This window comes from Pinus tabuliformis, chromosome 8, assembly GCF_031772625.1.
Source record: "Pinus tabuliformis cultivar Carrire ecotype Pingquan chromosome 8, CPIR1, whole genome shotgun sequence".
Lineage (NCBI taxonomy): Eukaryota > Viridiplantae > Streptophyta > Pinopsida > Pinales > Pinaceae > Pinus > Pinus tabuliformis.
Genome location: NC_142294.1, coordinates 2,064,599,131 through 2,064,743,309, shown reverse-complemented (window position 1 = coordinate 2,064,743,309; position 144,179 = coordinate 2,064,599,131).

The window sequence follows — 144,179 nt, the reverse complement described above, 5'->3', positions numbered from 1 at the left end:
GGCTGCAAAACACATTTTGGGGTACTTGCAGGGGACAGTGGATTATGGTATGGACTACAAGCAAGGGGATGGAGTGAGATTGGCAGGTTATACTGATTTTGATTGGGCAGGTTGTGCTTCTGATAGGAAGAGCACTTCAGGGTGTTGTTTTGGGTTGGGTTCAGCAGTAGTGTCATGGTTCAGCCGGAAGCAGCAATCAGTAGCACTGAGTTCAGCAGAAGCAGAGTATATGGCAGCTAGTCTAGCTAGTTGTGAGGCTATCTGGCTTCGAAAGATGTTGTTTGGCTTATTTGGTCAGCCGTTGAGACCTTCAGTGATTTACTGTGATAATCAGAGTTGCATTAAACTCACGGAGAATCCAGTTTTTCATGACAGGTCAAAGAATATCAGGATCAAATATCATTTCATCAGAGACTGTGTTCAGAAGGGCGCTGTGAAGCTTGAGTATATTCCCACTGATAAGCAGGTTGCAGATATTCTTACCAAAGCCTTACCACGGGGCAAGCATGTCTACTTCAGAGACAAGATGGGTGTGGTGAGGAACACCTTCCTCGGTAAGAGGGAGTGTTGAAATTTGGTACCGGAGGACAGGTGGTTCCCTTAGGCTCTGATCTTTGGCCTAGGGAAAAGTGTCCAAAAGAATTTAATTTTTCTCCTAAAGTGACTTTATAATTTTATAAAGTTAAATCTAATTTAAAAGTGACTTTAAGTGATAAAGTTACTAAGTCTAATTTTAAAGTGACTTTTATAAAGTCAATGAAAAATTAGAAAGGAAAAGTGACTTTGGAAATAAATGACTAAGTGGGTCTTTATTAAAGTGGGGTGAATTAAAAAATAAAAAGTGAGATTTAAATGAGCATTTAATCTCAGCCTTAGATCTCAATCTATTTCAGCCATTGGATTTAGGGATCACCCAAAAGTCACTTGGGGTTAGATTAAAGGAGGAAAAGGAGGAAAAGGTCATTCATTATTTCATGAGCAGATTGAGAGAAGAAGAGCAAGAGAGTAAGGGAGATTTCTGGACAGTGAACTGCGGAGTTTTAGCAGGAGAGTTTCAGCAGAGTGGAGTTTCAGCAGCAAAGTATCAGTAGCGGAGTTTCAGAAGCAGAGTATCAACAGCGGAGTTTCAGCAGCGGAGTATCAACAGTAGAGTTTCAGCAGCGGAGTATCAGCAGCGGAGTTTCAGCAGCAGAGTTTTAGCAGCGGAGTTTCAGCAGGGCTGAGTTTCAACAAGTCTGTACAGCGGAGTTTCAGCAGGGCTGAGTTTCAACAATTCTGTACAGCGGAGTTTCAGCAGGGCGGAGTTTCAGCAAGGCGGAGTTTCAGCAAGGCTGAGTTTCAGCAAGGCTGAGATAAGTTATAAAGGTTGCTTGCTAATTTTTGCTGAATATTTCTCTTACTGTAAAAAGGTATTTTCTAGAAATAAAGAAGAGCTCTCAAACTGGTTTTCCCCAAGAGTTGTAGGGGGTTTTTCCAGGGTCACATTGACCAAAAATCTCAGTGTTTAAATGTGTTTTAATGGCTGTTTATTACTGCTGATTTTTATTTCTGCAATTTCCAGCATTCTGTAAAATTTCTAGAATTTTTGTTTTCAGCAAATTTATTTTTTCCAGCTTGTTAAATGTATGGTTATGGAAAGGGCATTTAACTATATGGGAGAAATAAGGAGAAACTGAAAACCGGGGTGGGAAATGAGAAATTTCTACAAAAGGAGCTTCCAACCTACCAACATATGAGGACTTAGGTAGTACTGTACACATATATGAGGTAAGCCTAAATGATTTGGAGTCCCAATATGTTGATCTCATTTTCTATTTTAAAAATGGATATGCTCCCCCTGAACTCAATCAAAAAAGGAAAAGGGCTTTAAGATTAAAATAAAATCAATATGAGATCATTGATGATGTGTTATTCAAAAGAAATTATGATTATATATTATTAAGATGCCTAGAAAAGTCTGAAGCACAGAAGGTTTTGCAAGAACTCCATGATGGACTAGCTGGTGGACATTTTGGAGGAGATACTACTGCACATAAAATCCTGCATGTTGGGTACTATTGGCCAACTTTGTTCAAGGATACCCATGAATATGTGAGGAAATGAAAAATATGCTAGACTGCTACTAGAAGACAACGAAAACCAACCTTACCTCTACAACCAGTGAACATTGAACAACATTTTGAACAATGGGGACTAGACATCATAGGTGAGACATTGAGATTGGTCCTCATTCTTCAAAGCAACATAAATATATCCTTACAGCTACAAACTATTTTACTAAATGGGAAGAAGCAATTCCACTATAGGTAGCCAATTCATATGTTATCATTGAATTCATTGATCGGTTCATTATTACTAGGTTTGGCTTACCAACTTCACTTATGTTTGATAATTCATCATACTTTTCAGGAAATAATATGACTGAATTTTCTCTTAAGAGGGGTTTTAAACTAAATTAATCTGCTAACTACTAGCCCCAAGGAAATGGTCTAGTAGAATCAACCAATAAGAACCTCATAAGAATTATTAAAATAATTGTTGATCAAAGCCAAAAGAATTGGCACAAATATTTGACATTTTCTCTATGGGTAGATCGAATAACCTAGATGGCCTTAATAGAAACTTCTTTCTTCAATCTAGTATATGGGAAAAAGGTTATCATTCCTTTGAATCTAGCTCTTTCCTCATTAGCCCTAGTCAAATTTATCTAAGAAACACCTTCTTCTTCTTTACAGCTAAGATAGTCTCAATTTCTTAAATCAGAAGAAGAAAGAGAAAAAACCAAGCTTACACATGCTCGCCATCAGCAGCTAGTCAAATCTTCTTTTGATTCAAGTTTTGTTTCCACAAAATCTTTTCAAATTGGAGATCTCATCCTAAAATGGGACATGGCACATGACGAAAAAGGAAAGCATGCTAAATTCCAGAAAATGTGGCTTGGACCATTTCAAATTGTTGAACAAATAGGCCCATCAACATTCATATTGCAAGATTTATTAGGAAAGGGGGATGCTCTTTCTGTCAATGGGCTTATTTTGAAAAAAAAAATTCTTAGAAGATGATATCTTCTATTGTAATATTATCGCATTTACATTTTTAGTTTTGTTAGAAAATAATGTTAAATAGCATTACTTTTGGCTTTACAATAAAATATCTTAAAACATTTTATGATCTTTCACTTTGAAAGTAGGAATTCTTAAGGAAAGGATCGCGATATTGAAAATTAGATAAGTGTCATAAAACTGTGAAAAATTCTTTTTCCATTAAATTTGTAAATTCTTTGAAGCCTCAAATGTTTTAAAATCCTTTTATTCTATTATCAGATAAGAAAGGTTATCTTTAACAAAGTAAAGACTATTTAGAGTTAAGCATCTCTAACTCTAAAATTGTCATCCAAAAATCTTAAGGAGTCAATGATTCTCCCCATCCATTAACTTTAATTTTTTTTTTATAGTGTAATTCAAATATATATTAACCTTAGAAGATAAGGGGTCTCATTATGGGCCTGTGAACCATGATCATAGGGAAATAATAGACTGACATTACCAACACTGAATATGAAACTAGGGTAATGGCTTATGACTATTTTAATCTTAAGACAAGGGGTCTCATCACGAGCCGGCTTGTTCAATTAAATTACAACCAGTGGATGGCATTGTCACTTTCTAGTCACCAAACCAGGACAATGGATTTTAGGTAGTGCAAAAAATTGTCAAAAGAAAAAGTAAACAAATAAAAAATAAAAAATAAAATACACATATACTTTTGAAATTATCTCTAAAGACTACACTCTTAAGTGGATGGGATTCTCAATCATTGATGGTTAAAAGGGAACCCTGTTGAGGCTATGAATGCTTGTTGGCAGCAATGGCTCTACCTATGACAAATGAGTATATTAAAACACTAAGTTGCAAAAGTCCCCTACTTTATCTTTACAACCAGTTAAGGATTGATATAGACAAAAAGTATTTTCATCTATAAGAGGATTTTAAATGAATTATGAGTAAGTGATTTTTTTATATATATTCATAGTAATGTAACTTATCTAAGTATTTAAAAAATAGTCTTCCTTTTCTGAATTATTTTTACATAGTAAAGTTTTAGAAATTTCATTATTTTAAATCAGAGATAACTGGTTCTTCCAGTGAATCACCAATTGTTGTGCTATTCAACAACTCACCATTTATTTATGTATAAATCTATTAGGAAATTATTGTATAAATAAATGGGGAGCCTTTAAATTAAAAAATAAAAAACCACAGGAAAATAAAACAGTTTAGGGTTTTAAAAGGACAAATTTGAACATTTTTGAATAAACAAATCCAAATTTCAGTAGGCCTGAACAACTCGAATGAGCCCGCCTCAAAGAAATCTCGATGTATCACATTCCATAAGTCTTAATGAACAACCCCCCGTTTTATCCTTCCAAAATTTGCGATGCGATAAAGTATAGCCCCCAAGAACAAAACATGCTTAAAACTGAAAAGCTTAGGTATTGTTAAAAAGCTACTCTATATCGGAACTTGTTCGCATTGTAAATTTATAATAAACAAAATATATAAACACCCCGAGGACTATTCTGATTGTGATATGCGATAAACCATCTGGACCCGATATAACAATTAACACAACTTATAAACATGTTGCATCGAGATGAATCAAAAATTAGCAAAAGGTAGGCTACTTCCTTCACTTCTGATATTTTGATTGCGATAAATCTATTTGTTAAAAGGCGTGACTTTAATAAAATCATAAGAATGAATAACTAAAAGGAAAATAAGCGCTTATTAAATCATTAGTCGGGCCAACTCTTTTCTTCACAAGATTGTTGCTTGACCCAAGATCCTTTCTTATACTAATATGGTAAAATGGATAATTGAGGACATCAACATTTTCGATAGGACGTTCTTGACTTTAAGAAAAATAGTCATCAGGTCCTTTACAGTTGAAGTTTTGAAGAAAATGTACCATATACTCAACCCAAAGAAGGTGTATGACAAAGCTTTCCTCGAAAATTTTGCAGGAGAGAATGAGTGTTTTGGGAAGTTTTAGTGTCTACGGATAAACGCTTAAACCCCTAGACTAGTAGCTAAGTCTAGAACAACAGTGCAAAGCATTCTCTACTTTTTCTATGATCAATAGATTAAATAAGAGGTAAAGAAGCCTACCTATAGCTTTCTCTTACTGCTTATCTCCCTTGATCAATTATGTTGGTCCTCTCCGTACTTAATCCACTTGAAGAGTACCTACACACAGACAGAAGAAAATAATCGATCAAAGCATACGATAATGATCTATCGATTAAACATAGCATGGAATCAAGTACATGATGCACATATGAAAGCATAAATGAATAAAACAAGCATATGGAAAAAGATTTGAACACTTTATTAGTAAAAGGAAGAGCTGCAACCCAATTTTCTCGATTCAGCATCACTCCTCCAGTTCAATCCCATCCTCTCCTCATAACAAGCAAGACATTTGACATCATTACAATACTTGAAATTAAATGAAGTCTCATACTAACAGCATATCCCTATAATTCAATAATTTCCGTCCCCTGATCAATTAGATGAGTTGTCTTTTTATAGGTGAATGAAGGAAGTTATGCCAAAAATGGTGATGATGAATTCCCTTCCAAACTTAGAATTTAGTTCCATGGAGGAAGGGATAGAGGGATCGATGTCCCCTAACTCCCTTCCTCATCCAAATACGAGCTCAAAGGAGTAGATAAACTTGGGAAACTTCTAGATGCATCCAATGGATAAGAATATTCCCAAACCCCAATGAAATTTCATTCAAATTCGCTCAACGCGGGCCAAAGAAGGCTCAAGTGCACTACATAGCACCCTATCAGTGTATGGTATACATTGCAGTGTACCCTAATGAAGGCCTGCCTGCGCTAATCTTCCTAGAGGCAGTTTTTGGATATTTTAGTCATGAAACTTCTTGGGAAGCTAGGCATTCTAATGGTTGACTTCTTTAGGGCATGTAAAAACTGAATTAGGGTTTGATGGGCCCTAATAGTACTGATCTATAGGTTGGGGTTGATGTGCCCAAATGGATCTACAACAGTTGCCCCAAAAAGCATGAAGTCGTAAATATGTATGTCAAGTGAAATGATTTATCATGTGGAGAGGAGGTTTCAAAGCAGAAGGTGACCTACATCAATTACAATACATATATCATGCTAATTTGATTTTTTCACATGAACTTGTTGAGGGAAGGCATACCCATGCTCAGCTTATAAACTTTCATTACATGTACAAATATAGTCATCTATAGATATAGACCCATGAATGGATGACCATAAATGTAAGGCCATTGTACATTTTATTTAGTACTCCTGAAAACATCGCAGCCTGAATGGATGAAACTAGATCTGGGGTCTTCAATCTCGTTCAATATTTCGCTCAAGTACAAGTCTAACCATGTGAATATATTTTCTAAAATCGAACATGGAAAGACATCATCTGATTACCAGCCAATGATGTAAGTTGTTAACAGACGCGAGAGGAATCAACGATAATGATAATGACCCTCAAGGTACTATAGTACATTTCGCATGGTGTGAATAAATGTTTTGATGTCGAACACCATACAAAGTCTTTCGATCGAAGGCCAGTGATGTCAACCTATTGCCGAAAGCGAGAAACCTGCCATTGATGTATGCAAGCCTCAAGGTACTGAAGGGGTGTTTCTAAGTCAACTTCTTGGATGATATGTTGTTGTCAACAAGAAGCGACTCATTGCAGGAGGGCCTTGATGTATCCACATCAACAACATGAAACAAGGTAAATGATTTTGTAGATGAAAAATCGACTGATGATAGAAGGTTTAGGAATGGTGGTCATTAAAATGAAGGTTTACAGTATTTCAAAGGATGAAGTTTGAACTGAATGACTTCTCTTGAACATATCGGCGACACTGAATGAATTGGCAGCATTGACTCAAAACTAAAGTAATGGATGGTGTGATAGACCATAGGTATAATAACCATCAAGTAGATAACCCAACCCAAATAGTTTGAATGAATTGGCAGCATTGACCCAAAACAAAAGTGATGGATGGTGTGATAGGCCATGAGTATGATAACCATCAAGCAAATAACCCAACCCAAATAGTCAAGGAGATGAAGTGAACGTGTCATGTTCAAGAGCGACTTGCTACCATAAAGTGTTCTCCCCTTTTTCCCATTTTCCCCAGTCATTGCTAACCAATACCTCTTTATTTTTATCAAGCTTGAGGAGGATAACATATGCTTATTGTATAATTCCACCCTTTAGGTGAATCCATCGTTATTTGATGCTTTAACAAGTCTAGCGAAGGTGAAACTTGGTCTTGTGTAGATCGACAAGTTTTTCGCTATTTGATATTGATATGATATTCACCCTATGAGTGACATCAGTTAAAGATTTATTAAACCAAGGTATTACAGACTCATGTGTTTGTGTGTGTTCTATGTTATTGAAACAATGGATCGATCAGATTGCCAATACACAGACATAAAATGGAAAGACAACAGAGAAATATAGTAAGAAACACAAGGACACAAGCAATTTTAATAAGGAGTTCACCCTATTCTCTAGGGCTATGTCTCCGGTCTAGCTTTTAGTGGTGGCCTTGTTTTATTGTGTCTTTAAGCAGAGAAATTACAATACAGGGGCTCAATGTGAGTTCTCCTGAAGCAGATTTTCTTGGCAGGGTGGTTCTTGGATTCCCTAAGCCACTTGAGTACACAAACTTCTTCTTCCTACCAGCTCTGTGACCTTCTAGTCTACAGTGGAAAGAGCCGAGTGTGATGCTCAGTCCAGATAGATTCTTCTATGGGATGGCTTGAATCTTCAAGCTCTCTGGTGCTCGATGCTGCCTCTGGTCAGTTCAGCCCTCTATCTCTTCTGCTTTGCTTTACTGTTATTTTTGTTCAATCCTCCTCTCAGGGTTCACTATTCCAATTCTTCGTCTCTCGTCTTTTGTCTTTCTTGACTGATTCAATTGTCTTTGTTCATGGCTTTTAGCCATTCAATCCCTATGCATGTTTGATTCCTCTTCCACCTCTGTTGATTCATCTTCTGCAGCTATGCTTGGAGTTCCCTGTTCGGCGTCATCATGAATGCTCAGGGAGTGGCCACTTGTCCTCCTCTAAATGGTGCCAGCATGCTTCGTCGGTTCATTTCTTTAGTTACATCATGGATGCATTCTTCCTCCACCATGGTGATCAAATGGATTCCAAATCCTTCTAAAACGCAGCTTAATTCCCTGTTGGTTTCGCTTCCTCCATTGGGTGTGATCTCAGCCATCTGATGTGGTCCCTCCAAATCCAATGCCATACGCACGTTTTGTGCGGTTGACTTGCTCAACCGATAGTGCGTGATCAATGACAATTTCTCTCACCTCTGCCTGCCATGCATCGATCGATGTATGGAATCACTCTGCTCTCGTCCAAAACCTCTTACCATTTAAGGGCACCCCAATCAAAACCATCAGTTTCCAGAGCGCGGGTCCCGCCATTGCATTTAGCGCTTTTTCCTTTTCCACCCACGGTCCTCCGGTTCCCCCACGTGACCGAGTGCTCGGGCTTTCTTTCACAGCCCTGTTCACCCAGCGATGCACGATTAGTGCTAAGTGCGCATCAAATTGTTGGCATTATGGTTCAAGTGTTGTCCTTGATGGCAACTCACTCAGTGGATGGTACAGGTGCTCAAAGGTTAGTACAGGTGATGGCAACTTAATCAGAAGACAGATCTCAGTACAGCATGGCAAGAAAGCTCATACACGCTGTTTCGTTAAGCCCAAGTCGCGTGTACACGCAAGTTCGATTCATAAAAAGCGCGTGTATGTGGAAAGGTTCCTTTGGTTCATGGTGGTTAGACCTTGGAAGTTGTGCCTATGATTTCGGACCATTATGTCTCGACGGGCGTGTCGATCCCTAGTTTTAAAGTTGATGGTATTGTGTTACTATGGTTTTGGCTCTTGGTATTAAGAAAGGCCTAAGGCTATATAAGGAGAAGAAGATCATTAGGCAAAGATCATCTTTCGACAAGGCATGAATATCTAAGAGAGAAAGAGATCTGATATGCAGGTTCTGAGTTGGTTGATCTGAGCTAAGGAGAGATCTCATCGGTTGATGGAGAACTAGATCTAAGGAGAGATCGGGATCAAATGGTTTGAAATGCACTATCATGTTATGGTTGATTATGCGTATTTCTAGATCTGCATATTGTCGCAATGTTACGTTCTGAGTCTAACTAATATCTGGTACAGCTGCAAGTTGAGAAAGTTTATTTTTAGATCTGTACGCAGGTTGGCTTCGGTAAAAGCGCGTGTATACGCGGTTTCTGCTCATTAAAGTAGCGTATATCTTTTGAAGCTTGATTTGGGTTTACAGTGGGATCTGACTGTTATTACAGAGTTCTGTAGTCTGCTCTGTGTTCTGGTAACTGGTGATTGACAGGGTTCAGTGGTTCAGTGATTCAAAGTTGGTTGTTTTATGCTTCAATGATCTGTTGTGAAAATTGAATGAATTGTGGTCTTCAGATTGTAATGTTGTGCTTCAGGAATATCCAAGTCTGAAAATGTATGAAAAGTGATACCTGGAAGAAGGAAGATTGTAGGTCAGCACCTACGTACTAGTATCTTGGCTAGTACAAAAGCAAAAGGGGGTTGGAGCTCCCTTCCAAGGAAGTTTGGAGAACGAGAGAAGGTTGAAGCCTTCTGCAGGTTGTAGCCTGCGTACTGGTATAAGGCTGCACCAGTACAAAAGATTGTAAACTGAAGTTTCATATTAAGAAAGATAGAGACAACTTGCAGCAGGTGGTTTTCACCCACATTGGGTTTCCACCTTATATCTTGGTGTTCATGTGTGTGGCTTTTTATCTGTTCTGTTATACTGCACATGTTTACTGTTAATATGATGAATAATGTCCTGATGCACTTAATTGAAGAATAAGCCAACTAAATTGTGAGTTTTCTGCTTATACGCTGTTTTACTTCGTCACAGTAGCGTGTACACGCTGGTTCACTTAACTGAAGTAGCGTATATGTTTTGGGCATTTGAAAAGTTTGATTAATCTGATAATACTGATTCACCCCCCCTCTCAGTATTATTTCCAACAATTGGAATCAGAGCAGGTCCTTCAGAGAAGCTTGATCGCTTGAAGGAAGATCATTCATCATGAGCAACTACGAGAAAGAAGCATCAATCAGGCCACCGGTTTTTGATGGAACAAATTTCAATTATTGGAAGGTAAGAGTTACTGCATATCTTCAATCTCTTGGTACAGAAGTTTGGGACATTGTAGAAAAAGGCTATGCTTTTCCTTCAGCTACTCCTACAGATCCAGATGAAAAAAAGGCATATGAAACAAATGCAAAAGCAGTCGCTACCCTATTAGGAAGTATATCTCAAACAGAATTCATGAAGGTCATGCACTTCAAATCAGCAAAAGAAATATGGGACAAAATGATCACTAGCTATGAAGGAGATGAACAGGTAAAGGAAGCTAAACTTCAAACACTCAGGATTCAATATGAGACTCTCAGGATGTATAATGATGAAAGTGTGGCTAATTATTTTCTCCGGGTAGATGAGATTGTTAATTGTATGAAAAACTTGGGTGAAGAAATAAGAGAAACTATAGTAGTTCAAAAGGTTCTAAGATCTTTATCCCCCAAGTTTGAATCTAAAGTATCTGCAATAGAAGAAAAGGAAAATCTCCGTGTTCTCACTATGTCTCAGCTACATGGAATTCTAACCGCTTATGAAATGAGAAAGGGAGGTCCATCTGACAGAAGGGAAGCTGCTTTTAAGGCATCAGGAAAAGAAGATTACTATGAAGCAAGCCATGTTCCAGAAGAAGAGGAAGAAGAATCAAATTTTGTCAGAAATCTTCAAAGGGGTTCTGGAAGGTTCAGAGGTAAGCTACCTTTCAAATGTTTTGCTTGTGGGAAAGTAGGTCATTATGCTGCAAAATGTCCTTATAAGGATAAAGGAAAAGAACCTGCTAGATGGAACAAGAAACAAAGTGCAAATAGGAAAAGCTACTACACCCATGAAGATAGTGATGGCTTATCAAACAGTGATGAAGATGAACAAGGTAATAAATATAAGCTGTTAATGGCATTTGAAGATGATGATTATGAGGATGCTATAGATGTGGATAATCTCTATAATGAAATCACTAGACTCAAGAGAAGCATAGAAGAAAGGAATGTGATTATTGATACTTTGCAATTTCAAATTGATGAAAAGGAAAAACATCTTGAAAAACTAGAAGGTGAAATTGTTGGTCTCAGAAAAGAAATTGAAAAAACAAAAACTATTAATCTTAAATTTGTCAAAGGATCTGAAACCTTGGATGAGATTATTAGTGTGCAGCGGTCTCCTCTAAACAAAACAGGTTTGGGCTATAATGGAGAAACCTCTCAAGCATCCACCTCAAAAAGTTATCTTGATGCAGCAAGAGGAAATGAGCGGAAGAACAATGAAGATAATCAGGTAAAGCAGGGACGAGTTACAAACAGAAACTATCAGGGACAATCCTCCTTAAGGATGAACAAAAGCTACAACCAACCACAGGTAAAATCTTCTCAGTTTGGCTCAAGAATAGATGAAAATAGAAATTACAATCAGTTGGCTGGTAGATTCAATAACCGCAGAAGCTTCTTCAATGGACAATGCTTTTCTTGCCACAACTTTGGTCACAGAGCAGCTCAATGTGTTGCATATAAAACAATCATGACTAGGGAAGCTCAAAAACAAAGAAGTATGACAGGGATTACAAAAAGGACCTATAACAACTTTTCGGTGCTTGAAAATGAAGTTGAATGTTCTATTTGCAATAATTTTGGTCATAAAGACTCTGAATGCAGGAGCAGGTTTCAGGAGAAAAAGGAACAAGCCACAAGCACCAAAACATGGAGAATAAAGGAACCTCAAACAGAAAGATGTGGGATAGCATTTTATGCAGAAGGACAGGAAAATCTATGGTACATTGACAGTGGATGTTCGAAACATATGACAGGTGATAAAGAAAAACTTGAATCTTATTCTACTTTAGAAAAGGGAAAGAAAGTCTCTTTTGGAAATGATACTCCTGCTACTATAAAAGGAAAAGGTATTGCTCCTTTAAAAGAAAAGGTCAAGGCTGGAAATGTTTTGTATGTTGATGGATTGAAACATAATCTTCTAAGTGTCAGCCAGATGTGTGATCAAAAAACAGAGGTTATTTTCAGATCGAATGGATGTCTTGTTCGTGATCTTGATACAGGTAAAACAGTTCTCAAAGGCAAAAGAACTCCAAATAATCTGTACATATTTGAAGAAGAACAACAACAATGCTATCTTAGCAAGGATGAAGAGCACTGGTTATGGCATCGAAGGTTGGGACATCTAAGCTTCTCACAAATAAGGAAAGCATGCAAATATCAGGCAGTTCGCGATCTTCCAGATATCAAAATTCCAGACAACACCATATGCAAATCTTGTCAGTTTGGAAAGCAGACCAGAACTAACTTTCCAGAGAAGGAAGGGTCAGCTAGCTTGCCTCTTGAGCTAGTCCATACAGATGTATGTGGTCCATTTAGGAAAAGGTCACCTCGAGGAGAAGAATATCTGATATTATTCATTGATGATTTCTCAAGGTTTGTTTGGTTAGGGCTTATGAAGCACAAAGATGAAGCATTCGAAAAATTCAAATCCTTCAAAGCATTGGCCGAAAATGAATCAGGACACAAAATCAAGTGCCTCAGATCTGACAGAGGTGGGGAGTTCACATCAAATGAATTTTTTGATTTCTGCGATGAACATGGGATAAGAAGAGAATTCTCTACAGCTAGAACTCCTCAGCAAAATGGGGTTGTGGAAAGAATGAACAGAACTATCCAACAAATGGCTCGTGCTATGCTCGATGAATCAGGTACTCCTGCAACCTTCTGGGGAGAAGCCGCACATGCTGCTGTTATCATTCTTAACAAAACAAATGTCCGAGTAAACAGCACTCAAACACCTCATGAGCTTTGGAGTGGTAAAACTCCTTCCGTGAAGCATTTCAAAATCTTTGGGAGCAAATGTTATATTAAGAACACTGATGAGCAACTTGGCAAACTTGAACCTAGAGCAGATGAGGGCATTCTTCTTGGTTATTCTCCACATAGCAAAGCATACAAGTGCTACAATAAAAGACTTGGCAGAATTGTTGACAGTATTGATATAGTGGTTGATGAGAAGGGATATATTCCTAGGCAAGTTCATCATGAAGAAGATGAAGGTTACTCTCAAAGGCGAAATGATGAAGAAGAAGAACCTCAAGAAGAAGAAGAATCTCAAGAAGAACCAGAGGAGCAGACAAGAATAGAAGAGAAGACTCCATCCAGATATGTCCAAAAGAATCATCCAGAAACTCAGATTGTGGGGCAGAAAGAAGCAGGAGTACAAACAAGAAGGACACTTGCAGAAGCTTCAAGCTACTTGGCTCTACTCTCCTCCATTGAACCACAAAATGTGAAAGAAGCATGCAAAGATGAATGTTGGGTCAAAGCAATGGATGAAGAACTTGAGCAAATCGAAAGGAACAACACTTGGGAATTGGTTCCTAGACCAAAAGATAAGAATGTAATAGGAACAAAATGGGTCTTCAAGAATAAGTTAAATGAAAATGGAGAAGTAATTAGAAACAAGGCCAGACTTGTTTGTAAAGGGTATGCACAGCAAGAAGGAATAGATTTTGAAGAGACCTTTGCTCCTGTGGCAAGACTAGAGGCCATCCGAATGTTCCTTGCTCTCTCAAGCTTTCAAAACTTCAAGGTATTTCAAATGGACGTGAAATCAGCCTTCCTGAATGGAGACTTAGAAGAAGAAGTATATATTGAGCAGCCAGATGGGTTCATTCTTGGGAATGATCCAAACCTTGTATGCAGATTGAAAAAGGCTCTCTATGGGCTCAAACAAGCCCCAAGGGCTTGGTACTATCGGTTGGACAAATATCTTCACCAACAAGGCTTTTCAAAAGGATCAGCAGATAGCAATCTCTATATAAAAGTTGAAAATAACAAATTGCTAATTCTTGTTGTTTATGTAGATGATATTATTTTTGGCAGCAATGAAGAAACTATGAGTCAAAACTTTGCCTTGGTTATGCAGAAAGAGTTCGAAATGTCACTTCTTGGAGAATTGACATATTTTCTTGGATTGCAAATCCAACAAAATGAAGGAGGTATCTTCTTGTCTCAAACCAAATACCTCAAGCAGATCTTGAAGAAGTATGGCATGGAAGAGTCAAAACCAGTATGTACACCCATGGTTACAGGATGCAGCCTCAGTGCAAATGATGAATCAGCAGCAGTTCACCAACCCACTTATAGATCCATGATTGGGAGTTTGCTTTATTTGGCAGGTACTCGACCAGATATTACTCATGCAGTAGGGATGGTTGGAAGATTTCAAGCCAACCCAAAGGAAACCCATCTTCAGGCAGTCAAAAGAATCTTCAAATATCTTCAAGGGACCCAAAACTATGGCTTATGGTATCCTAGAAATACAGATCTCACTCTTCATGCTTACACAGATGCAGATTGGGCTGGAAGTGTGGATGATAGGAAAAGCACAAGTGGAGGTGCTTTCTTCATGGGTTCCAGATTAGTGTCTTGGTTCAGCAAGAAGCAAAGTTCGATTGCCTTATCTACAGCTGAAGCAGAATATGTGGCTGCAGCATCTTGTTGCACACAACTTCTTTGGATGATGCAGACCTTGCAGGACTTTCAAATCACTTGCACTCCACCTGTCTCTATCTTATGTGATAATACAAGTGCAATCAGCATTTCAAAGAATCCAGTCATGCACTCAAAGACCAAGCACATACCAATCAAGTACCATTTTCTTCGGGAACAAGTGCTTGAGCAGAAGGTCAAATTGGAGTATGTTCCTTCTAAGGAGCAAGTTGCTGATATTCTCACAAAACCACTGCCCAGGGAAACTTTTGAATATCTCAGACAAAAGCTGGGAGTAGTTGATGCTTCATCCTGTTGTTGAAATTTGTTTGTTCTACAGAAAAGTTGGTATACGCAGGTTACAGAAGGGATATGAGCGTATACACGCGGATTTATGTTGAGTAAGTCGCGTGTATGCTGGACGCTTGTTGCAGAAAGAATATCCGCGTACATACGCTGCTTTATACAGGATAAAACGCGTATATGAAGTTCTGAACAGCAAAGGAAAACTCTGAAGTTCTGAACAGCAATAGGAATGTCAGAAGTATTCAGGCACAGTTTCAGGGAGTGCAACAGGCACAGGTTCAGGGGGAGCAGCTCAAAAGTCTCATAAAGCATTGTTGGCATTCAGATGTTTTGGTTGATTGGTTTAAGAAGGAGCTCAGAAAGAAATTCTCGTTGCTGATCTAACAAGATGTTTATCAGATGCTGCTGGTGTCTTTCCTAAGTCTTGGTCTAGATCTGTTGTCTCTATGTCATGTATCTCTCTTGTCTCTTTTATGGTGTCAAGGTCATGTAACGGCCTTTGTTGGTTTCCCCACTATGCCTGGGATGAATGATGAAATGTTCATGTATTATCATGGTTAGGTGGATGAGTCAATATTGATGTATCCCCACTTGGTTGGGTGGATGAGTCATTTTTTGTATATCCTCACTTAGTTGAGAAATGGATGTATGTATGAGTCTTTGGTTATAGGAAGGTCTTTTATGATGTATAGAGTCATGTTCTTCTTGAAGAACATCTTTTGCAGATCTTGCCTACAGTCAAGGGGAGCATGAACAGCACTTGGTGAGCAGGATGGATAGACTGGTACTCTTTGGCATTCACAAAGGGGGAGCACACTTGGAGATTTCAGCATGTACTCAGGGGGAGTATGGACAACAGTATGGACAGCAGAAGGATTACCAAGGAAGAGAATATCTTGGTCCTCCCTTTGCCCTTGATGTCAAAGGGGGAGAGTGACTTGGTGTGGTGGTTGCCATCAAGTCCAAAGGGGGAGATTGTTGGCATTATGGTTCAAGTGTTGTCCTTGATGGCAACTCACTCAGTGGATGGTACAGGTGCTCAAAGGTTAGTACAGGTGATGGCAACTTAATCAGAAGACAGATCTCAGTACAGCATGGCAAGAAAGCTCATACACGCTGTTTCGTTAAGCCCAAGTCGCGTGTACACGCAAGTTCGATTCATAAAAAGCGCGTGTATGTGGAAAGGTTCCTTTGGTTCATGGTGGTTAGACCTTGGAAGTTGTGCCTATGATTTCGGACCATTATGTCTCGACGGGCGTGTCGATCCCTAGTTTTAAAGTTGATGGTATTGTGTTACTATGGTTTTGGCTCTTGGTATTAAGAAAGGCCTAAGGCTATATAAGGAGAAGAAGATCATTAGGCAAAGATCATCTTTCGACAAGGCATGAATATCTAAGAGAGAAAGAGATCTGATATGCAGGTTCTGAGTTGGTTGATCTGAGCTAAGGAGAGATCTCATCGGTTGATGGAGAACTAGATCTAAGGAGAGATCGGGATCAAATGGTTTGAAATGCACTATCATGTTATGGTTGATTATGCGTATTTCTAGATCTGCATATTGTCGCAATGTTACGTTCTGAGTCTAACTAATATCTGGTACAGCTGCAAGTTGAGAAAGTTTATTTTTAGATCTGTACGCAGGTTGGCTTCGGTAAAAGCGCGTGTATACGCGGTTTCTGCTCATTAAAGTAGCGTATATCTTTTGAAGCTTGATTTGGGTTTACAGTGGGATCTGACTGTTATTACAGAGTTCTGTAGTCTGCTCTGTGTTCTGGTAACTGGTGATTGACAGGGTTCAGTGGTTCAGTGATTCAAAGTTGGTTGTTTTATGCTTCAATGATCTGTTGTGAAAATTGAATGAATTGTGGTCTTCAGATTGTAATGTTGTGCTTCAGGAATATCCAAGTCTGAAAATGTATGAAAAGTGATACCTGGAAGAAGGAAGATTGTAGGTCAGCACCTACGTACTAGTATCTTGGCTAGTACAAAAGCAAAAGGGGGTTGGAGCTCCCTTCCAAGGAAGTTTGGAGAACGAGAGAAGGTTGAAGCCTTCTGCAGGTTGTAGCCTGCGTACTGGTATAAGGCTGCACCAGTACAAAAGATTGTAAACTGAAGTTTCATATTAAGAAAGATAGAGACAACTTGCAGCAGGTGGTTTTCACCCACATTGGGTTTCCACCTTATATCTTGGTGTTCATGTGTGTGGCTTTTTATCTGTTCTGTTATACTGCACATGTTTACTGTTAATATGATGAATAATGTCCTGATGCACTTAATTGAAGAATAAGCCAACTAAATTGTGAGTTTTCTGCTTATACGCTGTTTTACTTCGTCACAGTAGCGTGTACACGCTGGTTCACTTAACTGAAGTAGCGTATATGTTTTGGGCATTTGAAAAGTTTGATTAATCTGATAATACTGATTCACCCCCCCTCTCAGTATTATTTCCAACACAAATTCCACCTCCTTTTCCTATTCTGGGGCTCCCAGGGGCTACTTTGGCCTCCTGTGTGATCTCCATGGGCCTCGGTCAGCACGCTTTGACTGAGGTCCTTGTCGTTCCACGTTGGCTACCATTGCGACTGGTTCAGGGTGTTTTTGATCACTGTTTTGGATTTCTTTAGAGATTTATTCCCACCTGATACAGTCATGGTTCTTTGACAGTCTTCTATGGATCCATTTCGGATCACGACCTTCCTAATGAAAAAGCTTTTGGAACACCAAAATTTGGGTTTCAAGCATCGACTAAGTGAGGATACTGTTTTCTCACTTGTCCAATCTCAATCCACTTTGCACTGCTTAGCTTTGAACCTTTGATCCCAATCCTAAGGTACTCAACATCTCCCCTGCACGTTGTCCTCACCTTCCTGTCCAGCACTGTGTCTTCCTACAACTCATTGAGGTATTCAGGTAGCAGGTCATCAATAGAAGGCAATTGACTTTGCTCTTTAGGGTCCTCAATCATTGAAGGTTCAAACAATCTCAAGCAATCTGCATTTACGACTGAGTAGATGTGCATGTAAGCTGGTAAATCAAGGCGAAAATCATTTTCACCAATTTTCTCAAGTATCCTAAAAGGTCCATACCTGATAGGCTTTAGCTTTTTACCTTCACCTTGCATCCTGTCCTTGCTGATATACAGCCAGACTTGGTCTCCAACTTGAAAACTATGCTCCATCCGATGCTTATCATGCCTAGCCTTGTACTTGGCCTGGCTCTTTTCCAGTTGTTCCTGTACTTCCTGGTGGATCTCCTGGATCTATTCAATGAACCTAGTTTCCTTGTCCACATCACTGTGTCCATCAACCATGGTATCTTTATCAAAGACAAAATCCAAAGGAGACCTTGGTGTGAAACCAAAGCAGGTCTCAAAAGGAGATCTCTATGTAGAAGAGTGTTTGGCTTTGTTGTAAGCATGCTGCACATAACACAAGTGTTCATCCCAAAGCTTAGGATGTTTGTTGCAATAACCTCTCAGTAACTGGATCATTGTCTGGTTTACTACTTCTGTTGGCCATCTATTTGTGGATGAAAAGTTGTGCTTTTCTTCATCTTGGTGCCCATCAGTTCCCATAGACTAGACCAAAAATTCCCCACAAATCGGGTGTCTCGATCAGATACAATGGAAGTGGGTAATCCTAAATGAAACCATACATGTTCAAAGAATAATTTTGCAGTCTGTTCAGCTGTGATCTGTTTACTACAAGGTATCAAAATACACATTTTGTTGAACTGATACACAACAACATATAGATAATCATGACCTTTCCTAGATTTAGGTAGTTCTCCAACAAAATCCATGGAAACACTTTCCCAAGGGTGAGAAGGAACTGGTAATGGAGTGTACAAGCCTAGTTTTCTATTGTTGGGCTTATTTTAGCACACATGGCACACCCTCTTACATATCTAGAAACTGTCTCATTCATTTTTGGCCAATAGGATAATCTTTGCAACTATGCAAATGTTTTACTTACCCCAAAGTGACCTAATATCAGAGAAGTGTGTGCTTCCCTAATTATCTTTAACCTCTCAGTTTGTGGAATGCAGAGTTTCCCACAATGGTATAAGATTCGGTCCTTTATATGATAGTCCAATTCTTCTACTATTTTGCCTTGACTCAAAGTTGCATATACATCTTTGAAGTCCATATCCTGAGCATATTGTTCTATGTAGCTTTCATGTAGCACATAATTATGCTTAAGTATGGTAGATGCATTTATAATGGGTCTAGATAACATGTCTGCAACCTTGTTATGTATGCCCTTTTTATATTTGATGACCAAGTGAAACTGTTGTAGAAAACCCATCCATCTGTAATGTCTTGATTGCTACAACTTAGTTTGGGAGTGTAGATATTGAAGTGGTTGATGATCAGTATGTATTACTGTCTCTTTTCCCATTAAATAATGTTTCCACTTTTTCACACTCTGAACTAATGCATACAATTCTTTATCATATGTAGGATAGTTAACAACTGTAGGATTAAAAGTCTCATAATGATAACATATGGGTTTACCATGCTGTGTCAACACTGCTCCCATGGCATAGTCATTGGCATCAGCTTGGATCTCAAATGGTCTTTGTAGATTTGGCAGTGCTAGTACAACTGTTGTACTAATTTTCTCTTTCAAGGTGTCAAAGGCTTTCTAATGTTTTCCTCCCCACTGAAACACCTTATTCAATCCTGTTAAAGCATATAAGGGAGCTACAATCGAGGAGAAGTTAGAAATGAACTTCCTCCAATATTGTGCTGGTCCTAGGAAGCTTCTTGCTTCTGTAGCAGACCTGGGTTTAGGCCAGTTCACAATGACTGCCACTTTAGAGGGATATATTTTCAATTCACCTCCCCCTACTATATGACCCAAGTAGTTTAGAGATGTTTTGTCAAATTCACATTTTGAGAGTTTAACATAAATTTTTTCTCTTTTCAAAACATCTAATGTCTGCTTGACATGCTTTAAATGTTCTTCCCGTGTTTTACTAAAAATCAAAATGTCATCCAGATACACAGTAACAAAATCATCAAGCAAAGGTCTAAGTACATCATTCATTAATCTCATGAAAGTAGCAAGAGCATTAGTTAAGCCAAAAGGCATAACCAACCATTCATACAATCCCTGCTTTGTTTTGAATGCAGTCTTCCATGCATCTTGCTTTGCAACTCTGACCTGATGGTATCCACTGTGCAAATCCAGCTTGGTGAAATAAATAGCTTCTTTCAATTGATCTAAAAGATCATCTATGCGAGGAAGGGGATAATGATTCTTGATTGTTATCTTATTCAGTGCTTGGTAATCAATGCACATTCTCCAAGAGCCATCTTTCTTTCTCACCAAAATGATTGGTGACCCACATGGTGATGTGCTAGGCCTGATGAAGCCCTTCTCGAGCAACTCCTGCACCTGCTTCTTGATTTCATCATTCTCTAAAGTAGACAACCTGTACATCCCAATGTTAGGAAATGGAACATCTTGCTGCAAAATAATATCATTTACTATTCCCTTTTTGGGTGGCAGACCTTTAGGTTCTTGAAACAAGACATCATACTCTGAAACGACCTTTTCTATATCATCTTGTTGTTCAGCATTACAGCCCTCAAATACATTTGTTTTATCAGGTTTCTTTTCCTTTACAACCATCAGTAAGAATTTTTTACATGAATTTATCATTCTTTTCATCTGTCCTGAGTTTATGAGAGTATAATTATTCTTGAGCTTATGAGCTCTTACAAAGTATTCGATTCCATCTTTAACAAGTAGATACTTGTTCTCAGCTCTATATAAAATAGTCTTTCTATCATACAAGGACTTCCTAAAACAATTCCATAAATATCTATGGGAATTATGTCTAACTCCACCTCATCTACAAATGCTGACCCAAAAGAAAACTTGAGTTTGCACTGTCTAGTCACTTGTAGTTGTGCTTTATCATTCAACCATCCTAATGGGTATGGTTTCTTGTGAGGTGTAGTTTCTAATCCCAATTTCTTTACAATTGCTTCAGAAATAAAATTTACTTGTGAGCCACTATCAAACAAAGTATCAATCTTTTGATTTTTGGAAATAACTCGAATATGGAAAAGCTCATGTCTTTTAGTCTCATTTTCTTCATCAATAACAGATTGAACAGAATTACTAGTAGATGCTTCAAAATTCTTACCTTTTATACCTGTGGCTTCTATAGTTGTTTCATCTCTCGAGTCTGACCCCAAATCTTTCTGAATAGCTGCAGTTGTCTTCTTCTTCTTTCCCTCAGACTTCTTAGGTCTCAGTTCTGGATGCAGAATCCAACAATGCTCATCATCATGCCCCTCCTTGTTACAGTGAGTGCATGAAGCTTTGGCTTTCTGTGCAGTGTTATCCTTCCTTTCTTTCCACTTCTATTTTTTTTTCTCCTTGCTCTTACTTACAGTGGGCTCAAATGGTCCCCTAACTTCTCGATTGCCATTCTTTCCTCTATCCTCTAGATGAGTAGCTTGTACAAATACCTCATCTATACTAGTGGGATTAAACATGAGGATGGTATGCCTCATGTAGCTGTGTAGACCACCAATGTACTTCAAAAGAGTCTCTGGTGAGTCTAATGAGATACCCAACATCAATGCTCTCTTTCTGAATTCTTGAGTATACCCTTGCACACTTTTCCCTTTCAACTGTCGAAGATTTTGCCAACTCATCATGGCTTGTTGCATGTAGGCCAATGGATAGAACTGCTTTCTGATTGCAACAACAAATTCACTCCAGACAAAGATGGTCTTGCCATGTCTTTTCATATCAACTTGGGTTTTGCCTTCCCACCAAACCAAGGTAGTGCCTCCTAGGCGTAGGCTTGCCAGCTAAATCTTACTCTTGTCTAATTTTATGTTATGTACCCTGCAATACACATTAGTTTTTCTAATCCAATTGTCCAATTTTTCAACATTTAGCTCTCCATCATATATAGGCAAATCAAATTTAACATCTAGCTTAATCAAAGATGCTTTCTTATTATGCACAAGGCTATTAGGAGGTGTGATAAAGCTTTCCTCTTTCCCCTTTCCTTTGGAGTGGTCATGGAAGCGAGACTCATCTTCTTCTTTATCTTGTTTAGAGCCTGCTACATCTTCTACCTTTTTCTTTCTAAAGTCTCTGTACATTTCTTCAACCATAGAATTTATAGCTAGGAAACTCTCTATGAATTGAGGGTCTGGCCCTACAAAACCTTCCTCTGACATTGTCTTTCCAGGATAGACTCTCCAATTTCAGGATTAGTTTCCACCAACTCTCCTTCTCCTAATTTGAGCTTTGATCTTGTGAGTATTCACAACTAAACCAACACAAGCTTGTCTAACCTTACAGCCTAGAGATCTGATACCACTTGATCTGACATTCACCCTATGAGTGACATCAATTAAAGATTTATTAAACCAAGGTATTATAGACTCATGTGCTGGTGTGTGTTCTGTGTTATTGAAACAACGGATCGATCAGATTGCCAATACACAGACAATAAAATGGAAAGACAACAGAGAAATACAGTAAGCAACACAAAGACACAAGCAATTTTAATAAGGAGTTCACCCTATTCTCCAAGGCTACATCTCTAGTCCAGCTTTCAGTGGTGGCCTTGTTTTATTGTGTCTTTAAGCAGAGAAATTACAATACATGGACTCAATGTGAGTTCTCGTGAAGCAGATTTTCTTGGCAGGGTGGTTCTTGGATTCCCCAAGACACTTGAGTACACAGACTTCTTCTTCCTACTAGCTTTGTGACCTTCTAGTCTACAATGGAAAGAGCCAAATGTGATGCTCAGTCCAGACAGATTCCTCTATGGGATGGCTTGAATCTTCAAGCTCTCTGGTGCTCGATGCTGCCTTTGGTCAGCTTGGCCCTCTGTCTCTTCTTCTTTTCTTTACTATTCTCTGTGTTCAGTCCTCCTCTCAGGGTTCACTGTTCCACTTCTTCGTCTCTTGACTTCTATCTTTCTTGACTCATTCGACTGTCTCTGTTCATGGCTTTTAGCCATTCGATCCCTATGCCTATTCAGTTCCTCTTCCACCTCTGTTGATTCACCTTCTGTAGTTGCGCTTGGAGTTCCCTGTTTGGCGTCATCATGAACGCTCAGGGAGTGGCCACTTGTCCTCCTCTAAATGGCGCTAGCATGCTTCGTCGGTTCATTTCTTCAGTTATGTCATGGATGCATTCTTCCTCCACCATGGTGGTCAAACAGATTCCAAATCCTTCTAAAACACAGCTTAATTCCCTGTCGGTTCCACTTCCTCAATCGGGCGCGATCTCAACCATCTAATCTGGGCCCTCCAGATCTAACACCATACGCACGTTTCGCGTGGTTGACTTGCTCTAATGATAGCATGCAATCAATGATAGTTTTCTCTCACCTCTCTCTGCCACACGTCGATCGATGTATGGAATTTCTCCGCTCTCGTCCAAAACCTCTTACCATTTAAGGGTGCCCTGATCAAAACCGTCGGTTTCCAGAGCGCGGGTCTTGTCATTGCGTTTAGTACTTTTTCCTTTTTCACCCGCAGTCCTCTGGTTCTCCCATGCGACCGAGTGCTCGGGCTTTCCTTCATGGCCATATTCACCTAGAGATGCATGATTAGCACTAAGCACTAATCGCGCATCAAATTCCACCTCCTTTTCCCATTCCGGGGCTCCAAGGGGCTACTTTGGCCTCTTGCGCGGTCTCCATGGACCTCGTCATTCCATGTTGGTTGCCATTGCCACTAGTTCAGGGTGTTTTTGATGACTGTTTTGGATTTCTTTAGAGATTTATTCCCACCTGATACAGTCATGGTTCTTTGATAGTCTTCTATGGATCCATTTCGGATCACATATTTTTAACAAGTTTAATAACAAAGATAACTTAGTCCTTTTCCTGTTTAGAGAGTTTGAAAAGGGACAAAAAGGAAACTCCACAAGTTATTTTTCATAAATTAATCTCTCACAAGTCTGAAAAAGTGTAAAATAATACAAGAAAGATATCGTTTCCAATCCGTTAACAAGCTGGAATGGACAAGCGCTCGACAATATTTTCATTTTTAGAGAGTCTGAAAAGAGCTTAAAGAGGACGCAATTTTGAGGAATGAGTGGTTTCTAGGGTAGCAACTGGTTCCAATGATGTTGGAACTTCTCAAAACATGTTGATTTATGAAAAGAGGCTGGCTAATAAGACCACTCATTGCAACTATTCCTCAAAAAAGGTAAAACATCCAAGTGAAAGTGTATGATCGTCCAAAGGGATGGTGGCGATGGGATGAAAGCAACCAAGTCTCATCTGATGAAAAGGCTGATAGAATGGCAATCACAAGGGTTAAAATGGAAATGGGTTCATTTTTACACAAGTTTAAACCATAGGGAACTATGCTTCGATTCGGTTTCATGTTTACACAAGATTGAAACAAAAAACTAAGCTTGGATTCAGTTTCATTTTTATACAATATTGAAATGAAAAACTATGCTTGGATTCAGTTTCATTTTTACACAAGCTCAAAAAAAAAAAATGCTTGAGATTGGTTTACATGCCCCCAACATGATGAAAAGGAGAGTCTCCTGTAACCAGATGAAGTCGTTGCGGTGAAGCAGGACAATTATCCAACACCTATTTGGCTTCATCTAGATAGGGACAAAGGTGAATGGGGTGATTCCCTTCACATAACCTACAGGGAAAATTAACTTTACCATAAGGTGCATGCCCCCCAAGATTCATTACATTCACCTAATCAGACTACTGATGGCTATCAAGTGGATGGAATGAAGGTTCATTTACGAGATCAAGTGAAAGACTCGACTGGGATTTCATGAGATCTAATCAAAGACTTGACTTGGAACTTGGGACCTTGTTTCATTTTTTAATGAGCTTGACACAAGACAAGGAACTCTTCTCATATTCCTTGTTTCATTTTTTAAATAGCTTGACACAAGACAAGGAACTCTGCTCTGATTCCTTATGTCCTTGGTTTCATTTTTTAACGAGGTTGACACAAGACAAGGAACTATCCTCATTGACCTGTTTCATTTTTTTAATGAGTTTGACACAACAAAAGAACTATCCTCATATTCCTTTGATCATAACTCATAAGTGGTCATGAAGGAGAGATCTGGCTCCAATGCCCCCAGTACATGGTGTACAACATCACTGAATTGATCGTCAGTTGATGTAGGTATGGAACATGTTGCCACATAATTAATCCATGGCGAGGTATGTCAAGGTGTCTAAGGAGGTGGATAAGATACTAGGAAAGGTGATCTTCCCCAGCAGAGTCACCAATTTGTTTTGGGAAGTTTTAGTGTCTACAGATAAACGCTTAAACCCCTAGACTAGTAGCTAAGTCTAGAACAACGGTGCAAAGCATTCTCTACTTTTTCTATGATCAATAGATTAAATAAGAGGTAAAGAAGCCTACCTGTAGCTTTTTCTTACTCCTTATCTCCCTTGATCAATTCTGTCGCTCCTCTCCATACTTAATCCTCTTGAAGAGTACCTGCACACAGACAGAAGACGATAACCAATCAAGGCATATGATAATTATCTATCGATTAAACATAGAATGGAATTAAGTACATGATACACATATGAAAGCATAAATGAATAACACAAGCATATGGGAAAATCTTTGAACACTTTATTAGTAAAAGGAAGAGTTACAACCCAATTTGCTCGATTCAACATCACTCCTCCAGTTCAATCCCATCCTCTCCTCATAACAAGCAAGAAATTTTGGCATCATTACAATACTTGAAATTAAATCAAGTCTCATACTAACCGTATCTCCCTATAATTTAATAATTTACAGCCCCTGATCACTTAGATGAGTGGTCTTTTTATAGGTGAATGAAGGAAGTTATGCCATAAATGGTGATAATGAATTCCCTCCCAAACTTAGAATTCAGTTCCATGGAGGAAGGGATAAAGGGATTGATGTCCCTTAACTCCCTTCCTCATCCAAATACGATCTCAAAGGAGTAGATAAACTTGGGAAACTTCTAGATGCAGCCAATGGATAAGAATATTCCAAAAAACCAATGCAATTTCGCTCGAATTCACCCAACGCAGGCCAAATAAGGCTCAAGTGCACTGCATAGCACCCTATTAATGTATGGTCTGCATCACAGCACACCCTAATGAAGGCATGCATGCACTGATCTTCTTAGAGGCAGTGTTTGGATGATTTTAGTCATGAAATTTCTTGGGAAGCTAGGCATTTTGATGGTTAACTTCTTTAGGGCATGTAACAACTGAATTAGGGTTTGATGGGCCCTAATAGTACTGATTTGTAGGTTGGGGTTGATGTTCCCAAGTGGATCTGCAAGAATGAGGTAGAATCAGATCCAATTAAACAATGGAGATCCTATCCGAAAAAACATAACCATGAGAAATCGGGTATGTACTCTATATCTTCTCTCACCGCTCCCTATTCTGATATCGCAGCTATGATGTGTAGACTATTAGGGCACCTTAATACAACTAAGTTCTTAGCTGAATGGGTTCCTCTTATTGAGGTAGTAGTCGATTCTTATATAATGTATTGGGGCATTATCCTTTCAAATAAAATTTCCTTCCAAATCCAAGAATTTAGGAAACATTAGTATGTTACTACCAGAGTAGTTCCACCATTCCTTATGAGTGCATATATCATGTATGTGGTTTGTTTCACTTCAAATTTCCTGACAATGGGATGGAAATGGACCATTCAAGATACCACTCCCATCCATATATATCATAAAATTTTGTGGAAATATAATTTCCATGCCCATTTGTATCAAATTTTCCAAGGAGTTATGCTGTCAATTCACCAAGTTGTTTTCGACAAAAGAACCCCAAGATTGTCCGAAGAGTTCAAAATTGATTTCATACCAATATGAAAGAACTATTTACCTATGTTAGAGTCTATGGAAGTCTGACAACTCCTCATGTTATCCCATTATATGTCCCTGATAAACTACTGGCTAGGGAGATTGCTTAGCAAACTATAGGGGATGGACTGACAAAGACCCTAAAGGAAGCCAAGAAATCTCTTTGGCCTTCATTCCCTATCTAATGTGGTGTATATGCTCTACATGATTTCAAGCATGCTATGCTTGAAATTGATAATATTACATGTTTGAATCTTGCTACCATTCTTGGCAAAAAGTTTGATCCTAACAAAGTTGCACACAATCACGAGGATGATGACTATGATGACCTATTTGAATCTGTCGAGGTATTTTCACAAGTGAAAAATCTGGCTATGTTGAAACTGAATCCAGAAAGGGTAGCGCAATTCCAAGAATATAGATAAAGAAGACTACAAAACATCCCTTTGGATCTATTGAGGATTCCTCAAATGATTACTCAAGAAGAGCATGTGGGAATTTACAGTGTAAGTTCCTTAGATAGAACACCAAAGGACACCGCTCACAAACAGATCACAGATCAATACACCAGTATTCTTGGCATGGTTAAAACCCTCAAAGAGGGAAACAGTCCACAGCCTAAGCCAATGCAACCACTTCAGGCAATTTATTAATAAAAGAATGAAAATTTACATAATCTTCTCTCATGAACAGTTACCCTACAATGACCCTCCATGCTATTTAAATAGAGATCATGGCCCAATCGGGTGTTAAGCCATGGATCAAGTGTCGGTAATACTGAGGAGAGAATGAATCATATGTCTATAACATATCGTGACCATCAGATTGTAAGTAACAAAAGTACATAGTAAAGAAACACACTTTACCTAACTCTACACTAGACCAAGTTATACTTAACTATTTCCTATGTGTCAGAATATCCTAACATCCCCCTTTAAGAAAAACTTGGAATAGGATTGAAAGATGTACAAATATGACACAATAGGAGAAGGAAGGAGGCATTAGAGCCTATTCCCCCTTAGTGACAACTTCCTGAACTCCAACCATAAATCAAAGTTTAGTAAACATCGCCTCTGTGAGAGCCTTTGTAAAGATGTCTGCAACTTGATCATTTGTTGAACAATATTTCAATTCAAGAACATGGTCATGAAGGAGCTTTTTGATGAAGTGCATGTGCAGTTCAATGTGTTTGTTGTGCTAATGTTGGACTGGATCTTTGCATAGTTGAATGGCACTTTGATTATCACAGCAAAGTGTAGTCAGATGCTGCTGCTAAAATCCAAACTCTGACTGGATCTGACGAAGCCACAGGCTTCCTTACTAGCTTCTATGGCACCATGATACTCTTCTTCTACTGAAGAAAGAGAAATGGAACTTTGTTTCTTGCAAGCCCATGTAATAGGTCCTAAAATAGGTCCTGAACCAAGAGTGAACACATAACTTGTAGTAGACCTCTGATCATCAAGGTCACCAGCCCAATCAGAATCAGTGAAACCGACCAATAGAGGAGATGCTTCTGCACTGTAATGAATCCCAAACTAAATTGTACCTCAAACATAACAAAGTATTCTTTTAGCTGTTTTCCAATGACTTTCATGTGGGTTTTGCATAAACTAAGAAATAAGGCCAACAACAAAGGAAAGGTCAGGACGAGTATGGGTCAGATACAAAATTTTTCCTACAAGTTGATGGTATAAGGTAGCATCAACTTCAGGGGAAGTACAAGTGATTGAAATTTTGGCTCCAGACTGAAAGGGAGAAGGGGTTGGCTTACAGTCTTCCATGTGAAAATGGTGTAGAATATCACAGGCATACTTGGAATGGGAAAGGGAAATACCTTCCTTGGATTGCAAGACTTGAAGACCAAGAAAATAATGCAAGTGTCCAAAGTTTGTCATTTCAAACTTCTTTTTAAGGTTGGACTTCACATGGCTTATAAGGTTGGGATCACTACCAGTAAGGATAAGATCATCAACATAAAGGTTGATTATGTGATTTTGCCGAAGATTTCTAGACAAGGATAAGATCATCAACATAAAGAAAAAGAATGATAAGAGACTTGCCTACTTTCTTAGTTTAGTGATCCAGAAGGATCTCATCAGATCAGTTGCACAGCTTCATCGTTAGTGTTCAGTGTCGTCGCCAGCATTCAGTTCCGTGTCATCATCAACATTCAAATCAGTGTCATTGAGTTTCGATAGTGTTGTTAAGGTTTAGGTAATGTTCATGGTTTTTCATGGTGTTTAGTTGATATGGTTGTACCTGGCTGTCGACATGTGTTTATCATCACTTCCGCTAGGATTTGGTCGACAACATGTGTTTGTCATTCGCCTCACAGGATTTTGGTTTTTTCATCCACTCACGGGTTGGTCATCAACATGGGTGTGTCATCCATTGTAGGGGATCGATATGGTTTGTCATCATGTGATGTCATCGCAAAAGAAGCTTTGTCAACGATATGTATTTGGGTTTTATGTCACATTGTGACAATGTGTTGTAAAAGGGTTTTTAATCCAAGGTGTGTAAAAGTTCTAATGCTAAACCTATTACCTAAACCCTAAGTGCATTAAAACATACACACCTAAGTCTAAACCTTTTGAACCTTATCACATTACAACTCTATGTGCTATTAACATTACACATTAAAAACCCTATGCTAAGACCTAAACCTAAAGTTTGAAACCCTAACCATATCACAAATACAAACTATGTACTCAAACCTATGTTATACCAACTCTCAGCCTTTATACATATAGAACATTACAAAACACATTATACAGTCCCTAACTGCGTGCTCAAAACCACAGCGAAACCATTAATATGTGAATGGTGTGTTCACAAACGACAGAATCCCCCTAACCATAACCGTTTTGGAAGCTGTAGTCAACATTTCCATGTGATCAGGTGTGAAAACTGTTGGGATTTATGTGACCATCAGGCCTGACTGCGGGGGGTATAAACCAAGCATGTGAGCAAAGTTAGTTCACCGTAGCAGATATTCTAACCACGTCAGAGGTTGTGAATGGTGGAATCCAACTGTAACGTCAAACGGCGGAGGTAAGTAGTGGACACATGAGAAATGGTCGTCATAAACGTCGAGTGGATAAGCCACTACATGGTAGGCAGATAGTCGACCACCAAAGAACCCAACTATTCACATGGAAACTGTTAGCCCTTCGCCTATTCAACTAACTGCCTGCAGTTTTGTGGTTAATATAATGTATTTTTGGGTTTTTGTTAAGAGTTTTTTAAAACAATTAATTTGAAAACCATGCAAGCCATCGTATGTGTCATGGTACAACTATATCGAAACCTAAAACCCTCCAATTCAGCAAATTCATGCCATGATTAGCCTAAAGGAGATTTGAATGTACCTGCAGGCCTATAAGAGGCGTTTTTTGGTTCATTGAAGAGAGATTATTGGTTTTGGTTTTTGTATGTAGATTCTGGAGGTCATAAGCAGTTATGTTTTCAGTGTAACAGGAGCATCCGAAGTCGGAATTGGGAATCATGATAGGTGTTGGAATGTTGGTTCAGAGAGCTTCCTTTTGACAATGATCAGAAGTGCCTGTGTGCATATTCAGTCTGGTCTACTTTCTATGTAATCGAACTCCTTGGTTTCAATCCTAATAAAGCGGTTGCCCATCTTGAAAGTGGACCCGAAGACGTATTCCATTAGGGATGAACTCCGTAATCAACTTTGATGTCTTCTATCACTGTGTTTTTACTATTTTCACTTCCATAATGCATTTTTTATGTTTAATCAGTTGGTGTAAAGTCTTCTTCTCAAGCAGTTTTCTTTGATTTATACACTTTCAACTAACATTCACATCATTAATGGATAATCAATTATACATTGGTTTTAGTCTATGATCATTTCAGATCATATAATTTGGTATTAGATCAGGTTGCGTTTGTAGAATTTTCCATTAAATGTTAACCAGATCAAAGTTGCAACGAGGAAAAGGAATCCTTGAGTAGATTGATCCAGAGATTGGAAAACGACGAGTCGTTCATAAGTCGACCATGTCAGGATCTGATGCAGGTGAAAACACCAAAACCAAGATGAGTGATGAACAGTTTCAACAAGCATTCTTGACTATGCAGCAGATATTGGGAGAACTGCATGAAGACAAGAAGGTGAGAGATGCAACTTCTTCTTCAAAGACATCGGAGAAGGACAAAGGTAAAGGGAAGGCTAAAAAACCTCCTTCACCTCCATCATCTCCATCATACCCTTCTTCTTCTTCTTCTTCCAGTACAGAATCTGCAATAGAAAAGAAACCTAAGAAACCATCTCTTTTGAAACTTGATGTAAATTTTGAGTTACCTATTTATGATGGCAAAATGAATCCTAAAAAGCTAGATAACTGGATTAAGCAATTAGAAGTGTATTGTCGCATTCAGAACATTTCTAATGATAAAACTAAAATTCAGTTAGCTACAATTACAATGGGGGGAACAACTTTAATCTGGTGGGAAAGTAAAACTTAGATATATGTAAAGCGAAAAGGAAAATTCATCTCTTCATGGTATAAGTTTTTAAAAGCTCTTAGGAAACAATTCTATCCTTTAGGACACATGCAGCAAGCTGTTATTGATTGGTAGCATCTGAGGCTAGGTAAAGGGCAGAGTGTTCAGGATTTTACTCAGGAGTTCAGAAAGAAAGCATTGGCGCTTGATATTTCATTGGATACATGTGAAAATTTGTTAAAATACATCGGCATTTTACATTCATATTTTCATTATACTTTATTGATCTTTAATCCTGATGATTTTGATGAAGTGTGTGTTCAGGCCATACATATTGAATCAAGTGGCAGACCATTCAATTTTTCATCACAGTCATCCAAAGATTTGGAAATCAAATATTTTGATGACAGTAAGGGGAGGAATAATTCGAAGAGAAAGAAATCAATGATATCTCAGAAGGAAAGGCGTACTTGCTCTTATTGCTAGAGAATTGTTCATGATGAATATAAGTGTTGGAAACTTCATCCAAAACTTAAGCCCAAAAAGTTCTTTAAGGAGAAGTTGTTATAGACATATTTTGGCACTACAACCCCAATCAAATATGTCCATAAACCAAGGACTTCTAAGTCCCTAAAAGTGTTGTTTCATACCCTAAAGGAGCAAGGTCAGCTAATTACATCATCTCCTAGAAGTTCTCCATGAAAAACCACTCATAACTAGTCAAAGCAGGACCATACAGACTGTCCAGTGCTAAGGGTGCGATGCATATCACCTGCCACATGAAAAAAGTGCAATGCATACTGGGAAGACCTTCTGTAGGGTGCGATGAGTGAGAGCAGACAAATGGCACAAGCAGTTTGCTAGGTGGAAACCCTGAGAATGTTCTAGAAGTTGCTCATTTGACACTTGCCTCCCTGAATTCGCCCAAGGATGAGTAAGAGATCATGAAATCTCCAAGTGGAACCAAGAACTATCAGAGAGATGACACTAATCAAAATCCCAGAAGCTGACTCACCCCCCTGCAAATATCTATATATGGATCCCTCATCCCAGAGATCCAGAGGTTGGAATTTGGTAATTTGAAAAGAAGTGTTGTTGGTTTCTCTTTGAAGACATTGTTGGGTGATCTTGCTTTGTATGAGGTGAAGAGGGCTTTCAAGCTGGAAGGATGGCATTGAGTTAGACCAAGTGGTTGTAATCCTCTCTTCTACTACTTTTATCAATAAAGCTATTTGAGTTTTCCTCCATATTCTTGTGTATCTATGATTGTGTTGATATATGCATTTGTATGGTCAATATATATATGATCTTATATTGTTTACAGTGATAGATCTCTATGATTTGATGGTATTATGTTGTTGTGATTCTACAAGTGCTCTTTGAAGCGGGACAGGCAAGGAAGTAGTGGCAAGATTCTGTCAAAGGGGAAAGGAAACAAGTAAGGAGCCAAGCGAAAGACTGAATTTGGTACTACCTGCTTCTTTCTCATCTATCTCTTGTAAAGGGAAATACAAGTAACTTTAGTTTGTTTGTTTCTAAAATAGCTACCCGTCTTAGTGGGACTAGCAGTTATGAATAGACACTAGATTTCCCGGTAACAAAATGGCGACTCCGCTAGGGAGCGATTAGTTTGATTTCTTGTCTCTATTTGTTTGATTCATAAACCATAGACGGAGCCTGAAGTTAAGCCAGCTAGCCTTCGAATTGCATTTGCTATGCAAGTGCAAAGTAGATCAACGTTGCTTCAGTCAATCTCCAGGTTTGTTTATGAACTGAACAATTGACTTGCAAACATCCTAAGTGCCCTAGAGGTAGCTCAAGTAACCTCATTAGATCAGCCCCTATACTTTGTATTTACTAACTATCATTAGCTCGACCTAAATCCCTAAACTAAGCTGCAAACTGTGACCAAAAACCAAGTTAAAGTCTCGTCCCTGGACCATCGCACCTTCTCTTCTTGGCAATCTGGATGCATCGCACCTCTCATGTGCAGTAGGTGAGATGCATCCCTGTTTCCCTGTGTTACAGGTGCGATGATCAAATAAGACTGTTTCTACCTCCAGATTTTGGTTTTTTCTTCACTCTCTTCAACTTTATTCAGGAGTTTTGTTGTCTGTGATCAGTAGACCACTATTGAAACCACCTTTCTTTACATCATCCAATCTCCATTGTACAAATATTTGTGAATATTTTTATGTATTTTTCGCCATTCACAGTTCTCATTTACAAAATAGTAGCTAAATCAAACTGTCGTCTTTTGATTTGAAAGTGTCGCAAGTGTCGTTTTCAATCAAAGAAAAGAATCCTTCTCTTTTTGATAGTCGATTACACTGTTACTCTTGTATTTGATCTGAATTAATAGTATTTCAAGTGTCGAAAACGGTTTTTAATTCAAAATCGCAAAGTGTCGTCTTGTCTCCTTTTCATTTTTTGAAAAGAAAATCATTAGTATTGTCGCTTTGAAAGAAGATATAATTCAGATTTGTACCCAACATTCTTTTTGTCATTCACACATTAAGAAAGCGGAAAACAAATACGTGCATATGCATTTTCATTTAGACTGCTTGTTGATTTTGATTTAGGACAGTGCATCTAGTGTGTGCTCTCTGCACTATGTTGAAAGGATTTGGTTTCTCTTTCCTTAGTAGCTAGGATTTTCATTGCAAAAAGAAGAGTAAACAACTGTTTATCATCTTGGATTGCATATTTAGGAGTTGTATATCTACATCACGTGGTGAACCTTAAAGGAAAAATTCTTAAGAAAGATCAACTGTAAAATAAATTCAATGAACATAAAAATGCTTTGGAACCTAACACACAACATCTAGAAGTCTAGGCTAAAGATGTATTCCGACGTCGTAAAGCTTGGTAACTTTCGCTTTCATCGTAGGTTGGATGATTCCTCCTCTTTGAGATGAAAAGTGCTAGTATGGACTTGTGCTCCCATGTATTGTTGAGTATATATTGGGAGACCACAATAGGCTATATCTTTTATCCTTAGGAAGCCGTGTCTGCTACCCTATCGATTGCAATGTACTGAACACAACATTCGGGAAGATTGATTGCCGTACCATAAAAAGTATTCTGCAGTTTTGCGATTGGTTTGGTAATCCCTCTGTCTAGACTTCCAGAGTAGTCTCTTTCATTCCTTTTCAAACTCCTTAAAGGAAAAGTTCCATCTGAGCACTTGTCACTTCAGGCTCATTAAAAATCGAAGGCGACTAGAGTCATCTTTAGCTTTTTCTTGACTCTTAAAAATTGAAAAAGAAAGTTGTGTCAAAGCGTCTAAAACTTATTTTAATCGGAATAATGTCACTATTCCCTCGTTGATCTTAGGTTGAGAAAATGGAGTCTACCAACCAAGGATTTCCCTTCGGGAAAATCCTAGTCCTTTCTCCTCCTGGGGAGATGTTGGTGCACCTCATATGGCCACATTGTCCCTTCCAGGACTGACAATTGGCCTGCCGGTATGGCTTTTCTTGACCTCTGTCATTCAAAGCATCGTGATTCCTGAGCAATCAAATCAGCAACTAGATGATACTAAAGTTACCCCCCAACCTTCTACTTCGTTTTTTTCTCCCTCTCCTTCTTCCTCTTCGCTTGGTGAAGATAGTAAAACTAAAAACCAAGTAACTGAGAAGAAGAAGAAAGGGAAGGAGAAGAAGAAGAAGGAGCCAACGGCAAAAAGGGGAAATCATACATCGTCTAACGAAAATCCACACACTACACCATCCAAACCTAAATCTCCATGTGTCATTTGTAAAGGGGACCACTATCATTGAGATTGTCCTTGCATCGCATGGATCTTAAGGGACTGGTCTCCCCGCTTGCACAATCTGGTGTCATCAACCTCTGACGATCATGTTGAGAGTACATCGTCAAATAGTGAAAACGAAGTCACCAAACAGAAAGGAAAATCTAAATTTCCTTGCAGATTGTGTGAAGGCGATTATGCCCTCCACCGTTGTCCCTTCCTGGATGAAGCTAAAAGATTCTTGGATAACAATCCTGCATCACCACAATGACTCCCTCCTGGATACAAGAAACTCTTGTCGAGTACATTGCTAGTTGAAAATCTGACTGACACACCTTTGTTGTCAGTCGAAGCACCTATCATTGAAGATAAACCCTCTGAGTCCACATCGAACCAAAGTCAACAGGTCGAGATGGCAGTCGACCCCATCTTGTCTTCAGAGGATTCACCTTCAGATGATATAGTCACCAAAGAGAACGAGAACAACACCATTCAAATTATTTTCGTAAACACAGACTCCGATGAACATGGGGGAAATCTACCCATTCCTTTACCGCAGGAAGGAAGTTCATCAGAGATGTATCCGGCCATTTATTTGGTCCCACCTCCAAGCAACCTAGTTGTCTCCTTCGATTGGAATCTACTAGGCAAACCTCGAATACCATCTAACGTACCATTCCGAATCATAGTGCAAACTTACAAAATGGTCATTGTTGGTACCATCATAGATGAAGGGTTTTCTGTGAGTATCCTTTCCTCAACTGCTTGGAAAGTGCTTGGTTCGCCATCGCTTTTGCCTGAGATCCGATATCTGACAGGCTTCAACAAAGGAACCAGTCGACCATTAGGGATCCTTCCAAACTTGCCTATAACTTTGAGAAGGAAAATCTTTTATCTGAACATGATGGTAGTCCAAGGAACTTTAGATTACAATCTTCTCCTTGGGCGTGCCTACATTTATAGCATGGGAGCTATTGTTTCCTCACTCTTTTGAGTGATGTGTTTTCCGCATGAAGGAAGAGTGGTCCAGCTTGTAGACTAGCTTTCATTCCCTAGTTAACACATAACTAATAGTCAAATGCCATCCTTAACAGGTCTTTTTGTGCAAGGAATGTCTCATCAATCTCCAGTCCGTCCACCTGATGAACGCGAGTGATTCGGTGGTTGTGACTGAAACCCAAGGGGCATGCACCCTGGTCTGCTTCGGTAAGAAAACTTCAGGTATAGGGTAGGTTTCCACGGAGGATATATGACTAGTCTGACACACCCGTCCATTTAGGAAAATGGGATTAGACTAGAATAAGATACCTCCATCAGAAGGTATGCCTTTCCCGACAGAGCGAGTGTTTTGTCTGCAAATTGAAGGGTAACCTGGGTATGCCTTTCCCGACAGAGCAAGTGTTTTGTCTACAAATTGAAGGGTAACCTAGAAACTCTACTTCGCTATACCTGGGGGCATGCAAACCTTTTTGCGTGAAAGTGAAAAGCGACCATTTATTTTCCTAGTTTGTAGATTCTTAACCCTTTAAACTCGTAGGATTGGTCGTTCCTAGCTTACATAATAAAAGGAGTCAGAGCATAATTTCGAATGGTGCAAGCTCCCTAAAAAATGAACCTATCGATGAGACATCCTTATTATACGACTGGCACGAGTAGTTTTACGTGAAGTTCAAGCTTGTTAAAAATTAAACCTAGCAATGAGCATATGTTCCACCAGATTTTAAGCTCATTAAAAAATGAACCCACTTCCAGTAAATAACCATTGTGAACACATTATCATTAGCTTTTGAGCCTTGTTCGTGTTCTTACTATCACCTCCACTCTGTTTTAGCCGATCATTCACCTCCATTTGATTGTTGACCCCTTTTGAGGAACAGCTACGATGAGTGATTCTGTTAGCCATCTTCTTAACACTACTATAATTGGAAAGTTCCAACCCTCACCTAGAACCAGCTGTTACCCAAAATATCACTCGTTCCTCATAAATGAGTCTCCTTTAAGCTCTTTTCATCTGACTCGTAAAAAATGAAAAGATTGCCGAGCAATTGGCCTCTCCAGCTCGTTAAAGTGATTGGAAGTGCCATCCCTCCTCTAGATTTTAATCTTTTTGGACTTGAGGGATTATTACACAAAAAGATCGAGCGTTTGTCTTGTTCAGCTCGTTAAAACTATCGAAAAGTCATCCCTTTCGCATTGTTTTATACTTTTTCGAACTTAAGGGATTATACTACGAAAAAGGAATATTGGAGTTTCCTTTCCGTCTCTTTTCAGACTCTCTAAAATTGAAAAGGACCGAGTTATCCTTGTCGTTAAACTCATTAAAACAATAGCGACAAACTTGTCCATTCAGACAAGAGCGAGTTTCACTGTCACTAGGCTCGTTAAAACATAGCGACGGGTTTGCCCGAAGGGAAAATTATAGAACAAGCATATGTTATCCTCCTCAAGCTTGACAAAAATAAAGAGGTACTGGTTAGAAATGACTAGGGAAAATTGGGAAGAAAACTTGAAGAAACTTTATTGGTAGCAGGTCGCTCTTGAACATGACACTTTCACTCCATCACCATGATTGAGTTGGGTTGGGTTATTCCATTCACTGCTCACATCACCATTGGTCCACTGTACCATCCAATTTTTGGGTTAACACTACCAACCCATTTCAGTGTCACCGATATGTTCAAGAGAAGTCGCTCAGATAACTTACCTACCCAGCTTGTGTCTCATCCGCTGCAATACCTTCATGCTTCATTCTTTCATGACCACCACCCTGAACCTTGTATCATCAGATCATTTTCACCTCTAAAAAATCATTTGCTCTGTTCCATGTCGTAGATGTGGGATTCATCAATGCCCTCCTATGACGGGTCACTTCTTGTCGACATTAGCTCATTATCCAAGAAGCCAACCTAGGAACAACCCTTTCAGTACTTTGAAGCTTGCATGCCTCAATGGCAAGTTTCTCACTTCCGGCAATAGGTTTACATTAATGGCTTTCAACCAAAATATTTTTCATCGTGTTCGACATCAACTCATGTATTCACATCACGTGAATTGTACTGCAGTACCTTGAGGGTCATCATCATCATCAGTGATTCCTCTCGCACCTATTAATAGCTTACATCATCAGCTGGTAATCAGGCGATGTCCTCCCATGTTCGACATTAGAACATCTTTTCACATGGATCGACTTGTACTTTGGGGCGAAGATTGAACGATTTTTGAAGACCCCAGATCTAGTTTCATCCATCCAGGTTGCGATATATTCAGGAAAATAAAGACATCAAATGTACATCATTGTTGCACAGATAATCATCCAAACTAGGGGATGATGGCTCTACCAGAATCATCAATCTGCACACAGATGGTTGTCTGTCCTATGTACATGAAAATGAATTTTATGAAGCTGAGCATGGGAATTCCTGCCTCAGCCAAATCATGAAAATATTATGAAGATAATGTATTGTATTGTATCTTATTACAGGTCACCTTCCAGTTCGAAAAACCTCGGATCCTCATTATAAATCATTTTACTCGACATCAGAAGATTTATGACCTCATGCTTTAGGGGGCAACTATTATAGACATATTTGGGCACTACAACCCCAATCACATATTTCCATAAACCAAGGACTTCTAAGTCCCTAAAAGTGTTTTTTCATACCCTAAAGGAGCAAGGTTAGCTGATTACATCATCTCCTAGAAGTTCTCCATGAAAAACCACTCAGAATTGGTCAAAGCAGGACCATACAGATTGCCCAGTGCTAAGGGTATGATGCATCTTACCTGCCACATGCAAAAAGTGTGATGCATACTAGAAAACCCTTCAGTAGGGTGCGATGAGTGAGAGCAGACAAATGGCACAAGCAGTTTGCTAGGTGGAAACCTTGAGAATCTTCTAGAAGCTACTCATTTGACACTTGCCTCCCTGAATTCGCCCAAGGATGAGTAAGAGATCATGAAATCTCCAAGTGGAACCAAGAACTATCAAAGAGATGACACTAATCAAAATCCCAGAAGCTAACTCACCCCCCTACAAATATCTATATATGGATCCCTCATCCCAGAGATCCAGAGGTTGGAATTTGGTAATTTGCAAAGAAGTGTTGTTGGTTTCTCTTTGAAGACATTGTTGGGTGATCTTGATTTGTATGAGGTGAAGAGGGCTTTCAAGCTGGGAGGATGGTGTTGGGTCAGACCAAGTGGTTGTAATCCTCTCTTCTACTACTTTTATCAATAAATCTATTTGAGTTTTCCTCCATATTCTTGTGTATCTCTGATTGTGTTGATATATGCATTTGTATGGTCAATATATATCTGATCTTATATTTTTTATAGTGATAGATATCTATGCTTTGATGGTATTATGTTGCTGTGATTCTACAGGTGCTCTTTGAAGCGGGACAAGTAAGGAAGCAGTGGTGAGATTCTGTCAAAGGGGAAAGGAAACAAGAAAGGAGCCAAGCGAAAGACTGAGGTTGGTACTCCCTGCTTCTTTCTCATCTATCTCTCGTAAAGGGAAATACAAGTAACTTTAGTTTGTTTGTTTCTAAGATAGCTACCCATCTTAGTGGGACTAGAAGTTCTGAACAGACACTAGATTTCCTGGTAACAGAAGGATGAAAAGAAGGCAATTGCAATAGTCCAGCAAGATCTAGGTTCAGATTTAGGTGATGAAAGGAGGATAAAAACTATGGTTATGATAAGTAAAACTTCTGACACTGGTTCAAGTTTGAAAACTAATGCATGTTCATCAAACATAAATCCTTCAAATGAGGATAAAAGAGTTGAATTGTTTAACATAAGGATAACTTCTAAACATACAAATATAGATACAATCTTTGACAGTGGATCAAAGGCGAAATTAGTCTTTGAATATTTAGTTAAAATTTTGGGTTTGGAAACATGGAATCATCCAAGACCTTACCCATTAGGATGGATAAATAAATCAACTCATATAAAATTCACCAAACGGTGTCAATTAAGATTTTACATAACAGCTAATTACATTGATGAAGTGGAATTAGATGTGGTTCCAGTAGACATAGGTGGAGTTGTCTTAGGAAGAGCTTATCTTTATGATCGTGATGAAATATTTTACAGGGGAGAACATAAATATCACCTTAAGAAAGATGGGGTTGAATTTATTGTCAGGGCACATCAAAATGAAAATCACTTGAGTTTAGTTAATGCTAATCCGATGAAATGATTAATAAGTTCAAATAAAAGATTTGTAATCATGTGTGTAAAGGAACAACATAAAAATCAACATGATGTTTGTTTAGGTTATGAGACTCAGCTTAAGTATGGTTTGATTAAAGAGATACAAACTATTCCAATTCTATGTAAAACCAAACATCTTACTCATAAACAAGGAATACAACATGAATTACAGTTTGTGCCTAAAGCTCCTCTGCCTAATGTTAGAATGGATCAATTCAGTCCAAGTTTGGAAATTAACAGTTACAGGGATACAGATCAGTATTGGGGAAATTCAATGTTCAATTTCTCTTGTATTGTGTCACCATTTCATGTTTCAAACAGTTTGGAAACCTCTTTCCAAGTGGAGAGGAAACCTATTTGTTTTCATATCAAAGATTTTCTAAAGCAGTGTCAAAGTATCTAATGGAAACTAATGCATCAGGGGAAAGTGCTAATCAATGGAAACATCATTTAATGAATAATGGAAAAGTGATTCAAATAAATCAATAGCTAATTCAATACTTTCAAAGACAAACTAAGTTGTAGTAGTTTCCATATTACAGTTTGATGAGTTTATTGCAGCAAGTTCACTTAGTAAACAGGAATCAGGAAAGTATAGCTAGTTTGATGTCAAGAATATATTTGATTGTCTCTGTCATTCCGCAAAATATATTGTTAATACATGTTGATGGTATTGAAAAATATCATGTAGAGATTGTTTTCAAAGATGATTATGAATGACTAACTCATGGTTCTTCAAGGAAAGAAATCAATTGTCATGTTCATAACAGGTTGTTTTCCCATCGTCGCAAGTTGTTCATATTGCAAATGGATGGAACAGGTCATCGACTCAAAAAGTGCCATGGTAAGCATCATCAGGGTCATCACTTGCAGGTGATTGATCAAATGTATTCGTACATCATCAGGTCAAGGTGGAAAGTGAGGGAGCTCTACCCTCATCAACTATTTGTTTAGTCAAACGTTTCTGGTCCAAAAGCTTTCAAGTGGAGAGGATTGATCCAGGAGGATCTCGTCAGATCAGTTGCATAGGTTCATTGTCAGTGTTCAATGTCGTCGCCAACATTCTGTTTCATGTCATCATCAGCATTCAGTTCGGTATCATTCAATTTCAAAAGTGTTGTTAAGGTTCAGGTAATGTTCATGGTTTTTCATGGTGTTCAGTTGATATGGTTGTACCTGGATGTCGACATGTGTTTTTTGTCAGTTCTGTTAGGATTTGTTTGATGACATGTGTTTGTCATTCATTACGTAGGATTTGGGTTTTGTCATCCACTCGCAGGTTGATCATCGACATGGGTGTGTCGTCCATTGCAGCAGTTCGATATAGTTCATCATCATGTGATGTCGTCGCAAAAGAATCTTTGTCAACGATATGCATTTGGGTTTTATGTCACATTGTGACAATGTGTTGTAAAAGGGTTTTTAATCCAAGGTGTGTGAAAGTCCTAATGCTAAACATATTACCTAAACCCTAAGTGCATTAAGACATACACACCTAAGTCTAAACCTTTTGAACCTTATCACATTACAACTCTATGTGCTATTCACATTACACATTAAAAACCCTATGATAAGACCTAAACCCAAATTTTGAAACCCTAACAATATTACAAATACAAACTATGTATTAAAACCTATGCTATACCAACTCTCAGCCTTTATACATATAGAACATTACAAAGCACATTATACACTCCCTAACCGCATGCTCAAAACCGTAATGGAACCATTAATATGTGAATGGTGTGTTTACAAATTGCAGAGTCCTCCTAACCGCGTGGGGTGTAAACCGGGCATGTAAGCAAAGTCAGTTCACCGTAGCAGTTACTGTAACCATGTCAAAGGCTGTGAATGATGGAAGCTAGGTGTAACAACAAACGACAGAGGTAAGTAGTGGATACATGAGCAATGGTTGTCGTAACTGCTGGGCAGATAAGCCACTAGATGGTAGGCAAACAGTCGACTATTGAAGAACCTAGCTTTTCACATGGAAACAGTTAGCCCTCTACCCGGTCAACTAACCGCATGTGGTTTTGTGGTTAATATAATGTATTTTTGGGCTTTTTTTAAGAGTTTTGTTAAAACAATTTATTCGAATACCATGCAAGGCATCCTATGTGTCATGCTACAACTAGAACGAAACCTAAAACCCTCCAATTTAAAACGTTCATGCCATGATTAGCCCAAAGGAGGTTTGAATGTACCTACAGGCCTATAAGAGGTGTTTTTTGGTTCATTGAAGAAATATTAGTGGTTTTGCTTTTTGTATGCAGATTGTGGAGGTCATAGGCAGTTTTGTGTTCAATGTAACAAGAGCATCTAGAGTCGCAATTGGGAACTGTGACAGGTGTTGGAAAGCTGGTTAGAGAGCTTCCTTTTGAGAGTTATCATAATTGCCTGCGTGCACATTCAGTCTGGTCTACTTTCTGTGTAATCGAACTCGGTTTCCATCCTAATAAAGTGGTTTCCCATCTTCAAAGCAGACCCGGAGACGTAGTCCATCAGGGACGAACTCCGTAATCAACTTTGTTGTCTGGTATCACTGTGTTTTTACTATTTTTACTTCTTTTATGCATTTTTTTATGTTTAATAAACTATTGTAAAGTCTTCTTCTCAAGAATTTTTCTTCTATTTCCACACTTTCAGCTAACATTCAAATGATTAATGGCTAATCAATTCTACATCAGTTTTAGTCTATGATCATTTCAGATATTGTAGACAGTATTGTTAGAATGACACCTAGAAAATCCAGTTTCTAAAAGAAAGCTATCCATTTTCACATACCAAGCCCGAGGGGCTTTCTTTAGACCATAAAGGGATTTCTTAAGTCGACATCTAAGGCTGGAGTCTATTTTTATAAAGCCAGTAGGTTGTTCCATATAGATTTCTTCATGCAAGTCCCCATGCAAGAAGGCAGATTTAACATCCATCTGATGGACGTCTCATTTGAAAGAGGCAACAAGGGAAATAACAAGGTGGATAGAGTTCATTTTGGAAACAGGGGAGAAGGTTTCAGTATAGTCAATGCCTTCAACTTGTGAAAAACCCTTAGCAACAAGATGAACTTTATGTTTATCAACTTTTCCATATGGTCCATACTTGGTTCTGTAAACCCATTTGCATCTAACAAGTTTTCATCCCTTTGGAATAGGAACAAGATCCCATGTATCATTTTCCAATAATGAATGATATTCTTCATTCATAGTTGCATCCTAATCTGGATGGCCTGAAGCTTGTGCAAAGGTGTCAGGATCATAATTCGTTGAAGCTTGAGCCAGTCAATAAGAGGCTCTATCGAACTGAGAATGTGTACGTCATTGATCTGTAGTATCATCGGCAAAAGCACCTGCTACATCCCTAGTAGCATGGACCCATTTTGGAAGCTGAGGAGATGAAGGAAGATCCTAAGAAGGTGGGGGAGGATTTTCATCCTCACTATCATCATCTAAAGAATAAATATTTTCAGAAGTAGAAGGATAGAGAGAGGTGGCACATCCGCCGAACTAGGCTCGTAGGCTGATATATTTTCAGCAAACTTTATATCTCTTCTAATGATAACATTTTTTGCACTTAAGTGGAATAAGTCTATATCCTTTGACATCTTCAGATATCCAACAAAAATACATTTTTCACTCTTAGGTTCTAAAGCTTTATGTTTCTCATCTGGAATATGGGCCCATGCTTCACTTCCAAAAACATGAAAGTGACTTACATCTGGTGTAATTGAGCTCCATGCTTCTTCTGGAGTGATATTCTTTAAAACCTTAGTAGGAGTGCGATTTACTATGTAATTTGCACAGTTAATTGCTTCTGCCCAAAAATTAAGACTAAGTCCTTTAGATTGAAGCATACAATTAGCCATTTCCTTTAAGGTGTGATTCTTCCTTTCAACTACACCATTTTTTTTTGGAGTATATGGAACAGTATGTTGCATTTGAATTCCATTCTCAGTGCAAAAGTTGATGAATTTGTTGTTAACATATTCTCCACCATTATCAAATCTTAGCTTAAGAATTTGATGTCCAGATTGTTTTTCAACAAAGGCCTTAAAGACCAAGAACATGTTAAATACTTCACTCTTGAGTTTTAAGAAGTATACCCAAGTGTGTCTGGAGAAATAATCAATGAAAGTTAAGAAATACTTGTAGCTAAAAATGAAACAACTGGAAGTGGACCACATAAATCATTATGCACAAGCTATAAAGGGGCTTAGGTGTGCCAAGAGGCACGTTTTTCAAAACTATCCTGATGATGTTTTTTGAGTACACATCTGGAACAAACACCATGTCTGCAAGATACCATTGGAAGACCTGTCACCATATTTTCTTTACATAGATTCTGAAGGGAGCGATTGTTTAATTGACCAAATTTCTCATGCCAAATTTTGCTCATTTCATCATTATGAGCAACAAATACCGAGGGAAGATTCTTAGTCACTAAAGCTTTCGAGTGCATGCTTACTTGAGAAAGCTTTTTTTTTCCTACAAAACAAAAAACACAAAAACCAACATGGACATACAAAAAACAACAAACCTTACAGCTTGAAGTTAACTTTATCCGGAAACTAAATATTTTCCTCAATGTTTCTGATTTTCCAAGATCACACTAAGGCATGGTAGAAAAGAGCATATGCATGAGAAAAATCCTTCCTTTATGTTTCTGATTTATCCAGATCACATAGAGTCGTGTGGAAAACAACATATGTAGAAATGAAAGGTATAGATCAGGTAATAAAAAAGAGAGAGCTAAATAAACTGAAATAAACAAAGAGATGAATAGCTAGAACTGAAAATAATGATTGTATACCTCTAGCTCTTAAAAATGACGTAGCTAGGGCTACCGGAAACCTTTTCGCATGAAACGAAATGGGTTCCTCACTGGAACAGATGCTCCTAACACAATAGAGCAGTCCTCTCAACCCGAAAGTAGTCAGAAACAGTAGATCTAGGAAACAACAGTCGGATGCAGTTGTACCGACTTTAGATTTCGATCACCAATGGATGCAGCCCTCAAATAGATCTTATGCCATGTAGGAATTTACAGGGTAAGTAACTCAGACAAAACACCAAAGAAAACCGCTCACAAACAGATCACAAATCAATACACCAGTATTCTTGATGTGGTTAAAACCCTCAAAGAGGGAAATAGTCCATGGCTTGAGCCAACGCAGCCACTTCAGGAAATTTATTAATAAAGAAATGAAAATTTACATAAGCTTCTCGCATGAACGTTTACCCTAAAAATGACCCTCCATGTTCTTTAAATAGAGATCATGGACCAATCGGGTGTTAAGTCACGGATCAAGTGTCAGTAATACCAAGGAGAGAATGAACCGTCGGACCACTTCATGTTTAGAACATATCATGACCATCAAATTGTAAGTTACAAAAGTACATAGTAAAGAAACACACTTTACCTAACTCTACACTAGACCAAGTTATACTTAACTATTTCCTATGTGTCAGAATATCCTAAGAGAGTAGGATTTAGAGAAAAATTTAAAAACAAATTCAGAGAAAAGTTCAGAACAAAATTCAACATAGGACTCGGAACAAGTTTCTAAGGATATTGAAGTGGAAGATAAATCCACAGAAATGCATACTGATAAAACACCCTTCAATAATTAGCTAGATGAAGCCTTGAAACATTTTGATTAGCAGCTTGAGATGGAGAAAACATTTAGCACACCCTAAAACACGGGACAGAGCTTTATTACTCAAATTCCTTATGATAAAGTTGTCACTACATAGGAAATTGAAATCATCAAGGCATTCCCTTCATTTGAAATTGTCCTTAAAGTGGATGAAATCCCTCCTCTTGATGTCTTTTACAGTCCCAAGCATCATGATGTTGTGAAAAGGCAGATAAAAATGAGAAGAACAAAACCATCATCATCAATCATTCCTGGTGATATACCAATGGACATAGTATGGAAGGATACACAAATTGATCCTTCAGAGAATTTGACAAAGTTGTCACAATTCGCAGGTACTTATGCATCTGCTATGATTGACAAAGCAGCATAGGTTCGACAACTGGTAAGGGAAAAAGAAGAGAGAATTCAACAATTGGAGCAGCAGTTGGTAGAAGAAAGACAAGGTATTGACCATCAAGTAAAGACACAATTGTCTCAACTCCAACAAAGCTTTGATCAATTAAAGCTCCAATATCAGGTAGAGACCAGTACTAAGGATGCCCAAATCCAACAGCTCCAATTTTCACTTGATCAGTTGAAGGACAATCCTAAAGTGGAGGACTTTATAAAGGAAGCATTGGAGCTAAACACTCTATTATCAAAGCAACAAGCAATTTTTTGTCAAAATTTATCTATCATCAATCCACTATGTGTTAAAAGTGATTCACTGATGAATCAATCATCCGACCTAAGGGTGACTTCAATGACATTGATGATAAAAATTCAGTATTTATAACATGGCAAGGATACACTAGAAGGTAGAGAAGCAAACCTTCCTAGAATAGAGGAATCTCACAAGGAAATCCTCTTTACTGATTGGGACATTCAATTGAAACAGGCAGAAAGAGCAGTCTCCAGGGAAACCGATGTTGCCAATAACATCATTGAAACTATCAATGATAACCTACATAATGCCAACCTGATTCAAGAATTCCCACCTAGTAATCTTCCTAATATCAAAGTCCTAGAAAGGAAATGGCAAGAAACTTCAAAATCAAAGGAATAAGAAATTAAAAATTTGACCAAAATCGATTGGGAAATGTATTGGAAATATCTTGTGAAGCCACACAGTTAGTGGCTAATTCTCTGTTTCCTTGCTGACTCATCCACCCATATTCTTCCTATGCTTTCAAATGCAGTGTACACCGGACACCTATGCATGAGGACATGTCAGCCTCCTGAAGTAAGCCAGTGATGGATATTTACGAGCTCAAGAAGCGAATGAAAGAATGGACACAATTGCATTCATGAGCTCATCATTTCAACAACTTCTATTTTTGTATTATTTTCACTTCTTTTTTTCTTTTTTTTTCACTTCTGGTTCACGGATACCCATGGTCAGTGGGTCTACTATGTCCAAGTTCTTTCAATGCTAGGGTGGACCCCACCTGAAGGGGGTCACATCCCTCGGCCTATTTACTGACTTGACCCCAAGAGCTTTCGTGATTCGACCCTGTGAACTCCCATTGGCGAGGCACTTGATTTGACCGATTGAGCTAACTCTTGGGGCTATTATTGTCACTTATTTTAAGGAGAGTTGTTTTAACCTCCTCAAAACTTTCATGTATTGTCTATTTTTATACTTTACTTTTGTTATATAAACCCTTTCATGTCTACAAAGAAAAGTTCCCCAAATTTTATAAAGAAAAACTTTGGAAACCTGCACTATTGTCCTTTTGAAGTTTGACTTAGTAGAATGATCGGATCAGGGTCCTGAAGTTTTGTAGAGAAGGATTTGGAAGCTTTCACTTTTGTACTTTCAAAACCATCTTAATGAGAAAGAATGGACCAAACTATTTCTTTCATGAGAAGAGTAATATATACCAGGTACGTTTATCATTATATTTTAGTTTTTTTTATGAATTGATAGTCATTCCTCTTTATATTGTTTATTATATGTATCTTTTCTAATGCATTTATGTATTAATTCACTTCTGAACATGCTATAATTGTCATCCTTAATACATATATAAGCAGTTTTTGAACATTATTTGATTGTGATATGTGTTTTATCAATTATTTTGATTAACTATTTAATCAAAATAATTATCTTAAAAGATTTTCATTTCTATAAGTGTTTAATCAATCTTTATTATCATAAACTAAGGAAAATTACTTTAGATCGCATAAACATAAGTAACCCTGATTAATAGATATATTAATATACATGTATTCTAGTTTATAACTCACCCCATATATCACTTAGTTTTTGGTCATAAACACTCTATCCATTCTATCACATTTTTTTTGGGAAACTGGTCCCATAGTATCCAATCAGAGCCACTATTCCAAATGGAAAAGGGACATTATTCAAGTCCTTGATCGGGTGGTTTTCCCCCATTAGTGATTTTTGAGGCTTCAACAAGTTCCCAAGGAAAGCTCAACCTGAGCCTTCTTCAATATTTAAAGGAAGTCGCTTTGCCATGCAATCCCCTGCATCATATTTCCATGAATGCATAATTCACAGTGCATAAATAAACATAACAACACACTAGCTACCTTACCTTGTTGTGCCAAGCACATTGCCTTCTAGATGATCACCTTTGTGCCATGTCTCAAGGGACTCCAATTCTCTTGACAAATATAGCTATATCTAGACATCAATTATTATACATGTCAAATACATGTCCATGAATATAACACATATCCACATAATTTCAGATAAATTAGGGTTAAGAAGACTTTTGGCATGCAAAGCACTCATTTGTTTGGAACTAGGGTTTCCAAACATAGCCAAAGGAATTTTTTCCCAATTCCTTTCTTTTACCTTTTTTCTTTGTTGCAATAGAGTCTTACTATGTATTGTCACATCACCCAACTGTTAGTTATATAAATAAATCAATTGTTACCTTGCCACGCTAATACCCAGCATGTTTCCTGCAACTGTTTACACATGTCAACCACATGTTGCAAATATCAAGACAATCATATTTACCAATTTGAAATCAACCTTTACCAAGACTAATAATCATGTCGTAATCCATAGTCAACTCATAGTCATTAGACATAATTCTACAACTGTCACCTATTACACTCAAGTACATATCAACTATCTAAACCATATGTGTTAGTACGACCATCTTAAAACAAGATCATTTGAACACATTGTTACACAGAAATTTGTCACCATTTGTCATCGTCCCTATTACCCCTCTCCCGTACACTGGAGGACTCATTCCGGGACCTGTGAGAAGTGACATGACCTGAAACCACTTGCATCATATTCCTCTAAGTATGAGCTTCATATGCCCTGAAGACATCTCCTGCAGAATATCCATGAAAACAGCTCTTTTTCCATTAGTGCGGGCCCACAGTTCACTGCCCGCGCCAATGAGGGAAATCCTCTAAAAAGGCCGCGCCATTGGCGCTCTGTCTCAGAGTCGCACTCGCGCCAATCGAATTGAGTAAAGTTTTCAACGAACAAGCTTCCGAAGGTTCTCCTTTACCCATCCACCAACTAAATCTATGTTGATCTAGGATGGTTTGGCTTCGAATCTCCATAGAAGGGAAGTGGTTTGCCACCTTTCATGGAAGTTTCTAAGTGATAAAGCCAATCCCATGAATAATGTGGTTGATCCTATCTCTTTCCTCTCTATCTATAAAAGCTTGTCTCTATGCCTTGAGCTAGCTAGTTCCAGTTCCAGCATAGTGATAGAGAATTCCAGGAGTTCAAGAGTTTAAAGCTGCAAGAGCCTTCTTTGCACCCATAAGGCCAAATCTAAGAAAGGAGATTCTTGTCACCCAAGAGAGAAAGGCTTGTTTCCCATCCCAACAAGCTTTGCAAGACTTGTGTAGCTGACTACCCAGCCAAAGGAGGATTTGACGTCAGAACTATGGTTGTATTCTTCTTTGTTATTTATCAATAATAGATGACTATCATTATGGTTCCACTCTCATTGTCCTATGAGTGATGTTGAGTTATATCTTTTCTGGCTGATATATAATTGCATCTATTGGATTTTATGCTTGTATTTGTGTTGTTCTTTGCATGTGCAGGTGTCTAATCACGGAGATCGTGGGGATCGTGACCGGCTGAGGCAAAGGAATGAGAGCGACGTCTCTTTTACGAATATTAGCGTTGGAATCCAAGTAGGTTCTCACCATCCACTTTTAATTTGCAATTAGGAACTTGCGTGATAGCATTGTTTGATTGTTGCTAGACCCGGTCTGGGCTAGTAGGGATCGTCTCTGTCCCGAGAGGGGATTTACCTCCACAACAATTTGGCGAATCCGCTGGGGAGTTAGCTTGTTGTTTGATTTGTAAACTTTAGACGAAGCCTGAAGCACGGCCAGATAGCCTTCGAAACGCTATTGCTTTGCATTAGCGAAGTAGATCAACGCCACTTCAATCAATCTCCGGTTTGGTTTACGGACTAAAAAACTTGGAGTTTGTCTTGTCTCTTTGGTTTCTTGTGTTTTGATTGCTTAGATAGCTTTCTGGGTTGGATTTCTTGCTGTCTCTTGCTTCCTGGTCTGCCTGGATACTGTTTTCAAGCCCTGGATTGCTTGTTTTTGTTTTTAAGCTAGCAAACTTGATTGGCGCTCTTTTTTGCATGACAGTTGCACCAATTGGCGTCACTTGCCAGTGTACAGCCCGCGCCAATCCTCAATTGGCGCTAGTTTTCCGCCTGACAGTCACGCCAGGCCTGTGAACTTTTCCAGTTTGCTTGTTTGTAGCCTTCTAAGCTTGGGTTTTGTGTCTAGCTACACCTTTTTCAATCACTTGAGTGTGTCAGAGTCTTGTTTGACTGGTTTTGAGTTTTTTTTGGCAAATTATTAATTTGATTTCCTTTGATCATTACTTGGAGGTTTGTCTCAGTGTTTTCACAATTTTGCATCTTTTTGCTTTTGTTTTTGCAAAAAAATTTCCCCCTCATTCGCCCGGGGGGGGGGCTAAATTGTGTATGAGTGTTAATCGCCTTTGAGTGTTTTTAGTTTATGATCTTTGGAACTCACACTCGTTTTTCTTGATTTGCACTTGATTGGTTCTTAGATTACATTAGAATCATCGTGTGTTTGAGAATTCTCTTGCATAGATCACACTTGCATAATTAGAATTCTCATTTTCAGGATATGAATGAAAAGTGTGCATAGATTACATTTGCATACTTTGGGTGTTTGCCATTTTCCACCGATTTCACATTTTAGCCCTAGGGCATCTAGTGGCTTTGTGCATCGAGCCTTCCTTAGGAGTTTTGGTCTTCTGTTGGTCCAGTCGACTTTTTCGTTACTCTCTTGCACTTGTTCAGTGATTGTTAAAATTTTTATTGCGTTATTCGAGTGATTCTCTTCTTTTTGCTTGGATTTCGCTTGGCTTCGTTTGGGCTTAGATCACATAGCTCATAGAGGTATTTGTGTTTTCTTTTTGGTTTGAAGGACTGCCTTGGTGTTTTGGGGACTTGATTGCATTCTCATTGAGTGAAATTTGTCTCTTTTACTCGGTGTTATTATCTCTCAAAATTTGTTTAGTGCACTTTGCCATTGAAAAGAAAACGAACAATCTCTTTTGCGTTGAATTAGTTAATTGAAATTAGAAGCTTTTCATTGATTAGTGATTTAAAACAAAAAAAAGTTTTGTTTATTGCCATTAGCTGCATTAGAGTGGTTCTTGATTGTTTGTGGTCATTTTGTTTGTTTGAAAAATTCTCAACTCTCTCGTAGTTAGTATTCATCGAACGAAATGATATTCTTTGGCATATAGCTTGCATTTAGGGAATTGTGAGAGATTACATACGGTAGGACCTGGAAATTGAAACTTAATCAAAGATCAACCATAAAATGAACTGAATGAACTTAAAAACGCATTGGAACATAACGCTCACTGATTAGAGGTCTAGGCTAGAGACGTGCTCCGGCGTCGTTAAACCTAGTCACTGTTGTTTCACATTACGGTTGGGAAATTCCTCCTTTTGTGACTCGATAGTGGTCTAGCACAGACTTGAGCTCCCACGTACCGTCGCGTATATAGGGGAGACCCCACTAGGTTATCATCCTTTATCCACAGGAAGCCGTGTCTACCACCTTACAAGCCGTAACGCACCGAACACAGCATTCGGGAAGATTGATTGCCATACGGGAAGTCCTTGGTTTTCATATGACTGCCAAGGTGTATGTGCAATTTTACGGATTTGTTTGGTAAACCCTTTTGCCTAGTTCTCTAGAATAGTCACTTTTGATCCTTTTAAGACTCCTTAAAAGAAAAGGCTCACTTGAGCAGTTTGTCACTTCGGGCTCACAAAACATTTGAAGGCGACTAGAGTCACCTTTTTGTCCTTTTCTCGACTCTTAAAACATGAAAAGGTCAAGTTGTGTCCTTGCGTCTTAAAATTTATTTGGCCATGATTAAAATTACCTGGTTAGATCTTGTTTGCGTTAGCTTGAGTAGGCTTCTTTTCGTTCTCAATGGCAACTTTTCCGGGGTTCGCCAACCCAGGGACCCCCTCTGACGGGAACCCTGGTCATTTCGCTCCTTTTGGAAATGTTGGTGCTCCTTATATGGCAACGTTGTCCCTCCCAGGGTTAACTGTTGGGTTGCTGGTTTGGTTGTTCTCAACCTCTTTGGTCCCTGCCATCTCACTGTCTAGTCAATCCATCCCTCCACCTGAACAACATCATGTTGATTCTAAGGTGGATCTCTCCCCTTCTACGCCCGCTTCTACGTCCTCGTCTTCTACTTCACCTGGTGAAAGTCTAGATTCGAGTTACCAGGTGGCTAAGAAGAAGAAGAAGAAGACGAAGAAGAAGAAGGCTCCTAAGGGAGAGGTTACAAGTGTAGCTACCCCCTCAAGTATACCTGAAGTCGGTCCCCCTTCTGCCCCTCCGTGGAAGGTCAAGTTTTCTTGTCAATTATGCAAGGAGGACCATCTTCTTCGCGATTGTCCTGGCATTCCCAGGGTACTAGAAGTATGGTCTCGTGATCTGGCCCGCCCCTCATCATCCTCTGAAGCTCACGGCGATGATACCTTATCAGTCGGGAATGGTAAGGGAAAAGGGAAGATTCGAATCCCCTATAGACTTTGTAAAGACAATCATTCCCTTCACCTTTGTCCACTCATGGATAAAGCCTCCGTTGTCTTGGAAAGTCTTACAGCTCCTTCACCCCACCTTCCTGCTGGTTATCAACGTCTCTCTGTAGCTGCAGATCGTCCCCCTGCTGACAAAGAGATTGATTCATATTCTTCTCTTGTCCAGCCTCCTCTTCCCGAACCTAGCTGTGCCCAGCCTGTTCCAAACCAACCATTGGTCGGAAAGAGTGTCGACTCGAGTTCACCACTCGTCGATCACTCTGTTTCGGACGAGCATCACGCCCCTGTTCTTCTCGTCTCTTCAGATTCTCCTGAGTCCCGAAATGACTCTCCTAACCTAGCTGCTCCCGAAGGTTCTCCTTCGGTTCCTTTAGCACATGGGGGCAATCATACGATTCCCCCACCAAGTAGTCTGGTCGCTTCCTTTGATTGGAATCGCCTGATCGTCGGTCGCCTTCCATCCCATATGCCTTTCCAGATCACAGTACATGCCTGTGCTAAGGTAGTACCTGGCACTGTTTTGGATGAAGGGGCGTCTGTCAATCTTATGCCGTACACTACTTGGCAAGCTTTAGGTTCCCCGTAGCTTGGGCCAGTCACTCAGAATCTATTGGCCTTCGACGGAGGAGCCTGTCCATCTCTAGGAGTTCTCCCGAAGTTCCCTATTACTTTGGGAGGCAAAACCGTCTATATAGATGTCTTGGTTACCCAAGGTGTTTTAGACTTTAGTCTTCTCCTTGGTCGTGACTATGTTTACGCCATGGGGGCCCTTGTTTCTTCGCTTTTCCGTGTGGTTTTCTTTCCGCATGATGGAAGAATTGTGACTATTGATCAAGTGTCATTCGTTAGTCCCCCGATGCCTCCTGTGCCGTTGTAGTCCCCTCCTAGTTTTCATCCACCAGTTGCATCTACCCCACCACAGATCAACTACGTGGCCACCTATCCCATGCCCGGATCCAGTGATGCCGCCATCGTGCATAGTGTCCTGGGGGCATTGGGCCCTGACTTCCAAGATGTTTCCCTTCCACCGGGAGTGGAAATCTTGGAAGCCCCGACTTTCTATTCATTATGATGAAGTTCGGGCGGAGCATAGTTCCTTTCCTATGTCAAGCTCCTTAAAAAATGAAACTAGGTTTGGTTTGGTCGAAGCATAGTTCCTTCCCTATGTCAAGCTCCTTAAAAAATGAAACTAGGTCTGGTCTGAGCATAGTTCCTGATCTTGTGTCAAGCTCATTAAAACAATGAAACAAGGGTTATGAGGATAGTTCTTTTACTGTGTCAACCTCATTAAAAAATGAAACAACTCCCTTTTCAAAGTCTTTGATTAAGATCTCGTAAAATACCCGTCGAGTCTTTCCAAGATCTCAAGAGTGAACCTTCATTCCATCCACTTTGTTGAATGTAATGAAGCTTGGGGGGCATGTACCTCGTTTTGTGTCATTATGCTGGGGGCATGCAAACTCATAACAAGCATAGTTTTTCATTTCAAGCTTGTGTAAACATGAAACTGAATCCAAGCAAAGTTCTCCATGGTTCAAGCTTGTGTAAAAATGAACCCATACCCGATTTACATCTCATGATTGTCATTTATCCGCTAAATTCTGTCAGATGAGCCTTGGTTGTTTCTTTCCATCGCCACCATCTCTTTGGCTGATCATATGCTTTCACTTGGTTGTTTTTCCTTTCCTGAGGAACCGCAACGATGAGTGGTTTTATTAGCCAGCCTATTGACCATTACATGTTTTGAGCAATTCCACCATTGCTACCCTTTATACCACTCGTTCCTCTAGGACGAGTCTCCTTTAAGCTCTTTTCTGACTCGTAAAATATGAAAAGATTGCTGAGTATTTTTTCCCTTTTTGACTCGTTAAAGAGAATAAAAATGGAGGTCTGCTTTCAGCTCTTTTCCGACCATTTAAAAGATGAAAAGATCGCCGAGTTATCCCTCTTGACTCGTTAAACGTAAATAAGAGGCAGTCGTCTTTAAACTTTTTTCCGACCGTGTAAAAAATGAAAAGATCGTCGGACCCTTGTTGTTTCAGGTTCGTTAATGGTCACGAAACGACATGATATCGATCTTTTTTTTACTTTTTCAGGTCGATGTCACTATATATGAAAAGTACTTCTCGATCGTAATGGTCGGGCGGTTCTTTCGAGCGTTGTTTTATACTTTTTCGGGCTCGGGAGACACAACTTTATGAAAAAGGACCCCCCTGGAGTTTTCTTTTTTGTTGTCTTTTCAGACTCTCTAAACAGGAAAAGACGCCAAGTTCTTCCTCTGTCAGACTCGTTAAAACATAATGACATCGGATTCTATCGTAATGACGCCTTACAAGCATATGCTATCCCCGTCAAGCTTGTTAAAAATAACTGGGGTACTCGCCAGCAATGGTGGGGAAAATGGACCCATAATTATTGTCGTGTCGGCAGTATGTCGCTCTCAAACATGGCACTTGTCTGCATTCGTGTCTGGGTGTGGACATCTCATCTTGTTTTTACACTTGCCTCCATGGGTTTGGGTGATCCTATTTGACCTCTCATCTGCTCCTTGCCTTGTCACCATGACCTCTGCTCATTTGATGTCAAATACTGCCAAATCCACTGTGGTGTCGCCGATATGTTCAAGAGAAGTTGACCTCTGCAGAATAACAACCTCCCTCTAATACCTCACATAATTTTGATTCACCACAACATTCTTCCTCTATCTCGTGTCACTGATGTGGGAAACACTATGGCCCACCTTTGATCAAGGTCACTTCCTGTCGACTTCAGCTCATTATCCAAGAAGCTGATCTAGAGACTCCCTTCCGGTGCCTTGGAGCCTGCATGCCTCAATGGCAGGTTCTTCATGTTCGACGAGAGGTTTTCATCATTGGCCTCCGATTGAATGATTCTACGGGTGTTCAACGCCAGTTCACTCATTCGCACGCCGTAGATTGTACCTATAGTACCTTGAGGGCCATTGTCATTATTGGTGGTACCTCATCTGTTAACGGTTTTCATTATTGACTGGTAATCAGACGATGTTCATGCATGTTCGACTTCAACTCATGTATTCACATGCTTGAACTTGTACTTTTGTTTGGGTCGAGATGGAGCGCAAGACTCTGGATTTTGTCTGTTGGAATCCAGGCTACGATTTTGTGGATTATTGTTACATGACTCATTCACTGGATGGCTGCGACCATGCCTAAGTCTATTTATCGATCCTCACTGGATGGCTGCGCCCATACCTTGGATCTACATTGTTATGTACTCTGTTATGGATGGCTGCGCCCATACCACATGTATCATGTACTTGAGATATCAGTTGTACTTCTTTACGCAGGTTCTCCGGCGGCCGTGTTTCAGTCACGCATGTTCTTGTAAAGCTTTTCACCCCTCTCTCTCCCTCGGTCCTCATGCTTTAGGGGGCATCTGTTACACAGCAATTTGTCACCATTTGTCACCATCCCTGTTACCCCTCTCCCGCACACTGGAGGACTCATTCCGGGACCTGTGAGAAGTGACATGACCTGAAACCACTTGCATCATATTCCTCTAAGTATGAGCTTCATATGCCCTGAAGACATCTCCTGCAGAATATCCATGAAAACAGCTCTTTTTCCATTAGCGCGGGTCCACAGTTCACTACCTGCGCCATTGGCGCTCTGTCTCAGAGTCACACTCGCGCCAACCGAATTGAGTAAAGTTTTCAACGAACAAGCTTCCGAAGGTTCTCCTTAACCCATCCACCAACTGAATCTATGTTGAGCTAGGATGGTTTGGCTTCGAATCTCCATAGAAGGGAAGTGGTTTGCCACCTTTCATGGAAGTTTCTAAGTGATAAAGCCAATCCCATGAATAATGTGGTTGATCCTATCTCTTTCCTCTCTATCTATAAAAGCTTGTCTCTATGCCTTGAGCTAGCTAGTTCCAGTTCCACCATAGTGATAGAGAATTCCAAGGAGTTCAAGAGTTTAAAGCTACAAGAGCCTTCTTTGCACCCATAAGGCCAAATCTAAGAAAGGAGATTCTTGTCACCCAAGAGAGAAAGGCTTGTTTCCCATCCCAACAAGCTTTGCAAGACTTGTGTAGCTGACTACCCAGCCAAAGGAGGATTTGACGTCAGAACTATGGTTGTATTCTTCTTTGTTATTTATCAATAATAGATGACTATCATTATGGTTCCACTCTCATTGTCCTATGAGTGATGTTGAGTTATATCTTTTCTGACTGATATATAATTGCATCTATTGGATTTTATGCTTGTATTTGTGTTGTTCTTTGCATGTGCAGGTGTCCAATCACGGAGATCGTGGGGATCGTGACCGGCCGAGGCAAAGGAACGAGAGCGACATCTCTTTTACAAATATTAGCGTTGGAATCCAAGTAGGTTCTCACCATCCACTTTTAATTTGCAATTAGGAACTTCTGTGATAGCATTGTTTGATTGTTGCTAGACTCGGTCTAGGCTAGTAGGGATCGTCTCTGTCCGCAGAGGGTATTTACCTCCACAACACACATACTCATATTATACAATTCATCAAACATTCAACCAACTTGCAAACATACCATGTTAAATAAATCAACTAGATGATGTAATCCAACACTCCAACATAAAATAGACGACATAAGAAAACTCATACCTTAATTTATCTCAGGGGAGGCTATATTGTTTGCGCAATCAAACTAGTCAGCATGATATAACTTCACAACATATCAGCTCAAGCACAAATAAGATCATGATATCCATAACTGTAACTGGCTAACATGTTCACAACAGAAGATCATAAACAATTATCCTACATACATAATAATCACATATGCACAATCAGTCTAGATTAACATGACATAATATCACAACATATTAACTCATACCTAGATGTCATAACCCTAAACCTTTGCATAGCCCAATCCAAATTAGTATGATACACATAACATCAAGTTCTTAATGTAATAATCCTAATCATTAACTAACATATAACAATGGCAAGTTAACATATAGCATTCTCATCAACAACACAATCATCAAGCTAACTATCATATAACAAAAACAATTTAACCTATAACATACTCATCAACAACATATAACATAATCCTCAAGTTATCTAACATAAAACAATATTAACAATGCATATAGCCACAGGTTACTATCATTCATGACTATCTGACACATGTGCATATGACTACACCAATCAACTAGCATCTATCATGTATGTAACCATAAGATCAATAAACAATTACATAAACCTAATGTATATAACCCTAATGCATATGAAAATCCATTAACTAACATACCTACATGCCAAACATACAATACTTGTAAGATGATATGTTCTCACCCCAAAGTCTAGTGTTGCAACCTCACTCTAATGATCTACATCACATGCTCTATCTCAACCAACACATTAGCATCATAACAACCAATAGCATCATGATAACCTAGATTGCATAAAATGACTTCACAAGGCATGTTTTACCTACTATACATACATAACTATAACCAAGGCCATGCATGCATAAAAACTGCATATAGACATACAACACATGAGTACATAACCATATACACATTGTTCTAGCTAGAGTCTAGTCATCAATGCATGACCATATCAACTACGAAAACCATGAGCTCATGCATGAGAACAACAACCACGTCAAGTACAATTGATAACATGTGAACAGTGATGTGCATAAACAATGACATACACATGACAACATACTCCATGACAACACCATCAACCTTCATAAGGTGACATCACTACAACCATGATCAACACCATGAAAATGCAACAAGCACATGGACTACAATAATAAGAAACACATATGCAACCAATATGAATGCATGACCAACACACCACCCATACAATCTGAGGGTTGAATCATGCTTTGATACCACTCCATAACACCCTCCTCCCACATCTACCCAAGTAACCAACCAACTAGGGTAAACATGTGACAAGAGGCTACTATGGTTGAATTCGACCTCCTATGTGACCTTAAGTAAATGGAATAGATGGAAATACAACACACAGACCTTCCACATCAGCTACAGGTCCCCTCAAAACCATGCCAACACTTTAGGTAGCTTTCCCCTGGGTCCCACTAAAACTTCTGATCACTTGCCCTCTTGATGCTCTCATGCTATGGGCATTCCAATGTCTAGGGGCCTCTGGATGCTCTCATGGGCCTGCATGCCAATGTCCAAGGACCAATTTGTCCAATTATGTGCCAGCATCCCTAGGATTTGAGCCACTTATTCCGGCTCAGAGCCCAAGTCACTGTCCAGAATGGAATGATATCTTAAGAGCATAAAACAACTAGGAAACAATGTAGTAGAAGCAATCAATTAAATAAGTCCTTAACTAGACCCCTAATAGCCATGATAGGAATTTCGTCAAACATATCACAAACATGTAACCTACAGGTGTAAACAACATAATTATGCATAGGGATCTCATAACTATTTGAGAATATCTAAGAACCATTGTTCACTCATGTCATTTGTTGCATTATAATCTATTAGGTCATAGATACATTGTCCATTGCTTTACAATTAAAAACATATTGAGAGTCATACATAGTTGTTTTCATAAAACATACATATAACCAACATAGTAACAACAGAAATACCATAAATATATCATCCAAAAATTCCACATCTAAACCAATACATTTACACATGAAAACCAAGGGAATGAATTTATCATTAATGAATGAAAAAACCAACCAGAGATAGGACTACCACGTTCCACCCGACCATAGATAGGCTGAGCCAAGTCTCTCTTCAACCAATCACCCCTGTGCCATATTCCAAGAATGAATGTGGGAATCAAGCCTGGTGAGAGACAATATTGCAGCAAGAATGCTGCAACTCTTAGGCTACCAACTTTACTTTTATCAACCTGGTAGTTCGTAACAAACTTGGAAGCGTCGATGCTATATGCACAAGTACTAGTTCTCACTGCAGGTTGTCACTTGGTTAGCCAGCGTGAGATCACTAGGAGCTCAATACAACTTCTATAGATTTCAAAAGAAGCTCTATGTGTGATGAAAGGAAAGAAATATTACTCTACAGATGATATTCTAACTACAAAAATGAGAAATACTAGAATGTAAAGCAAAACCTAGTAAACTCTAATTAACAAGCTAATTCTACTTTTGCCAAAAACACTATGAAAGCCATGAAACAAATGCCATTACCTACTCAATGAAATAAACAACATCTAACCATGCTATTTCTGGAAGTAAATAAGCAAAAAACATATTTTTGGATTTTTCTGTGTCTTTATGTGAATTTAACATGCATCTAATTTATTGTGTGTGAGTGTGGCAACGAACAGGTGGTGTTAGAGGGTGGTTTTGGAGCTTGGGAGGACGTAGGATGGTGTGGATGGGTCCTAGGAGTTCTTAGGTAGCCTTTTGGGGGCTTTTCCCACACTTGGCCTTCAAAAGAAATCCTATAGGAAAAACTACAGGAGGACACAGGAAAACTGCAAGAGGAAAATAGGGAAACTACAGGAGGCCTACAGGAGGAGGCCAAGAGAAATTTTCGTTGTTTTGAGGGTGTGAGAGTGGGTGGGAAAGGTCAATGAAGGTTGGAATGAGGTGTTAGGATGCCTAAGGTCTACCATGAATCACCAGGAGAGAGAAAGATGATTGGGTTTGCTAAGGAGAGAGGAAGAAGTTCTATGAAAAATGAAGGAAACTAGGGTAGAATTGAGGTAAGGTTTGGGAGACGTATAGGGCATGGATCAGATGGAGGGTGTGATTGTTGGTAATTTGGCCTACTTCTAGAAGAGATTTGCTGCATAGAAACTGACAGTCAACCAAGAAAATCAAGCAACCAATGAAATGAGTGCATCCTAGGAAACACAGAGTTTTGCATTAAAATGGCCTAAACTATGATGTATAGAAGGAAATGTTGGGAAATGTTGTAAGAAAGGAAAACATGCAAAAGGAATATTGAAAATCAGGAAGTGAACATGATAAAGAAGATCTAAAGCAAATCAAAGCTGGACTATAAACCTACTAGAGAGCTGCAAACACTAGAAGTCCTAAGAATGAGGAAAATCTGTGCTTTTGGGGCAGCAAGAGAGTCTTTGGCTCAAATCATGGTCCCAGAGGGAGGAATAGAGGCCAAGGCACTATTTCTAGCCTTTTCAATCTTCTCTAGTCACTACTTAACCTGCTACAGAAAGCACAAATGGAAGCAAGCTACTAAATCATCAAAAGCAACCTATTCTTAACCATAAGAGAAATACATCTAACAGCAAACAAACTGAAGTAAAGCATACAAATACAAGTAAAGAGAAGCTTGGCTGGTTAGATTGGGCCCTTACACAAGAGCTTCAGGCCTCTGAGGTAACTTAGTGCTTGCTCAAGAAGGATTCCATCTTCATTATCAAAAAATAGCAAGATTACATAAAACTGTTATAAAATAGTAAGCTCGAAATTTGAGTAGAGTTTACACACGCAAAAAAGTCGACCCTAGTGAGGCCCTAGGCCTCTCTACTTATACATATGAAGCTACAAATAGCTTCCTTAAAATCAGGGAGGCTTGGCTCCCAAAACTCGAGATAACTATCAATCATCTTCCACTTGCTTGGCTTCCTTCTAGTGCATGATTCGGCTACTTGTACTTCGAGCTGAATGAAGGGGAATTCGAAGTGAGGAGAAATAAATGAGGGGGATTCCCTCCTATAAGTCCTCTCCTCTGTCTACTTTGAGTTATTGTTGCAGTTTGACCACTAGATCCTTGACTTTGACCTCGAAATCCATCAATAATCTGCATTAAATACATGTTAGACCACATGGCATAATAACTAACTCAACTCACCCTATAAGCATAAATATAATCAGAAAATCATACAATAAGCTAAGAAAATGGTTGATTTGTCTAGGTTAGGAGGTAAAATGAGCCCATATAATTACCCATTTATGAGGCTCATCAAAGCCAAAAGAACCAACCAGGGGATATCGAGGCTAAACCACCTCACCCTCATCAATAGAAACTAGGCTTTACCATAATCCATCTTCGATCACTAGGCCCACACAATAAACACATCATAACAAGCTTTACCATCATCTCCACCCAGTCACTAGGCCAAACAAGCATGTATGCCACTGGATTCCTCCGCCTACACAGAGAGGAATTTTCCTATCTCCTAGCCTCTAAGGATTTACCACAATCTAAACCTAGATCACTAGGTCCTAAACTGAGATCCACTCTCCAAGCTTTATCGCATATTGAAACCCTAGATTAATAGGGCCAATGGAGAGCAAGACACCTCTTGGCTTTACCATATATCCTTCCATTCATCGGTAAAGATTCCTAGGACCACTGAGGAAACATAATCCTGGATTTACCGAAACCCACAGTCTGGCTTAGGGGTCACTAGGCCAGTGGCTTTACCATGACCCACACTATGGTTCAAGGACCACTAGGCCATGTGCTCTATAATTTGGAGATCCACCTCACTCATCTTTGAATCCATTCAGTAATCCAACTCAACCAAAACATGAGAACCCCATCACTCCATGGCTATCTGGAAATGGAAAGGCTAGGTTGAAAACACTGTTACACTTAGCAAAACCCATGCCATAGCATCAAAATAACCACATGCAATGTCATGCATTCCAAATCTAGCAAGGAAATACACATGCAAATCAATACCTACAAAGAATCTTATTGTATCTTCTTGATCATGCCTTTCCCTTCTTGATCTTTACTTCCTCTTGCCTTCTTTACCCTTCTTGCTCCAATGCCAAAGTGCTCCAAGAAAACTGTTATGAAACCAGCTCAAGAAAAGATAGAAAAGATAGATCAATGCCTTAGAATTCAGCCTCTTCGAGGGGGCAACCTCCTTTACATTACATAAATGAACAATTATTGGATGATTCAAATGACAAAACCTCCTTTCTATATATAGGAGTCTAAGGAGTCACAATATAATCTAGCCGACCTAACAATAATAATATAAAGCCACAAAAATAACAATAAAGGGACTCTATGGGCACATTAATAGCAATATGGGGGCAATGGGGGCACAACAATATAAATAAGGGGTATAACTACAATAGTAATGGGGTAATCACTAGTATTATAGGGACCCAACATGCCCCTTGCCTTCAAAAAAGTGTTGTCCTCAACGCTTGAGTAGTTCTAGATACTTTTGCATAAAATTCTCATCCTCCCATGTGAAATCTTCAGCGGATAAGTTCTTCCACTTGATAAGGTACTCTGAAATTGATCGATTTCGTAGCTGTCGAGTTCTTGTTTCTATAACTGCTTCTAGTTCCAATATAATTTTTCCTTCCTCGTCAAGTTCTGGCAATATTTTTTGAACTGGGAGCTTGTCGCCTATAACCTTCTTTAAGCATGAAACATGGAAAACTGGGTGCAATCGAGAAGCTGCAGGAAGCTCCAATTTGTATGCCATAGTACCAATCTTATGCAACACCTTGTACGAACCATAATACTTTGGTGATAATTTATTATCCTTCTTAGCTTGCTTGAGGGACATTTGCTTATATGGTTGTAGCCGTAGGAATACCCAATCACCTACATCAAAACTTCTTTCACTGCGATGTTGATCTGCCTGTTGTTTCATTCTATTCTGTGCCAACACGAGGTTATCCTTTAAGAGTTGGAGGACTTGTTGTTGATGTTCGATGTGATGTTCCACTGCCTGAACCTTAGAATTTTCTCTTAAATATGATGTGATGGATGGTGGTTGATACCCATAAAGTGCCATAAATGGGGTCATTTTTGTTGTTGTATGAAAGGAAGTGTTATACCACCATTCAGCCAGAGGCAACCATTTGACCCATTGTGTCTGTTTATCAGATACAAAGCAACGAAGATATCCTTCCAAACATTTGTTTACTATCTCAGTTTTCCCATCAGATTGAGGATGATAAGATGAGCTATGAGCTAACTGAGTACCAAGACAAGAAAATAATTCTGTCCAAAAATTTCCAGTGAAAATGGGATCTCTGTCACTTACAATAATCTTTGGGTTTCCATGTAGCTTTTGAATTGTTTCCATAAATGCAGTAGAAACTGTACTGGCTTTAAATGGATGTGATAATGCACAAAAGTGTGCATACTTGGTAAGTCTGTCAACTACCACCATGATGACACTCTTTCCCTCAGACTTGGGTAAACCTGTGATAAAATCCATTGAAACCTCCTCCCAACGTTGGCTTGGAATGGATAAAGGTTGTAATAGACCCGGTGTCTTAATTGTTTCAACTTTATTTTGTTGGCAAACCAAACATTCTGCCACAAACTTTTGAATATCTGATTTAAGGCCATCCCAAAAAAATTCCTTCTTAACCCTGTGGTAAGTTTTTAAAAATCCTGAGTGCCCTCCTAAGGGAGAAGTGTGCAATTCCATAAGAATCTTTTGTTTTAGCTGGGAATTCTTACAGAGGTATAAGCGATCTTTGTACCATAAAGAATCATTTTGCCAGCTAAATGTATCAGACGTACTGGAATCTTGTTGTAGCTTTCGAATAAGTGCCCACACTTCTTCGTCATTCTTCCATTCCTCCCTTGCTTCATTTATCCAATCTGGTTGGATAATAGAAATAGTGCACAACAATGCTTCCACATCCTCATCCTTTCTTGAGAGTGCATCTGCCACCACATTTTGCTTCCCTTTTTTGTAGATGATTTCAAAGTCATAACCCAACATCTTTGTGACCCACTTTTGTTGCTCTTCAGAGGATAATCTTTGTTCTAAAAAGTATTTAAGGCTATCATGATCCGTTTTTACCTTGAAGTGTCTTCCCATTAGGTAGGGTCGCCATTTCTTAAGTGCATGGAGTATTGCCAACATTTCCTTCTCATAAATAGCTTTGCTTAAAAACTTTCCCTTGATTGGACGACTTTCAAAAGCAATGGGTCTTTCATCTTGCATTAGAACAGCACCAATTCCATTTCCTGAAGCATCACATTCCACAATAAAGGTTTTTGTGAAGTCCGGTGTAGCTAAGACCGGTGCTTGGCACATTGCCTCTTTAAGATGTTCAAAGGCCTTTGTTGCTTCCGAAGTCCATGAAAATGCATCTTTCTTCAATAATGTTGTTAGAGGTGCTGCTATTCTCCCATAATTCTTAACAAACTTGCGATAATACCCTGTCAAACCAAGAAATCCGCGCAGATGCTTTATGGATGTGGGGATTTTCCATTCCTTAATGGCTTTAATTTTGCTAGGGTCTACCTTAACTCCTTCATGAGATACAATATGACCCAAATATTCCACCTCCTGGACTCCAAAGAAACATTTGGATCTTTTTGCATATAATTGTTTCTCCTCCAATAGTTGTAGCACCCTGTCAACATGTTCAACATGATCCTTCCAAGACTTGCTGTAGATTAGTATATCATCAAAAAATACTAACACAAATTTTCTAAGGAATGGTTTGAAAATTGAATTCATCAAACCTTGAAATGTTGAAGGTGCATTGGTAAGGCCAAAAGGCATGACCAAAAATTCATAATGACCCTCATGAGTTCTAAATGTCGTTTTCGGAATGTCTTCAATCTTCATTCTGATTTGATGATATCCTGAACGAAGATCCAACTTGGTGAAGTAAATTGATCCATGCAATTCATCCAGTAATTCATCAATGACAGGAATGGGGAACTTATCTTTAATAGTGAGCTTGTTGAGCTCCCTATAATCCAGACACATGCGCCATGATCCATCCTTCTTGTGCACCAATACTACTGGAGCAGAGAAAGAACTTTGACTCGGTTGAATTATACCAGCCTCTAGCATTTCTGCAACCATACGTTCAATTTCACTTTTTTGGACATAGGGATATCTGTACGGCCTGATGTTTGGAGGAACACTTCCTGGAATCAGATGAATAGCATGATCATGATCACGCATAGGTGGGAGACCTTTGGGAGTCTCAAATACCTTGGAATGATTGTCCAAGACTTTTTGGAGATCTGGAGAAATAGATGATTCTAATGTGGAAACATCTAGCGAACATAATTGTGCAATTACACCCCTTTGCTCCTTTTTTAGAAGCTTTGTCATACCATTAGAGCTGATTATCTTTCCTGGTTTCCCTGCAATACCCCTTAATTCAACTTCCTTTCCTTCCATAGAAAATTTGATGAAAAGTTCTTGAAAATTAAAAGCTATTGTACCCAAGGATTGTAGCCATTGGACTCCTAGTACAACATCAGCACCTCCCATTGGAATGGAAAGCATTGGGCTAGTCAATACATATTCTCCCATGGATAGCTTGATATTATGGCACTTTCCAGAGAAATTTATTGTTCCTCCATTTGCAATCATCACTTGACACTCTGGTGCTGGATATAGGAAGCAATTCAATTCTTTTGCTACCCTACAATGAATAAAATTGTGGGTGCTTCCTGAATCAATCAACACTATTACCTTTTTCTTCTTGATTTGTCCTTCTATCTTGATGGTTTGAGGAGTGGTAATTCCCGCCAATGCATTACAAGATATGGTCGGATTTATTTGTTCTTCATCTAGGCTTTGTTCCTGGGTATATCCTCTTCTTTTGACCTTTCTTGCTCCTTTTCTTCTTCCTCTTCACAATCTATGTAGAATAAATTCTTCTCAGCACACTTATGACCTTTAGTGTATTTGCTATCACAACTGTAACAAAGCCCTTTTGCTCTTTTTTCTTCCAATTGTTGTGGTGTCAACCTTATAGGTTGTGGAAGACTAGGGGAAACAACACTTCCGTCTTTATAGTTGTGAGTGGTATGCTTCCTGGTTGCCATAATTTTGCTTTCCATTTTTCTTGCTAACCTGAATGCCTTCTCTAATGAATCAGGTTCCCAAAGGCGAACATCATGTTGGATATTATCCTTTAAAGACCCTATGAACACATCAATCCTATGCTCCTCTGGAATATCTTTTACCCTTATGTTCAATTTTTGGAACTCCTCAATGTGCTCCATTATTGAACCCTTTTGTTTGAGACTTACCAATTGGCTAAAAAAAGTGTTGCTTTTTGTATCCTCATAATGTGCTATCAATTCTTCCATAAAAAATGCCCAAGTGATAAATTGTTTACGAGAGAAAAGCCATTGATACCATACAAACTGATTTGGTTCCAAATATAAAGTTGCCATACGTACCTTTTATGTGTTTTGCACATTATTGAGATCGAAGAACTGCTCCATCTGTAATATCCATGTGGCGGGATCCTTGCCATCAAACTTCCTCCTATCGATTTTTGGAATATGGTGGGTCTTCGATCCAACATTAGAGTCTATGGAATCATGATTAACATTTCTTTTGTTCACATCATGAATTTCCTTTACAACCTTTTCACCATTAGTAAGTATTTCTTGTAGAAAATTTGTCAAATCTGTCTTCAAATCTGCCATGTCTGTCTTCAAATTTGTCCTCAAATCTGTCTTCAAATCATCCATCTTAGCTTCCATGCCCTTTATCTTAGATTCCACACCATTTATCTTAGATTCCACTTCATTTATCTTAGCTTCTGTTAGCTTTTGTGAGCGTGACATTTGTTGCACTTGTTCTTGTAATTTTGATATATCATGTAGCATTTCTTCCTCTTCTTCATGAGTCATGCTAGAGCTTTCAGGTTCCTTACTAGGTGTTTGCATTTTCTTTCCTCGGGTCATCCGTTACCGATAATAATGCTTTACTATGCCCTTTGAATTCCTTCAAACCAAGCTTATGCAAAAATTAAAAAAAAAACTACACACCTTTCTTCACTTTGTAGAAGCCTAATATTGAATCTGATGTATCTCTGTAATTTCGGATCATCCAGTTCTGAAATTTTGACCTGTAGTAGCCTTCTGAGTCCTCTTTCCAATGCCACAAGTCTGACCCATATTGGTTTCTCCAAAGAAGAGTTATACGAAATCTCCCACAGTGACTTGCTTATAGACTAGTTTAGTAGAGCAAACTTGTACGACGTGCCATGAGTCATTGTTTCGACCTATGGATCTGAAAAATTCATACACGAAACTACAGTCCATCCTCTTTCTGTACCTTCTTACAAAATTTCAATCTGATCCTCAGAGAGAAAGTTATGACCATTTTCCCCAGGTCACCTGTTTTGAATGTAATTCAGGAGTCTGCAAAAAGACCAACTTCCTCAGATCATATCTCCGAAAATATCATGCGAAAAGCTCTGAAGTTTGGACCCAAGGTTCAGCACGATTTCTTCTCAAATGGGTTTTTTTTGCGACTTCTGAAACTGTTGTGCTCTACAACAACCCCCCATTTCATAACATTTTCATTCACACAAAAAATTAACATATGGAATGGGTCCCTTTTAAAATTTAATTGGCATCAATGCTTTTGTGTTCAAAAAGGTATGATAATCAAATGAGTTTATGTATTTAAGCCTTTTTGAGTAATGGTGTTCCAATAATAAAGCAATCTTTGGTTATTGCGATAAAGCGATCGCAAGATCGCATATCGCAATGACATGAGAAATACATTAAAACGACACCTTGTTCTCCGCCAATGCGATATCGCTATCGGCGATTGGCGATATTCCATGCACACCTAATAAAGGCACATAACTCATGCCCCGACGCGACGCGATATCGGCGATCGGCTGTCGGCGCTGCCTCATGTGGGAGAAAAACACTTTAAGTTATACACCCCGACCCGATGCGATATCGCTATCGGCCATCGGCAGGATCTCATGCACTTTGATAAGACGCTCGGGTCTTACCCCCGATGCGATGCGATATCGCTCATCGGCACTCAGCATTCTCAAAAAACTCATCGCTTGAAGCCTTAAAGTTATATCGCCATCCGGTTGATAAAGCGCAAATTTCAAAATGCCGTTAAATGCAGGGATAAGGTAATGCATGTGTATTTAAAACTTTGCCCCTTCGATTAACGAACACTTGCGTTTAACTGCCAAATATCTGTTGCACGCTTAAGGGGGGTCATTCAGCCAGATAACGGTGTGATACTCATTTAATGGGTAGCAGGCCTTAAATCACCATTAATGCATCTGCAATATTTTCCCAGTGATTGGATCCGCAGCCACTTTTGAGGATTAATATCACCACGCTTCAAATGATATATCTTTCCCTTTATGGATTGTCATTGTTATTTCCTTGTTACGATTTCTCTTGCCTTTGTGTAGAATTCATCTGTTGAGAGAAGCCTGAGCATGATGGGGAAGAAATCCAAGAGGACCGCGGGCTCCGCTGCTGCATCTGTTGCAGGACAAGCTGCCGCGGATAAGAAGAAAGGCCTAATTTCAGACACTACATGCACTGGTCTCAATAGGACTTCATGGCAGGGCACATATAACCTATTAGAAGCTGAGCAACCTGAAGTGACAGTGACAGAGGCTAGTGTGGATGTACTAAAGAAGTCTGATGCTACTCTCAAAGACCTGGCCGACTCCTTTCTTCACAGGATAGCAGCCAGAGAGCAGGTCCTTCCCTACACTGATGTAGTGCGCTGGGCAATCGAGGAAATTCCAATCATTGATAGAACGTTCCACACAAGAGATGGAAGGATTTTCGGGTCGTTCAAGCCAGAGCACCTAAGGCAAATGTATCATTTGCCCGAGCCGGAGAAAATCTATAACAAAGCCTTCGTGGAGAAATTTGCAGCCGAGAATGAAGTACAATCTGAACCCATCCGGGATTGGAGGCAGAATCCGGCCAAACACAAGCACGAAAGCTCGGGTAAGTACTCCGTCGATTCTTTGGCTTCTCCCTATTGCTATGCGGGGATTATGATGTGTAGGCTATGGGGGTTACATGACTCTGCTAATTTCGACATAGAAATGGTTCCCCTGATGGAAGCAGCTGTTAATAGTATAATCATGGATTGGGCCACCATTCTTTCTGATAAGTTGGCCGTAGCTGTTCGTGACTTTAGAGCCAAATCCAGAGTTTCCGAAAGGAAAATCCCACCATTTTATTATAGCGCTTACATTATGGACACTTTATGTTTTAATTCTGAATTTCCTATCCTCGGTTGGAGGTGGACCACCCAAGACCCCTCACCCATTCATTTGTATCATCAGAAATTGTGGAAGTCCTCTTACAAGGACCATTTGTATCAAATTTGCAATGGTTTTATGGTTCCCATTCATTATTCCATTTTTGATCGACCTATTCCCAAAATTTCCTATCTCGCTTCCTTCGACTTACCAGCTGTAGCAGGTTGGTTTGGAGAAGAACATTTTACCTATATTAGGGTTTTTGGGAGCCAGGCCAAGCCACATGTTCTCCCTTTATATGTTCCAGACAAATTGTTGGCCCGAGAAATCTCTTACCAGATTATGGCCGAGAGTGTCACACAAACTCTCAAGAAAGAAAAGAAGAGGGGCTGGCCCTCTTTTCCCTTGAGAATTGGTGTTTATACTCTGCATGATCTCAAGCATGCAGAAAAAGAGGCAACAAAGATGCAAGCTTTATCCCTGGCCACTCTCCCAAGCAGACTCTATGATCCACATAAAACTGTCTACACTGCCCTAGAACAGGCCAAATTAACAAAAGTTGACCATCAAGAGGATATGTTTGATGACCTGTTCGTCGCCGCCGATTCAATCGGTCAGGCCAAAGAGCTTGCTAGAATGAGATATAATGATGAGACGTTAACTGAGTTCAATAAACTTAGAGAGCAGAGGTTGCAAACTCTGCCTCTAGATTTATTGACAACAACCCCAGCATCTTCCTCAAGTGAGCCTGGTCGGCAACAGACAAGCCAACCTCCTATTACAACTAATGATCAAAAGAAACAACAGGAGGAAAGGCAAAAGAAGCTGCAGGCAGAAAAGCAAAGAAAAGAGCAAGCTGAGAGGCAGAAAAAGGAACAAATAGAAAAACAGCAAAAGGCGCAGAAGGATCAAGAACAGAGAAAGCAGAAAGAGATAGAGGAACAGAGGAAAAAAGAAGAAGAGGAGAAACAAAAGGAAGAACTGGCAGATAGGCAGAAAAAGGAATTGGCAGATAGGCAGAAAAGGGAGCAAGAAGAGAGACAAAGAAAAGAACTAGAGGAGCAGCAACGAAAAGAATTAGAGGAGCAGCAGAGGTTAGAACAAGAAAAAGAGCGGAACAAATCCCAGACAGAGCAACATAAACAGACCTCCATTGATCCTGAATTGCTTAAACAATGGAATCAATTCGATTCCATTATCAGTGGAAAGGAAGGCTCCAAAGATACAGACACCTCTAAAACAAGCGATGCGCCAGAAACCACTTCTTCTCAGGTTCTAAGCGGAACCAGCGGCCCACCCATTTCAAAGGATGTTGAGGTAATTACTATAGATCCTTCCGATCAAATTGTTCTCCAGGTGGAAGATATTCCTCCCCTGGATGTTTTCTATAGCCCAAAGTATAAAGCTGTTGTTAAGCGCTCAAGGAAGAGACGAAGGCTTGATCAACCTTCTATCTTTCCTGAGCAAACAATCACGGGCAATGTAGTGTGGAAGGAGGAATTGGATCCCTCCGATGATCTAACAAAGCTGTCGCAGTATGCGGGAGCTTATTCTGCAGCGACTATTGACAAAGCATCAGAGGTAAGTCTTCTGTTGAAGACTAAGGACCAGGAGATTTGTACATTACAGGCAGAAGTAACCGAGGCGAAAAACAAGGCAGCGCAGGTGGAAGAGCAGTTGCTGGCACAACAGCAAGAAAACAATATATTAACCCAGCAACTGCAGACTGAAAGACAGAGAATCGACCAGAGCGCAATCCAGAAGCAGAAAGAATTATCGGAGGCATTGGCACAGTTGAGAGAGGCGAATGAGCTGATGATGAAATCAAAAGACGAGCAAATAGCTCGACTATTAGCACAGCTTGAAGACATCAAGGGCACCTGGAAAGTGGAGGATTTCAGAGCAGAAGCAGCTCAAATAAATGGCGCATTAATATCTCAGATTAGACTCCTATGCCAGCAACTTACAGAGGCTGAGCCATTATGCGAAATATCTACAGCAGTATGTCAGCGGATAGAGCAAGCCAGAAATGAACTAGATCAGGCCGAAGAAACCATAACCGGATATCTTGATTGGCAAGATACTGATGTGGGGAAGGCAGCGAACTTGCCTAGAATCTATGAGACATACAAAGACATACTCTTCACGGAGTGGAACACTCAAGTGATGAAAGCGGAAAGGGCAGCTTCAAGGTGTAAGATGATTGCCAGCAATATGATTGATTTAGTCAATAACACACTCTATTTGGCAAACATGATTTCCCAGTGCACACCTGGAAGCATAACAACAGCAAACATGATTGAACAAACAAGTTATCATGACTTGGAGGAAAGGGGAAGGTTAATCGCTGGAGTAAATACTTTAACCTCCGAGGCATATTGGCTCTTTCTAATCAACCACACACTCAAAGGTCGGCCCTCAAATGTTTAATAGATGCTCTTGGATGCCTGATCCCCGACATTCAGGATGCCACATATGATGCCCAGCTCACTTCGCGTCTCAACACTCCACCGGAAGTAGAGCCAATGCTGGCGATATGTCAGCTGAGGTTTAAAGGCAAAGAGCCCACCGAATGAAGCATTGCTGCCGACTGCCAGATCGCCAAGGAAGATGGAAAAATATTTATTGATGCCAATTTAATAGCTTTTCAGTTTTTTAGATATTTAGATTAGATTAGTATTTATAGACCCTTTCATTGTTTTGGAAAGGGTCGTAAAATTTTGTAATAGACTTAAAGGCTGAAGTTTGCACTACTGTGCTTCAACCTATATTCTTTTATGAAACTCGACCGATAGTTCTTAATTTAACGAGAAGGCTGTTTTATACAATTGTGCACTATTGTCTCTTGTTTGGAATGCTTTCTGGTTTGAAGGAAGGACTGCGACATAGCGATTAATATACTGGATTGTTAAGCAGCTTACATGGTACTTTTATCTGCATCTGTTTTCTTTCCTCTTATATGAATTGCTGTGTTATTATTTTTGCTATTGTTGAATACATGTATGCGCTGTAACAGCAAATCTTCATTTCATTCCACTATTGGATGTTTTGTGATATGCCCTTTCTTTTAATCATGCATGTAGCAATGATATGAATGACGAAGTGTAGTAATTCGCTATTATCGCTCTGCATAACTAATTATGCAGAGCAATCTTAAATGGTTTAAACATCTATGCTTTAACGTTAGAGTCATCTATATGCCTGCCTTAAAGCACAGATTATCAAACGCTACGCTTTAATGATTGATAAGTCCCGGGATTAGATTATAGTTAATATATTTCGCCGATAGTTTTAGTTGTTCGCTTATCACCATCATACATCATAAGTTACTCATCTATCCCACTTTTATCCATTATTGGGAAACTGGTCCCATTATCCCCAGTCGGAGCCACTATTCCAAACGGAAAAGGAGCTGTACTAAGGTCCGGACCGGGTGGTTTCCCCTATGTTGTTGCAACGATTTTCGTGGCCTCAACATAATTGGCGCTAGAAGGAGGGCATCAACTGTGAATGGCACATAAGTCCAAACCTATAAGCCATTCCAAGAGTATTTCCCCCTCCGAATCCCCTCGACCTTCCCATTTGCATACTGGTTCGCCGGTATCCAAACAAGGAGAAGGGGAATCAACTACCACTGCTCAAACCCATCATACCACAGAACAATTAGATCTTGAATCACCTGAAGTCCAGTCTCTAATCCATAAACTTCAGAGCTTCTCGATTTCACCACAGAAATCTGAGGTATCAGAAAGCAGTGCGACTTCGCAATTCAACCTCACTCACCCTCTCACCAGACTTCAGAGCGAAAAACTCGGTATTGAACCCACTGAGTTTCCTTTACCTAAAAGGAAAAGGGCAAAGAAAATTACTGAAGGATCTGATAGTGAAGAGCTTTCATCCACGTCCTCCATTGCATTTTCTCCTCTGCGAGGTCAACCATCCACTCCCCCATTACAAATTGTCGTTCACCAGGGATCAGAAGCCTCAATATCCCAACCTATTCACTCCTCATCTTTGATCCCTTCCCATACATCTGGAATCCCAACAGTAGTGTCAACCACTGTCGCTATCATAATGGCAGATCCATGGACTAGGCCAGGAGCAGTCAACATGCCTGCACCATTGCATGATCTACCCGATGCTCCCGAAAAATGGCTGCCTAAATTTAATCCAGATGACGGGACCCAGGCTGAAGAACACATCAACAACTTTATGTTAGCAGTTAACCTAAAAGGAGTGACAGAGCAAGATGTTGTTGTAAGACTCTTCCCTTACACCTTACAAGGATCAGCAGGATCCTGGTATTTTTCCTTACCTTCTGGTTCAATTACCAGTTGGAACACATGCCAAGAGCAGTTTCTCACCAAATATGGAGATGATAGGTCCTTAGCTACTTTAATAAACGACCTCTCCAATCTGAGAATAGAGCACAGGGAACCAATAAAGGAGTTTAATGCTAGATTTAATAAACTCCTGAATAAAATCCCTACCGCTTCTAAACCAAGTGAACAAATCCGAAGCGAATGGTATATTACAGCCCTACCTGCCAACATAGCCATTTTTGTAGACAGGGCTGGGAAACCTACCTTAGCCGAAAACATGAGAGAGGCACTTGCTGTTGAAAAGCGCATCAATGCTCTAGAAAAGAAAGCTGCTTTGGAAGATAGAAAAGCTAAAAAAGTCTCGTTTAAAGAAGATTCCAAGAAGAAAACCCCAAAGGACCCGTATGACATGGAAGGTTTACAAAAGGTCCTTAAAACATTGTCTAACGAAATGGTTGAGATAAAGAAGCAGGTGGCCGAAACTTCAAACAAAAGACCATTTAGAACTTATAAGAAAACTGAATCAAAGCCGCCCAATGTTATATCTAACGCAGATTCAGACCAAGAAGAAGAGGAAGAGGAAACAACTTCACAAACTGATGATGAAGAAGAAGTAGCTGAATGCCACGGAATGTGGGATTTTATACTCCCAAACTCTGATACCGAGAATGAAGAAGAAGCCTTTCCGGTTACTACAAGAAGTAAAAGCACTCCTGAACCCGCCCAGGCAACTTCAAAGAAGAGGAGCGCAGGTGCTGCTACAGCAAAGGAAAAAGTTCCCCCAAAGAAGTCGCCTGTAGTAGTTCCCCAAAACCAGCCTTCAACTTCTAATTCTCCTTCAACATCCAAGACACTAGTGGTATCCGATTCAATGGAATATAACATTGTCGATGACATGAAGAAAACTAAGGCAAATATAACCATGTTTGAACTTAGCAAACTAAAGCATCAACAAAAGTTACTTCTTAAAGAATTGAATGTTGTTCCCTCTACTCCCCTTCCCAGTGCAAGAGCTGCCAATGACTCAGGCCAGCCTCCTGCAGGTATGGTTGAAATTACCGATTCAGTTCTAATTGGAGATAAATCAAATTCTCACACTCCACCCTTCCTGCTGACTTATGAGATTTATAATAGAAACCTGCACAACTGTTTAATTGATTCAGGGGCCTCATCTAATATAATGCCAGCTTCAGTTTGCTCTAAGCTGAACATTGAACCCCAGAAGTCTGCCATTCATATCGTACAGTTGGATAGGACTAAAGTGCAGGTCGTGGGAGAAATTAATTCTGTAACCATCAGGTTGTCTGCCGACCCCAGGATTGTACAGAGGATTGACATCTTAATTGCCGACATACCTGAATTTTATGGTTTAATTTTGAGCAGAGATTGGTCCGAAAAACTGCATGGGTATATTTCCACAGATTGGTCACATATGTGGCTTCCCTACAAGGGAAAGCCAAATCAAATAAGGATCGATCGGGAGAAGCATATGACCCACACAGTTACTGAATTTGAGCAAGAAAACCAACCTGTGGCATTCAACAACAACATTTTGGGGAACTATTCGTCAGAATCATTCTTTGGCAACTTTGTTGCCCAACCATCTCCTTTTTCAGTTAATCATTTTACATCTCAGATTGAAAATTTTTCACAAACAGATAAGTCCAGATGTTTTAATGATGCTGAGAAAAATGTAGATATTTTTGTTAATACTCCTTTATTTTGGTCTTTATATTTTGATGGCTCTAAGTCCAGCGAAGGCTCAGGAGCAGGTTGCATTTTGGTTAGTCCGCAAGGAGAAAAGACAATGCTGTCTTGTAGGTTAGAATTTGAATGTACTAATAACACAGCCGAATATGAAGCTTTAGTCCAGGGCTTATATAAAGCAATCGGCCTTAAAGTGCGATATCTAAAAGTGTTCGGCGATTCGGAAATCATTGTCAAACAGGTGAGAAATGCAATTCATTGTCTTTCAAGTCACCTCAAACATTATCAATCGCTAGTACAGGATCTTACCTCACACTTTTCAGCCTTCAACATTTCTTCCATTCCTAGGTCACAAAATTCAGCAGCCGACCTACTAGCCAATGTAGCTTCTAAGCTTCTACCTTCTGAAGACTACAACCTTGATAGATTTTCTGTAGAATTACTTTTTAGGCCTTCAATTCCTGACAATGTCACTAATTGGAGAGTATTTAACCATGACGAAGATATCTTGCAGTTTCTAACTTCGGAAAAATCCTATGACAATCAAGTCATTGAGGAAGATGATCATGATCTACAGATGAAACAAGCGCCTCAAGAAAATTCAATTCCCAAACCCGTGGTGAAGCTTGAAGACCTTTATGATATCAAAGACAGGTTTAAACCTGTAATTAATGCAAAGCTTCAAAGTTCCACCCTTAGGTTTGAATTAATAAATCTAGGCACTGACGATGCTCCTCAAAACATCAACTTAGGAATAGGACTTTCCCAGGAAGAAAAGGAAGCATTTATTAAACTATTGAGAAAAAACAAACAGGTCTTTGCTTGGAAATATGATGACTTAAAGACATATGATACATCTATTATCCAGCATACCATTCCTATGCTTCCTGATCAGAAACCGATTCAGCAAAAGTTAAGAAAAATACATCCAAATTTGGAGAGCCAGATAAAGTCGGAGCTTAATAAGCTCTTGAAAGCCAAAATTATTTTTCCGGTCCGACATTCAAACTGGGTCTCTAATATGGTGCCAGTCAGAAAGAAAAATGGCGACATTCGAATCTGTATTGATTTCAGGAACCTGAATAAAGCGAGCTTGAAAGATAACTTCCCATTACCTACTATGGAGCAAATCCTCCAATCAGTAGCAGGCTCTGAATTGATGTCCTTTCTTGATGGATTCTCCGGATATAACCAAGTTTTGGTTCATCCTGATGACCAACTTAAAACCACATTCAGAACAAAATGGGGAACTTATGCATATCAGAAAATGCCTTTTGGACTCATAAATGCGGGAGCGACATTCCAGAGAGCCATGGATATAGCCTTCAAAGGGTTGATTAATCGATCAGTAGTCGTCTATCTAGACGATATTACTGTATATTCTAAAAAGAGATATAATCATTTGCATGACTTAAATCAAATCTTTCAGCGATGCAAAAGATATGGTATTTCTCTAAACCCAAAGAAGTCTTTCTTTGCTCTTAATCAAGGAAAACTGTTAGGCTTTATAGTATCCAAAGATGGCATTTATATTGATCCTGATCGGATTAAGGAAATTTCTGAAATCCCTTTCCCACACAATAAAAAATCGATGCAGTCATTTTTGGGTCAGATTAATTTTGTCAAACGATTTGTTCCAGATTTTTCTCAAATTGTATTACCACTTCAGACAATGATCAAGAAGAATTCAGTCTTCAAGTGGGGATCAGAAGAAAAGCAAGCTTTTGATGTTATCAAGCAATCAATAATCAATGCCCCAGCCTTGAATACTCCGAATTTTTCTAATCATTTTACATTGTATACCGTTGCGTCCGATGTATCTTATGCTGCAGTTCTCACGCAGCCAAATGCTCACAACTTGGAAGCACCCATTTCATTTTTTAGCTCAAATCTTCAGGGTGCCGAATTAAATTATTCTGATGTGGAGAAACAAGCCTTTGCTGTATTTAAAGCAGTCAAACATTACAGGCCCTTCCTTTTGAAAACTCACACGAAAGTTATAGTCCCTTTCCCAGCGGTAAGGCAACTATTAATTCAAAAAGAACTGGGTGAAAGAAGGGCCAATTGGGTCACAGCGCTTCAAGAGTATGACTTAGAAATAAAGCCAGCAAAGATTGTTAGGGGCCAAGGTTTTTGCAGGATATTGGCAGGAGCATCAAACATTCCTGAATCAAGCGATATGGATCAGACCGAATCAATCAATCAGATAAGTGTCACTGATTCTGAATCTCAATATGCAGATTTAATATTTTATTTGAAGAACGGTTATGCTCCTCCAAATTTATCTTACAAAAATAAAAGGGCCATTAGATTAAAAGCAAAAATTTCACTCTTATTGATGATGTGCTTTTTAGACAAAATTATGATTCTATCCTGTTAAGATGTCTTGAGAAACCTGAAGCTCAAAAGGTTTTGCAGGAGCTACATAATGGACCAGCAGGAGGACATTTTGGAGCAGACACAACAGCTCACAAAGTTATTCATGCTGGATATTATTGGCCTACTCTGTTTAGAGATGCTCATGAATACGTAAGAAAATGCTTCAATTGCCAAACTTCTAGTGGAAGACAACGGAAATCAGCTTTCCCTCTGCAACCTGTCAACATTGAACAGCCATTTGAACAATGGGGATTAGATATCATCGGGGAAATTACTCCTCCATCTTCCAAACAACATAGGTATATCCTCACTGCTACCGATTATTTTACTAAATGGGTAGAGGCTATTCCTTTGAAGGCAGCGAATTCAGAGGCAATCATCGAGTTCATAGACCAATTCATCATTACCAGGTTTGGTGTCCCAAACGCTCTCGTTTTTTATAATGCTTCCTATTTCTCAGGAAATGCTATATATGATTTCGCTATTAAAAGGGGATTTAAACTGAAATATTCTACTAATTATTATCCCCAGGGAAATGGTTTAGCCGAATCTACTAATAAGAATGTCATCAAAATCATTAAGCGAACTGTTGAACAGAATCATAGAAACTGGCACAAATCTTTAGTGTTTGCATTATGGGCTGATAGAATAACACAAAAGGCTTCTATAGGTTCCTCCCCATTTAATCTGGTATATGGAAAAGAAGCAGTATTGCCTACGAATCTTGTTCTACCCTCTTTAGCCCTAGTACAGTACATTGAAGAGACTCCTTCTTCTTCTATCCAACTTAGACATGACCAAATTCTCAAATTAGAAGAAGAAAGGGAAAAAGCCAGAATCACTCATGTCAAACATCAACAAATCATCAAAGCATCCTTTGACTTAACCTCATCCGGTTCCAAACAGTTTTAAGTTGGTGACTTAGTTCTCAAATGGGATAAGGCCCATGAAGATAAAGGTAAGCATACTAAATTTCAGAAAATGTGGCTTGGACCATTTCAGATCTGTGAGAAGATAGGCCATTCAACTTTTATGTTGCAAGACTTATCAGGGTTGAGAGATTCTCTCCCTGTTAATGGCCTGATCCTGAAGAAATTCTTTAATTGAGAAGGTAATCCCTTCTCCTCTTTGTAGATTTGTGTAGTTTGTAGGATCGGTAGGAAATAAAACTGTAGAGTATCCCCATTGACCTTTTGCTGTGTTTGAAGAAGTTGTCTTACAAAGATTAATAAGAATATTTGCTTTTAGATAGTAGAACTCTCAATCAAAAGGAATAATTTTTAGGAAACCAGATATCCTTGTGTTCTGAAATTACAATCTAACTTTTGAAGACTCTTCTCAAGAGGTAAAAGTTCTGTGAATCATTTTCTGTTTTCAAAACTGGTCTCCAAAGGTTATCCATTTTAAGATAGAAGCTAACCCATTTTCAGCATCTTCAACTCTTCACCTGTCATCCATCTGCTCTTAAGGAGAAAATTTTTCACCCCATTCACTAAAGTTTATGGTTACTCAGAGTGTAATTCTAAAATATAAAAGATTAAAGATAAGAGGTCTTATTACAAGCCTGCTTACCATGTTCATAGGAAAATAGTTTGACTGACATTACCAATACTGCCTACCAAAACAGGGTAATGGCTTGGAATTTCAAGACAAGAGGTCTCATCACGAGCCAGCTTGTTCAGTTAAATTATTACCAGTGAATGGCATTGTCAACAGCTGGCCACCAAACCAGGACAATGGATTTTTATCTTATCAATGACAAAGAAGAAAAAACAGGTGAAAAATAAAATATGAGAACATATTTTGGATTCATTCTGTTAACTACACTCTTATGAGAATGGAAAAGTGAACAATACTATGGTTAAAAGGTGTCCCTGTCGAGACTATAAACGTTTTCTGGCAACAGAGGCTCTACCTATGACAGAGGGGTTAATTATAAAAGCTGATTTGGGAAAGTTTTTGTTTTATCATTATAAACAAATAAAGGCCTATTTTAAAGACTTAGAATGTATTTATTTTTCTTGAAACCAAAAGGAAAGAAGTTAACAGAATAAGTTCACTTTGTTCAGAACACATGAATATCCAGTTAAATTAGAAGTGTTCCCTTCTGATTGAGTTTCTAGTTTTGAAAAGCTTAAGTGTTCCTATTAGTTTCAGAGATAACTGGTTCTTCCAGCGAATCGCCAATTGTTGTGCTCTACAACAACCCCCCATTTCATAACATTTTCATTCACACAAAAAATTAACATATGGAATGGGTCCCTTTTAAAATTTAATTGGCATCAATGCTTTTGTGTTCAAAAAGGTATGATAATCAAATGAGTTTATGTATTTAAGCCTTTTTGAGTAATGGTGTTCCAATAATAAAGCAATCTTTGGTTATTGCGATAAAGCGATCGCAAGATCGCATATCGCAATGACATGAGAAATACATTAAAACGGCACCTTGTTCTGCGCCGATGCGATATCGCTATCGGCGATCGGCGATATTCCATGCACACCTAATAAAGGCACATAACTCACGCCCCGACGCGACGCGATATCGGCGATCGGCTATCGGCGCTGCCTCATGTGGGAGAAAAACACTTTAAGTTATACACCCCGACCCGATGCGATATCGCTATCGGCCATCGGCAGGATCTCATGCACTTTGATAAGACGCTCGGGTCTTACCCCCGATGCGATGCGATATCGCTCATCGGCACTCGGCATTCTCAAAAAGCTCATCGCTTGAAGCCTTAAAGTTATATCGCCATCCGGTTGATAAAGCGCAAATTTCAAAATGTCGTTAAATGCAGGGATAAGGTAATGCATGTGTATTTAAAACTTTGCCCCTTCGATTAACGAACACTTGCGTTTAACCGCCAAATATCTGTTGCACGCTTAAGGGGGGTCATTCAGCCGGATAACGGTGTGATACTCATTTAATGGGTAGCAGGCCTTAAATCACCATTAATGCATCTGCAATATTTTCCCAGTGATTGGATCCGCAGCCACTTTTGAGGATTAATATCACCACGCTTCAAATGATATATCTTTCCCTTTATGGATTGTCATTGTTATTTCCTTGTTACGATTTCTCTTGCCTTTGTGTAGAATTCATCTGTTGAGAGAAGCCTGAGCATGATGGGGAAGAAATCCAAGAGGACCGCGGGCTCCGCTGCTGCATCTGTTGCAGGACAAGCTGTCGCGGATAAGAAGAAAGGCCTAATTTCAGACACTACATGCACTGGTCTCAATAGGACTTCATGGCAGGGCACATATAACCTATTAGAAGCTGAGCAACCTGAAGTGACAGTGACAGAGGCTAGTTTGGATGTACTAAAGAAGTCCGATGCTACTCTCAAAGACCTGGCCGACTCCTTTCTTCACAGGATAGCAGCCAGAGAGCAGGTCCTTCCCTACACTGATGTAGTGCGCTGGGCAATCGAGGAAATTCCAATCATTGATAGAACGTTCCACACAAGAGATGGAAGGATTTTTGGGTCGTTCAAGCTAGAGCACCTAAGGCAAATGTATCATTTGCCCGAGCCGGAGAAAATCTATAACAAAGCCTTCGTGGAGAAATTTGCAGCCGAGAATGAAGTACAATCCGAACCCATCCGGGATTGGAGGCAGAATCCGGCCAAACACAAGCACAAAAGCTCGGGTAAGTACTCCGTCGATTCTTTGGCTTCTCCCTATTGCTATGCGGGGATTATGATGTGCAGGCTATGGGGGTTACATGACTCTGCTAATTTCGACATAGAAATGGTTCCCATGATGGAAGCAGCTGTTAATAGTATAATCATGGATTGGGCCACCATTCTTTCTGATAAGTTGGCCGTAGCTGTTCGTGACTTTAGAGCCAAATCCAGAGTTTCCGAAAGGAAAATCCCACCATTTTATTATAGCGCTTACATTATGGACACTTTATGTTTTAATTCTGAATTTCCTATCCTCGGTTGGAGGTGGACCACCCAAGACCCCTCACCCATTCATTTGTATCATCAGAAATTGTGGAAGTCCTCTTACAAGGACCATTTGTATCAAATTTGCAATGGTTTTATGGTTCCCATTCATTATTCCATTTTTGATCGACCTATTCCCAAAATTTCCTATCTCGCTTCCTTCGACTTACCAGCTGTAGCATGTTGGTTTGGAGAAGAACATTTTACCTATATTAGGGTTTTGGGAGCCAGGCCAAGCCACATGTTCTCCCTTTATATGTTCCAGACAAATTGTTGGCCCGAGAAATCTCTTACCAGATTATGGCCGAGAGTGTCACACAAACTCTCAAGAAAGAAAAGAAGAGGGGCTGGCCCTCTTTTCCCTTGAGAATTGGTGTTTATACTCTGCATGATCTCAAGCATGCAGAAAAAGAGGCAACAAAGATGCAAGCTTTATCCCTGGCCACTCTCCCAAGCAGACTCTATGATCCACATAAAACTGTCTACACTGCCCTAGAATAGGCCAAATTAACAAAAGTTGACCATCAAGAGGATATGTTTGATGACCTGTTCGTCGCCGCCGATTCAATCGACCAGGCCAAAGAGCTTGCTAGAATGAGATATAATGATGAGACGTTAACTGAGTTTAATAAACTTAGAGAGCAGAGGTTGCAAACTCTGCCTCTAGATTTATTGACAACAACCCCAGCATCTTCCTCAAGTGAGCCTGGTCGGCAACAGACAAGCCAACCTCCTGTTACAACTAATGATCAAAAGAAACAACAGGAGGAAAGGCAAAAGAAGCTGCAGGCAGAAAAGCAAAGAAAAGAGCAAGCTGAGAGGAAGAAAAAGGAACAAATAGAAAAACAGCAAAAGGCGCAGAAGGATCAAGAACAGAGAAAGCAGAAAGAGATAGAGGAACAGAGGAAAAAAGAAGAAGAGGAGAAACAAAAGGAAGAACTGGCAGATAGGAAAAAAAAGGAATTGGCAGATAGGCAAAATAGGGAGCAAGAAGAGAGACAAAGAAAAGAACTAGAGGAGCAACAACGAAAAGAATTAGAGGAGCAGCAGAGGTTAGAACAAGAAAAAGAGCGGAACAAATCCCAGACAGAGCAACATAAACAGACCTCCATTGATCCTGAATTTCTTAAACAATGGAATCAATTCGATTCCATTATCAGTGGAAAGGAAGGCTCCAAAGATACAGACACCTCTAAAACAAGCGATGCGCCAGAAACCATTTCTTCTCAGGTTCTAAGCGGAACCAGCGGCCCACCCATTTCAAAGGATGTTGAGGTAATTACTATAGATCCTTCCGATCAAATTGTTCTCCAGGTGGAAGATATTCCTCCCCTGGATGTTTTCTATAGCCCAAAGTATAAAGCTGTTGTTAAGCGCTCAAGGAAGAGGCGAAGGCTTGATCAACCTTCTATCTTTCCTGAGCAAACAATCACGGGCAATGTAGTGTGGAAGGAGGAATTGGATCCCTCCGATGATCTAACAAAGCTGTCGCAGTATGCGGGAGCTTATTCTGCAGCGACTATTGACAAAGCATCAGAGGTAAGTCTTCTGTTGAAGACTAAGGACCAGGAGATTTGTACATTACAGGCAGAAGTAACTGAGGCGAAAAACAAGGCAGTGCAGGTGGAAGAGCAGTTGCTGGCACAACAGCAAGAAAACAATATATTAACCCAGCAACTGCAGACTGAAAGACAGAGAATCGACCAGAGCGAAATCCAGAAGCAGAAAGAATTATCAGAGGCATTGGCACAGTTGAGAGAGGCGAATGAGCTGATGATGAAATCAAAAGACGAGCAAATAGCTCGACTATTAGCACAGCTTGAAGACATCAAGGGCACCCAGAAAGTGGAGGATTTCAGAGCAGAAGCAGCTCAAATAAATGGCGCATTAATATCTCAGATTAGACTCCTATGCCAGCAACTTACAGAGGCTGAGCCATTATGCGAAATATCTACAGCAGTATGTCAGCGGATAGAGCAAGCCAGAAATGAACTAGATCAGGCTGAAGAAACCATAACCGGATATCTTGATTGGCAAGATACTGATGTGGGGAAGGCAGCGAACTTGCCTAGAATCTATGAGACATACAAAGACATACTCTTCACGGAGTGGAACACTCAAGTAATGAAAGCGGAAAGGGCAGCTTCAAGGTGTAAGATGATTGCCAGCAATATGATTGATTTAGTCAATAACACACTCTATTTGGCAAACATGATTTCCCAGTGCACACCTGGAAGCATAACAACAGCAAACATGATTGAACAAACAAGTTATCATGACTTGGAGGAAAGGGGAAGGTTAATCGCTGGAGTAAATACTTTAACCTCCGAGGCATATTGGCTCTTTCTAATCAAACCACACACTCAAAGGTCGGCCCTCAAATGTTTAACAGATGCTCTTGGATGCCTGATCCCCGACATTCAGGATGCCACATATGATGCCCAGCTCACTTCGCGTCTCAACACTCCACCGGAAGTAGAGCCAATGCTGGCGATATGTCAGCTGAGGTTTAAAGGCAAAGAGCCCACCGAATGAAGCATTGCTGCCGACTGCCAGATCGCCAAGGAAGATGGAAAAATATTTATTGATGCCAATTTAATAGCTTTTCAGTTTTTTAGATATTTAGATTAGATTAGTATTTATGGACCCTTTCATTGTTTTGGAAAGGGTCGTAAAATTTTGTAATAGACTTAAAGGCTGAAGTTTGCACTACTGTGCTTCAACCTATATTCTTTTATGAAACTCGACCGATAGTTCTTAATTTAACGAGAAGGCTGTTTTATACAATTGTGCACTATTGTCTCTTGTTTGGAATGCTTCCTGGTTTGAAGGAAGGACTGCGACATAGCGATTAATATACTGGATTGTTAAGCAACTTACATGGTACTTTTATCTGCATCTGTTTTCTTTCCTCTCATATGAATTGCTGTGTTATTATTTTTGCTATTGTTGAATACATGTATGCGCTGTAACAGCAAATCTTCATTTCATTCCACTATTGGATGTTTTGTGATATGCCCTTTCTTTTAATCATGCATGTAGCAATGATATGAATGACGAAGTGTAGTAATTCGCTATTATCGCTCTGCATAACTAATTATGCAGAGCAATCTTAAATGGTTTAAACATCTATGCTTTAACGTTAGAGTCATCTATATGCCTGCCTTAAAGCACAGATTATCAAACGCTACGCTTTAATGATTGATAAGTCCCAGGATTAGATTATAGGTAATATATTTCGCCGATAGTTTTAGTTGTTCGCTTATCACCATCATACATCATAAGTTACTCATCTATCCCACTTTTATCCATTATTGGGAAACTGGTCCCATTATCCCCAGTCGGAGCCACTATTCCAAACGGAAAAGGAGCTGTACTAAGGTCCGGACCGGGTGGTTTCCCCTATGTTGTTGCAACGATTTTCGTGGCCTCAACAGAAACGTCAAAGAAAAAAAAATTATAGCGAAAATGCCACGATGACCTGTTTGGAGCAGCGAAACCCTAGAATCCAAAGCTTTGATATCAAATGTTATGAAACCAGCTCAAGAAAAGATAGAAAAGATAGATCAATGCCTTAGAATTCAGCCTCTTCGAGGGGGCAAACTCCTTTACAATACATAAATGAACAATTCTTGGATGATTCAAATGACAAAATCTCCTTTCTATATATAGGAGTCTAAGGAGTCACAATATAATCCAGCCGACCTAACAATAATAATATAAAGCCACAAAAATAACAATAGAGGGATTCTATGGGCACATTAATAACAATATGGGGGTAATGGGGGCACAACAATATAAATAAGGGGTATAACTACAATAGTAATGGGGTAATCACTAGTATTATAGGGACCCAACAAAAACTCTAAGTGTCCAAGAGCGAGAGAGGGAGAGAGAGAATAATGAGAGAGCTCCAAAACTAAACTTACAAAAGGTTTCCAACTAATCCTCAAAAACCTTTTTATCAATGAGACCTCTATTTTCTTCATTTTCCATTATTTTCCTTCATTTTCCTCCTCACATGTAACTTGTGACCTTTCACCTTCCTTTTATTCTAATTTTTTTTATTTTCATAAATAATATGCCAATTAATGCCTCTTCCTTTCCAAGCCTTGTCCATAGCCTTTGTAAATTTCCTTAGCCATAATAAACCGAATCAACACCCATACTAGGATGTCTTTCCAACCATTTAGCTTTGAATACGTGTCCCATCACCGTGGTCTTATATGTCTTTACATGGAATTTTCACCAGGCTTGTTACATAGCATGCCAACAATAGCTTTGTGATATAGATCCTTCAAATAGGTTTTTATAGAAAACTCTTCAAGGCTATGAAATTCAAACTAGTTTCACTAAATCATGTAAATCCATTATCATTTAGATGCTTGATGGAAATATCCTCTCATATAAGATTCAAGCATGCGGTCACATGAAGAACTTGTGGAGTGACATCCTCACTCCCTTGCTACTAGTTTTCATTAGATCATGTGCATTAACGAAGATCTTTTTGAGAGGTGTACAACTCACTTTGAGAAATCTCTCATGAGGTTTTGAGCTTAGTGACACTGCTTACGCATATGGTTTCAATCACATGTGTCCCACCAATCATTTGGTTTGAGGTGGTAACATTAGTGACCTATATTTTAGGAATCTTTCCAAGATGATTATGTTTGGGAAGTCCCCACAGAACCTGAGGCAAATGTCAATCACCATATTAGCGCTCTTGGGGGGTGATTCTTAGCTCCATCGATGTCATTTTCCGTGGTCAAGGTTGTTATATGGAGGTTGGGGTAATTATTTCTTAGTTCTTCATTATACTGGGGTCCTTGGGGATTTGATCACCTCAAGAATATTGGTTTTTAGGAGGTACCATGGTACTTAGTTTGCTTTTTGCATCTCTAAGGGATTTTTATAGTGTGTGCTACTTGGTCCAAGTCTAGTTAGCTATAGGCGCGTCTTGATTAATCAATTAACCAAACTTGTATATTCATTGTGGCTCACCAAAATATCCATCGATATTGACAATCCCACCATAGAGATGTAGGATAACTCCATCATTGGAGGGATTACATTAAACTGGACTTGACAGGGTAATATTTGCTTAAGAGGGGGCAGAATGGGCCATTCTTGAAGTAGTAGATGATATTTCACCACCACATGTAAACCCACCTTTGAGTAATTCTCTTGATCCCAAATGGCTACAAGTGGCTGCGTGTTTTTCTCAACATTTTTCTTTGCTCTCTCTTCAAATCACTAGTTAAAGTGGTGATTCCACCATGCGAGAGATGTGAATCATCATCTACATTTGGATTTTCATATGTGATTTCCTTGTTTCCATCAATTAGTGTGATAGGTTCCACTCCTATTTTGACAACACCTCTTTCCTCACTTTGGGGCATACCACCCTGTTGTGGCCACAACCCCTCCCCATAATTTTTTCAAAAAAGGCATGGGTACAAACTTTATTGAATTTCCTTGCTTGCATTAGGTTTTCAATTGCTTGTTGTCCTTTTACCCTCCATTTTGAAAAATCATTTTTGGCATGTTAGTGATTGGTGATCTCTTTGATTCCTCCTGCTTTTCTTTTGATCTATGTGCATATGTTTTAGTGTGGCCATTGTTTTTGGATTGTAACCCTACCCTTGTTATTTTTGCAGTTCGTATTGTACATTCATGACGACATTAGACATAAGGAGTCTATGTGGCATATTTGGTTGCCATATCACCTCAAATTTTACATTTGATTGTGCATGTTGACATCCCACTCAATAATTCAATGTCCAAATGTTTCGACACCTTGCTTCGATGGATCATTTGTTACAAATTTCCCTTGTTTGAGATCTTAGATCGATTTCACCATATATGCAATTTGATATGATGCACTTACTTTGAGTCATCTAGTCTCAATTCGACTTGATTGTTTTAATGACATACCTATAAATATGCATTAATATACACATATATAAGTTGTAATTTATATCAATAATATATATTAATAAATTTTATACAAACTAATTATTATGAAATTTGCATAGTAAGTATACGAAATACATATTATAATTTATGTATTATATATAATAAAATATGGTATGTCATTTGAACACCAAGTCCGAAGATGTATTGCAACAAACGCTTACACCATACCCTAGACAAAGTCCCAAAGAGCATCACTCAACTTTGCGCATGCCTTGACCCAAAAAGAGGCATACATCAACACCGTCAGATGATCCTCTATTTTCATCACTTTATAAAGGGAAAGATTTTTGCATATATTTAAAAAATAAATAAAAATATTCACCCAATTGATGTCGGATTATCCCATATACATAAAAACAAGATTCTTATATCCAATTCACCCTTTCACGCCGAGCACATTCCCAACGAATATTTTCTCCTTTTATCTCCTTAATACAACCTGTACAAACTTGAAAAAAAAGTTTTTGTTTACATAATCAATGTGTGATTTAAGGTTTGAGCTCCGCATCGGAAAACCTCACTACACGTTTAAGTGCCAAATTTGAAAAAATGTCATGGCTGATCAATATTCAGAGACTATGATAGGCTCAGGATAAATAGGATTCAAATCCAAAAAGGGAGAGGGGAATCAACCAAAAAATTAGGTATAGGCATTCATGTACAATCTGATGTAGAGCGCGATGGCAGTATTGTCTAGCTACTTTGCAAGTTGCAATGGAGATGTCACCAACTCTGTTTAGAGATGGTTATGCACTTTTGTAAGAGCATTTTTGGAGAGAGTTCAATGACTTCCAAAGACTAGTTGGATTATTTGGGGACTTTTGAAGTTAATTTTAATTTTGACTTAGAAGAATATTGAATAAAGATTGTTAATGAGTTCATGGACATCTAATTGGCATGGTTATCAATTGTTTTTTAATCATTACAATTCTGTCTTATTTTAAATCATATTGAATTAGATGAACTGCTTTTCTAATTTAATATAAATTTTACTTTGAATTCGTTTATATGATTGATTCTGGGAAATATGGATTAGATATTACAACAACTAATTGTTGATATTTTTAATTTCGTATTAGTTCAAACATTTGTAAAATATCAAATGGTTTTGCAAATTACAAGTAAATTTTAATCCAAAATCAATCTCAATCCTCTCCTTTGTTATTTTTTTCTCTAGACCAAAGAAAAGGCTACCCTTTTCTCTGTCGAGATAAGTCTTATTTTTGCATAATGTCCTCCATCAACAAACCGATAGATTTTGTGACCCCAAGTAGTTTCCCTAGTCTATATGTATCCCTCTCTACTACATAATTTGTGTTCAATATGGGGAAATCTGGATCCCACTTATGGGAGCTGGTGGCTCCCATCTAGTTATTTTATCCTTATGGTCATGATCTGTAGTAGCAGACAAACTTCATTAGGGAATATTCTTGGGGGGTTCTACATTTGTTCCTACCCAATCTAGGGGAAATAATGTTTTTGAAGGGACATGCAATCCTCGGGGTATATTTTCATTAAGAGGAATTTCCTTCTTTAGAGGTGTTAGTGTCAGTATTTGCATCCTGCCATTAGTGATCAAAAATCCTATTTTCATATCATTTTAAGGGTCCCACTCAAAAAAAAAAATTCATTCCACTAGGTCATGCAAAAAATTAGTCATTGATGGTAGTCCTAGTCCAAAAACATCACTCTTCCCTAAATGTGATTACTTGTTGGCATAGTTTCATATCTTGTTGACTGTACATCATCTGTAAAGTTAATTTTATCATGCCATTTGTATCAGTCATGAGGTCATAATGTCATCTTGAAATTCAGTCCTTCAAGGTCTCATTAGGTCTTTTAGGGTTTTTCAATGTTTCATTTGGTCATTAGGGTTTCTAAGGTTCCAATAAAACTCCATTCCATTGCATAAGACCAGCAAGTAAAGGGTGATCAGATAACATCTCTTCACCATGTGAAGATGATTTGTAAAGAGAAATTCTTATTTCATCATGTAATTTTGAGTTCAAATGGAAGTTTTTATATTTTCATTATGTAATTTTATGTCTTTCAAATGTAATAATTTCACCATCCCGAGTTATTAACTCAGTGTTCCAAAGATGCCAGACCACCAAAAAATTCAAATTCAAATAGTTCTCAAAGACCATCAAAAGATCAATTTGTCAAAGGAAATAGTCAAGTGAAAAGGTAAAGTTTCAAAAAGTTAAGTGAATGCCAAAGGGAGTTATCTTTTCCCAAGGGTGTCCAAATCATCATTTTCCACAAGCACTCAACCCTAATTTTCTCTCCCACTGAGCTAGGGTTGGCTATGGAATCAAAGACATTTGAGCAGAGGAGGAATAATGGAGGTCATTTCAGCAAGTATGAGGCCATTCCAACTCATAAACATCATGTCCCCATCATTTTTCAAGAAGTCGTTCCAAGGGACAAATCATTTGCCACACATAGGGCCAACTTTTCTTCAAACTATGTTTCTGACCAAACAGAGATGAATTTGACAAAAGTGAGAGAGGTTTTAGTCCATCATAATCCAAGGAAGAAAAAAATCCTTTAGTTTTTACACAAGTGTTATGGTTTTAAGAAATGTAAAACATACAGGTGCTACAAGAGGTTTTATCCACTTCTGGAGCGACCTTGGGAAAATCAATTTTTCTCCTAGTTGGAGTGTCCACGTGACTTTCTTGATAATTCAAATGATAACTAGACAGAGATATATTTCCAATGAGCTATCATGAGCTCAATTTGGAGTTGAGAAAGACCTCCAAAAGTTTCCCGCAAGAGAACACTTCATTTTTTCACCCTCATTCTGCACGTTTTGAACACTGTTGGGAGAATTGATTTTTGAGGGGCTATACTTGATAATTTTCTATGCTTGATAGGTCCATTGTGTAGCCACAAGACAGATCATTCCCACGTGATATCACAAGCTCAATTTTGACTATAGGAAGACACACAAAAGTTGGTTTTAAGATGATATTGTGCACTTGCATTGTGGAGGGCGTGTTTCTATGTTACGTTGTGTGTTTGTGTGTTACTTTGCGTGTTTGGCAAGTGGAGGGTGTGTTCCAGTGTTACGTTGCACGTTTGACCAGATTTTCTCTCCAGCCTCTAAAACAAATTTCCATTGCCTCAGAAACTTCAAGTTGGTTGTTTTCTTCCTCCAGCAAGTAAGTAGCACTAAAATATACCCTCCTTACATTTCACAAGTCATAAATTCATGGTGCTAAGTCTCTTGAGTGAAATTCGAAGTTTTTAAACATGGAAACCCTAATTTCATTCCCACACTCAAATTTCACTTCCTAGTACATATATTCCCTTCCTATATCATTATTAAACCCTTTCCTAACCCCCATATCATTTCACTACTTCCCAAAGTCCTTTATTCCCAAAACCCTAAGACCTATGTGTTATTTGCCTAGCCTCCCAAAACCACTAACCTGTAATAAAATTTCCTATCCTAAATCCCATTACATTCCCACTCCTTGTCACTTCCCTTAAACCATAAACCCCTTCCCTCATCTCTCTGAATTTCCTCATACCATTCCTAACTCCCTATACCTATATTCCACTATTATTTTATCTCCCTAGGGTTTTAGATACTAAGACACCATGGCAGAAGAAGATAACAAAAATTACAATGAGGAGGAAGATAGATTGGAGGAGGAAGATAGACAGTAGAGAACGACATACAAAGAAAGATGGTAAAGCATTATTCCATGAGGAACAAGATTGCAAAGGCAAAGCTTAGAAAAGGTAATGCAAAGATTGACGCCCTAAACAAGAAGGAAGAGGAAGGAAGACTTGGTATCCTTGTTGAAGCCTCACTCCATGCACAAATGAAATGATCAAAACTAATTTCACCAATTTTGAGAATTTTTGGAGTAATTTTTAAGTTTTTGTGTTTTTCAAGTAATCAAACACAGTTTTTAGACAGCTAGAATGCCAAGGGCACAATGCCCTTGGTGTTGCACTTTTGTTTGGGGCACCTTTTGGCCAAAATAAGACCACCATTGGATTCAGAGCAGGGAAGACATGTAGGAAAACAACTTTGCAAGCCTTGGTTTGCAAAAAAGGTAGGTGAAAAGGTGAAAAAACACACAAAATATCAATGTTCTCCCTCATTTTTCACCTTGGCGCTACACATTTGACCAATCTTGGGAGAATCGGCATTTGGAGGGTCAAAACTTTACCATTTTGGAAACTGAAGGTAGATATGGAAACTAGACTAGACAATATTTCTAATGAGCTATCCTGGGCTCAATTTGGACACCAGGAAGGCAGTCAAAATCAGCCTGCGAGATGGATGGTACATTTGACATAGAGAGGATGCGTTTGACAAAGAGATGGCGCGTTTGACAAGTTGTCTGATTTTTCACTGATTTAATTCATGATGTAAATGTAATTATGGCCTTTTTACTATTACCTAGGGTAAATACATTAGGTAAATAGACTCTATGAGGTTTCATGAATCTGTAGGAATTTACAGGGTAAGCTCCTTAGACAGAACACCAAAGGACACCGCTCATAAACAGATCAGAGATCAATACACCAGTATTCTTGACGTGGTTAAAACCCTCAAAGAGGGAAACAGCCTATGTCTTGAGCCAACGCGGCCACTTCAAGGAATTTATCAGTAAACGAATAAAAATTTACATAAGCTTCTCTCATGAACAATTACCCTACAAATGACCCTCCATGCTCTTTAAATAGAGATCATGGACCAATAGGGTGTTAAGCCATGGATCAAGTGTCGGTAATACCAAGGAGAGAATGAACCGTTGGATCACTACATATCGTGACCGTCAGATTGTAAGTTACAAAAGTACATAGTAAAGAAACACACTTTACCTAACTCTACACTAGACCAAGTTATACTTAACTATTTCCTATGTGTTGAAATATCCTAACATCCCCCCTTAAGAACAACTTGGGATAGGATTGAAGGATGTACAAATATGAAATAATAGGAGAAGGAAGGAGGCATTATATCCTATCCCCCTTAGTGACAACTTCCTAAACTCCAACCATAAATCGAATTTTAGTAAACTTAGCCTTTGTGATAGCCTTTGTAAAGACGTCTGCAACTTGATCATCTGTTGAACAATATTGCACTTCAAGAACATGGTCATGAATGAGATTTCTGATGAAGTGCATGTGCAGTTCAATGTGTTTACTAAGCTAATGTTGTGCTGGATCTTTGCATAGTTGAATGGCACTTTAATTATCACACCGAAGTGTGGTCGGATGTTGCTGCTGAAAGCCAAACTCTAACAGGATCTAACGAAGCCACAAGGTTTCCTTACTAGCTTCTACAGCACCATGATACTCTGCTTCTTCTGAAGAAAGAGAAATGGCACTTTGTTTCTTGCAAGCCCATTTAATAGGTCTGTTGACACGGGGAATTTTCACTGTGCCAACAAGGGGAACTAACCCAATCACAGGCCCCAATTATATTTGCTTTTGTTTGAAGTGGCTAGTTCCAACAGGTTTGATAGGATCCCGTAAACTTTTATAGGTGTTGAAAGATTGTTCCCTAGAGGAAGACTTCAGTTAAATCAACAAAATAAATAGCTAACCTATATGTATTAAGTCCTATCTATACTAATTCTACCTACTTATACTAATCTCAACTATTCTAATCTATCCTATAGGAGCATAATAAAAGAGATTAAACATCATATATAGATTCCAAGTCCAAATGAATCAATTACTGAGTTCACAGATGAACAAGGTTGTATTAAATCTTAATTGCAACCTAATTATTCATACAAGAATGCATATTCATGTTCCTACAAATAAACTTGCAACTGATGTTTAATATAGTTTCGAATCGAGGACTGCTCATGAGTTAACCATGATAAAGAATTACATTCAAATAACCAAGACTTGTCATAAGCTGTATTGTTATCAATATGCACAAAAAAACACATTTATATTTATTCCAGCAACAACACTATCATTCTAAACACATGAAAGAAGAGGAAAGTAAATCTAAAAAGGGATCCTTCTTAACCCAAACATTCTTCTTTATTAGCACAATAAATCAAAAGTTGTTCTACCCCAAAAAAAGTCCTCCACCCATATCCGGAGGTAATACTTATGCAGAAAAGACTAACCCTCCATCTTCCCGCCCCCCCCGACATTCCACCTTCCTAATCTTTTCCATATACACATTAAAATATACAAACATAGAACCGATCGGTGAAACAGCTGACACGTAGAGGGCATATCTGCTGGAGCGCTTCATTTCCTGGGGAAATGAATAGATGTTGATTAAAAGAGAATGATTGTGCGTCATCTCTTCGCACCTATATTGAGTGGATGTTATTCCCTATTATTTCCTGAAGGAAACTGAAGACATTGTGCTCATCATCCCACATTTGGCATGATTGAAGGTTTGTTTGGAGGTAATAACATCTTGATGGATCAGTGCTGTCATGAGTGCATCCTCTTGACATAGAGCATGCCTCCATTATGTGCTATGACAGTTCGTATCCCTTTCTTGTAGAGTATTTCTTTGCAATATCGACATCGGTGGTGCAGAGGTGTCGTCTTGATATAAATTGCATTTATCTATTACCGGGTCCACTCGAACTCGCCTTTCTTCTCTTGGCCCTTTCCTGCATAAATAGTTCATATTAGCTATGATTATGAGAAATATGACAAACATGCCCACAAACAAACCTTGCATTCAATCACAGTTTCTATTTAATCTTGCAACATAGAGCAACTATAATTATTAAATCACTGAACCTCTTGTAACTGTATTCTCATTGCCCATAATATTCATTTTTATTCAAGAATCACTTGACAATGCTTCAAAAGCAAACCATTCACTCTATCGGATTTTCTTTTAAAAACTCGGACTACAACACTTTATCGGAACACATGGGAGTATAACAGAAAACCTACAGCCGAACCATAAGGCCGGACTTCAAACACTATACACCCGAATCTATAATTATTGTCGGGTCCACTCATCGGCCCTTCGTATATCGCATGTCGCTTCACTTTCACCGACTGCCGATTGCGATTTGCAATTGGCCGGACCCGAAAACATATAAGTTGTGTTTAATAGTCTCGGCAGGTCCTCCATATCCCATCGCGCCTTATGTATAAGCCTTGGGCTCTGTGGATTGTGATTTGCGATAGGTCGGACCCGAAAAATATATGCGTTGCGGTCAATAATTCTGGCAGGTCTACCATATTGTATTGCGCTTTATGTATAAACACTGAACTCCGCTTATTGTGATTTGCGATTGGGGAAGCGGACTTGAAAAATATATGTGTAATGCTTAATAATCTCGACGGGTCCGGTGTATCGTGGTGCGCCTTATGTATCAGCGTTGAAAGTGCCGATAGCGATATTCGATGCGATCGGAGACTTGATAGCATCATAGTAACTCATGGGAGATGGACCTTAGCCCTATACCAATGTGAAAAGTGATATGTGATAAGCGATGGAGGCATGCATCGAGAGATGTGTAAAGACCGAGGAAGCACGAAAAGGGTAAGTTATGCATATTTGTATAGTATTTCTATTATCAAAGCATTGATATAGAAATAAGGATGCGATAGAAGGTTTTGAGGGTTGAGTCGATATACACCCATAGTAAAGAGTGGGGGTTGGTTATATGTGTGGGCATAGAGCACCATGAAGGTTTATGAGGATTGAAAAAGTCCCGATGAAGGATATGAATGAAGGGCTAGATTGGGTTATAAATGAATCATGCCACAAAGACTTATTCAGGGGGGTCTTAACCATTAAGAATTGAAGATTTGACTTGGAAGAGGGTTAAAATCCCTAGGATAAAAATAGATCATGCGGAGAAATGAAAGATCAAACTTCTAGGGGACCCATTATAATTTTCTATCAGAGTAGGTTTTGTTAGGGTGGTGATTGTGGCCACAACAAATGGCGAACCGCTGGGCGAACTAGTTATCTCTATTACCAAATAAACTTTGGATCAGTAGAACATCAGGGTGTTAATATAAACTTGAAATGAAAACTGTATAGATGGATAGGCATGGTTTCCATTTCAACATTAATATCTTTAGGCGGGATAAAGACAAATAGCTTCTACTTACTGATAGGGTTTTGACAGGCATTCTCCAATGGTCATATTATGGGATTTATTGACCTTCCTTTACCTATTTTCCACTTTCAAAATCCTTTCGGGGCCATCACCAGTCTGTCAATACCTATTTAGGTGTGTACCTCAACACTTTATCGCTCATCAAACTTGATGTATATGTTTATCTGCAGTTTATGTAAGAATTGTTTAGTGCTATACTTTTGTATGATCGAATGGGGGTGCAGTTATGGATCGTACCATATTTTTAAACGATTGAGCAAGGTTTGGCTCGCTGTGTCAATCAGTACTCTGAGTCCAGCAACAATCCCTACTTCAACCAGCTTCCCAAACAACCTATCCTTCCAAATTGGCACAAGGACTCAACATTTCATTTTCTTTTACATAAGTCCTTCTAGTTTTAGGCACAAGGACTAGAGCACAATTAAATTTGCCACAGGATATACGACAGCGAGCTTATCCCATGAGAGGAGGTTTACTTGTAGATGACAAATATTGGAAATTTTAGTGTGGTGGACAGAACCAATGGAGAATGACTGCAAACATCATAGACAAGTATAGGCTAGATCTAGATGGGATTTTAAAATGCAACGTTCCGTTGTGCCAGTCCAGTTGTGGTTACACATTTTTCGTTTTATGAAGATGGCCCTACATGCTCCAGGTATCCAGGTTATCAACAGATCCTACCTAGTTCCCAATAGATGCCAATGAGTGGCTTTGATTTGAATTTCACCACTGATTTTCCAGTTCTCATAGGCTCTTGAAAGTTTTCTTGATTTGCGAGGTAACGATGAATTTAGGATTGGCAGAGTCATCAGCAGGTTACTGAGGGAGGAAAAAAGCTGAAGGTGGGGAATGAGGGAAATCTGAAGAGAGTTATAGAGGTGAAAATGAGACTGAGAATTGAAATAAATTGGCTGAAAAGGATTGAAATTCAAAAAAGAAGGAAAATAAAATTTGAGGAAAAACAAGAACGGGTGGGACGAAAATATAACTTAAGATAATAGCAAAAATAAAATGAATCCTAACCTACTCAAGAGGTAACCACCATGTGGTGGCTACTGGAAGTATCTCTTAAGATGTTGGCCATTAACAGGGAGTTTTTCAGTTTCTCCCTGTAAAGTTTTCAATCTGTAAGTTCCCTGACCAATTTTTTCCTCAACTTGGAATGGGCCCAACCATAAGTGTTGGAATTTTGTGTGCTTACCTTTTGGCTCACTCAACTTGTCCCATTTTAATACTAGCTCTCCTACTTGGTAATATTTATATCCTTCCAGATGGCGATCAAACAATCTCTTCACAATCATTTGGTGATTTCTAAAGTTATTTCTGGCTTTATCTCTCAATTCCTCCAACCTCACCAGTTGGTTGATCCTTTTTTGAAGTAAGGCTGAAGAGGTCCCTCTCGAAGCTTGGGAGAGCTATAAAGAGAGAAGGGTAACGTTAGAAGGAAAGATGGCTTCCTATCCATAGATGAGGAGGTATGGGGAGTTTCCTAATGCTACTTTTGGGGTGACCCTATCGGCCCAAAGGGTGTTTGTTAGAGCGTTGTGCCAGTTCCTTTGGTTGTCGGTGACAAATTTATGGATTATGTGGATGAGATTTTTATTTGAGGACTCTGCAACTCCATTTCCCTGGGGGTAATAGTTTGATGCATACATTATGCGAATTGAATTATCGATAGCAAGTTCAGTCAATTTTAGTGATGAAAAGTAAGAAGAATTCTCAAATATGAGAGCATCAGGGATGCCAAACCTCTTGATAATAAATTTGTCAATAAAAGATATTACCTCATCTTTGTTAACCTTCTGAAGCGGGATGGCTTTGGTCCATCTGGTGAAGTAGTTGGTTGTCGTGAGTATATACTTATGCTACTGTGAAGAGTTCGGAGTGATCTCACCTATGACATCTAGGCCCCATTGCTGGAACGGGTGATAAATCATAACGAGCCTGAGGGGAACGGCGGGCTTTCCTTCTCGTCCTATGGAAGTTTGACATACCTTGAATTTCCGAGCATAGGCATGCGAGTCTCTAAACACTGTGGGCCAATAATATCTAGCTCTTAATATTTTGTGAGCAGTGGTATCTCCTCCATAGTGACCACCTGTTGGGTCGTCGTGCATTTCTTCAAGACATGATCGGCATCATCCTTTTCCAAACATCTCATCCAAACTCCATCATAAATTTTTCTGTATAATGTGTCATTGGCCAAGTGATACTGATTAGATTTCAATCTGAGCGCTCTCCTTCGTGATGCATCCATGTTCTCAGGGCACGATCCCCCTGTTAAATAAAAGAATATGTCATAATACCACGACTCAAGGTCCAAAAGGACTTCTGACGTTTCGCGCTCACACATCAGCGTCTCATTAATCCATATCGGCTCCTCCCTGAATTCTACTTGTGCATTCTGTATGCTTTGCGCTTCTGGTTCTTCGGACGCCCCTTTTTTATCCACCAAGGCTTCTGTCGCGAGCTCACACAATCCTTGCCCCTGAACTATCTTTGTTGGCTTAATCTCGAGGTCATATTATTGAAGGGAAGTTATCCAATTCCCTCTCCATTCACCCATTTATTTTTGTTGGCTTATTGGGGCCTAACCCAGGTTCAGAAGTGATTTAGCTAAACAAATCCCAAAAAAACCGGCCCTTTTAGAAACAGTCTGTGGTGCGCAGACTGAGGTCTCACCCGAGGTAATATGGGAGGGTGCTGGAACTAGGTTTCCGCACCCTAAAGATGTCTTGATGAAGTCTGGGAAGTTCGCAAATCGATCCTGTGTGCTTGCGCTGCTCCGCGCAGCCGTCTATCCTTCGCAACTCATGTGACTACTTCCGCGTAGCTCTGTAACGAGCGCAAAGAGGAGTTTTCTAGATCCTTATTCCTGACTGTGTGTTTGTTATAGATCTTAACTTAATTATATGGGCCCAATATTCTCATTAATCATTCAACATTTATAACCAGTGTGCGCAATCATAAACTGTAAAGAGATGCATAAATATCATAGAAGCAATAAACACATAGTATTTCAGAATCAACTTATCTTTTATTAATCCTCTGTTCAAGTACAATCCCAACTCTGCCCTGCGCACTTAGCTGCATGGGTCCACGCACATAGCTGTGAGCTCTACTAGGCCTCTGCACACTTAACTGCAGAGCCTCTTCCTACTACTACAACCCAAGACTCGAACTTACAAACTCAAAGCTAATTCAGCATCCAAAACCCATATCACTTCTCAAAGTTAAGTCTATCACTCCTTTACACTTAGAGCCTTGCTCTATTTATACAATCCCATGGTCCACGAACCATGGGTAGGCCAACCCATTCCATATTAAATTACATTATTTTAGGGTGGACAACCCTAGACTTTTGCGCTTCGTGCCTACATTTTGCGGGGTCTTTACATTACCTTGACCAAAATTCAAGCTTTAAGCCCCAAAAACATGTTATGGGGGGATCCGCTGCCCAACAGGCCCCCAACACAATCATCGTGACTCATCCCGAGACACTTAGCTGGTGCATGGATCTTCGCGCAGAGTTCATCCAGCAACCTCTACGCTTCGCTTACATCTGCAGCACATTCTTCTACTGTCCGTTGTACCAGTTGTGCGCAACTCTCCGATGCATCATTGTCAGGGGCACCTTCGTGCCTTACCGCATATGTACCCTGCATCTGGGCCAACTTTCCCTCGATCATGGTAGTGACCGTGAATGATTCCTCGAGCCAAGGCTAGATGCATGCTTTAAGCACTGCTTCTTTCTGATGCGTGGTGTCCACCTATTCCTTTAGAGCCTGGGCCTCCTTCATCTTGGCAAGTCGCTAAGTAAGGGTGACCATCTGTGCAGTCCCCCTAATATTGTCATATGCCTGTTGTAATTGCCTTGCCTCTCTCTCCAGGCACTGTATGGTTGGATCTTCCTGTAGTGAGGTGAGTGTGAAGAGGGACTGATCCAATAATCCCGTGCAGTCCTGTACAGCATGCTCTATCACTTCCAACCCCGATTGAATGGTGTGGTGGCACTTCTTTCTCACAACCGGGGGTGTAGAGGGTTGTGCCTTCAGTCGCAGCTCAGCGATCTGTAGGTTCAACTCCAACTAAACCTTCGCGGCCTCCTCCAGGGCCTTGCAGACTCCAGCCGCTAGCTAGTGAATTTTTTCTACTATCTGGAGTACCACCGGAACAGCCAACTCTGGAATACTGCTACATGCCTCCTCCACTGTCTGTTCCAATCCTTGTGTTTGTGCGACCAGGTTGTCACACTGTAGGCTAAGCTATTCTAAATTTAACTTCTGCTCGCTCAAGACTTGGAGGGCATGGCCCTCCCGGGCACAGAGCTTAGTAGTTACCCCATCCTGTAGTTGGTATAGGGTTTCCCTAGGAAGGGTAGCCAAATTCAACCCCCAGCCCCTCATTTTGCTTGCTGTGGCCATGTCACCCTCGGCTGTTGCTAAGACTGCACATTTTGGTAACACAAAAGTGTTCATTGTGCGGGCATGCAACCTCTGCTCAGCTTCGGATGTACCTTCCGCAAGGTGTGGTATCATCTTGCCTGGGGGTCACACCTGTAATGCCTGCAACACAGTTGTCTGGTCCGTCATTACTACTTGAAGAGCATCCTTGGTGACATCGCGAACTATTTTGCCAGTGTCAAGAAGGTCTCCCTTAGTGAGTTGGATTGAGTTGGTGGAGGTCTTTGATGCCTTTGTCTTTTTCCGCGAGGTTGGCTTCTCATGGACACGCGGCCTCTTGAGTTGGGTCGATGTTGGTGTTAGGTTCGTGCATTCCTCTGTCTCAGTCTCCCCCTGTATGTCCAACTCCATGGACATTTCCTGGCCTTCCTTAATCTCTTTGGTGGGTGTGTTGTGGTCTTTTCTGTCTGCACTGCCACTTCTGCCTTAGCCGCCTTCTGCTGCGTGGCCACTTCTTGTTCCTAGCATTGTCTCTCTGCCAGTTACATGATGTGCAACTTGGTTTCCTTCTTTCGCTGCTATGCTATGATCTTCTCCTGTTTCGCCAAGTCCGGAGCATGCCACTCTGGAGACCATGACGCCATCACATCAAAGATTGCATCATCCATTTCAATGAATGGAAGCTTCACTCACGTTTGGGCTGCATCCTTGCACGCCCGAATATACAAGTTGTGCATATCCACCTTAAACTCTGTTGCACTTTACAAGCTGCGATATATAGTAGGGGACAAGCGCGGCCTGCAGTAGATCCATGTTCATATGATTGCCTCTACGAACACCCAAAACACCTTTATCAAATCCTCATCGTGTCTTTCATTGCCCAGAGCGAGGTGTACCTTCCAGCTTTGGGTAGGACACCCTCAACCGTGGGAAACTGACTGTCTTCTGGCAGCTCTCCTACAACCAACAGGATGGATAAGACCAACCACGCATAGTGGAAGGTATTACCCTACTCCTGGGCCTCTCTATAGTTTGTCAAGAACTCATCACAAAGGAACTAAGCCCATTTGAACTGGATCCCCTCTATGCACTACACTGCCAATGCAATTATAGAGGTTGGCACTTCATCGGCCCAGCCTTTCCTCATTAGCTTACCGACCAGTAGCTAGGTGGCTACACGCACCTCTTGGTCCTTGATTCTTGCAATTACGTACCCTCGCTTCCTCTTCTCCAACTTATATTTGGCATTCATAGCTTCTGTGAGGGCCAAGTCGCTGCTCTTTCCTGCTATGGTTGCGGGGTCATTTCCTTTAATGGGTAGCTGAGAAATCCAGTGAATTAAATCGGCCGTGATGGGAATCGGCTCCTCCAACCAAAGATACCCATCATGTACTAGGCACAACAGCTATCGGATGACAAAAGTTGTGACGGACGCATGGTGGTAGTGGGGTATCCATCATAGATGGAGTAGCCTAGCCTTCTCTACACTGCGTAGCCATTTCTAGTTTAGTAATTTCTCTGCAACCAACTGTGGGAACTTCTCGCCGTCCACGAGGTCCCAGTATTCGAACTTCATATTAGGTACTTGTCCCAACGGTGGACCTTCAAACCTTATTTCATCAGGAACGAGCAGGGTCTGGAGCGCACTCTTTGTGGCCTCTAGGTCCTTTGGTATCTTGGCTTTCCCCTTCCATGGGGGGATGTAGGGGGGTAACCTTATTGCCAAAGGCACTTGGGAGACATTCTCCGCCTCATTGTCCTGTGCTTCAATTTGGGTGATCAGGGCTTACAAATCTTCCTCCTCCTCCTCTGTTTCAAAGGTGACAGCTTTTCCCTTCTCTTCCATTGACAGTTTACTAAATTGTGGGTTCCTTGGTGATACCTAGACTGGACCCATCGTTTGCTTGTCTTTCTATGGTCGCAACGTGTAGGGTGAATTTGGAACCTCTGGTGTAGTTGCTGCCTCTCCAGACTCCTCCTGAATCATACAAGGCTCTGGGGTGACTTCCATGAATCGCACTCTATTTCTCGCAGCTGACGTTGTGTCTACACTGGATCTGTTCGGTCACGTACTCAAGAGTGGCAAGAGTGCTTGGTGCTCAATGCTCGGTACTGGCTCAAATCTTAAACAGCCAAGTGTTGCCTCAAGGCTAACCATAGGGATTTTATAGTATTATTTGAATTTGAATTCGACCATTCCCTCCACTTCTTAGTCATTAATACCTTTTTGGTGGCAGATCGTCCCAAGTCTAGCTCTTAATTCCTATCTTAATTGTCTGCCGCCCGCTCCTTTCTGACTTAAATTGGACCTTTTGTCATGAACAGTGACACCAATGGTCACCTTCCAGCCTACCTACGCAGCAGTGTAGCCCCTTATGTGCGACCGTGACCCCTGTGACATACTGACCCTGCGCGTAACCTCCTTCTCGAGAAGCTCTCCTACAGACACGTTTATAGTCACCCACTCTCTTTCAACTATTGGGAGTGTTGAGACTATGCTTCCTATAGATAGTCAAGTGGTCGCACCCGTGGTGCGAGGCTTCAAGTAACATTTTGGTCTGGTCCACGAGCCTCCCTTAGTTACCCTTGTGTTAGTCAGCACCTCACATTCTTCCTGATATGGTGCGCTCCCTTAGTTACTTTGTTTGATAAGGTGTGGTTGCAGCCATGGTAGCAGAGCTAGAAATTCTCGGCAACAATCTTCTAATGCGGTGGTATGGCTGCCCATACCTTGTCCTGCCCTTTTTTTGACATGACATGTTTACGTGATTTCGGTCTCTAGCTTTCTAATTTCTGCGTCTATTACCATGCTTTTCTGCTTCAGTCGTGCCCGCGCTTCTTCGAGCTCGCGAAGTTTCAAGTTCCCTCACCAAATGTCTTCCTGAATCTGCATATGTTCATCTTCGCGTGGCTGCATAATTTCTTCTCGCTGGTCCTCGCGTGTTATCCCAATTATGGGAGTTGTGGTATGGGGATACTCCTCTGCTCTTATGGTTTCATCTCCTCTTGTCAGCGTTGGGATCGCTTCCACGCTCCAGTTTTTGTTCATGGCCCTGTAGGCCCATCAAACCGCTAGTACGTGCAGGTCCTAGTTAGTTCGTTTCGCCTGGTGAACTTTGTTCATGATTCCATAGAGCTTTTTGAATTCCTTGACGTGGGATAGTTATCGCTTTTCCTGATGCCACGTTTGGTTCTGATTTCCAATCCTTAGTCTAGGACGTACTTGCATAGCACCCATCTGCACCCATCGACACAGGTGGGCGCGCAAGCTGCTTCATCCTAGCTGCATGGCTCTTATTCAATGTTGGGAACTACCAAATTGTAAGCGCGTATGTCTTCTACATTCGCACCAGTTTCCAATAGTCTTCTGATGTGTACTCCACCATTGTGCAGGTGTCGCGCACACCACCCATTCCAGCGCACCATACTGCTGCTACTCCGGTATTGCACTTTCAAATTTGTCTAAGAATTCATCCATCATTGTTACCCCATTATATGTTGGCAATTGTTGGGCCATGAATACGACCACTTTGTAACACTTATTTCATCCATTTTTACTCTTCTCTATTATATCATCTATTATAATTTATCATTTAAATCCATTTTATAAATAATTTATGCTCTCATGGATGAATATTATTTATTCTCCTTTATTTCTAATAAATTGATGATTATGCATTATTTTATCAATGATAGTTCTAATAAGTTGGTTATAACATTATTCACCATTTTTAGCCTCCAAAGTAACTTCCAGATTGAAGATTTGATTTTTAAATCTGCCAACTCAGAAATTCGCTGGTTTAAGGAGTGACAGTTTTGCGGTTGAGATTCTGAGCAAATGAAGACGAATTTGAGAAATCCGGAACATGGGTTTTGTCCAGAACGGGCCCAATTAACTTTAACAAAGAACGGTTTGCCCAAATTCGGCTTGTACAGAGAGAAACGTGGGGTTCTTTGAGCACGACCAACTCAGAAATTCGCTGGTTTAAGGAGTGACAGTTTTGCGGTTGAGATTCTGAGCAAATGAAGACGAATTTGAGAAATCCGGAACATGGGTTTTGTCCAGAACGGGCCCAATTAACTTTTGCAAAGAATGGTTTGCCCAAATTTGGCTTGTACAGAGAGAAACGTAGGGTTCTTTGAGCATGATTTTCTCAGATTTGCAGTTGCGGCCGTCCTCCAAATCTCAGCTGCAAAGCCAAATTCGCCTTGTTCTTGTTGATCAAATGGTTAGAAGCAAACCAATTTTGTAATAGGAATCATGTTGTACTTATCCTTATTGTAACTTCTCTCTGATCTCTCTCTATTTAAATGAAAACAGAGATCAGAGATGGGGATGATTTTAGGGGAGACTTCAGGATGACTTTGGGGATTCGAATGATGGCGAATTGATGATTTGAATTAGAGATTCAGAAGCAAGGATTCATGATAGGATAGGAGGAAGGAAGGATTGTTTTATGTTGTAAGTCTCAAAGCTTCAATTATTGTAATGATTTCACTATTTAATGATTAATACATAATTTGGGCATTGTTGTTCACTCTTTCCTTCTGAAGTAACCCAGCAGCGTCCGCTGGCGGCTAAGGGCCCAGCCTCTGGTGGAGTACGCTGCTGCTGTGTATCATATCTTTACAATTGCTGATGTGTGACGGTTTGTTTTCCCTTTCATTTCTTTAAATTGTTTTGTTCAGCGATCTTTTGTTTATGAACATTTCGCGGAATTACTTTGTTATATTGAAATCATAATTGGATTGCGTGAGTGATAGAATTATTAATTATAACTTGAAATGTATTGCTGATAATTTTGATCTAATACTGCGCTGTCTAATTAAGAACCGTGGTCCATTTAATTGCTGCTCATTTATAATTGCCGTGGTTGTTCAATTAAGTTACTACTCAAATATAACTGCGATTGTAATTGCTTCAATAACTGCGATTAATGTTCATGCTGCTGGATTAAGGTTGCTGATTCAATTACATTTATAGTTTGTTGTGTCTTTCCAATTACTTAGTTTTGCTGTTCGGTTCCTTTAATTCCAGTTTGTTGTTCCATTTACGGCCGTTCCATTTTAGACTTGCTATTCCATTTCCTATTTGTTGTTCTATTTTACTTTCTGCCGTTCCATTTACTTGCATTTGCTGCTTTGGTGTGAGAGAAGGTCTAAGGCTATAGTGAGCCTCAGCAAGTCGCTGCTTAGCTCCCAGACCTATGGTCCATGCTCTAATTTCCTTTCCATCAGTTTCTAGAGGGATGGGTTATCACTTCCGCACCCTTGACTGATAAGCTGTCTTGTGTGATTTTATCCTTTTGAAGTAATTTAGTCATAGTTTAGCACCCGTCTACTCTTGTGTTCTCTGAACGCTATACTACTAAACATTACTCTTGAGTAAATAGCCGCCTCAGACAGAGTACACTCTTGAAATAAAAAGTCGTCCCTGGGTTGATAATTAATGTGAAGGTAATTAGGAGTTCGAAAGGCACCTTTTTATCGCTCCACATTTTGGCGCCGTTGCCGGGGAGAGTGTAGCCATTTCTAAAGAGTAGTGTGAATCTGATGAGTGCCTGCTAGGGAAGAGTTGGATCTTAAAAACGGAAGGTAAGAACCTGCGTACGGAGCATGTAAAAGCCCTGCTCCCCGTCCGCTTTCCAGCAGGACTGTTAAAGAACCTAGAGTAGAAATAGATGTTTGAATTTTTGTGTGAATAATTAGGAAAAAGATAGAAATTTTTAAAAAATGAATCACATGATCTCACGCAAGTGGTGATGTAAGCACCACCCATTTCACTAACCGATTGACAGGAACATTTGAAGAAAGAGCCTCGAAGAAACACATGAAGAACATCTTAAACTATGGTAAGAAATGGTTCACGTTTCTACTTTTGAATTTCCTATCAAAGATCTAGGAGGAGTGACACAAATGCACATAATTCCCCCATCTTTACCAAATTTTCATGGTTTAGCAAATGAAGATCCAGATACATTTTTATTTGAGTTCGAAATACTTTGTAGAGGATATGATTATGGTACTAATGATCAAAGATTGAAAGTGTTTCCTCTTACTCTAAAAGGAGCAGCTCTTCGATGGTTCATGAGCCTAGGTGGGAATTGCATCTAATCATGGGAGGACATGAAGAACATATTCTTGAAGAAGTACCAAGACTATTGCAAATCCAATGAAGATATTTTCGGTATGATACAAGGGGAAGATGAAAGTTTGGAGGACTATGTAGATCGATTTCAATACAACCTTCAAAAATCAAAATATAAGCATTTGGAAAAAGAGATCTTAAAAACACTCCTTCTTAAAGGAATCAAAGATAAATTTTTAGAACTCTTAAATCTGATAGGAAAAGGTGATGTTTTTCAGTTATCATATGATGATATTTGTGAATTGTGCATAAGGTATTCAAGAGGAATCTCCAAGGCTGGTAAGAATTCTAGAGATGTTTGTTCTTTCTTTTCCAAATCTGCTACAAGAATAGGAGACATAAGAGCTGAAATCAATGTGTTATTTGAAAATTTTAAAGTTGATTTTATTAGCTCTCTAAATGAAAAATTGGATGTTTTGCAGGTTCATAAAAATCAAGAATTGGATGAAGTGTTTTACCCTCAGGACCGAAAGGAGCATCTCATAGATACTTACTCTTCCTTATCTAGGATGGAAGTAGCATATCAAAGAGGTAAGAAAGCTACAACAAGGCTTACAGGTATGGTTCAAAACACTTTTTCTCCATTGTCATACTTGCATAATCCATTATGGAATGCTAATGTGTTAGGGCAGCCATGTCAATTTCAATATAACCACCTATCTTGTTTACAAGTTGGGCATGGTTCATCTTATGATGGCATGACTACTCTCCCTCATCTTGTAGCACAAGCACATTCTCCATATTCTCCACCAGCTCTTTCACAAAACCTTGCTTGCCCATCAAAACCATTCACACAACCCAATCAACCACATCATCAAAATGCTCCATTCCATACACATTTTCCTGCTCAACTAATTCCACACCCTCACCATAATAAACCAGTACAACATGCTTACAATGTTGAACTGGAAAATTTACCCACCCTTTCCACCCATTCTATCTCACATGTGTTATTAGAGAAAACCTACAATGAGATTCAGAATGTTTCAAATGCAAAAATTGTAGAAGCTATGGAAGAAAATGAGGTTTCTTTTACTATGCATCAACAAGCTATTTTAAAAGCTCAAGAACTTCATGATATGATGGCTATGCAAAATAAAAGAAATAAAGGATATATTGAAGGTTGGTTTCACTCCATCATTTGTTTGCAACATCACTCTATGCTTCAACAATTTTTGATATCATTTTTTCAAGGGAAGTTGGCTTCTCATACCCTAATTTTCATTAATATGCATTTTTCAAATTTGGGTATGTGTATACATGAAGCTGTATTTCGAAAATGGCTCCACTGGAAGTACTCATATACGTAGTCATATTCATCCTTCAATCAAAGTAGGTTAGTGAAAAAAATAAATAAAATAAAATAAGGACATAAATAAGTGCATTTTGTTCTTTTGTAAAACTAGTTGTTTTTGTTGCAACATGCTATCGAAATCAACATCGGTGATAATTTTTTTTAATAATTTGTGTATGTAGATGAATCATAATGGAAATAATAAGTTCTACAAACACTCATTTTCATTTTTATCACCAATTTGAAAAAATGCTTGAATTTCATTTTTTTTGGCTTATGGGCTTGATGAACTTTCTGGAAACACAGTCGGGACAGTCATGTTTTGAGGGACCAAAAGTGAATATTTTTAAAACCTGTTTCTACCCCAAGTAGCCCTTGATGTCTACTTTCTAACCCAATTTGAATCACTCAATTTGGATTTGAAATGAAAAAGTTAGAACCAAAACATTGATAGGGTGTCTAGCGGGCAGTTCAGGAACAGAGTTGGGACAGTTAGTTTTTGGAGACCTAAATGACCATATTTTTAAAAACGGTTTCTATCCTAAGTAGCCCTTGATGTCTGCTTTCCAATCCAATTTGAATCACTCAATTTTGATTTGAAACGAAAAAGTTAGAGCCAAAACATTGACCGGATGTCTAGCGGACAGCTCAGGAATAGAGTTGGGACAGTCAGTTTTTGAAGGCCTAAATGAATGAATTTTTAAAACATATTTCTATGGTAGATTCCCCTATTAATCTAGTTTAAAATGCAATTAGAATCACTCATTTTCGATATCGTATGGGGAAGTTATGATCAAAATACTGACTGTCTATCGTAAATCAACACTCTTAAAACTATGTCTTTCTGGCTGTTCCTTGCAGTATTTGACCTATCAATTCTTCTTGTATTCAAAAACTGTTTCTATTGGAGATAAATAAATGAATCTACTTTCATTTCCAATTCGAATCATTTGAATCTGACATCAAACGAAAAAGTTATTCTTGAAATATCAACTGTTGGTCTAAGCCGGGTAATCGACAATGACTCTATTATGCAGGTTGTTCTAACTAAAATTGACATATCATATCATTGAATTTCTAAAACCTGTTTCTACTGGAGATAAAAATTTGATTTAGCTCTCATTTGGCTTTGGAATCACTCGATTTCGACGAAAAACAAAGAAGTTGTGATTAAAACACTGCGGGCTAGCATGATTGGCCACTGCTCTCCCGCAAGTGACAGATAAATTTTACTTTGTTATTTTCTCAATGGATTTGTTATACAGAGTAACTACTTGTTGTTTTTTGCATAATTCTTGGATTAGGGGAGCCCGATCACCTCTCTTTCTCCATGATTGAATGTTTTATTGCAGGTAGACACTCGTTTTTTGCAGGTCCTGGGAAAATAAAGAAGGTCAATTTATGGACGAGTGATTTTTCAAAGAAATTTTTATAAAACAAAGGAATTTTATCCAAATCATTACCCAACAGATTCATAATAGAACAAATGAAGAATTGATTTCCATTTGAAGATTCATGTCATGTTTTTGCTGCCAAAACATTTTTCGAATAGATCATTTTTTTTTACATAACATCATAGTTGTTGCAACTCAATTTATTTATTTACATACTGCTTTTTGTTGTTTCTTTTCTAATTTCTCTTATATTTTGTGTTTCAGGTGTTGCTTCATTCAAAGTGCAACTCATCCTCAGCATCAATGCAGTGAACAGCTAATTCATTCTTTGCGTGTTTGCATTTTATGGTTGTGTATTTTGCTGTTCCTTTTCTGAAGGGACAGCATTTGTGTGCATTTTTGGTCGTTCCTGCTGTTCCTTTTTCAAAGGGACATCATTTTCTTTTTGTTATTTATTTTCTAAAGGAATAGCACTTTTTGGTTCAGCCATTCATTTTGTTGTTCCTTTTTCACAGTTCATTTTGCTGTTCCTTTTCGAAATGGAACAACTGTTGTTCCTTTTCGAAATGGAACAACACTTTTTGCACTTTCACATTTTGTTGTTCCTTTTCGAAATGGAACAGCACTTTTGCACTTTCACATTTTGTTGTTCCTTTTTGAAATGGAACAACACTTTTGCACTTTCACGTTTTGCTGTTCCTTTTCGAAATGGAACAACACTTTTTGCACTTTTACATTTTGTTGTTCCTTTTCGAAATGGAACAACTGTTGTTCCTTTTCGAAATGGAACAACACTTTTGCACTTTCACGCTTTGCTGTTCCTTTTCGAAATGGAACAACACTTTTGCACTTTCACGTTTTGCTGTTCCTTTTCGAAATAGAACAACACTTTTGCACTTTCATGTTTTGCTGTTCCTTTTCGAAATGGAACAACACTTTTTGCACTTTTACATTTTGTTGTTCCTTTTCGAAATGAAACAGTGGTTGTTCCTTTTCGAAATGGAACAACACTTTTGCACTTTCACGCTTTGCTGTTCATTTTCGAAATGGAACAACACTTTTGCACTTTCACGTTTTGCTGTTCCTTTTCGAAATGCAACAGCACTTTTGCACTTTCACGTTTTGCTGTTCCTTTTCGAAATGGAACAGCACTTTTTCACTTTCACGTTTTGCTGTTCCTTTTCGCAATGGAACAGCTACTGTTCCTTTTCGAAATGGAACAGCACTTTTGCACTTTCACGCTTTGCTGTTCCTTTTCGAAATGGAACAGCACTTTTGCACTTTCACGTTTTGCTGTTCCTTTTCGAAATGGAACAGCACTTTTGCACTTTCACGTTTTGCTATTCCTTTTCGAAATGGAACAGCACTTTTGCACTTTCACGTTTTGCTGTTCCTTTTCGAAATGGAACAACACTTTTGCACTTTCACGTTTTGCTGTTCCTTTTCGAAATGGAACAACACTTTTTGCACTTTTACATTTTGCTGTTCCTTTTCGAAATGGAACAACTGCTGTTCCTTTTCGAAATGGAACAACACTTTTGCACTTTCACGTTTTGCTGTTCCTTTTCGAAAGGGACAACACTTCGACACTTTTCATTTTTGATGTTCCTTTTTCAAAGGAACGGTACTTTTTGATTTTTGCTGTTCCTTTTTCCAAAGGAACGGCATTCGCATTCTCACATTTTTTTTGTGTGTATTTTTGCTTTTTGGTGTGCATTTCCTTTGTTGTTCCCTACAAGGAATAACACTTTTTTGAGTTTTTTTGCTGTTCATGAAAAAAAAAAGCAACACTTTGGGAGTATTTTTTAGAGCAACCCTTTTCTTCCTCTTGTGATATTATTCCTAATTCATCTCAACCACATTTTACCGATTCCTTTTTATGGCATGAAGTACACTACTTTTATCAGGACAAGAATTATCGATTCTATTGAAGCGAGTTAATATCATTCACGTTATGATCTTTAACAGGACAACTCCTTGATGATAGATTTTTTTCAAAAGGGACACAATTACTTATATACTACTTTACTGCATTGTTTTCTGTTGAACATGATATTGATTGATCATCTTAATACCATGCTGGTTCCACCCTTCCTGGTTATAATCTCCTCTGTCTGTAATAAATGAGATTATGGGTATATTTTTTTCTATTGAGATGTTCAACTTCTTCTGCCATCCTTGCTCTTAAGGAGTATTGAGCCTCCCTCATTTTATCATAAAAATATGTAATAACAACAAAATTTTGTTCGCAGATGGAGGATAGGGGGTCTCATTACGAGCCAGCCTACCATGTTCATAAGGTTGTAACAGAGTGACATTCCCGTTATGGCTACCGCACCAGGGTTATGATCCATTGGATAGCCAAATTATTCTTAGAACAAGAGGTCTCATCACGAGCCGGCCTGATCACTTTTGCTACATCCCAGTGAATGGCAGTGTGATTATCTGGTTACCACGCCAGCACACTGATCTCTTCTGTAGAACAGCACTGTAACTCTCCATTTATAAATTGAGGATCCTGGCTCATATGGGTTAAAAAGCAACCCTGCCGAGGCTATGGACGCCTGCTGGCAGCAGCGGCTCTGCTTATGGTATTGAAGTTATATCTTATCGTCAATTATTATTATAATACCCTTTTCTTATTTTTTTCTTTTTATCAGAGAAGTTATTTCCTTAACTTTTTCCCTGTTTTGAACCTTTATGCATGAGAAATTGTTTTATGATCAATCGCATCATTTTCAGCTAGAATACTATCAGCAAAGCATCTTTTTAGCACATTGTTGTCCTTTTTCGTTTTGTATAAACTATCATCAATCCAAAGCGTCCTATCTCTTATTCATAACTATCTTTACACACTTTGCTCTCAATATAACCATAATTTTCACCGTCCTATCATTGATAAGTGTACTCTGCTTCACTTACTGATATATTGTTCATTCCATTGCCTTGCCGTCCGCACCACCCCTCTCATATGCTTTATGGTTATGGAACCCATTTTCCAATTGAAGGGGGGGAATGTATGCATTATGGGATTGCATGTGATATGATTACTACACTCTGCCATAACTTGTTGATTTGATAAGTTTTTCTAATTGAAATTTTTGCATGCATTTTATCTGTTGCTATTCAAACCCAACACTATGGCTTCAAGAACATTGTATGCACAAGTATGATTTGTTTACAGGAGAACAACCAGTACGCAGGAGAAATTCTATTCATAGCATGACCACACTATTGCAACTAACAGACGCGGCTCGAGCAACTCGCGAACGTGAACAACTCTTCAGACATTATGTGCTTACCTGGATTCCACCTTTTGCATCACTTTCAGCACCAACTTTGCCTACATCAGCTTCAACAACTATCAATACATATATGTCATTCCACATTTTTCTTTTGGAGGTAAAACTTGAGCTAAAATAGCATAATTTTCTGGTTTATTACGAATTTAGGAGAATTTACTAAACATCCATTTTGAGCATTATTTACCATCTTTCATTTCATAGTTTTTACCACTTCCCATTTTTCAGCAACATATCATTTCTGAGTATGGGGGAGTGTTCCTTCATTTCTTTTTTATGACCATGTCATTCATATTCTTTATCATCCATTGCTCTTCTTATTCATTCTCAACACCTCCCTTATTTCATGTTGTTTTACACCAAGCATAGAATTCAACAGCTGGTAGCAACCACCTCTCTTTGTTTTCTAGTATCGCATGAGGACATGCTAATTTTTCAAAGAGGGGGAGGAATTGCTATGCATGATGGATGTTTTCTATTTTCTTTCTCCTTTAAGGCATACAATTTCAGTGTAGAAATTGATTTCCCTAATATTTTTAAAACTATGAACTCCATTCTTGTGATCTCTAGGAAACACAGACATACTATTAAAATACACATACCTAGATAAATTCAAGATAAATTGGTTCATAAAAATTTCAGAAATCATGCACTCTCACCTACAACCATTTTGTTTATATCTCATGATCCGTGCATCAAAACAATCCCATTTTTGGATCATAAAGGCATTTATATATTATAAATTACTTGCCAAATTTCGACAAAAGCTGGTTTGTAGTTTTTGAGAAAATGGTTAATGAAGTTTGCTGTTACTTATATCATATTTTGTTGTAACTTCATATATACATATAATTGAATGTCAATGTAAAAATTGTTATGCCTTCATCAAGATTACTAAAAGTGAATATTCATTAATTAAGGAAGAATTCATTTGTTCTATCCATTTCATGAGCTGAGATGAACATATTTTTTATCGCTTGGTTAACACATGGGTTTTTGTCTTTGGGTTGCATGAAGACATGCAATATATTCAGTTTTCGTTGCATGAGGACATGCAACATATTGAGTGTGGGGGTATGTTGGGCCATGAATACGACCACTTTGTAACACTTATTTCATCCATTTTTACTTTTCTCTATTATATCATCTATTATAATTTATCATTTAAATCCATTTTATAAATAATTTATGCTCTCATGGATGAATATTATTTATTCTCCTTTATTTCTAATAAATTGATGATTATGCATTATTTTATCAATGATAGTTCTAATAAGTTGGTTATAACATTATTCACCATTTTTAGCCTCCAAAGTAACTTCCAGATTGAAGATTTGATTTTTAAATCTCCAAACTCAGAAATTCGCTGGTTTAAGGAGTGACAGTTTTGCGGTTGAGATTCTGAGCAAATGAAGATGAATTTGAGAAATCCAGAACATGGGTTTTGTCCAAAACGGGCCCAATTAACTTTAACAAAGAACGGTTTGCCCAAATTCGGCTTGTAAAGAGAGAAACGTGGGGTTCTTTGAGCACGACCAACTCAGAAATTCGTTGGTTTAAGGAGTGACAGTTTTGCGGTTGAGATTCTGAGCAAATGAAGACGAATTTGAGAAATCCGGAACATGGGTTTTGTCCAGAACGGGCCCAATTAACTTCAATTGAGAACGGTTTGCCCAAATTCGGCTTGTACAGAGAGAAACGTAGGGTTATTTGAGCATGATTTTCTCAGATTTGCAGTTGCGGCCGTCCTCCAAATCTCAGCTGCAAAGCCAAATTCGCCTTGTTCTTATTGATCAAATGGTTAGAAGCAAACCAATTTTGTAATAGGAATCATGTTGTACTTATCCTTATTGTAACTTCTCTCTGATCTCTCTCTATTTAAATGAAAACAGAGATCAGAGATGGGGATGATTTTGGGGGAGACTTCAGGATGACTTTGGGGATTCGAATGATGGCGAATTGATGATTTGAATTAGAGATTCAGAAGCAAAGATTCATGATAGGATAGGAGGAAGGAAGGATTGTTTTATGTTGTAAGTCTCAAAGCTTCAATTATTGTAATGATTTCACTATTTAATGATTAATACATAATTTGGGCATTGCTGTTCACTCTTTCCTTCTGAAGTAACCCAGCAGCGTCTGCTGGCGGCTAAGGGCCCAGCCTCTGGTGGAGTACGCTGCTGCTGTGTATCATATCTTTACAATTGCTGATGTGTGACGGTTTGTTTTCCCTTTCATTTCTTTAAATTGTTTTGTTCAGCGATCTTTTGTTTATGAATATTTCACGGAATTACTTTGTTATATTGAAATCATAATTGGATTGCGTGAGTGATAGAATTATTAATTATAACTTGAAATGTATTGCTGATAATTTTGATCTAATACTGCACTGTTTAATTAAGAACCATGGTCCATTTAATTGCTGCTCATTTATAATTGCCGTGGTTGTTCAATTAAGTTACTACTCAAATATAATTGCGATTGTAATTGCTTCAATAACTACGATTAATGTTCATGCTGCTGGATTAAGGTTGCTGATTCAATTACATTTATAGTTTGTTGTGTCTTTCCAATTACTTAGTTTTGCTGTTCGGTTCCTTTAATTCCAGTTTGCTGTTCCATTTACGGCCGTTCCATTTTAGACTTGCTATTCCATTTCCTATTTGCTGTTCTATTTTACTTTCTGCCGTTCCATTTACTTGCATTTGCTGCTTTGGTGTGAGAGAAGGTCTAAGGCTGTAGTGAGCCTCAGCAAGTCGCTGCTTAGCTCCCAGACCTATGGTCCATGCTCTAATTTCCTTTCCATCAGTTTCTAGAGGGATGGGTTATCACTTCCGCACCCTTGACTGATAAGCTGTCTTGTGTGATTTTATCCTTTTGAAGTAATTTAGTCATAGTTTAGCACCCGTCTACTCTTGTGTTCTCTGAATGCTATACTACTAAACATTACTCTTGAGTAAATAGCCGCCTCAGATAGAGTACACTCTTGAAATAAAAAGTCGTCCCTGGGTTGATAATTAATGTGAAGGTAATTAGGAGTTCGAAAGGCACCTTTTTATCGCTCCACAGCAATTCCCTTGCTTCTGTCATCATGCACTGCAATGATCTAATCATCATTTTGCAATTTAGCACTGTTACTTCGTGCAATTGGTTCTACCAGCGTTCTACTTCTTCATCTGAATCTGAAATACAGGAACTATTGCGTTCCCATGAGATTCTCCCCTCTACACTCGGGTTCACCCAATCCTGGTCTTGCACTATTATCTGGTAAATGTAATCTAGCTCATCGTCATGCACAGGTTCAGTGTAGTGCGCTCCTTATGCTAGGTCTAGCGGAATGACTACATGAAGGGACTTTTTTTCGAATATCATCTTCTGCATTTTCAGGTTGATGACTCCATTCATATCAGTGGCCCAGTCTATTCCTAGCAACATGGGATAAGGATTGTTATCAATGTGCTCACGCCTTCAAATTCCATCTACGTGCTCGCGCCTTTGATATCAACTATTACCCCTTGCAACCTCCCCATGGGCAAAATCTTCTGTTGATTCGCCATTCGTAATTGAATAGGGGACCACTGCAACGTGGGCCTGCCCATGCATTCCCATGTCTGCTTTGGTAACACATTCGTGTCCGAACCCAGGTCTAGGATTACCTGGTCCATCTCGTATTCACCAATCTGTGCTGTTAATCTCATTTCCCTCTCGGTGCGTAATGTATGCTTTCCTAGTTTCCAAACTATGCGTTGTTCACCTGACCCCGCGCACCTAGTGATCAGCTCTTGTAGTCCTTTAACTGCCTTATTGTCGCACAACAACTTCATACATGTCTCTAAAAAGGTAGTAAGCATAAAAGAATCCATTCTTAGCTCTTGTTGATCCTTACTACCTGAAGTAGAGGCCTCCGTGAAGCTCTTCTTAACTTCCATAAACGTCTCCTTTACGCGTTTCAAGTCAAACTCAGGTTCCTTTGTAGGAGCCTTGTGAACCCATGTATCTTCCTCGGGTTGCTTCCCCTTATCTTCCCCTGTAGTCGCACCACTTATGAGCACTATATTCACATTGGGGTCTTCTTTGCGTGGTTCATATCTCATCATTTGGATATTCTGAGTCGGAGTAGGCTGTAGTACCCCTTTCTCGTGCATTTGTGCGATCAACGTAGGACACTATACCATTTCATGATCAAATTGATTACAATACAAACAAGATATTCTCATTGGATTGGTACAATCACGAGCGTAGTGCCTTGGTCCTCCACAATTATAATAGATTAACTATCTGCGACCCCTTCCTGGTCCCATTCCTCCTCATCCTCAACCTCAACCTCGGCCCTGAAATCCAGTGCGCTCCATCCTGCGACTAGGTCGAGGCCTCGTGTTTCTGTCTGATTTCTATATGCTGGGGTCTGCTCCATCATTAACTCGTAGCTGCGATAAGTTTGCTCATCATGGCCCACTGACCTATAGAAATTACAAAACAGCTGTTGTGGAGTCTGTGTATACTTCTACAACAAGTGACAGTTATCCTTTGTGTGCTTTCCTCCTATCTGACAGATTGCACACCATAGCATGGGTGTCGCACTAGGCCCTGCCTATGCCTCCAGTCTTAATGGCATTGGCCCCCCTCTTTCCAAGTAGTTCGCAAACACTGGACAATGGTCTTTGTCATGGCCCTGGCCTTTGAATTTTATGCACCACACTTCTTCGCGCACCTCTGGCTATGGCACCCTATCTTGCTTCAAACTCTGCATCTCCAAGCATAGATTCTGTAATTGCGCGTGGATTTGTTGGACTCCCAACCTCGGATCCTGTATCGGTGTTTCATGCAACCTTATCACTATTTCCAATGCTTCGGCCTGGGTTGAAAGCTTCTACTATGACAGCGCCATCCTCAAGTGTGGTGTCAAAGACACTACAAACCACGCGTAGTGTTGCGCATCCGTTAGCATCATCTTAGCCTCGCGGATCATACTCTTTAGCCGTTGATCCAGATACCAAGCAGTCTCGCCTGGAAGCATTGCGATCTCTTTAAATTCGATGATTGACTACATCTCTGATTCAGCCGACTAAATTCTCTGTTCACCGCATTCTGGATCTCTGTTATTCATGCATTTGGGTGATCATTGGAGTGCTCGATATACCATGTCAACGCAGGATGCTACAGTGCGCTCACTAATGTAGCCTTCTTGATGTTGTTGTCCATGACCCCTTGTGCTTCCCACACTACTCTTACCACGAACCAAAACTAATCCAGATCCTCATTCCCTACCCCTCTGAATACGGGTAGCTTGATTGCACTCGCCATGTTGAATTGCGGTTTTGGTGGAGGTGGGGTAGGTGAAGTTGGAGGTGAAGTAGGTGAAGCGAGTGATTGTGTAAGTGGAGGGGATAACTGCGGAATGTGCTGCCTTATCAAACTAACCGCACTTCTTGGAGAAACCTGAGCGAGCTCTTCCCCGCTCTTGCACGAAGGTGAAATTAAGGGACTGCTTTCTGATCCCTCGGTACCTTTGTAGATCTTTCTGCTCCACGTCATTTCAAACATTAATGTATTCACATAACCCACTTCTCACATAATAGCATCTCAATCCACGTATTCAAGGATTTAATGTACCTACCTCATGGTCCCTTGAGAAAATGTCGTTCTGCTTCACTATAGCTCACAGTCATGTCTACTGCGAACTCAGTGATAAACCCTCTTATTATCCGGTCAATCCAATGGTCCACAGCTCGCGCGATCTTATCCTCTGATGCCTCTAGTCTACACACTAACTTTAGACTCCACACTATGGATTGATCGAGTTTGTACCTTCCCTGGTTGTCAACTAACCTCGCAATCCAATCATACAGCTCTGATGGAAAGGATGCAAAGAAGATCTTGTGGATTTCCGTATACACATAGCGATCCAGCCACCTTTTTTTAGATAGTTGTGGAGTTCTATTTTCCTATATCATGAACTCGTGAATCTTCTGATCCAACCCCTCTTAAATTTCCTTCTTCATGGGATTCTAGTGTTCCGACATCAGACATCCCTTAGGTAGATCCTGGGCCCAACAGTGAGACCATTTGTTGGCTTATTGGGGCCTAACCTAGGTTTAGAAGTGATTTAGCTAAACAAATCCTGAAACTACCGGCCCTTTCGGCAACAGCCCGCGGTGCATGGACTGAGGTCTCACCCAAGGTAGTATGGGAGGGTGGTGGAATTAGGTTTCCGCACCCTAGGGATGTCTTGATGAATTCTAGGAAGTTCACGAATCGATCATGTGTGCTTGCGCTGCTCCGCGCAGCCATCTATCCTTCGCAACTCGTGCGACTGCTTCCACGTAGCTCTGTAACGAGTGCAAAGAGGAGCTATCTAGATCCTTATCCTGACTGTTTGTTTGTTATAGATCTTAACTTAATTATATAGGTCCAATATTCTCATTAATCATTCAACATTGATAACCAGTGTGTGCAATCATAAATTGTAAGGAGATGCATAAATATCAGAGAAGCAATAAACACATAGTATTTCAGAATCAACTTATCTTTTATTATTCCTTTGTTCAAGTACAATCCCAACTCTGCCCTGCGCACTCAGCTGCCAGGGTCCGCACACAAAGTTGCAAACTCTACCAGGCCTCTATGCACTTAGCTGCAGAGCCTCTTCTTACTACTACACCCAAGACTTGGACTTACAGACTCAGAGCTAATTCAGCATCTAAAACCCATATCACTTCTCAAAGTTAAGACTATCACTCCTTTACACTTAGAGCCTCAGTCTATTTATACAATCCCATGGTCTGCAAACCATGGGTAGGCTGACCCATTCTATATTAAATTATATTATTTTAGGGCAGACAACCCTAGACTTTCATGCTCTGCAACTGCATTTTGCCAGGTCTTTACATTACCTTGACCAAAATTCGGGCTTTAAGCCCCAAAAACATGTTATGGGGGGATCTGCTGCCCAACACTTTCTGCACGAAGAGGGCTCTTACAACAGGGTGGGGAACAATTACTTTAGTCCTGGCCTTTAATAAATAAGGGCAGAAATTTTTTACGGCTTTAAAAACCACAGAACCTTATTTCTCCACGTCTGGGTAGTTTAGTTCTGCTCCCTAGATATTAGAGCTCATATAAGAAATAGGGACTTCATTGCCATCATCATTTTTTTGGGTGAGGATTAAGACATATGAAACATCAGAAATGAAAGTGTACAAGAAGAATCCCTTGTCAAAATTGGGGTTGACCAACGTAGGAGATTCTGCAATGGCCTCCTTAATTCGCTGAAATGATTTCTTAGCGTCATCGCTCCACCTATACACAACGTCTTTATTCATCATTAGCTGCATGGGACGCACTATTTTTGTGAAACCCGAAACAAATTTCCTAACGAAATTAATTTTCCTGAAGAAAGATTGCATTGCCCTTTTATTTGTAAGGGGTTGTATTCTCATGATGGCCTATTTTCTTTCAGGATCAATAACAATCCCTTCTTTAGAGAGGATATGACCTAGTAGTTTCCCTTCTGTAACTGTGAAGATGCTCTTCTTGGGATTCAACGATATTCTGTATTTTCGACATCTTTGGAAAATTTGTTTCAGATGATAAATATGATCCCTGTTGCGATATGAATACACATTAATGTCATCCATGTACACTACTACTGATCTGTTAATCAATCCTCGGAAAGCTATGTCCATAGCTCTCTAGAATGTGGCACCCACATTAATAAGTCCAAATGGCATTTTACAGTATGCGTAAGTTCCCCATTTAGTGTTGAAGGTTGTCTTAAGCTTATCTCCATTCGATACCAACACTTGATTATATCCCCAAAAACCATCCAATAAGGACAACATTTCAGACCCAGAAACGCACTGAAGAATGTGTTCCATAGAAGGGACATGATAGTTATCTTTCTACGATGCTTTGTTCATGTTTCTAAAATCAATACATAACCTAATGTCTCCATTTTTCTTTATTACTGGCATGAGATTGGCTACCCAGTGGGTGTGCTTGATAGGAAAAATTATTTTGGCGTCCAGCATTTTGTTTAATTCTTTCTTCACCAATGGTTCTAGGCTTGTATGCATCTTGTGAAGCTTTTGTTGGTATGGCCTAACATCCTTCTCCAATGGAATCATATGTTGCATAACGCTGGTATCGAAGGCTTTTAAGTCACCATATGTCCATGTAAAGATGTCCTTGTACTCTTTAAATAGCTTAACAAATGTAGCCTTTTCTCGTGGAAAGCATCCCAAGCCCAAATTAACAATTTTTGGGTCTTCTTTGGTTCCAAGGTTGACCGATTCATACCTCATGGATGAGCTATGTGTTTTGTCGTTAGTTGGCTTCTTAAATTTATCATGCAGGTCATACAAGTGCTCCATATTGACAAATGACTTGGGAACTATATTGAGTTGCTCTTTTTCCTCATCTTCACTCCCATTCATAAGCTTGTCATGCTCTTTTTCATCAATGACTTTGTTTTTGAATTTTTTTTCGCCATGCAGGAACTCAAGGATTTGCTCATCTCCTTCAAACACCTGCCAATTTGAGATGCTATCAGGCACGGATGGTCTAAAAACAAATTCAACGTAACATTTATTCTTGTTTAGTCTAAGATCAGGCAAAAGTTTCGCAGCCATACCAGCCATTAGATCGACATCTTGGTTTTGCCCTCAAGGTCTATATGTGATATTAAAGGAATCAAAATTGTCAATTAAGCTCCATACCTCATGTTGGTATCTCACTAGGTGTGGCGAATTGCAGTGTATCCTTTTCCTTACCTGATACACAATTATCTGTGAGTCACTAAAAACTTTAAGATTTTTTACCTTCATATCAATGGCTTTTTTCAAGCCCTACAACAAGCCTTCGTATTCTGCCATGTTGTTGGTGCATGCGAACTCCAACAGGCTGGCCATCAGATGTTGGTTCCCTTGCGGGTCAATGAGAATGCTCCCAACGCCTGCACCTTCAAGGCAGTTAGATCCATCAAAGTATAGTGTCTAGAAAATAGAATATAATGTTACATTAAATGAACTTCTTCCTACGAAATTGGTTCTATCATCTACTATATTACAGGGTGGCTCATCAGTTGGACTACGGGGGAGAGCTTCCAACTGTGTGTTTGTCACAGTTTCTTCAACTGTCTCTGAATGGAATTCTCTGAAATAGGTTTCGATGGCACAAACGTCAAAACTATAATTCCCAAGGATAGAGTTGGTAAACATTACAGGTTCATTTGTGCCATTTAGTTCTGTCACCACATACTTCATGTATCTCTCTCGATCAACTCTCAGCATATCACCTTTTCCCTTCTAAGGCAGCAAGAGATGGGACCAATCAGATGAAAAATATCCATTCAGTTTTGCTGACCAGTCCCTACTAAGCAGCATTCTATAAGCCTCGGGTATGCTGACTACCACTATGTCAATGACTTGTGTGTACTGTGGTTTGGTATCCATCTGAATCAACACATATTTCAATTCCCCAATTAATTTCACATTCATTCTGTCCAATTTTATAATTCGAGTTCCAGTTTTCTCGGGTATCGCATGAAATCTTTTAGCAACAGTGTAAGGCATAATAGTGGACGAGGCACCGGAATCTACCAAGCAATTGTGTACGTTCATGTTGAATATTTCAAATCTGATAAGGAAAGGTGGAGTCATGGATTTTTATTTCCTTCCTATCATGGCCACACTGGCATCTTGTGGGGTTCGATTCATTTTTGACAGAGTGGATTCCATAGCTAATGGTGTTTGGGCTATACTATGGGTACTAATAGATCTAGATGCCAACTTCTTGGTTTGGATACTCGGAATGGTGGGAGATTTTCAATTCCGTTCATTCATAGCTTTCAAGAGCAGATCTCTTTATTGTGTTAATTTTAGCAAATCGAAGTATGTGATATTAGCTCAAGATTTCTTAAGGTCATCCACAATGTTGTAATCAATGTTATAAACAGGGTAGGGCAGAGTAAACATACCGATTTTGCCATTTTTAGGTGGGAGTTTACCATTTTGAGTCGCTTTCGTTGCAGTCAAAGATGTATTATCTTTCCCTGGATAGTTTGCAACTGGAGCACTCTTGGAATCACCACTAGGTCTACCCCTCTCAACCGAAACTTTGGGAGTGGATGCCTTCAAAGGGAGAACCTCTTTCTTTTTCTGGTCTACAGGCTTCATCACGCCCGCAAGTGGCCCTTTACTTCATGTGTGGATTTCATTAGTGTGGATTTCTATCGTACTATCTCCTTCGTCATCATCGTTCTCATTTGTATAGAAATCCCACAGTACATTGATTTGATATGCCTCATCTAAGGGCTCTTCTACTTGGTATTCTTCCTCATTTTCTTGTTCTGGCTCTAGCTCCACTATAGGTTCTTCTTTAGTAAGGAGCGATCCAATAAGATCCATCTCTTCCATATTTAAAATCCCTTCATTGGGTGGGGCAGGCAGCACAAGTTGGCCATGACCACCTTCTATCTTCTTACGATAGAAAGGTTTGAAGGATTTTTTGTTGTTATAATCTCCTCCATTCCCACTTGTACTCTCTCAAGAATTCCTTTTCATATCGATGACTATGTTCGTCAATTTCTTAATGATCCGATGCAAACCATCCACATCTATGGTGTCCTTTTCTTTAATCTCACCCACTTTTTTATCACTCCCATTATTCTTCTTGGATGACTGAGAGGCTTTCTTTCCTTCGATCGTATGATGACATGTTGTGAGATTGATCATTTATTTCTCAACTTTTATTGCTTCATCGATAGCACCCTGTAACGTTTGTGCGTTACTCCTTTTAACTCACATCACGGTAGGGACAAGGAGAGAAGTGATGTAGAATTCCATGAGCAGCTCATCAATAGGTCTAGCGTTAGTTGGGATTCTGTTGAACAAAGTGTTGAACCGGATGTTAAAATCCTTGAACTTTTCTTTGGTTTCCATTTTTAAATGGGATAGTTCTAAAACTAAGGCCACAGGTGTTTTTTCATCGCCAAACGTGTCTAAGAAGTCCTGCTAAAAGGCACCCCATGAGGTGATCGATCCTATTCTCAAGCTAAAGTACCATGTGGAAGCCGTACCAATCAGAGTAAAAGGGAACAAGCGACATACCGCATCTTCATTGGCTACCCCCAACATGTGCACATCTAGGAAGAAAGAGTGAATATGGTTATCAGCAGTGTCTCCCCACTCAGGGTCGAATTTAGGCAATACTCTTTCTACATTCTTGGGTAAGGCATGTTGCTTCCCAGGTACTGCTACGACATCTTGTGCAAGCCAAGGAGGGAGTGCTCCCAGAGGATTTGGGGGTTGATTCGCACCTGGAGGAGGCAGATTCCCACCCGGAGGGTGTAATGGAGGCGGATTCCCACCTGGATAGGGAGGTTTTGGTTGAGGGTTTCTTTGTTAGTATTTTCCAAATTAGACCAAGAATTACCTTTAGAGAGTGGATCCTCAAGAATTTCTTCCCAAGGAGTGTCAATACTTTGCAAGGACTCTGGCACAATATCTTCAAGAGAAGGGGCTACAAATGTCTCTTCGTTTATGGGACATATCCTTGGATTTCTTTTAGTTGTCAGAGGTAAATAATGAAAGATGGGGAGCTGAGATAGGGAACAAGTGTAAGCACGAGTAAGTACTCTGATTAGTTGTTCCTAAGTGACAGGATACTCCCACAGTCTCTCTTCCTTGGGTGACCCAAACACGGGACTTAGAGGGATCTTTGCTTCTTCGAAATGAGGCTCTTCCAAATGTGCGGAAGGATCTTTTTGACCTTGACAATCCATACATTAATATTTTCGAATCCATGCGCGACATTTATAGATGAAATCCTTTAAAGCTGTAGACGTTGGTTTAGGCCCTCCTTCTAGCACCACTTTGTTGACGCGGCAAATTTTCATTGTGCCAACAAGGGGAACTAACCCGATCGTAGGCCTCAATTAGATCTGCTTTTGTTTGAAGTGGCTAGTTCCAAAGGGTTTTAAAGGATCCCGTAAACTGTTATAGGTGTTGAAAGATTTGTCCTTGGAGGAAGACTTCAGTTAAATCAACAAAAGAAATAGCTAACCTATATGTATTAAGTCTTATCTATACTAATTCCACCTACTTGTACTAATCTCAACTATTCTAATCTATCCTGCAGGAGCATAATAAAAGGGATTAAAAATCATATATAGATTCCAAGTCCAAATGAATCAATTACTGAGTTCACAGATGAACAAGGTTGTATTAAAGCTCAATTGCAACTTAATTATTCATACAAGAATGCATATTCCTATTCCTACAAATAAACTTGCAACTGATGTTTAATATAGTTTCAAATTGGGGACCGCTCATGAGTTAACCATGATAAAGAATTACATTCAAATAACCAAGACTAGTCATAAGTTGTATCGTTATCAATATGCACAAAACAAAACACATTTATATTTATGCCAGCAACAACACCCTCATTCTAAACACATGAAAGAAGAGGAAAGTAAATCTGAAAAGGGCTCCTTCTTGACCCAAACAGTCTTCTTTATTAGCACAATAAATCAAAAGTTGTTATGCCCCAAAAAAAGTCCTCCACCCATATCCAGAGGTAATACTTATGCAGAAAATACTAACCCTCCATCTGCCCCCCCAACCTTCCACCTTCCTACTCTTTTTCATATACACATTAAAATATACAGACGTAGAATTGATCGGTGAAATGACTGACACATAGAGGGAATATCTGCTGGAGCGCTTCATTTCCTGGGGAAATGAATAGATGTTGGTTAAAAGAGAATGACTGCGTGTCATCTCTTCGCACCTGTATTGAGCGAATGTTATTCCTCATTATTTTCTGAAGGAAACTGAAGGCACTGTGCTCATCATCCCACTTCTGGCATGATTGAAGGTGTGTTTGGAGGTAATAACATCTTGATGGATCAGCGTTGTCATGAGTGCTTCCTCTTGATATAGAGCATGCCTCCATTATGCGCTATGGCGGTTCGTATCCCTTTCTTGCAGAGTATGTCTTTGCAATATCGACATCGGTGGTGCAGAGGTGTCATCTTGATATAAATTGCATTTATCTATTACCGGGTCCACTCTAACTCGCCTTTCTTGTCTTGGTCTTTGCCTGCAGAAATAGTTCATATTAGCTATGATTATGAGAAATGTGACAAACATGCCCATAAACAAACCTTGCATTCAGTCACAGTTTCTATTTAATCTCGCAACGCAGAGCAACTATAATTATTAAGCCACTGAACCATTGTAACATGTATTCTCATTGCCCATAATATTCATTTTTATTCAATAATCGCTTGACAATGCTTCAAAAGCGGACCATTCACTCTATTTAAATCTGACACTAGAAGGAGGGCATATTTGCTGGAGTGCTTCATTTCCTAGGGAAATGAATATATGTTGATTAAAAGAGAATTTCTGTGTGTCATCTCTTCACACCTGTATTGAGCGGACGTTATTCCCTATTATTTCCTGAAGGAAAGTGAAGATACTGCGCTCATCATCCCACATCTGGCATGATTGAAGGTGTGTTTGGAGGTAATAATGTCTTGATGGATCAGCGCTGTCATGAATGCTTCCTCTTGACATAGAGAGTGCCTCCATTATGCGCTATGGCGGTTTGTATCCCTTTATTGTAGAGTATGTCTTTGCAATATCGACATCGGTGGTGTAGAGGTGTCGTCTTGATATAAATCGCATTTATACATTACCGGGTCCACTCTAACTCGCCTTTCTTCTCTTGGTCCTTCCCTACAAAAATAGTTTATATTAGCTATGATTATGAGAAATATGAAAAACATGCCCACAAACAAACCTTGCATTCAGTCACAGTTTCTATTTAATCTCGCAACACAGAGCAACTATAATTATTAAACCACTGAACCTGTTGTAACATGTATTCTCGTTGCCCATAATATTCATTTTTATTCAAGAATCGCTTGACAATGCTTCAAAAGCAGACCATTCACTCTATTGGATTTTCTTTTAAAAACTCAGACCACAACACTTTATCAAAACACATTGGATTATATGGGAAAACCCACAGCCGAACCATAAGGCTGGACTTCAAACACTATACACCCAGATCTATAATTATCTTCGGGTCCGCTCATCGCTCCTTCGCATATTGGATGTCACTTCACTTTCTCTGACTGCCGATTGCCATTTACGATTGGCCGGACCCAAAAACATATAAGTTGTGTTTAATAGTCCCAGCGGGTCTGCCATATCACATCGCACCTTATGTATAAGCCTTGGGCTCCACCTATTGCAAATTGCGATGGGCTGGACCCAAAAAATATATGCGCTGCGGTTAATAATTCCTGGCGGGTCCGCCATATCGCGTTGCGCTTTATGTATAAACACTGAACTCCACCGATTGTGATTTACAATTGGGGAAGCAGACCCGAAAAATATATGTGTTATGTTTAATAATCTCGGCGAGTCCGGTGTATTGCGGTGCGGCTTACGTATCAACGTTGAAAGTGTCGATTGCGATATCCAATGTGATCAGAGACTTGATAGCATCATAGTAACTCATGGGAGATAGATCGTAGCCCTTTACCAATGCAAAAAGCGATATGCGATAAGCAATGGAGGCATGCATCGATAGATGTGTAAAGACCAAGGAAGCGCGAAAAGGGTAAGTTATGCATATTTGTATAGTATTTTTATTATCAAAGCATTGATATAGAAATAAGGATGTGATGGAAGGTTTTGAGGGTTGAGTCCATATACACCCATAGTAAAGAGTGGGGGTTGGTTATGTGTGTGGGCATAGGGCACCATGAAGGTTTATGAGGATTGAAAGAGTCCCAATGAAGGATATGAATGAAGGGCTAGACTGGGTTATAAATGAATCATGTTGGAGAGACTTAGTCAGGGGGGTCTTAACCATTAAGAATTGAAGATTTGACTTGGCAGAGAGTTAAAATCCCTGGGATAAAAGCAGATCATTCGAAGAGTTATCATTCAGAGAAATGAAAGATAAAACTTCTAGGGGACCCACTCAAATTTGCTACCAAAGTAGGTTTTAATAGGGTGGTGGTTGTCGCCACAACAAGGTCCTGAACTAAGAGTGAACACATGACCTGCAGTAGACTTCTGATCAGCAGGGTCACCAGCCCAATCGGAATCAGTGAAACCAACCAATAGAGGAGATGCTTTTGCATTGTAATGAATCCCAAACTGGATTGTACCTAGAACATAATGAAGTATTCTTTTAGCTTCTTTCCAATGACTTTCATGTGAGTTTTGTATAAAATGAGCTGCAAGGCCAAAAACAAAGGAAATGTCAGGACGAGTATGGGTTAGATATAAAATTTTTCCTACCATTTGATGGTATAAGATAGCATCAACTTCGGGGGAAGTACAAGTGACTGAAAGTTTGACACCAGACTAAAAGGGAGAAGGGGCTGGATTATAGTCTTTCATGTGAAAATGGTGTAGAAGATCATAGGCATACTTGGAATGGGAAAGGGAAATACCTTCCTTGGATTGCAAGACTTGAAGACCAAGAAAATAATGCAATTGTCCTAAGTCTGTCATTTCAAACTTATTTTTAAGGTTGGACTTCAAATGGTTTATAAGGTTGGGATCACTACCAGTAAGGATAATATCATCAACATAAAGAACAAGAATGATAAGAGACTTGCCTACTTTCTTGGTGTAGACAGTATTGTTAGAATGACACCTAGAAAAGCCAGTTTCTAAAAGAAAGTTATCCATTTTGGCATACCAAGCCCGAGGGGCTTGCTTGAGACCATAAAGTGATTTCTTAAGCCGACATACAAGGCTGGAGTCTGTTTGTATAAAGCCAGTAGGTTGTTCCATATAGATTTCTTCATGCAAGTCCCCATGCAAGAAGGCTAATTTAACATCCATCTGATGGACTTCCCATTTGAAAGAGGTAGAAAGGGAAAGAACGAGGTGGATAGAGTTCATTTTGGCAATAGGTGAGAAGGTTTTAGTATATTCAATGCCTTCTACTTGTGAAAAACCCTTAGCAACAAGACGAACTTTATGTTTATCAACTTTTCCATCCGGTGCATACTTAGTTTGGTAAACCCATTTGCATCTAACAAGTTTTCGTCCCTTTGGTAGAAGAACAAGATCCCATGTATCATTTGCTAATAATGAACTATATTCTTCATTCATAGCTACGTCCCAATCTGGATGGGCTGAAGCTTCTACAAAAGTGTCAGGATCATAATTCGTTGAAGCTTGAGCTAGTAAAGAAGAGGCTCTATCGAACTGAGAATGTGTACGTCGTTGATCTATAGGATCACCAGTAAGAGCACCTACTGCATCCCAAGTAGCACGGACCCATTTTGGAAGCTGAGGAGCTGAAGGAGGCTCCTGAGAAGGTGGGGGAGGATTTTCATCCTCACTGTCATCATCTGAAGAAGAAATATTTTCAAAAGTAGAAGGGATAGAGAGAGGTGGCACATCCGCTGAACTAGGCTCATCTGCTGATATATTTTGGGTGAACTTTACATATCTTCTAATGAGAACATTTTTGGACTTAAGTGGAATAAGTCTATATCCTTTTCTATCTTCAGAATATCCAACAAAAATACATTTTTTACTCTTAGGTTCTAAAGATTTATGTTTCTCATCTGGAATACGGGCCCATGCTTCACTTCCAAAAACAAAAAAGTGACTTACATCTAGTTTAATTGAGCTCCATGCTTCTTCTGGAGTGATATTCTTTAAAACCTTAGTAGGAGTGTGATTTACTATGTAATTTGCACAGTTAATTGCTTCTACCCAAAAATTAAGACTAAGTCATTTAGATTGAAGCATACAATTAGCCATTTCCTTTAAGGTGCGATTCTTCCTTTTAGCTACACCATTTTGTTGTGGAGTATATGGAACAATATGTTGCACTTGAATTCCATTCTCAGTGAAAAAGTTGATGAATTTGTTGTTAACATATTCTCTGCCATTATCAGATCTTAGCTTAAGAATTTGATGTCCAGATTGTTTTTCAACAAAGGCCTTAAAGGCCAAGAACATGTTAAATACTTCACTCTTGAGTTTTAAGAGGTATACCCAAGTGTGTTTGGCAAAATCATCAATGAAAGTTAAGAAATACTTGTAGCCAGAGAATGAAATAACTGGATGTGGACCACATAAATCACTATGCAAAAGTTGTAAAGGGGCTAAGGCATGCCAAGAGGCACATTTTTCAAAACTATCCTGATGATGTTTTCTGACTACACATCTGGAACAAACACCATCTCTACAAGATATTATTAGAAGACTTGTCACCATATTTTCTTTACATAGATTCTAAAGGGAGCGATAGTTTAAGTGACCAAATTTGTCATGCCAAAGTTTGCTCACTTCATCATTATGAGCAACAAATACCGAGGGAAGATTTGATGACCCAAAGTTGTTAAACTTATAAAACCTTGTAGAATCATCAGCAATGTCAGTAGCTAAAATCTGTCCAGGATCTCTTAGGTCTTTAATTAGAACATCGTGAGGTGAAAATTCAACAATTTTACCTTCACCTGAATGTGTTTATCTGATATATTGATAGAAGGTTGTAGGATAAGGTTGGAACACATAATACATCATTAAATTGACCATTTTCTATATTAACAGTTCCAATCCCTACAACACTAATATATCTATCATCACCAACATATATATTTTTGGTGTTACAATCATTTAAAGAAGAAAACATGGCTTTGTTTTTGGCCATGTGATAAGAAGCTAAAGAATCAATGAGCCACTCATGAGAATGAGAAGAAGAAGATACATTTAGTGCATATCCAAACCGAGATGCTTAACAACCACATGCAAAAACTGTTGTTCCCAAAGATGAATTTGAAGTTGAAGAGTGCTCCAAATGGATGTTATGCTTCTTCATTGTTGCTTCCAAGGCTTCCATCTTCTTAAAGCATTTGGATTCTAAGTGGCCATCTCGATTACAAAAGTGGAAATGTCTATCATTCTTCTTCCCTTTGTTTTTATTTGCCTCATCATTTTGTTGAAATGATTTTTCATTTTGAGACTAAAATTTCTTAGGACCCTTGTTTGGTTTAGGACCATTCTTTTTAGGATACGACTTATTAGGATTCTTTGAATTTGGTTGTTGCTAGGTGGCTAAGGCCTTCTTAGAAGAGTTTCTGAGATTAAGAATACTAAGATGTAAGAGTTTTTCTTGTTCTCTTATTAAAGAATCACAAAAGGCATCAAAGGAAGGGGACTTGTAGTCTTGTCCTTGAGAAATGAAGGCTTCTCTTATATAATGGAAGGTGGAAATAAACACAGAGTAGGCTAGTCCCAACTTAATAAGAATGGAATAGATAAGGCTACCATCTTCTTTCTAAACCTTAACACCTTCCAAGAGAAGTCTAAGGGTCTTGAACTTGGACAAAAAATCTTCAATGGAAGAAAAATTATTGGGGTCCAATGTAAGCAACTCATTTTCAAGTTGATGGGCTCTAATTTCATTTTTAATTCCAAAAACTTTAGTGAGTTGTTTCATTACTTCATTAGGGGTATCAAGTTCAACAATATGGAATGGAAGGTCTGGAGAAATAGACAACCATATCAACCCACATGCTTGATCTTGCCTATTTTCCCATTTGGCTACCTTATCTTCATCTTTAGTTTGGTTTTTTTGCCTGAGGCTATTCTGTAAATACCTTTACTTCTAAGTAAATCCACAATGTAGGACCACCATTGGAAGTAGTTGGTGCTGTCAAGAATAACTTAGCATGGATTTTCCATTTTAATAGAAACTGAAGCTGTAGATATTGAAACTAAGTGTCCCAATGGAAATATATCGAAAAATTATGCTGATTCAAAAAAAACGGCCTTGAAAATGGCTTCCGGATGAAGAAATTATGGCTTTTTGAAGAAAATTTGTTGAAGATGCCAACGAAGTGCGTGAATGTGCGGAAATGAATGATAATGCTATATTTAAACCCCCAACAACACCCCCCCCCCCTCTTCCAAACTTAATCTAATTAGCTCACTTTAAAAAAAATTATGTGAATGACTTTTATAAATAAGTGAAAGTCACTTTTACAATGGTACTTTATGAGCTACCCACTAAATTGTAACTTGAATAAAAGATAAAGAGACTTTAGAATTATAAGTGACTCACTTTTTATAATGGGTTAGAACACTTTACATAAATTAACTTTAAAACATAAGTTACATGTGCTTTTTGAAAAAGTAACTCAACAAAAAGAAAGACTTGAACTCAAGACCTCTATTCTCATAAAGTAACTTTGGACCAAGTGAGAAGGTTAGTAATTTTTGGAAAAGAGGAAGGGTCTTTTTTTTTTTTTCACTAAAGCTTTGGGGTACGTGCATACTTGAGAAAGCTCTTTTTTGCCTACTATTGTTCCTTAAGAAACCAATTTCCTGGCTATGTAGAAATTGTGCTTAAGACATTAACTATTGTAATTATTGTCACTTGATTATATGTTGGGTTCTCAAATGAAGGACCTAGAAAACTTGGTTTTTAACTATTATATGTGACCTGAAAATCTCATAATTCCATTTACTTGTTGGACATAAATGATAAATGAAGAAGGAAGAAGTTAGAGACAATATGCTGCTTTTCACAAAATCTATTATCTGTGACACTTGGAAAAGTTAAAGATAATATGCTGGTCTTTCATAGAAACTACTATCTATAACGTAGAAGAATTATGAAAATGAGAACTGAATCATAGACAATATGTTGCATAACATAGAAACTACTATCTATGACCCTTGGAGAAGTTAAAGATAATATGCTGCCTTACACAGAAACCATTATCTATAACTTAGAAAGGAAGGTGAAAACTTCAAGTATAGGAGCGCTCTTTTAAGGAATTTTAAATTTATCTACATAAGCAAATAAAGACCTACAACTTCATTACTATACTTGAAAGAAGAAAACATAAGATGACACATGACAGAGAAGTTACAAAATTATACCCAACAATTCATGGAAACTTCTGATTCTTTCATAAATCAACAGTTATATCAGGAGTACAATGGATTAGTCTCCTGGTTCAACAAAATTCCAACAACAACATTTTTCTTTGTAATTTTTCCTCTTTTATACATTTGGAATAGCTACTGATCTTTGAAACTATCAAACTACTAAACCGCTTCTTTGACTATCTGAAGTAAAAATTATTACAGAATTTTATAGAGGGTAAAAGACACCTCGAAGAACACACAATAACAAGAAATAATTGAACTAGAAGATGAGGATAACTGCTGGCTTTTCAGCTCTGTTAATTAGCCCTTAAGTTCCTATGTGGATGCTATAATAATTCTTAATCCGCTTTAACCATAATTAACTGCATTAGACTTTGACTTGTGCGAAAACGGGGCTTATGTATATATCGAGCGTTTTGATTTGCCAAAATACAAAGAAAACATGCCCAAGTGCCTTTTCTTTAGATTTGGTTTTAACATTGATTTTTAATGCTAATCTTTGGTTTAATGCAGAACTCAAAAAGAATTAAATTGGCTACATAAATCCATCAGACCCGCACGTTCAACGCTCTGTTGACCTCGTATCACAAATCACAATTGACCCTTTCAAATGACATATCAATACAAAACTTAACGATATGTGATATAACAGATGCGACGAGAGTTTAAAACACAATGCATATATTTATGGGTCCGGCTATCAAGTCCATTATCCACCGTAGATTTCAACCCCAGGATCTGACAACTCACAACGATTTCGGGTAGACAACAAGCACGGGGATTAACTGCCCGATAAAGCAGTTTTCTCTCTCCACCCTCGTGCTACGTGTCGCTCGATAAGTGGAATCGGGTGCTCACCCTTCAATACCACATACCACTTCTACCTTGCCTGAAATACCATTTCCTATGGTGAAACTACTTTCCTCGCGCCCTAACACTCACACATCTAAGCTTCGTGATGACCATTGATCTAGCGGATCTGTTAATCTAACAATCCAGTCAACTTCCGGTGTTTCCTCGCCTTCCGCTATTACTGTCCATCAATCTAAACAAGCTAACGATTCCTATGCGTTCATTCTTCATATGTCCACTCACTTTGACTTTGTGCCATTTCTTCAGTATTTTGTGGTTCTGGGGTTTTCTTCAGGTTTTGGCCTTTCATTTTTCTGTTGCTCAACTCTCTCTGAGCTTGACTTCTATGAATTCTCACTTCGCTGTTATTCTTGGGCTTTACAAAATAGTATATATATATATATATATATATATATATATATATATATATATATATATATATATATATATATTTCGGTTATGGCTCCGTATAACCATTTATATTATGATTTAACTTGATCACATGGGTACACTGGGAACGATTCTTTTATACTTGTTCCTTTAGCAATTTTGCTATGTCATTATCACTTCTTTTAGACTTTGCCGGGGGGGTTAAAGAATATAAAGGAGTTTCATTGAGTTTGAACTCTCGATAGTGATATAACTGATAAATAAACTTCAAACACAATATAAGCTACAACATTTGGCTCCAAATGGGGATAGTAATTTTACCATAGAAGCATTAGGAACTGCAGATCAGTGCCTTATCAATTCGGTATGGAGTCATATATTGCTTCACCAAACTTAACTATGTGAAAATTTTGTACAGTGAACCCACATTGATATCTGCAGTGATAGGATGCTTGTGCTTTGATAGCAAAATATTGAGAATCGTATATCAGTAGCCTTAGTTGGGCATGGAGTCCAAAATTGTGAAAACCCTGAAATTTAATAAATTGAAACCTGACATTCTTGAAGCTTGAGACCTTTTCAAACAGGTTTCCAACTGGGACAGTCATCCTTATTTATCCACTGAAATTAAACTAAAGAACTGCAACTGAAAACTAAATGCTCAACACTTGAGCTTATTTATGTACAAGTTCCCACCTATGTGCATGACTGATCTCCATCAGGTGAAGTCAATCTTCCAATGGTACCAGGTTAGCATCTGAGTGCCTGATCTAGAACCATTCTTCTAGTTAATATTGAAAATACAATTCATCTTGAACAAAAAATAATTTATGCATAAGGGCAGCTCACAACAAAAGTTAGGAATATATCCACAAGGTAGGATGTGTAGGCTGCTGATAAATTCCTCCATGTAATCTGCCACATGATCTTTAAAAGTATAAGGAAAAATATGGTCTTGACCAACTCCAAAAAGGAAATTCTCTATGTGTGAAGGTTTCTGCTCGATTAAACCTTCTGTTGGGATAATATGTTCAACAAAACAATCAGCAACATCTTTAAGAAAATGATCTATGTCACTTTCATGTATCCACTTTTCATCTCTAAGCTTTAATTAAAAATAATTTGTAATTCTAACTTCAAGAAGAAAAAGAAATTTTTTCACATTACTATACGACATATGATCAAATTCAAATAGATTGTTTACCTCTAATCCATGGGCATCATTATGTTCTTCAATGCACTGATATACAATCTCTTTATCAGCTTTCTTTTTACGTAAGATAGCCTCTTTTGCTATGATAGATGGCTCAATATATTGTTGTCCAACATATCCCACTTGCTGGTTTCTTCCTGTATGTTCAACACCCAACTAATGAACTTGAAGAGCTTCATCCTGCTCCCCATTTAAACCATTTTCGTTATAGATAGGAGGACCATCAAATTTATCAAAATAAGATCTCTGGGGATTTATTTGCAACTTAATTATTTCTTCTTCTTTTTTACTGTTGAGCAGAAATTCTTAATGCATGTTTGAACTTTCCTCTATCTGAATACTCTCTTGATTTGCTTTATTCACTTGTTTTGCAGGCTGAGATTCTTGTGGAGTCACCTTTGGTGAGGAATTTGAAACTTGTTGCTCACTTTCATTTTCTTGACTTCTTGATCTTTTCCTCAATCTCAAGTCATATTTCTTATGTAGTTCAGTCTGCATAAAATCAGAGAATTGCTTCCAATATTCATCAATTTTATTTTCATCATGAATGGCATTTGTTTCATCATATTCATACTCTTCTCCTTCGATACCAAGTTCATCTTCATCTACTGCATATAATGTAGGTCTCTGAGAATTCTTATTTTCTAACTCTAACTTATTCAACTTATCTGACAAAGTTTTAATTACATTCCACATATCCTCCAATGTTTGACTTTGAGAGGATTCCATCTTTTCCTTTCCCTTGTCTTGTATAGGCTGTGTCTCTAGTGCTTTTCATGCAACCACCAAATTTTCTTCTATCTCTAATGCGTTTGTTTGGATCTGATTAATCTGGCTATAACCTCTCTGAATGCTTGATATATTATCAACAAAATCATTAGTTTCATCAACAAGATTATCTTGAGCCTTTAAAGTTTCTTTAGCATCATAATATTCACAACAACCTTCAAAAATAAACTTGTGAGGATAATAAGTTCTACAAGAAGAATTGAACACTGAATGGAAATCTTTCAAAGATGAAATGCTTGAAAGAGGCAGAGACCTGAACCAAACCCTAGCTTCTAGGTCCAAAGAAAACAAAAACAACTTCATCTTCACATCTTCATGAATGATGCCCTGCTGCTCCATGCATTCATGAAACTCTTTGAGGTGCTGAGATGGATCTTCATATTCCCTCATAATGAATTTTGGAAGCTACTCATTCCACTCATAACATGCAGGCATATAATGAGGATAGCCAGTGATCCCAGTAAAATCAAATGGATCAAATTTATGGACTAAGAATGCAGGGAGAGCCATTAAAACCCAGAAAAGAAAACTTCAAAGTGCAGTGGAGTCGCCAATCAATGTTGTAAGTGAAAATCACAGGTGTGAATGTACAACCAACTGCTAAAACTTGTCACTGTCGAGGATCAGCTTCAAACTTAATAAACCTATGGAAAAGTGTTCTTATTCAATTATTTTTCTGGCCCTTTTATTGCTTTTATTCGAAACAGCCAAGTATTTCCTCCTCACTAAACAACTAGAAGAAAATAGTGAAAACCCAGGGAAAAGTGTTCTTGTCTTCTTTCCCTGGCAACGACACCAATTAATGTTGTTCCTTAAGAAACCAATTTCCTGGCTGTGTAGGAATTGTGCTTAAGACATTAATGATTGTAATTACTCACTTGATTATATGTTGTGTTCTCAAATGAAAGACCTGGAAAACTTGGTTTTTAACTATTATTACATATGTGACCTGAAAATCTCAGAATGCCATTTACTTGCTGTAATAAATGATAAATGAAGAAGGAAGAAGTCAGAGATAATATGTTGTTTTTCACAGAATCTATTATCTGTGACACTTGGAAAAGTTAAAGATAATACGCTAGTCTTTCACAGAAACTATTATCTGTAACTTAGAAGAATTATGAAAATGAGAACTGAATCATAGACAATATGTTGCATAGCACATAAACTACTATCTGTGACCCTTGGAGAAGTTAAAGATAATATGTTTCCTTATGCAGAAACTATTATCTATAACTTAGAAAGGAAGGTGAAAACTTCAAGTATAGGAGCGCTCTTTTAAGGAATTTTAACTTTATCTACATAAGAAAATAAAGACCTGCAGCTTCATTACTATACTTGAAAGAAGAAAACATAAGATGACACATGATAGAGAAGTTACAAAATTATACCCAACAATTCATGGAAACTTTTGATTCTTTCATAAATCAATAGTTATATCAGGAATACAGTGGCCTAGTCTCCCAGTTCAACAAAATTCCAACAACAACCTTTTTCTTTGTAATTTTTCCTCTTTTATACATTGGGAATAGTCATTGACCTTTGAAACTATCAAAATACTTAACTGATTCTCTAACTATCTAAAGTAAAAATTATTACAGAATTTTACAGAGGGTAAAATACACCTTGAAGAACATACAATAACAATAAATAACTAAACTAGAAGATGAGGATAACTGTTGGCTTTTCGGCTCTGTTAATCGGCCCTTGAGTTTCTCTGTGGATGCTATAATAATCCTTAATCTTCTTTAATCATAATTAACTGCGTTAGACTTTGACTTGTGCAAAAACTGGGCTTATGTATATATCGGGAGTTTTGATTGGCCAAAATACAAAGAAAACATGCCCAACTGCCTTTTCTTTGGATTTGGTTTTAACGCTAATTTTCTCTTTATACCATGAAATTAATGCTAATCTTTGGTTTACTACGAAACTCAAAAATAATTAAATCGGTTGCATAAATCCATCGAATCCGCTCGTTCAACACTCCATTGACCTCGTATCACAAATCTCAATCAGCCCTTTCAAATGACATATCAACACAAAATTTAACAATATGCGATATAACAGACGCGCCGAGAGTTTAAAACACAATACATATATTTTCGAGTCTGACTATCGGGTCCATTCTCCACCATATATTTCAACCCCAAGATCTAACGGCTCACAACGATTTTAGGTAGACAACAAACATGGGGATTAACCACCCAATAAAGCGGTTTTCTCTCTCCACCCTCGTGCTACATGTCGCTCGATAAGTGGAATAGGGTGCTCACCCTTCAATACCACTTACCACTTCTACCTTGCTCGAAATACCATTTCCTATGGTGAAACTACTTTCCTTGCGTGCTAATGCTCATGCATCTAAGCTTCACAATGACTGTCGATCTAGCAGATCTGTTAATCTGACGATCCAGATCAACTTCTGGTGTTTCTTCACCTTCTTTCGTTACTTTCCATCGATCTAAATGATCTGACAATTCCTGTGCATTCATTCTTCATTTGTCCACTCACTTTGATTTTGCACCATTTCTTCAATATTTTGTGGTTCCCAGGTTTTCTTCAGGGTTTTGGCCTTTAATTTTTCCACTGCTCAACTCTCTCTGAGCTTGACTTCTACGAATTCTCACTTCACTGTTATTCTTGGGCTTTACAAAATAGTATATATATATTTCGGTTATGGCTCCGTATAACCATTTATATTATGATTTAACTTGATCACATGGGTACACTGGGACCGATTCTTTTATACTTGTTCCTTTAGCGATTCCGCTATGTCATTATCACTTCTTTTAGGCTTTGCACGGGGGTAAAGAATATAAAGGAGTTTCGTTGAGTTTGAACTCCCGATAGTGATATAACTGATAAATAAACTTCAAACACAATATAAGCTACAACACCTACAAAACAAAAAACACAAAAACCGACACGGACATACAAAAAAAAAAAACCTTACGGCTTGAAGTTAGCTTTAGCCGGAAACTAAATATTTTCCTCAATGTTTATGATTTTCAGAGATCACACTAAGGCGTGGCGGAAAAGAGCATACACATGAGAAAAATGCTTCCTTTCTGTTTCTGATTTTCCCAGATCGCACAGAGTCACGAGGCAAAGAGCATATGCAGAAATGAAAGGTATAGATCCGGTAATAAAAAAACAAAGAGCTAAATAAACCGAAATAAACAGAGAGAAAATAACTAAAAATTGCAAATAAACATTGTATACTACCAGATCTTAAAATTGATGTAGCTAGGGCTACCAGAAACCTTTTCACATCAAATGAAAGGGATTCCTCACTAGAACAGATGCTCCTAACACAATAGATCAGTCCTCTCGGCTAAAGCATAAAAACTGTTAGCTTTTAGACTTGAATGTAAAAATACACGAGGTATTTAATAATAATAATTTATTATATATAAAAAATGTATAAGTGATGACTATTTACAATGAGGACCCACATTTATATACCTAAGCGGGTGTCCTTTCATGAATGGGCATGTCTTTTAGACATGCCTTTTGACTTAACTAATGACTTCTTAATATAATCACTGATTGATTACTTAGTATTTATATTATTTATATTTATTTATTTTGTTAAGAATTATATTCATAACATAGCCCCTTTCTTCGGAAGCTTTGTCCTCAAAGCTTGTTGATGAAAAGACTTAATCTCTTATCTGCCATGAATGTTGTGAATGTCTTCTTCACACTTGACTACTAATACTTTCTTCCTTTGACTACGTCATTGGTAGCTCATCTTCTATGATTCGTTGGTAACTCTTATTTGAGTCCAGGGTTATCAAATTATTTTTTTTAATAATTTTAATTTTTTTTCAATATTAACTTTTTTTTTAATTTCAAATTTTTTAATTTTTTTTTTTAGTTTTTTTTAATTTTTTTTTTAATTTATACAAATAATTTAATTGCAATTATATAATTATATAACTTTATGCTATAGAAATTATATAGTTATATAATTTAAAATTTAATTAAATCAACAGCTATAGTCGTGACCAGAGGGTCACTTTGTTTGACCGTGGTCGTTGTTTACAGCGGATCCTTTTTTTGACGAGTGCTAAATGGTGTGGGTGGAGATTGTAGTGGAGAAAAAGCATATGGTAAGGTGATAGCGGTGGAATTGGGCGTGGCAAGAAGGGTGATGGGAACAGTGATGCATGAATCACGAGGGCATCGACAACGGACAAGGTTTACACAGTGGAGGGGTGTCGAGAGGTGCCGGTGAGCACAACTAACGCGAGAGAGGAATGTGAACATGGAAAGGGTTCAGACCGGACTGTAACTCAACGTTGGCCGACCAGGGACCAATTTCCTTGCGTCGCTCAGTTGATGGTGGGACCACTTCAGCCAACACAATGTCATCGCAAAGGCCTCCAAGGATGCCATTACTAATTGAAGTCCTATTTTCAGACTGGTCACTAAATTCATGTTTCAGCCTTTTCCTGTCTGAATTACTATCCATTTTCTTCTTCTTTTTTGGACAATTAAAATCGATAACTCATACATCTGAGATACAATTGTACTAAGCACTTTAGATAGAGGACAATAATTACATATGGGATCATCGTAACCTCGAACCAAAAACTGACTCATAACATCTACGCAGAGGGAGAGCTCACTATTGCGCGATATTGGATCCTCCAAGTAGTGTATCATGAAATTGTAGTAATCCTGGAAAAAACACACCTCCACATCGTAAATCATAGTGTGCAAGATGCGCACAATATTGGCCATGTCTCTCAAGTCTCCACCCTCGAAGTAAAGCACATGCACGATGCCACAGAATTTCTGGTAAAAGATTAGGAACAGTCTATCTGGGCCAGACCCTAAAATCTCCACCTATTTAACTATCTCATGACACAAATTTAGGGTTGCACGTCTTTCATCTCCACCCTGTGAGTTTCTGATCCCTCTCATGTCAAAAAACCTAGACAACGCTCCCATGAGCATGTTGAATACATTCACAGAATGAAACAGGGATGTGTTGGTAGGACTGTTCTCGTAATGGAGGTGAAGAACATTTATACATTTCCGAAGGGCTCTAGAGTCTTGAGGGATATGAATATCGACTCCGATCATGTCAACTAGTGAATCTAAATAGCTTGTGATGTTGAATCTACTTTGCTCTAGAGAGCGCTCTTCTAGGAAGAGCTCAACATCATGTTCTTCTAGGCAGGGTTGTGGAAACCAAATAGCCTGCGATGTTCTGTGGAAGGTTACTATGCCATTTTAAGGGTTTTGAGAATTGGTGTACTCATTGTCCGAGGAGTCTTCTTCGTTCATGAAACTTGTTTCTCGATTCAACCAAAACGCATCATAGTTTTCTACATTCTTAGTGGGCATTTCCATCACTGGGGCCTCAGCGTGCCCTTTTATGGAATTCATGCCTTCCTTTTTGGCACTTTCATCATAAGCCATCTTCACTGGAACTTCATCATTAACTTTGATTTTCATATCATTTTCTTCTTCCTCATTTTCCTCTTCATCATCATCAATGTATTCTTCCTCATTGTTATGATATTGTTCATCTTCTGGTTCCTCAAGATAGTCCTCATCTTGATTTATATCAGCTTCACCTTGTTTCGTTTCTTCATTGTCCCTATTATCTTCCTTATTATCGATTTCCTTTTGATATGCTTTAATTTCTCCACATGATTTTTCTAATCACTGAAATGCTTCTTGAATTTTATTAAACTACTCAATTTAATCAAGATGTGAACATAATGGCACATTGTGTGGCAAACAACGTTCAAAGACCCACATGATTATATTGTGTGCCATGGCTCTGATACCACTGAAGCATAAAAAGTGATAGCTTGTAGACTTGAATGTAAAAATACACGAGGTATTTAATAATAATAATTATATATATATATAATGTATAAGTGATGATTGTTTACAATGAGGACCTGTATTTATATATCTAAGCAAGTGTCCTTTCGTGAATGGGCATGTCTTTTAGACATGCCTTTTCACTTAACTAATGACTTCTTAATATAATCACTGACTAATTACTTAGTATTTATATTATTTATATTTATTTATTTTGTTATGAATTATATGCATAACATCAGCCTGAAAGCAGTTAGAAACAGTAGATCTAGGAAATGACAGTCAAATGTAGTTCTACCAGCTTCAGATTTGGATCACCAACAAACGCGGTCCTCAAATAGCTCTGATACCATGTGGGAATTTACAAGGTAATTTCCTCATACAAAACAGAAAAGGACACCACTCACAAATAGATCATAGACCAATACACCAATATTCTTGATGTGATTAAAACCCTCAAAGAGGGAAACAGTGCACAACTTGAGCCAACGCGGCCACTTCAAGCAATTTATTAATAAAAGAATGAAAATTTACATAAGCTTCTCTCATGAATAGTTACCCTACAAATGACCCTCCATGCGCTTTAAATAGAGATCATGGACCAATCGGGTGTTAAGCCATGGATCAAGTGTCGGTAATATTGAGGAGAGAATGAACCGTCAGATCACTACATATCGTGATCGTCAGATTGTAAGTTACAAAAGTACATAGTAAAGAAACACATTTTATCTAACTCTACACTAGACAAAGTTATGCTTAACTATTTCCTAGTTGGAATATCAGTTTCATTGTAATCAAGGATGAGTCACTTTGACCACCCTATACTCTAGCTATCAGTTCATATTTTGGTGGAACTGCTCCTCTCATGGATTCGACCCCCAAGGATGGGAGGAGTTTGTTTGAAGCCTACATCTTGTATTTTTTAGTCTTTTCAAAGGTTTGACTCAGTTGGATGTTGTAGTATTGACCAAAGACACTATTGTATCAGAATTTGGCCAGTTTTAATAGATGAGTTGCAGCTATTTCTTTGGGATACCTGTGGTATGGTTGTCTAGCATTGTTTTTTCTTCAGTTTCATTTGTATGAATGTATTATTGGTCCATATTCCATTTCATGTCTATTGTATGATCTCTTTCAAGTTGATAAATAGAAATCATCTTTCATGCTTTGTTTTGGTGAAGTTTTCATAGTCTGTTCATCTTTCTTCAATTTAGAAAGAATTCATCTTTCATGCTCTTCCTAGCTCCTCACCTATCTGAATCATCTCATCCCAAGAAACCCTAATGTGTTAGCCTACCTACCTACCTTTCCCCTTTGAATGTTTGCAATCATATCTTATTTGCCCTGACCTAGCTTCTTTGACCTAATCCTCATCCGGCAACCCAATTTCAAACAAACAAAACCCTCTGCACTTTATACCTAGCCTAAAACCATAATCCATTCAGTCCTCTTGGTTGTGATTCTTAGGATAGAGCCCTCTCCGGCCTGGTAGGGCTATCTACCAAGTCAAAAGGTTGGTATGTGGTTACCTCAGCTGGACTCTTCCTCAGCCTTGGAGATCCGGAGGAGTGATAACAAGAAGCGTGAATTTTGTTGGAGGGGATAAAATATTTGGGGGTAATATCCCTACTAGTACCACTTTTCCTACAAGTCTTCCCATTTACGATGGTTCTTATGCACTAGGATGTCATCCTTCTAGTCCCAAGTATAATCCCATTATTAACCCCCCTTTTGGGAGTTCTTTTGTCCCTAGGGACAATCCCCCTGGGGTAAATAATCATTTTTCTAGGACGACTAATCCATGGGTATAATAATTTGGGCCTAAGAATCCCTTTTTTCACTATCCTCCTTCTGGAAATTATTCTATGTGGAAACCATAGGGTCTGTCTGAGGGTCCATATTTACCTCCAAACCCATTTAATCAACACCAAATTCCTTTTCTAGCATCACTTGATTTTCCAAATTTGGATAAAATCACTAATGACCCCATACTACATGGCCCTTAGTGGCCTCCAAATCCTATCAAACTACCTTCTATTATACCAAAATTTGATGGAAAGTCAGGAAAGAACCCAACCACCTACCATTTATGGTGTTCCTCAAACTTTTTTCTAGGTGATAGTATCATGTTGTGTCTCTTCCAATGAACTGTAACCAATAATGCAACTAAATGGTACATTGAACTTGATA